The following is a 123,398-nucleotide window of genomic DNA, read 5'->3' on the forward strand; positions in this document are numbered from 1 at the left end:
CCACCCCACTACATACACTTTGCTCTTACTGGTATATAGTACATAAAAAAAATAAGGCCATACCATTCAGTCCCACACACTATTAAATATGAAAAGATTTATAAAACAATATTTAATATGCAGTTCCATAGATTAGTTCATTCTGATTGGTGAATTTTTTTTTTGCATAAAGACCACAAAACTGTACAGGATGTACAAACGTTTCTTGTGGTCTCTTTCTTCTCACGTAATAGAAGTAATTTACTTTTTTTCTTTCTTATTCATTTATTTATTTAATAATTAGTCAGAGAGTTTCTTACCGACACCAATGAATGGTATATGTTCTTAAAAAAGTTATGAGTAAAGAGCAACCCCCTGAATTTATCAATGCATTGAACATCTCACAGATGCTCATTAAGTCTGACTCATTTAGCTAGCTCCTTGCTTTATAAAGATCATAGTGGAAAATGATATCACTTGGTCTGTGGTTTGAAGAACTGTGATGAAAAAGAAAATGTGTGCCATCTCTCTCAGTTCATAAAACACTCGCCATAGCCTCCTCTTCTCTCTAGTTCTTTTTTATTCTCGCTTTTTATCATACAGAACTAAAAGGTGTAATTAAAAGCAATCTGACACCTATGGTACAATAATTTAGGGTCACAGACCCAGACGTTCACAGTTAGTGGAAGTACATTACTTGGTAGGGATAATTGCACATAATCTTCTCATGTGTAGGATGATATTATTTCCTCTGCTCGCATCTATACTGTAAAACGACATATAATCCAATCTAAGGTCATGCTAAACTCACTATGTCATTTCCTCATGTGTCAGCTGACATCTCAAAGGCTTTTTTCCTGAGCCGATTAAATTATGTTCTAAATTTAATTAGTGTCTTTTTATAAAAGCTCTAAAAATCACACACTCTGACTAACTCTCAGGGGAAATGGGGTGTTGTGCACCGTGGATAGGTTTGAAACCTCACAGTAAAACTGAAAATGCTGCTTCAGGTTTGAAGAAAGCAGAAAAAAGAAAAAAAAAAACACACCAAAATGACTACAAGAGAACATAAAGGGACGTTCTGCTGGTCAACAATGAGCAATCAGTGAAAATACGAGTACTTTGAGATATCTCCTCCTACCATAGACATTTAATTTCCAGCAACTCAGGAGGATGGATCACAAAAAGTTGTTCAGTGACAGATTAATGAAACAATACGAATGAACCACAGCAACACTTCACTACAAGTGTACGTGCTTCCCTTACACCTCGCGAGAAAAAACGACAAGACACAAGAACAGAGTCACACGTCAGAGGCGAGGGAAATTATGCAGATTATGCACATTTTTCAAAGTACAGGAAGCCTCTGGTAATCGGCGCTCCACGATGCATATCTGACAATTTATCAGTGCATTATAAGCAAACAAAACTAATATTTATGTTCACTGCAGATGCACCAAGGTGATTTATAATACATCCTCTCTTATCAGCAAAAAAGTAAGAATAGAGTAAAACAAAAAAAAGTTATATTGTGATAAAATTTAACTATTTAAAATAACTTTATATTTTAATATATTTTAAAATATTATTTATTCCTGAGATGAATTTTCAGCAGCCATTACTTCAGTGTCACATGATACTTCAGAAATCATTCTAATGCTCATTTGCTGCTTGAGAAACATCTCATTATTATCAGTGTTAAAAACTTTGATGAAAGCTTTATTTGATTAATAGTAGCAAGAAAAAATTTATTTATTTGAAATAGAAAACTTTTTAAATAATATAACTGTCATTACTGTCACATTTAAACATGTTTTACACACACACACAAATATACTTGTTTAATTATTTGTTGATTTGTTTTGTTTATTTTTTGTATGTATTTATTTGTCTAAGATTACTGTAAAAGTCAATAGTGTGTGCATTTTTGTGTGGTAATCCAGTTTGCAGCCAATGCATAGCGCTCAATTACTCTATATTTAGTTGGCTTCCTATAGAGAAAATGGTCATCATGCCAACTAACCCTCAGGGCCCAAAGCCACAATGCATGCTGGGATGGGGAAGCCCATGATGCACAGCCATATGTCTTCAAATGCATAAACATGCGAGATGTATGCATTTATACACTCACAAGCTAAACACATATGAAGAAATGCAAGCATGTACTGTATGTAGTGCAAAACTATGTTCAAAGTGTGCATAAAACACACACACACGACACAATGAAACATGGTGAGACACATATTCAAACTTTCATACATGCATGATCAAGTTCAGATGCCTGTGCAGTCTCGCATACACAAATTTTGTGGTGAGCTATTCTGCCGTGATGAAAATAAAACAAAGATTGTTTCTTAAAACACAATTTAAAAAAAATGGTTCCCAGGAACTTGCTTTACAGTTGATACAAAAGGTCTGTTGTACAAAATATGAGTACAAAAGTTGGTGTCAATATACAAGGTGTTTATTGTAGCAGCAAAATCCCCATCCAACTGCAAAAGCACCACAAGTAAACTATCAACCATCTGGTTTGTTATTAAGTTCATATGTAAAAGAACAACAAAAGTTTTTGAAGAGGAAACATATTCATAAGCCGCTCGAGGTTGGCCTGAAGTTTAAGACTATACTAATCACATATAAACCTGCATTAAATCAAAGAGATTTACACAGGTTATTAAGAAGCATTTGAAGAAACTCCACGGTAGCACGTTCAAGACTTCATCACACCCCAACCTAACACTCCACCCACATGCTCAAACTTTCATCACGTATACATCCACAAAAACACACAAACACAAGCGATGCCACACACAAGAAACAAAAGTGAGGCCACACACATGTACGAGCTCCTATACAGACCATATGCTAAACAGCACAGATATTTATTCTACCTAAAGGTACATTTGAAATCAGAACTGAAAATCATTGTGCATCCGGGATCACTCACACTCACGATTATCCATCAGCCTGTGTGTGTGTGTGTGTGTGTGTGTGTGTGTGTGTGTGTGTGTGTATTGTGTTACAGGCCATCTCCTCCTCCCTTCCCCTCTGGTCAGTGCTCCAGGCAGGAACTCAATGATTTATTTATAACCTGTATTTCCTGTGCAGCATTTAAGAGGGATGAAGAGGCTGGTCCAGGGAGTACATTTGACTGGGTGTGCTTTTGTGTGTGGGTGACTATTCATGTACAAAAAAAAAAAAAATTAAAAAAAAATTGTATTCTTCTTTTTTTTTTTCTGCCTGTTATTAATCAGCCCTTGTAACATTTTCTTGAGAGGTGGAGTACAAATGTGTAACATATGCATAGAGAATAGTGTCTAAGCCATCATTCTCGCTGCTTTGGCCGAATCTCCGAACTCTATGGGGAAATAGTCACTTCCTGTTTACAGAGGAGTAAGTTAGCATGTATTCCCCATTCAGTACAACACAGCGCAACACCCACCCACACATTCACACACACAAACGCACACATAGAGATATAAAAGGGTGTCCTAAAAGGGTGTCCTCTGTGCAGATATAGCTCATGAAGACTCAATGATATTAATAATGAGGGGATTTCATCAGGCAATGAAGCCCAATTCAGTTCCTGCACACTTTTCTCTCACAATTGTATTACACAAACCAGTTTTGTATGTGTTGCTAAGCATGTTTTATTTGTTGAGGAACAATCCACATGTAAACAATCCACTGTAAATAAAGTCAGAAGTAGAGAAAACTCACACACTAGGATATGTTTGAGGATACTATGGGAAAAAAATGTGGTATCAACTTGATTAAAGTTTGCATTTTAAATTAAGCTGAGTATTAACATTGCATAATAGTGATAAATAACTTTCCTAGCTTGTCTAACTTGTTTCAGAGTTACTTCTATACACCAAAATATAGGCTATATTCACTGAAATGAAAGAAACTTCACAGAAGAAAGCACTATGTGACCCTGGACCACAAAACCAGTCTTATGGGTAATTTATTTATTTATTGAGATTTATACATAATCTGAAAGCTGAATACATAATATTTCCATTGATGTATGGTTTGTTAGGATAGGACAATATTTGGCCGAGATACAACTATTTGAAAATCTGGAATCTGAGGGTACAGAAAAATCTAAATATTATGTTTTATATACAAAAATAAATGTTTTATATATTTAAGGTGGGAAATTTACAAAATATCTTCATGGAACATGATCTTTACTTAATATCCTAATGATTTTTGGCATAAAAGAAAAATCTATAATTTTGACCCATACAATGTTTTGTTGGCTATTGCCACAAATATACCCGTGCAACATAAGACAATAAGATATAATCACAAATGCAATGTTTTGCTAAATCAATATCAGTGATCAAACTGAGCATGCTCAGAAGCCTTATACTAAATGGCCTAAAAACTGACTTTATTTAATTTCAAGTAATGTCAACATTTTCTACATTCGACAGTTCAAATAGAGTTTGTCAGACAAAGCAGAAGTTGCATTTTTTAAATAGTGTTTTTGGAGAACAAAAACCTCTTTATCAATTGCAAATTTTCCACTGAGGAAAAACTTGCACACGTCACACATACATCAGTGAGGGTCAGTTATCGTTTCGATTTAAACCATGTATTGGAGTTCATAATAACCTGCTAACTGGCGAGCAACTCCACTTGCTAAAACCTATTTTGGTGCTTAAACGGTGTTCATTTTGGATCTTACCATCACACCATCTATCATTCTCTTCAATTCTTTTTATTGCTCCTACATCCCATACGGAGAAAATGAGAGGAAAGAATAACAAATACAGTGTGTGATGTCTCTGATTGTTCTGCTCCCTCTCTCTCAGTGCACATATCCTCATGCACAATTGTTATCCTCTGACAATAAGCCCTTCTCCCTCTGTAAGTAACAGGACTGGCTGGCCGTGAAGATCTTTTCACGCTCATCTCGTGTTCTCTACCCGCCTAGTTAACAGCTTATTATGTTAAAACTACAGGGAAGACACTCGCAGCTTTTGTGAGCGTGTTCTCGCTTGGTTAGGGTGCATGAGACCGGGCAGATGATGACACTATTTATCTAGATGGAGACGGGAAGGACCAGCAGGGCATTAAAGAGACAGAAAAAAAATTTGAACTTATTCATGGAACAAGCAATATTAAAGAGAGCTGAACTGAAAAACTGAGAACTGAAAACAGCTTCTTATATCTGTGAATTACTGTACAAGCAAGCAAATACAATTCATTTAAGCCTATAAAACTGTAGTTGAACTTAACACTCTTTGAGATAAAGATTGTGTCTGCGGTATTTAGGTGTGACCATGGGTTTGAACATGCGTGCATGACTAAAACATGATTCATTGTGACTGAACAATTAACAACAATTTCTGCCATTTAGAAATGTCACAATAGACAGAAAGAGACGTATGAGGGTCTAGATTCCAAAGGCATAATCTGAATCACTGCTTCTGCATCTTCCATTACTGCTCATCATCCGGAAACTTTGAGCTTGATTCTGTAGCGTCTCATGTTCAGTGTTCAGTTTGGTTCAAATATAATCAGGACAAGGGTTTTTACCAGAAGAGATGTAATGCTAAATGCAAAGATTTTTTTTTTTTTTTTATGTTCTTGTGTATTGTGTGAAGGAAGTGTTCCAACACACTGAACGTTGACAAATAGATGGCTAAATGGATTGTGGTAATGCAATGGTATTCTATGACGTACAAAGCAAATACTGTGGTACTTTCATTCAATGACATAAAATATATCAAAGTATCATGGTATTCCCATTTGATACCATCACTGACTCTACCATAGAACTTACACAGTACTTTTTTGTAAGGGGTACAATACAAAAACCATGCATTATACTGAAAAAGATGTAACTTTTACAGAAAAAATAAAATAAAAAATGTTTAAATGCTACAGTGAAAATGTGTTAATTGGTTAACTGTGAGTTACCTTAACATATACAGTGAAAAACTATAAATAGTTTAACATCGCATTATATGCAATTTTAATGTACGGTTTTTACGAATAAAAGCTATAAATTACCATATACATTACAGGGGAAAAAGTAAAAGGATATTCTCAGAAGTCCCAGGATTATACATCACATATGATTATATTTCATTAAAATAGTTTTGTTTATTTTTATTTTTGTTATCAGTAATGCATGGTGTTTTGTGTTACATTTCCGGTTAGTTTGTTCATATTTAATGCATTATTTTATTGTCGTGTGTAACAGTGATGGCGTTTTGTCTTTGTTCTCATGACCCTGTGCACCGTCTATGTAGACTATTGGCCATTATTTATGGACAGACCATTTGTGATGAACATATTCATCATCATGTGGCTTCCTATTTCACCATCTGAGAACATTTACATTTATGCATTTAGCTGTTGCTTTAGTCCAAAGCGACTTACAGAAGAAGAACAAAGCATTCATCAAGAGTCAACAATTGTTGTGCAATGCCAGGTTTATTAGACAACTAGATTAGGAATCAAGCAAGAGAAGAGAAGAAATGCTTTTTTTAAAAGTGTGTATGTGCGTGTGTGCGAGTGTGTGTGTAGTGTGAGTGAAGTGCTTGCGGAAGCGGTGCTTCTTCAGCTGCTTTTAAAAGATGTGATGTTCTCAAGAGAAAGATTCTGAAAAAAGATAACGTCTTGCATTATTTGATTACACTATTAAGGTATTAGTGTATTTAGGATGATGATTGTAAGGCAAAGCAGGGAAACTTTGTTGACCATGATACATTTTGAACGTAAAGCCACGTTGTTGTCTGTAAGTGTGACATATGGTACATAGAGAAGCACAGAAAGCTTTAAAAGCTACAGTACATTTTGTCCCAAACATTTTAGATTATTCATTATGATTTATTCATTTCTGCTCTATGATTTATTCAGCATTAGTTTATTCATAGCCAGAGGAGACATTAGAAAAGAAACATCAGAGAACGGTAAGAATGTAAACCCTTCTATTCATGCATTTCTAAACAAATGCCCTATCACGCCATTAGACAACACCAGTTGACTATCAGCTCCCATAGTTTCCACCAAAATACCAGTTACTACAAAATATTGGTCACTTAAGAAGTCAAAAAAGAAGATAAACAACAGAAAGATTGTGAAAGCCTCTCAGTTGGGGCATCCAAAATATTTTTTTCAATACCAATAATATTGGTAACATTTTACAATAAGGTTCCATTTGTTAACATGAACTAACAATGAAAAATAAAGCCTCTATTAATCTCAGTTAATCCAGATTTCAACATTTACTAATACATTATTAAAATTGCATCTGTAATTATATATGATTTGATGGACCTGATAACATGAACTAACAGTTTTTTTAATTAACGTTAACAAAGGTTAATAAATCCTGTAACAAACGTATTACTCACTGTTGATATTATAGTTATTTGGTATTGCAAAGTGTTACCATAATATCTGTAGCAATTTAGCAACTGTGGTGTTTTGATAAAAACTACAGTTAGCATAAATGTAAAGGCCTATTTAACTTCACATTATGGAAATTAATTTTAATTGCAGAATAAATGTGAGGACAGAATATCAAAGCAATACAGAGATGCATTTGTGTCTGTTTGTTCTCTTTCAGAACGCTCACCTGACTTCACACACAGTTCAGTGTACGGTTGGACTCATATTTACTGACTACAAAGAAGGCTCATTTATGTATTTGCATGTGCCACTCGCTCTTGATTCAGTTTCTGTGAACTCTTGCCATGGTATTTCAGATTATGCACATATGCATGATGTACCTCACTATATCTGAAGTTTTGAGCGTGCATGTGTCTTTCCACCCCCACATCTCTGTCTCAGCACATATGGGTTCCTTTATGTCCCAGCAGCCACAGCGCTCTCTAAAGGTCACAAACCACTTCCTGAAATGGGGCACTTCCTCTTAGCGGACATACTTTGCACTGTGAGTTTACAATGAGCCTGCAAGCGTAGCAGTACTGTTCATAAACATGAAATTTTAATTTCAAAGACATATGTGACTTCCTTTAGATTTAAAATAATGAAGTTACTTAAATTTAAATGAATTTTAAAAGCTCCATTACAGTTAAAAGGAGGTCCATTTAACTAAATCAATAACAGAGTTACTAAGTAAACTTGGTAACCCTGAAAACCTCCGTGCTCAGGGAAGAGAGCTCTGGAGCTGTGATTTCATGTGTTTTCATGCTCAGGTAAAAATGTGAGAGACTGAGAAAAACACACAGTAGAAGACAATTTCAACAGGAAAAATATTATTTCTCAGTGGTTGCTCTTTTATAACTCGTGAGACTTAATGGAGTTCAGAGTTCTGATTCTTTTAAGCAACAATTTGTCTCAGATGTTTCTCCAAAAAAAAACAACTTCAGAAGTAAACATAGAAAACAGAGATATGCACACTATCATTTAATTATTTGGGGTTGATAAGATGTTTTCGAAGGAAATCTCTTAAACTCACACCAAGGCTGCATTTATTTAATATTAAAATACACTGCAAAAAATGTTGCTGCCTTAAATTTTTAAGTACAATCAACTTGGATGTTCAAGTTATTTCAACTTAAATTGCATTAAACTGACTTTTAAAAATGAGTTGATTCTTGTATAACTTATAAAATAAAGTTGAAAATTGCTTGACTTATTTTGATGAGTTAAAGCAATGTCAAAACATATGTTGTCATAACTTATTGATCATATCATTTTTTACAGTGTAGAAAAAACTATAATCTACTGTATATATTTATGAATTTTCAGCAGCCATTACTCCAGTCTTCAGTGTCAAATGATTCTTCAGAAATCAATCTAATATGCTGATGTGGTGCTCAAGAAACATTTCTTATTATTATCAATGTTTGAAATCTGTGTGTGTGTGTGTGTGTGTGTGTGTGTGTGTGTGTGTGTGTGTGTGTGTGTGTGTGTGTGTGTGTGTGTGTGTGTGTGTGTGTGTGGTGTTCTTGCTTAGCTGTGATGTTCCTCATTTGTAAGTTGCTTTTGAAACAAGCGAGAAGCGTATATTAAATCGTTAAATGTAAACGCAAGTCTGATAAGTACAATGACTTGAGAAAAAGTTTCCATTTGCTCCTCATTTAATCTCACCTCTAAAGAGGAAATGCATAAAAGAAAGTGATTTTTCCATTCTATGGTTGAGTGCTAATTTCATTTCATTTAAAAAGTTTGTGCAATTACAAACATCTTCATTCAGTTTTAGAAGACATGAATACTTTGCATCAATGCTGAACAGACTTCAAGGCATTCATTCTATTTTTTTAAAGCTGAAATGAGCTAAACATTACATTATAAAACTTTTAATTTATTTTTTAGATATCCAACTGTCCAATTGTTTGCAATTATTTTGTGGGACAGTAAAGGGTTGACTGGTTTTTGTAGAGCTTAAGGCAAGCCTCTAGATACTGCACTGTCATGGCCTTCCTACTTCCCATATTTCCTCTGAGAGAAGCTCATCATGTGATGACTCCACTCACACAAAGCAGAGGCTTTGTTGTCTTAAGAGTCTTAAGAGTCTTTGAGTCATAGATTATTACTGAATATCTGAGAATGGCCAAATATTATCATGTACTGTACTATTATAATGAAGAATGAAGGCAACTTAGTAGAGTGGCTGAAAAGGTGATATTCATTAGGAACTCCAATGCAACAGAATGCAAAAATGAGAACATATACAAAATCTACACACCCTACAGGTGATGAACCAGAAAATATGACTCATGTACCAAAATGTGCACACCAACACATGGCTGAACCCAGAACACATAAACAGTTTGGCTTTCATCCTTACAAAGCATATGAGTACATGTTTCTCACACACAAACAATCCAAACTCATTAAATGTATCCAACTTTTTCCTGCGTAAACGATGTGCGCCGGGGTAAAAAGAGTGACTGAATTAATTAAACAGAAACTTTTTGAACGTGACTAAAAATGTAAATGAACGAACGCAGAGTTATGCTGTGCTGTTGTTGGCTGCCACAACAACAGCAATAATGTGAAGAAATTCCTGAAAAGTAAAAGAATGTCCGTATACGGCGCAGCATGCCTAGCATTTTATGCCAAAGACTGTCAAGAGAAAATGAGTATGGCTTGCAGCACTTAAGTTAAAATACTCCCCATAAAAGGTATATGTGCGCTCTTAAATGATTTGAGGACAAACTTCATCCCGATCGGGAGCTGTGTATGAACGCCCATTTGTTTTCAGTGTAGCTAACTTTGGGCAGCTTCATGTCGTATACGCACTCATTCAACTTTGACAGGTGAGGCACTGACAAAAGATGGTCATTGCAACACTGCAAAGTGAGCTTTTAAAAAACATTTTCATAGGTTTAACGTAACATTATCAGCTTGTAAAATACGCTAATTTGAAACACTGGAGATTGGAAATGTAAAGCATAATTCAGCAAATCATCTGAATGATTCAAGAATTGGACTCATTTGGTTCTTGAGTTCAACTCCCAGACTCAAAAGTTTGGGTGCAATTTTGGTCAGATTCATACGTGTTTGGAATAACAAAGGTGAGTAAACAAAGACCTCCCTGAATTAAAAAATTTTGGGTGAAATATCCCTTTAAACATGATTTTCTTTATCGTCAGTATCACCAATATTTAATACCACCATTTATGAAAGCCTATGCTGTGTTCTTTGAACTGAGTGTTTCCACCTCAAGACAGACTCACACTCTCCTTTTAAAACTCATTGCATGAGTATTCTCCTCTTGCCTTTCTCTAGCGGAAAATGTGTGCAACTCCTGCATCATCGGGCGAAACTGGAAAGAGTCCCTAAGCAGCTGGGACACAGAAACATCAGTGTTTCCACCCAATGTATGAAAGCTTCCCACTCAAACTGACCTTAACACACACACACACACACACACATGGAAACCTCCAAAAAAGAGCAAAGTTTCAAAACTTGTACACATCTGGTTATAACACAGTTGAGTCAACAGACACTAAAGTGGTTTTGACCACTATAGGCGAGATACAAATCTGGATGCCTTTACACAGGAAAATGTGTACTTCTGACTTCACAGACTTTAAATTGGGTTTAAGGGGCAACAAATACAGTGGGCTCCAAATGTTTGAGATCGCTGAAAATGTAAGCTTTTTTGAAAACAAAAAGAAAACTGTACAATGTTTTAACATTTTAACAAAGAAAAGTTATAAAATAAATAATATTTAACAGATACACAAATATTAAAGGCATAGTTCACCCAAAAATGAAAATTCTGTTATTTAATTATAAGATATTTTAAAGAATATGCATGGGTAATCAAACAGGTGATGGACTCCATTGACTTACTATATACTATGTAAGTCAATGGGGTACATCAACTGTTTGGTTACAGACATTCTTCAAAATATCTTCTTTTGTGTTCAGCAGAAGAAAGAAATTCATACAGGTTTGGAACAACTTGAGGGTGAGCAAATGATGACAGAATTGTAATTTTTGGGTGAACTATACCTTTAAGATTCTAACCAATACCTAAGCTGATCATTATTTTATTGTTATGGCCAATAATCTATAAATATTAAGATTCTATACTATTTTGTCAAAATAAAAAATGCTATATTTGTATATGTAGGTATATTAGGGGTGTAACAATATATCGCAATACAAAAATGCAACAATATGTATCGTGGATAGTGCCGATTTGTATTGTGTATAATTCATCCAAAATAAAATTTCTGTGTGAGGAAAAAATTCAAGTTCTAAGACTTTTAGTGTCAGTACTACATTAAACTACTTTATATAATGTTGAATACCATTTATAATAATGCAATGGGGGAATATTTATGGATTCTGATAATGCCAAATGTCTTATCTTAATCTAAAATAATTCTGTATATTCGGCTTCAGAATCATGAATATTTTTTATTCTGGTGTCACCATAGTCCTGTGCATTGGGTTACCGGCACCAATTTCAAGCCTATTCATTTAAACCCATAATGTAATACCAAATTTTGCATTTTAATCTATAGTACATTTTTTGTTAACCTTTTACCATATAATTGAATTGTGACATGAGGGTATATGTATATGTGTGTTGAATGTATACTTCTCTAACTGCTATAAAGAGGGTGATAGATAAGTAAGATATCTTATTTTGTTGATGTGGTTTAACATATTGGTGTATAATACACATGACTTCATTTCACAGAAACCTGGTCACTAAGAGACTCTTGCACAGAAACAAATAGCTAGTGCTTGCCAAACAATGCTTAACCAAAGGCTTTTAAAGTAGTAAACTTCAAAAAACATACTTGCAGTATGGTAGATTCATATTATGTAAAATACAAAATAATGTCTAAATCTCAGATTAAACTTGTTTAGATTAAACAAATTTAACAAATGGAATGTAACAGCCACTGAAAAAAAACCTTTCTGGCATGTGTAGCCATGTTTAGGCTATTACGTATCAGAACAGGGAAAGTCTCATGCAAATGTCAAACCTTACTTTTCATTATATCCTTTAAAGACCCTTCAGTGCTGAAACTGTTGTAAGGTTATATATTGAGCCTAACCAAAATAAGCAGTTCCTGTTGACTAATACGTGTCCGAGTTCTGTTCAGAGACAAACTCGGCAACCATTCGATCACTAGCTTAAGTAGATTGCCAGTGTTAATACAGTAACACTTTACAATAAGGTTTCATTAGTTAACTACTTTAGTTTACATGAACTAAGAATGAACAAGAACTACAGCATTTATTAATCTTAGTTAATTTTATTTTCAACATTTACTAATACATTATGCAAACACGTTGTATTTGTTAACATTAGTTAATGCACTGTGAATTTGTGGATTTTTATTAACTAACATTAACAAAGATTAATAAATACTGTAACAGATGTATTGCTCATTGTAGTTAATAGGCTACACTATTGTAAAGTGTTAATACTAACTGGTATTTCTCGAGTATGTGAGTTTCAATTACATGTGGGTTGACAATTAAGTATGAAAAGTGAGAGGCAGGAAAGAAAACTATAATAAGTCATGAATATCATATTCATAGTTAAATCAAATTTATATATATTTTTTAAATTACAACCTAATTTTGTCCTATTCTTCAAAGCTAAACCCTCATGTATAACATTTTTAAAAAGGACAATTACTGACAAAAAACATAACATGTAATGTATTGGGTTTTTTTTATTAACTGAGCTATAAAAACTTTTTCATTGATGGTGAAATCATTTCCTAATCGCATTAAAATCGTAACAAATTTTTACTGTCAAAAACTGGATCATTAATTTGAATGTCACACCAAATGACTCTGTATTACCCCGGAGGACATGTCAAAATAAGGCAATTTATTACAAACACGGTATGCAAAAACAATAATTACATTGTTCGGTCAATGCATATGCATATGCAAGGGAGAAGAACGAGTATAAATGCAGTGCTTGATTCAAGTAGTATATTGTGTTGCAAAATTACAGCTCTGTACACCTACACATAAAATAAAAAAACAAAACAAATACAAACATGTCACAATTATATCTACTCTCCCATACTGGCATAAGCATATAAAAACATCAGTTCAAGCCAAATATGCTACTTTGGCAATGAATGGTTTAAATTTATTTACTTTCTCTTTCTCCACTTGAGGACATGGTCAATTGTTTTCCATGTATCCAAACACAATCTATGGTGTAATTTATTTTACCAACATAAAAACAAGACTGATCACTATCATTTAATCCATATATGGCACTAATCGCATTAAAGTTATTAAAAGCATGTTATGCCAACCACCCATATGCATACTACTTGATCTCCAACACTTAAGCAAACTTTTAAATGTTGTCAGAAGCAGACAGACTAACCATAGAAGGTTAGAAATCTAGCATACCACTACTTCCGATGTCAGCAAATGACAAATATTTGGCCAAATGTTTCAAATTCTCTTGTCAAGGCCTCAAGGACGATGACCAGCTTAATCCACCGACCACGTACATTCATGAACAAGATCAGTGTCGTTTTACACACAGGCACAAAGCCTTGATCTGCATCAAAACCAAGACTGGATCAAATTCATCCACAACATTCAATAAAGACATCTTGCTCCATTCACCTTTGTTTGCTCTCCCTGGATTAAACATGAAAGGAATCATTTGGCCTGTATATCCCAATCTAGTCACAAACCGTAATAACACGCAGAGGCAAGGAGGATTCCAGACAGATTATAAAAAAACTGCAGGATTAAGCCCAAGCAAAAAGTAAAGACACGAGTGAGCGACAGAGAGAGAACAGGATTGAGAATGTGTGTGGCTAAAAGAAGCAGAGATTAACTGTAATTTTGATGAATGAGAATCTAGCTCTTCACTGACAGCAACCTAATGCAGCCTTCATGGTTGGTTGGAGATACCTTACTCCAACCGTCCTCCTCAGAGTAGAACAATGATGGAAAGGATAGATTGGGCAACTTCATCTAAATCAAGAAACTCGCTGCATCAAAAAGCGGTATGGTGCCACATATGGTATGACGTCACTTTTTTTTGTAAAGATCTGAATTGAATCTCAATCAGAATTCCTTTTTTTATTTTTTTTATTACATTCTTACGCCAATGACATACTAAAACCCCTGTCTCTGAAAGTGTTTCTTGCATTACTATACAATGGCACTATGAATCAACATGAACATCACAACGAGCAAGGTCCAATTTCCGAAAAAATTACTCAATAGGAAACATGTATGTACCACTCAGAGTGGTTACTGAATTCATTTGATTCATTTACACTTTTTAAAGGTTCATTCAGTAAGCGTTTAGGTGGCTCATTCTTGAGCAATTGCTCAAAGTGATATAAAAGTAAACAAAATGTTATTGTTATTTTTAGTAAATGATAACTCTATGAATTGCATGACAAGGCTGGTCATGTGATGCATGTAAGGGCGGCACATTTGAGCGGGCAACCCGCTCCATGTACAATAAACACATACTATGTACTCTGTCTTTTTCTGGAAAACCGATAGGCTTAGGTCTTGTCCACACTAATACGTTTTCGTTTGAAAATGCACCTTTTTCTCTCCGTTTTGACCTTCCGTCCAGACTGAGACAGCGTTTTTATTAACGAAAACAAAGCTTTTTGAAAACGCTCTTCAAAGTGGATAAATTTGATAAATTTGGATACAATTGTTCTTTTGTCTGGAAGCTAGTTAATTTGCTTTATAAAGTTTTAAATAATTCATATTTTTCTTACACAAACTCATCGTTTTGCTTCAGGGGGCCTTTATTAACCCCCCGGAGGTGCATGAAGTTAGTTTATGATGGATGAATGCACATTTTTGAGCTTCAATCTGTTGGTTGCAATCCACTGCCATTATAAAACTTGTAAGAGCCAAAATATTTTTTTTATATCACTCCTATTGTATTCGTCTGAGAGAAGAAAGTGATATACACCTAGGATGGCCTGAGGGTGAGTAAATCATGGGCTAATTTTCATTTGAAAGTGAACTACTACTTTAAATGTTAATTTCAACCTTTATTAGTGCTGTCAAATCGATTAATCACATCTAACATAAAAGTTTTTGTTACACAGACACACACACATATATACACAATATATAAATAATATATAAATATTTTTAGATATAGATATATATTATATTATATAATATATACACACACAAACACATTATGTAAACAAAAACTTTTATGTTAGATGCAATTAATCGTGATTAATCGATTTGACAGCACTAATTATTATCAAAAGTTGTGTTGGCCACATTAAGTGGTTCTGAGCTAACATGAACTGACAATGAATTGCTCATTTTTAGTTAAGTTTAATTGGCTAAATTAATTATTGTTACGTTATTATAAAGGGCTACCAATAAATATGTTAAGTTTTGTTTGTTTATAAATTGTAGCCTATATAGTAAACAGTTAGTATGCTTTTTTTATTTTTATAAAAGGTTTGTGAAAAGTAATTTAAAGTCTGTGAAAAAAAAAACCTGAATTACATTTATTTCGGATTATAACTGTTTTAATAACTATTCTTTTGGGACAGGAACAGAAGAATCATTCATGGAATCGGAAACTTTAGATTCAGCCTATGTTCAAGTATAGGCTATACATACATGTTCAAGCGCCATGATGCCATGAAAAAAAGAACATTCGTCAGACGGTTATGGATGCGCTGACACAACGCCAATAGGACGGACAGCGGTGATCTGACCTCCCAGCGGTGCCCACCTCACGCGCTCGAGGAACATGTCCCGTCTGGGCAGATGTAGCCCAGACCACGTATGACGAGTTTCAAAGTAAACTGCTTAATGAGGCAACAGGAAAACAACTTTATAACCGATCGAGCCTATTTCCCACTTCGTCATATTAATCAATAACACAACCAGACCGACGCCATTACAAATGCAACTTGCACTACAAATTGTATATATCTGCCATGTTTCTGTATTTCCAAAGGGATTTTGTAGCGCTCTTATTACATGTGTTTGCGTTCTTAACGTTTACAGCTGTGATTGCAGCTGCGTGGTGCTCGAGATCTGGGAGAGATGAAACTCTGATACTTACGCCCTGGTTTTTGGGAAGCCCATTGACAGCAATACATCCAGACTATTTCCATGTTTGACAGTTCCTGGCCGGTTCTGCCGCTGCATCCGTGGAGCGACTTTGGCATATAGGTCTTCTTTTGCTGCCATGGTTCAGCTTTCCATTTGGTTTCAGAACAGCGAATTGCTTACTTTTGATGCGTCCAAATGGACGGACACGACACACATTTAAAACATCGAATCAAGCGCTACAGTATCTTCAGTAAAGGCTGGATCAAAAACGCTCCATTATACCCCACAGTCGGGCAGACAGAAGTCTTGGCGGACGCGCTACAATGTTTCTAAACACAAAATGATTTGAGCTTCCTGCTGGAGCGCTCATGTCATTACAGTTTGAGAACGGGGTCACCAGTCGGAAGTCAATCTCATTTGCTCCGTGAAACGACAACCATCGCTGTCGCTGTCTGCCACGGGAAGAAATATAATTCGACGGAGTCTATCGCGGCTCGACGTAGAGTTAGAAATGTTGTAGAAATACGCGTCGCGAGCGAAATCTATCAATACTTGTTACATCGGTTCCTTCTAGACATGACTTATTTATGAATGGGGCTTGACTGAAAGCGGAAGCAGCCTATCAGCAGACGGGGCCAGGCCGGCCCCGCCCCCCTCATCCTTAAAGTCGCAGTTTTCAAAGGTGACGTTGAGCAGATCAGATGCGATCAGCGCAGTTCAGTGAGAAGCATCATCGTCATTGACGTTCTCGCATTCCGCCGAACGTTACGTAACTGTGCGCAGCTAGAACGTAAAACGCGTCATGTGGAAAATACTTATATTTTGTAAAATGTTAAGGGTCGTATATGGCCAGAACAGAGAAAGCAGTATCTTGAAAAATCATCCGTTCAGAAACCAGCGAATGCCTTGTGCAAATAATGTATTTGGTTAAATATAAAATTGTATAAAACAAAAACAATGAAAATCATTTTATTATTTTTATGTTACAGACATTATGTTGAATCACATAGATACATGCCAATGGTAAGTCAATTTCGACAGTTTTTCGAAGCTGTGCAGAATTTATTGTGGTCCTACACTGCCTCGTAGTGGTCATATTCAAAACATTTTAGATCTCATCAGGTTATTGACACATTAACAAATAACTTGAAAATAAATATATTCATTCATACTCTCAACCTACGTGATAGAAAAGAGATATTTCCCAAAAGAGTCATATTGTTGTTCAGACAACCACAGATAACATTGCTTAATTTCACATTCACAAGGAGTTTTCTGCATGAGCGGACTGGGTGGACCTGCTAATGGAGGAATGTAAGCATTACATATAATATTGCATATAAGTCATCAGTAAGTTTAATTTATTGGAAGAACGGGATCAAGTTAGACATTAAAACTTCAATCAAACAAGAAAAACAGTTTTGTAATATGTTTCCAGTTGAACAATTTAAAGAGATCAATAAAGCATGATTTTAAACTCTATAACATCCAATAAAAACCAGAAAGAACTATTTACATTTCGTGAATGAAATACAAAACACATAAAAACACAAAGTATACTATCATAAAAAATACCAGTGAAGTAAACAAACAACGACTACAATGTACAGCAAATGTTTATATCAAGGAGAAGGGGGATTATTTCCTGAATGGGGAACAGTCATTCATAGTACCTTCTTTTCCCCAGCTTTCATCCCATAGTGCAGAATCACATAGAATTAGCCTTGGATGCCTCAAGCCATTAATAACTAAACAAATTCATATTACTTAGCATATTACTGTATATTAATAAAGGATTGATAATAAACCCTTTAAGTTTGTTAATTTCCACTCACAGATTACTCGTAGTTAAATAAATTACATTTCAATTCATTGCTGCAAAAGAGAGACAGGATTTAGATTCCTGAAACTAAATCTGTAAATTTAAACTACTGCACACACACATTTATGATTAAAGCTTTTGGACATCTCTATGGTCAACTAGTGTGGTAGGCAGGGCAGGGAGGCACATTTGATGTCAAATTCTTCACATTCAAACAGATCCTGATTTTGTATGAACTTGAAAAGAAAAAAAATTGATCTAGGCAAAAAATCTTGACAATTCATCCAAAGCAACACAGTCTACACCACAAACGATGATTTCTGTCTGAATTCCCCCTGAAACAGACACACAAAACGGTGTGAAAATAATTATTTTACCAAAACCACTACTGTGGTGGTAGAACAGAACACAAAAATAGAAATGGACATTCAAAATGAACTACTGCAAACAAAATTCCAATGGGGAAATCAATTCAGCGGTTTAATATTTACACAACTAAGCATGTGTGTTGTACTTACATCTCCATCATCCCCCTCATCTGATCTAGGCTGGGTATAAACAGCTTGTGTTTTCGGCTTGCTGCAAGAGATCATTTATATAATTTTATTACATTTTAGAACATATTTAATGCAAGATATAGTATTATATAATATAAAGATTTAAAGTTGTATGTGCCATAGAAATAAACTCTTACCTTTCAGACATTTCTGTGGGGTGGGGGGGGGAGACAATGCAAATTAGTCAAATCATTTTGAATAATTTTTTTTAAAATATCTAATATTGTCGCTATGGCATCTAATTGTTTGATTTTATAATTATTCCCCTCTCACTCACTCACTCACTCACTCACAGACAAGACAGACAGACAGACAGACCCACACGCTGTAAGAACTTACTTGGAAGATATCCCTTTTTACTGGCAAACCAGAGAGCAAAGAGGAGCAACCCTACTGCCAGCAAAGCCACGATGACCCCCGCAACAATGCCACCAACATTTAGATCACCTTTAATAAAGAAAAACAACAAATTAAAGTCAATCAAGACATCTGTTTGAGAAGCAAATATCATTAATATCAAAAATCATACTAAAAATCATAGAAGATCGTCATAAATATCAAAATGTAGCTTTAAAAATAAATGGAGAATTTTCAAGCTATGGCAGAGAGTGGAAGTTAACGCCCATTAACATTAAGAATGATAACTAGATAACTACATCAGCATCCACACCAACACACTGATGTTCTGTTTATTAAAAGCGCACGCTGCAGTTATGTCGTCTGCCGCTTTAAATGCTCAAGCTATTTAAAGTCAAGTGGATTCTGATTGGTTGTTAACTAGTCTAAATAAGTTGTTAACTAATAAATCACTGACTGATTAGGTTACAGTAGAAAGATACATAAACATTTTTTTAATTTCCTATTCATTGAATGTTATCTTTTAAAACTCAAAGGCTGATTGTAACGCCTGTTGAAGTGAAAATATCCAGCGCATCTTCTTCAATCATTCACCACGGCCCCAACCCCTCACTGTGCTCCCCTCATCCTTCACTTCAGCACGTTTGAGCTTCCGCAAGAACCAATGAATAATATGTGAATAAAAGCCTAAATTAAATCTGCTCATCATATAAAGCGATCGTGTCTCTTCAGAAAATTTGGACTAAACTGCACAATTCATATGGATTAGTTTTACAATCCCGATACTGCCCTTGTGTACTCGTAAAAAATGCCCCGATACCAACAACCGATGCCAGGCAGCGTGTGTACAGTGTTTGTGTAGAAAGAAACACTGACAATTGAGAGTGTAATGGGGATAAAAAAGAAGGCTGTCTATGAAGTAAATGTATCTATTTAGTGGAATATTAAAGGGGACCTATTATGCAAAATTCACTTTTGTATGCTGTTTGGACATAAATGTGTGTTGGCAGTGTGTGTACACAACCACCCAATAGTGATAAAAATCCACTCACTCCTTTTTTATTAATCCCCATAAATCATCAGCAGTGTCTCCCAACGACCTGTTTTCAGAATGCTGTTTTAGTGACGTCACTACAGCACAGGCCCCGCCCACGAGTGTTGACAGACACTGCCATTCTAACATAGACCCGCCCTGATCGAGTTCACAGCGAGTTGTACTGACGAGAATGTCTCCCAAGCGTTGTAGGTGTTGTGTGGCTGGATGTATTAATCCACATAGCTCTCTCTATTTACTCCCGAAATCTGAGGCAGCCGCTGAAGACGAGGTGAAATTATTTTGTTTTTTTTAAAAGAAAATGCTCCCTCAACTCTACCGAAATTCGTTGATGTACTTGCGCACTTCTTATAACTTACTGTGTTTACTCAGCTCTTACGGTGATTTTCTGGAGTAAAACTGACGCTTCATCTTTTGTGTTATGTACAATAAACTTTATTAAACTCATCAGTATACGTTTGATCATCATTCGGACCTGGTCCGAAACAGCAGACTTGTAGGCTATTAATAGTGGATACATACAAGCAGATGACAAATACGTTATAACTGTAATTAAACTACTAAAGTATACCTGGTCCATCTCCATACAGCACTCTGACTCTGTAGGCATTATTGTCCGACTCCGGGTCGAAATGAACACTGTTACTGAGAGTTTCTGATATTTTTATCATCATTCCGTGAGATGAAATTGTCCTGAGAGACTGAGCGCGAGCTCATGAAGCTCCGCCCCCTGTGTCGTGCAGCAGCAGCTTATTTGCATTTAAAGGGCACACACTAAAACAGCGCGTTTTTCTGAGCCTCAAAAAATGACAATTTAAACATGCTGTAAAAAATTATCTGTTGGGTATTTTGAGCTAAAACTTCACATGCACACTCTGGGGACATCAGAGACTTATTTTACATCTTGTGAAAAGGGGCATAATAGGTTCCCTTTAAACGAAATATAGTAACGCCTATATAGCTGTGGTGCACAAGCTGGTAAATGAAAAACATGCAGTGGATTGAGTGTGCAGCGGCACAGACGTCCAAGCTTGTCGAGCACATCCCTTTTTCACAGACATCAGTGGATAGTTTGTAGTTCAGTCAGATGTCAGATTTTTCAACCATGTCTAAAATAAAGCAGAGTTGGGAATCAGATCTTAACCACGTTTTTACTGATGAGGAATGGTTTAAGGCCCTTTGTCGTGTACATACCTCCTCTCAAAGTTACACAGAATTTATCGTACAAAAGCTAAACGGTTTAAAATAAACCTGGATCTCGATCCTACTTGTAACCGATGTCGACAAGCTTCGGCTTGGATGCAGTTTATTCAATTTTTTTTTATGTCAGAACAGAACAATTTCACATGATTTGGCAACCTTTCCTCTTGTACTTTATTTATTTTTCCTATAAGTAGCCCTATATATAATCCCTACCTTTGTATTCGATCCTTGCTATTCTTTGTCCTCTCTCCTGTCCCTGATTGATTAAGAAACAGTGAGAACATAAAAAAGGGGAAAGAAATTGTATTTGGTTTTCCAGTAATTGTCTATGAAGGTGCAGGGTTTTTTTTTTTGTTCTTGTTTTTTGTTCCTTTTTCTTAGTAATGTTAAAATTTTTGCTGTATTTTGTCTATATTGCTACCACACGGTATGTATACGTTTAGTACATATATAATTTCATATTATTTTACTTGTATTGTTTTGTAATATACTAGTATGTTTTGGAGCAAACATTTATAATAATTATATAATTTATCATTACTCAGAGAGTAAGGAAAGCTTTTGTTTAATCTCATCTGGATTTCTTGGTCAATATGGTGAAACAAACGCTGTATTGTCTTTGTTTTAGTAATTCTCTGATTGAAAAGCATCAATAAAAAGAGTTAAACTAAATACGAGTGAGTGAGTGAGTGAGACTTTTAAAGGGTAACTAAACCCTAAACCATCTTTTTTTATTTAATGATCTTTAAGAATGAGGCTTTATTAGTGCTGTTCATTGATTCGAGTAACTTTTTTGACATTTGGGTATAAGGTGTTTTAATTTTACAATATATGGTGTAAAAACGTCTGAGTGCTGCCCTCTTAAGGTTGAACGGTGGCTACTGCAGTTGAATTTTCCTATTGGATGTTGCGGTGGCTAGTGCACTTGACTAGTCGAGCAACGAACGCCGCGCTAAGTGAGCTGGTCGATAGGAATTACGCATAGTGAAATCTAACGTAGCACGGCGTTCGTGACTCGATTAGTCGAGACTGTTTTCCAAAATGGATCCTGCATGTAAACGCGTAATGTACTGTCTTTATAAAGTATCTTCTTATTAAACTGTCTGTACACTTACAAAGTTCTCAATGCTTCGGTTTGCATGTATGGACCCTCATTATGCTACCGTGTTAGTGTGAGGCTATTTTGAGCTTTGTTAGTGGTATTAACTAGCGATTTACTTTTACTTACTCTGTGCCCCATATACTATTGTTATGAGCTAATCTGTTTTTAAAGATAAAACACTTTATATTCGATTATCATGAAAACGCATCTCCGGGAACGATCGACTCGGTAACCATGTGTTAATTACCCCTAGGTTCATTTTTCACTGGATTTGTCCTTTAAGATCGACAAGATTTCTCAACAAAAACATTTATTGAACACTTGACCAATCTGCACTTGTTGTGACCTTGAGATATGTTTGGAAATTGTACCTGAATGAATTGAAAATGTATTTGCTACATTTCAGATTAATATATTTGTTTTCCTTAAAATTTTAATTAACAGTAACTTAAACACTTTGCAGTTTGAATGATGTCTTTTATAAACAAAATGACGGAGTATGTTTTTATGTTTCCACTGTTCGATCGCATCCGCGCCTCTCTCACACACACACACACACACACAAATATAAGTAAACACTTTGCGACTTTAAACACACGCGACTTTTCGATCGCGCCCGCGCCCCTCTCTTCCTCTCCCGAGTCTCCCTCTCCCTCTCTCTCACACACCATACTCCAGCAATGCAATCTTTACATCGCAGCCTATTTTTTACAGTCTATGATCGCAGCCTGCTTCAGAGCTAAAGCGGGGCTACAGATTAGGTGTCCCCAAAGAACCCGCGTATCTAACAGTAGTTCCGCATTACATGAATTAATTTGCACGCGAGTTTTATTTATTTTTATACAATGTATTCTCCGTGTAAATGTATACACCGAACCGTGACGCCCGTACCGTTTCGGCTCAATACGAATACATGTACCGTTCGTTCCACCCCTAGTCTACAGTGAAATACAGTCACACATTACACTGTTTGGCCAGCATTTTAACCGTGTTTAATCCAGCTACTAGTATGCTAAAGTTAACAGCTGACTAGCGTCACGTTTCTAACGTCCGTTTTCAGAGCATCCAAGAGAAGCACAGGCATAACAGTAGCACCGAAATGAAGCACAGAAATCCACATTGATATTCGGTCCAGTAAATAACGGTCGTTAAGGCACCAGTGCCGTATTAGCACCGGGTCTGTCTGTAGCTAGTGCTACCCAACCCTAGCGACGACGCTAGCAAAGCAAAGCCAGCCCTTCACTAACCAATGGCCACTTTTTTATTACTTATTTGTCTGCATTGAGTGAAAACCCTCTCAAATATAAGACACACAAAACAGAACAAATAAAAGTATCAGATTCTCTGTCTGTAATTGCAAAATTCCTGCTTACTTATTGTCAGTGTTGGGGAAAGTTACTTTTAAAAGTAATGCATTACAACATTGCGTTACTCCCAAAAAAAAGTAACTAATTGCATTACTTAGTTACTTTTTGTGAAAAGTAATGCGTTACGTTACTTTTACGTTACTTTTTCTCACCTGGGCTGGGCTTGCTTGTTTGTTTTTTTAATAACAAGAACAACAAAAAAGTTATATTTTTGGCAAATGTTAAGGCCCTTTCACACCAAAAATGAACTGAATAAGCCTCAGGCTGAAGGAAATGCATATTTAAGCTTGTACAGTAGAGGGCGCCGCTCAAACTAACCTTTCAGCTGCGCTGCCTTTCTGGATTAAAGAACAATAATATACAGGAGAAGGAAGTTCAACACTTTTATTTCTAAATCTTATCTAAAGTAATTTTTGCTTAGTATGGTTGAATTAGATAATTGAAGGTCAGCAGCAAAGACATTGATTAATAAAGTGAGATTAAATACACAAAGTATATTTGTGTAATTTAATAGTTAATTATAAAAGTTGAGTAAAATTCTGAGATTGCATTTTACTGTTTTTATTCATTTTGAGGAACACTGAATGTTTTCGTGGCAGTGAGATGACTAAATGCAAGTTCACATTTAGTCTCTAGAACTACAATAACCATCATGTTTACACAGCGCACACACCACCACCTCACTTTATTTCTCTCAAACATGGGGACAGGAGAGCTGCCAGTCAATAAATGTGAAAAAGTAACTAGCGTTACTTATTTGAAAAAGTAACTTAGATATTTTATTGCAAATTGAAAAAGTAATGCATTACTTTACTAGTTACTTGAAAAAGTAATCTGATTACGTAACTCAAGTTACTTGTAATGAGTTACCCCCAACACTGCTTATTGTGACATGATAGCAACCCTTCTGCTGTGCTAATGCAACCTCAACTACGCTATCAATATCCAAAGTAGCCTAACGTCATGTCGCCTATTCATATTTTTTCTCGAAGTTGGCAGTAACATATCAAAAGGTTTTAATTAAATATAAATGAGTTTTCTCCAAGGAACTTAGCTCCTTCCTTAGGCACTGGATGAGGTCTGCTCACTCTGCTGGAGAATGACTCTAGGCGCAGCGTGCGTCGAACACGTGTTCCACAACAACAACAACACAAGGCTGCCCACAGATGCGCCCGCCTAATAATCGGCTTGATATACTGAATATTGGCCGATGCCGATTATGTTAAAAACCCCTATTTGAAATTCGCCTCAAGATGAACAAATTGCTCTCTGAGACAACTTGTTTTTCCAAATCATATAAAAGATTCATTCAAAATGAACAAATGGTTCATGATCAACCCATCTCTATTACTTACGGACATCCATCTGCACTGCATCACCACGCTGAGGACCACCTTCTCCATTACTGGCCTCACAGAAATATGAACCGATATCCAGCTTAGACACACTCGGGAACTCCTGATCACAGAAACAAAATTTTACAGAAATAATTCAACTAACAAAAACCTAGAATTATCCTAAAGTGCAAAAGGACATTTAAATTATAGCAATATACAGTTATAGTACTGAATATTTTGACCAAAGGGTTTGATGTGACATTTTATATATGATATGATATGATATATATATATATATATATATATATATATATATATATATATATATATATACCATTTTGTATTTTCAAATATTGTAGATCAACACTCACCAGGTTCCCATTGAAAGCATTCATCTTGTAGGTGAGGTTTTTAAAAGAGGGGAACTTGCTGGGATCGTCTGGGAGGGGAGTATTGTCTTTGTACCACTTATAGGTGGGTGGGGGGGAGCCATCATTGTCGAAGCAGGTCAGAAGGGCGTTACTGCCTGTTGTGACTGATGAAGGAACTCTAGATACGGGCTTGGAAGGAGGCACTGTAGTGGAGAGAATTACAGTGGGAATTGTAAGGCTAAATATATAATTTATATATATAAATATATACAAAATTAAAATCAAAGCTATATTGTGTTAATATAAACAACACTCGACCCCACTGACTTTTTCCATGTACGCATCACTTTTTCAAAACATCATCTTTTGTGTTCCACAGAAAAATAAATGCATATAGACTTGGAACTAAATACCTGTGAGTAAATAATGACAGTATTTCAAATTTTTGAGTGAACTATCCCTTTAAAACTGCAGGTTGAAGGTGCTGTAAGCAATTTCAGTAGTTTTTGTGATTTCTAATAGGCTTAGCCACTGAATTAGACCACCCACGAACATTGTGATTGGCTAAAAGTAGGCTGGGCCATTCCCATTGCTGTTTAGGCTATAGCTCATGACATACACATTTGTGATATCTATCAGGTAGTAATGATTATGTAAAAAAAAAAAAAGATTTACCAAGGACAGTGAGTTTGACTGTCTTCTCTCCATAACCTTGATTTCCAGACACCTCACAGTCATAGTCTCCAGTGTCTGCTCGTGTCACCTTGTTGAATCTCAGTCCTCCAGAATACACAGTGATACGGTTTGCATACTGAGCTGAAAGAAAAAAGATGCACATCTTTCCTCAAATTGTCATTTTACAGATTAACACACAATAAGGAAATGCAACTGCAAGGTTACAATGATGACTCTGGATGACAACAGTCAACTTTTCATCCATACCAGTTGGCTGGTTATCAAAGTAAATGAATGACTGAGAGCCCTTGAGATCCTTGAACTTCCATTCTACTCTGGGTGTTGCTCCAAAGTCAGCGGTGTAGGTACATTTCAAATCAGCTCCTGAAATAAAATAAAAAGGTAGTACTTTGAATAATAACGGGCAGACCTGTCCTTAGGCCGGCCAGTAGAAATATGCTCTCCAATAAATTGTTACATTTGTAACAAACACCACATAAATCACTATTCTTCAGTGAAAAACTTTTGCAGGCAGGCACCACATCAAAAGTTCTCCATTAGTAATATATGATTGCTCATGACACACAGAAACAATTATAATTGAAAGACAAAAAGAAAAGGCCAAATGAAACTCACCCTCATTCTCCTTCACTTTTACTGAAGGATTAGGAACAGTAACCGTAAATTGGGCATGTAGGCCTGCAGACAGAAAGAGACGGATTCAATCCTAAATCAGTACGATTATTTATTTTTTTAAATCAAACTAAGCACATTATAAATTGCTTTAACAGTCATACCCAGTCCCAGACTAGAGTGGAATGATGTTCTGATCATCTTCATATAGCCTAAGCCAGACACTTATTTTGTTTATGTATTTATTTTTTATTCAACAGAAACATCAGGAAACAAAGAATCAAACATTTAACAAAATGGAACACTGTTCATTTGGACAGGCTCAGAAAAGATACATATGTAATTCCTGAAACTATGCAAAGAAGTAAAGGTTGAAGAAAGACATTTGTGTTATGAACATTTACCCTTTAAAATGACTCAATTTTGACAAACATAACAAAGGATGTTGGGTCACCAAGACCAAGAAGAAAAAAAAATGACAGGTCTATTAGAAAGCTAACACATATTGATGCAACGAACAGTATTGTGACACTAGTAAACATATCAATGTAATACAGTACATTTCATTTGAACCCTTATGCACTGTTGAATTTCTGGGTACGGAGCGGGTCAAATTGACCATATTTGGATTCAATACAATTCCTTAAAAGTCACACTATGGAAAAAAAACATACAATCAGGTACATGAACAATTAACTTTTAACATCAATACTTTTCACACATTACAAAGAATAGGCTAAATATCTGAATTTATGATTTATAAAAAAAATGTAACCACTATTTTTAAGACTGCCGTTTGCGATTACACTTTTATAACAATAATATCTTAGTCTAAATCTAAAGTAATCTTGACAAACTTTAGCCTATATCATTTGAATGCTTTCTGACACTAATTTTCATATTCGGTGACTGTTTTACAAAAGAAATGACAGAGCAACAATAGATAAATAGCAATAGATTCTCCATTTGTGATACGGTGCAAAACTATAACACACTCTTCTCGCAAAGTTCGTTTTGTGTGTATTTTAGAGCTTGAATTCTGCACAAACTACTTCTGAATAGGATGTCTACTTCATAAAAACAGGGAAATTATGGAAATATAGCCTAGCCTATGTTTCAGATCACTCAAACCATAGCCTATATGGAAATAGAAGAGTCCTTTTATGGTCACCAGTGGAGCCTTGATATCATCTAGAGGAAAAGTTTGTAACTGCACCCCAAAAAATGCACCCCATTTTTCACTACACATCGGCGTGCAGAAACTTTGCATACATGTTCATGACCCTAAATAGGAAAAAGTCACAAGATTTCAAGAAAAACAACACAAGTTAACTTGGAAAAGGAAATAATATCAAAATATTTTTTCCATATTGAAAAAAGGGAAAAGCTCATTTTTAGCTTCATACTTAGGGTAGTAAAAAACTAAAATAACAAAATATATAATGATATGTAGGCTAATAAATGAAAGCCAGAAAATTATGGTATGGCAGTTACAACTGCTTTTCCATATTTCTTTTTGAAATTCACATTCATAAACATGTTTTTCTGACAATTCTTTTATACGTTTTCCAGACTATTTACCGTTCTAACCAGTTTTTCCCCTGTGAACTTGAAGGTAAAGTAACGTGTATAAACAAACATGATTGGCAACTCAAATACCCTAAATTCGACAGTTTCCCCGTCTGCTCAACAGGATGTTGTGGTTGTGTGTGTGCAGTGGATGCTGCTATCAACAAATAACTGTGTCCGCGTAACTGACGGAGTAGCCTACTAAAAACACTTAACAAATACGTCACACTTTTACTATATTAATCTACTGCGACTACACTGTTGTTAATTGGTTTTTATCTGGGCACGCTTCCTGGAGTGCCTTTCAGCTGTCACATATTCCTGGTTGTTGAGCTCGAGTTTCGGATGGGGGATGGGTGAGGTGGAAATACAGGTTCTCCAGGTGATACCGCCGAACCATGAAAAGCCTTCTTTCACGTTTAAACAGCAAAACAACTAGATTTAAGCAGCTGTTTCTGTTCGAAACACAAAACGTAAGTTACAATAATTAGGTATCGTATGAAAGCAGATAAGCCTAGTTTTGCTAGCTACGAGTTGCTTTATCCAAACGTATTTCGAACGGTTCTTAATTGACAAGAGCCGATTCAAAATAACGATTAGTAACCGAATTGGTTAAATAAGGTCACATTTGAGTGACGGGTAACTTAGTGATGTTTTCTGTTCTTGCAGACCTGTAGCCTGCTAAATAAACTAGCCTAAGCCTATGTTTTAAACGCTAAACTCCATTATACGCAAATAGTAATTACATTTTAATGTAATAAATAGAAGAAAACATTTAAAGACAAGTAGTCTTTTAGCAAAATAGCAGCTAATTAAAAAATATTAAAAGTTTATAGACTTACTGAATAATTCACAGAAGTCAATGACACGACGTAATAAAAAATGTAGGCTAAACATGATTCAAACACTGAAAACATGGACGCCATACCTGAGACTGAGATAGAGAGGCACACAAAGACGAAGGTCAACATATCCACTCTGAAACGATAGAAGTCTTCCAAGATAATCCACTTTTCTAAAAAAATACCTGCTTTTATAATATGTTACTAGAACTTTTAGAGAATTGTGTATTTCCTAGGCCCTCGGTAAGCCAAGTCAAGATAAGCTGAAAGGGTGAAACTAAACGCCCTTCCGAGTGATACCGTGTTACCTGTGCCGCGCTGTGATTAGTTAGGTACGAGACACTGGCACGCCCACTGAATGACGTAATGAAAGTAAACGCAGGTTCAAGGAAGATAAACTACTTATCAGAATAAACACATCCTTCTTGTGAATTATATATACATACATAACTCAGTAAGTAACTCACATAAAATATTTAGGAACAAACTTGTTCAAAGTTCAAATAACAACAAAGTCTGGGAACTTTAGATACTTATTATTTAATAAAAATTAAATAATAAAAATCATGTAAAATACTTTTATTATTCAAAACCTGATAAATATTGTTAAAACAACAAATTGATATAGAAAGGATGTGTAGTTCTGCATTTCAAAGGACTCATTATAATTTTAACAAATGTGTGTGGTGAGCAATGTGGAGTTATGGCATATTGCAATAGGCCTATGCGAATGTGAAAGTATGTGAAAGATTGTTGATCTTGTCCCTCCATCAGTGTTTAGCTGGAACTCACAAAGAACACACAAAATATATTAGGAGTGAAAAGTGAGATTATGATTTTCACAGGAGCAAAATATCTATTGTTTTGACCCCTTTGTTTCACTTCCCCTGAGGAAAATGTGTGAATCCAGGGGGGAAAAGGTTTATCAATTTATTTGTATAAAATGAGTTGAAAAGTTGACAGAATGCTTTGGAAGATTAACAGGTACTGGAAAATGAAAGAAAAGTGGTTGCTATTTTTAATATGATTGTTTGTTGTTTTCCTTACATTTTCTTATCACTTCTAGCATTATTAACTCTGTAACTAAGATGTAAAATGCCTAACATTGTAAGCCAGCTGCACAGCACACTTCTCCTTGACAAAAATTATCTAACTACAGTGGGTTTTAGTATTTCCTCTAGGTGGGCAGAGATACGATTTGAATCACCCTTGTGAGACTGGTTACCATGGTACCACCAGCAGATGTGTCTGTGATAGTATCAAAATAGTATTGGGTCTTTTCCCTAGTCTCTTAAAAACAGAGACTACATGTTTGCTTTCAAATATCTGAGTACATATTGTGAACATTCATTTCAGCAATTTTGTCAACATCTTAAACAAATTAATATACACAGATTTTTTTGTATTAATCTGATGTGTCCTTTTGTATAATTTTATATACAAATTTGGACAAAAAGTCCTACTCCTACTTATATGGAGGCCCATACTATATTGTAGATTGTCTTTAAATTACAGTTTTTGCCCATTGCTTACACACTAAAACCAAATGCTTAGACCAAAGCCTCAATACTTCTTGTAGCATACCTTAAAGGGGTGGTATAATGCCCTTTTCACAAGATGTAAAATAAATCTCTGATGTCCCCAGAGTGTGTGTGTGAAGTTTTAGCTCAAAATACCCCACAGATATTTTTATATAGCATGTTAAAGTTGTCACTTTTTGAGGGTGAGCAAAAACGCACCGTTTCGTGTCTGTCCCTTTAAATGCAAATGAGCTGCTGCTCCCCGCTCAGAGGGCGGAGTTTCAAGAGCTCCTGTGTGTTAGCAGCTCCGATTACCTCATGCAGACACACACTAAAATGACAGAAACTGTTCTGCCTTTTATGTTTAAACGGAGTCTGACAAAGATGGAGAGACTCAAGAAGAAGTGACAACACGTAGAATGCAACGGACGTCTCTGAATGGTTAGTTGATGAATTTATGTAGCTGATGTGGAGTTACCTATCTTCAATTAGTATATTCTGTTATGACAATCTATAAATAGCTCGTATAGGAACTGTTGTGAGATGCACACAGAGTTACTTTCTATTGCATGTGAAAAGGCAGATCCTACAGTTTGAGCTGACTCAAATGTGCTTGACTACAACAACTCTTCCTCTTCTCAACCCGGACTGCGTGTTCCGGGGGCGGGGTTTATGTAAATTTCAGGGTTGGTGATGTCACTAAGCCGTGAGGAATGTCGTTTAGTCCCTACCAGCCATTTGTTGTAGTCCTTAAAAAACGATTTCTTTAAAAGCAAATATCTCCCTTTGCTTTGAACTTTGAGCGTTGTAACTTTGCAGATGTTGTTTGCTCAAACAGCAACATCACACACTAACTAAAGTTAGAAAAGTGAAATCATACTCAACCACCCCTTTAAACACTGTGTAACCATAGCTTAAACACATTGTCAACTTTGCACTTTGTTTGCAAACACACTTATTGCAAAACACTTCACACGTTTTCTTACATTAGACACTTTGTTCAAAAACAAATTCACCTGTTATCATTGGGAAAACACTCTGTTCAAAATGCAAAACTCATCTGGCAATTGTGGGCACTTACATACACACCTGAAAACACTTGCACAGAAAACAGAACACCAATCGGTCTGAGACTTAGCACTACAAAATACGACATTCCGACTGGAGAACATGGTATCTATTCAAGTTTCTACTCCAGACTGTACCTACTGTATGTGTCACATGATTCTGTATCATATTACAGTATTACTGTACTAACTGTACTATACAAAAATGGGTAGTGCTGTGAAGTATATGTAAAGGAATACCATTGTGATGTTACAGTTCTATGTACAGTTTGAAAGTACAGTATGTGAAAAATAACCTAACCAATGACATCTTGTGGTGGCATTTTTTACAGAATGGTTGGACGAGGTCTTGTGGCTAGATCCAAACAAAAGGCGGGATCCATAAGCCTCCTCATCACATCAAGTAACTGGAAGAGTCACTGTATTGGTCATTAATTAATATGTTTGATTTTCTGAATTTGGAACAAGCTGCTGTTGCAGCTTAGTTTCAGTAGACCATGTTTTTTGGACCGAGCAGAACATTTTCAGTTATGGTGTTTGCATTGTTTGTTGAGCTATTTTAATTCGAAAAGACTATAGAACATAACTGTTGGGATAAATATGTTTGCATCTCCTTTTCTGTCTAATCATTTCTTGTACACCCTGTTTAGTCACACGCTCGTAAGACATGTGCTAGTTATTATCCAAAGAGCAGCGTTGCATATGGTATAATAATCATGGAGTTGTTTGTGTCTCTATGGACTCTTTCAGCGAAGCTGACAGTCTCCTTTCTTGGACTTGTTATTCTATTTGTTAGTTTCAGCCCTCTGCTGACTATTGAATGAACTACACTTCTGTGTGTGTGTCATTCATTCTTTATTCCCCAGTACCGGTGATGTTCTACTCTATTCTGCATTGATCATTGACTTCTAATTTTATCTAACAATAACCTTTAATGGAGTTTTTTTTTTAATAGTTTTTTTTTTTTTTACTGTCTTACTGTAGTGAAATGTCACCATAGGCTGCCATTCAAATTCAATTGTTGATATCAACAGTTGATTTCTTACTAGTTGAAATTCCAATTTCACATATCAGAAATACAATTCTTACTAGTAAATCCTTTATTTTCGATATCAAGAATTCAATTGTCACTAGTTGAAATGTCTATTCTTGATATCAACAATTGAATTGCTACTAGTAACAATGTTAATTTTTTATATCAATAATTTGATTTTCATAATTCGAGATGTTGGTGTCCGTGCCGGAGATGGTGGTGTCCGTGCCGGTGTCTGTTCCAAAGAAGTTGGTGTCCTTTCCGGAGATGGTGGTGTCCATGCCGGAGACGTGGTGTCCGTGCCAGAGACGATGATGTCCGTGCCGGAGTCGTTGGTGTCCGTTCAGGAGACGTTGGTGTCCGTGCCAGAGACGGTGGTGTCCGTTCCGTAGACGTTGGTGTCTGTTCCGGAGACGGTGGTGTCCTTTCCGGAGACGGTGGTGTCCGTGCCAGACACGATAATGTCCGTGCCGGAGACGGTGGTGTCCGTACCGGAGTCGTTGGTGTCCGTTCAGGAGACGTTGGTGTCCATTCCGGAGACGTTGGTGTCCGTGCCGGAGACGGTGGTGTCCATGCCGGAGTCGTTGGTGTCCATGCCGGAGATGGTGGTGTCCTTTCCGGAGATGGTGGTGTCCGTGCCAGAGACGTAGGTGTCCATTCCAGAGACGGTGGTGTCCGTGCCGGAGACGTTGGTGTCCGTGCCAGAGACGTTGGTGTCCGTGCCGGAGATGTTGGTGTCCATGCCAGAGTCGTTGGTGTCCATGCCGGAGATGGTGGAGTCCTTTCCGGAGATGGTGGTGTCCGTGCCAGAGACGATGATGTCCATGCCGGATACGGTGGTGTCCATTCTGGATACGGTGGTGTCCGTGCCGGAGTCGTTGGTGTCTGTTCAGGAGACATTGGTGTCCGTGCCGGAGACGTTGGTGCCTGTGGTCGGAGACTTTGGTCTTGGTTGATCACATTAATAAAATATCCACACAATTGCAAATGTGACATTGATTTTATACAACAGTTCAACAAACGAAAGGTATTAATATTAAGTTATGTTAATTTTAAACACCGTATTGTCAGTTTTTTTTTTTTAAACAAAATAAACTAGTAAAAACTATAATTCTTGATATCTGTAATTGTATTTTCACTTATAGGCCAGGTGAGAAGGGAGCTCCATTAGCTGTGCATGTTCTTCTCTTCATGTTAAGGGGTACTAAAACCCCTTTCACAGAATTCAGTATAATTGTATGACAGACAGAATACACTGTATAAGGAAATAGCCTAATGATGGAAATGAAAGTAAAACAGTTGGTCAAGCAGCAAAACATGGAATCCTACCTGAGGCTGAAATAGTGAGGGCAAGATGTCCACTCTAAAAAGAAGGTTAATACTGAACATTACGGCTAATAATAAAGCATGACCAAGTGTATCTGGATATTTAGTATTTAAAATCATGTAACAAATATTTGTGCTGCTCAACAAGATAACAGAGTAAAATAAATCAAAATGTCAAAAAAATTACAATGTTTCTATTTAAAATAATCAATATTGTGTACCTTGGCACTATATGAGGTTCAGTAAAGATTTTTTCAAATAGTATATCAAGACATTCTGTTCATTTAAAGGTTAAAGGTAACTAAAACTGATGGTCTAGTCCCACAGTAAACTGCAAACTCATTGTTGACTATAATAAACAATCTGAAAGAGATTAAGAGAACGTGTGATATGATTTCAACGTGCAATAATGATTTCTTACATTTCAAATCAGTATAAACAGTAAAAACATTGATTTTGTAGGCGAGGTTCCTAAAACTGAGGAACTTGCTTAGATACTGTATATATGAAAAATCCTCTTTACATCTTTAAAAAATGAGTTAACAATACAAAATGATATATTACAAAACAATTGGAGTCACATTTTTTCATTTAGCAGATGTTGTTTTTCCAAAAGTGACTTACAAATGAGGAACATCACAAGCAATTTTTCTTAAGAGGCATCAATATTTCTGGTAATGAGTGTTTGTGACCACCAAAAAAAAAAAAATGATTAAAATTTACCAACGACTGTGTTTGATGGTCTTCTCATCATATTCACCATTTACTGACACCTCTCCGCTATAATCTTGCTTGCGTCACCTTTTCAAACCTCAGTCCTTTATTATAGCGATATAGCCTTCATATTGAGAATGAAAGAAAAAGACACAATGCAATCACATCCCCCCTATATATCACATTTTAAATATAAATACTCATATGGAATATGAATCTCTGCTTCATAGAACATGTTTACATACCAAACAATAATTTCAATGCTGGGGAAAAAGTTACAATGATAAACTGGAAGACAGCAGAGTTCAAAACAACAGTATAGTTTTTATTCATATCAGTTTATTTTTAAAACAACAAGACTTTTTCAACATCACTGGATTTTAAAATGCACTAGAGCCATGGGAGACACAGTAGGATTCAAGCAAACAAAGAATCCAAAGGTAAAAATCCAAGGTAATGGCAAGGTTAGAAATATAAACTATATGACTGTAATTTGGACTTCTAGATTCTACATTTACTCTGAATACTCAAATGCTTTAAGGTAAAGATCTTTCCTTTAACAGAGACTTGCACTCTCAGACCTGGAGGAAGACCGAGTGCTTTGGAGATCAGAGGCAGGAGGTGAAAATGGATCTGGACGTTTTATTTGACAAATTATTGTAGAAAACATTGTCTGATTGACAGAAAATTTAAACAATGGCTAGTTCGAATATGTTATATTATGCAAAATGTGGTTGAATATATTAAACATATAACAAAAATGTATACTAGTAGATAATTCTAGTTAATCACTCATAGTATAATGAAATTACATTTTATTAATGAAATGAAAAAAATATCAAATCACTACATGAAATAAATTCTTGGTCTTAGAGCAGTCATGTTGAATGGAATCTACACTTCATGTCTATGTTTTTGCAGCTCTAGTTTTAACTTGGTTATTTCTAATTCCAGTTTTTGTATCTCTAGTTTTTGTTTAACCTCTTGCAACGTGAATACGCCATACATTTTTTCCATAATGTGGTTTAAGGTGCTCTTGCTTGGCACAACGTATGTCTCCGTGCTCAAGGTGTCCCTCTCTGCTGGCACTTGGCTGCTGTCTACATCAACTATATTACAAAAACAAAGTTAGCCAAAAATTAGCAATGCTAGGGAGACATTAAAAAGCTTAGTTTATTGACTAGTTTGTAACAAGTTGTACACAGTCCAAACAGTGATGACGACTATCTAAAACAGAGGACCTTAATGAAAAAAAGCATAAAACATCAGAAACACAATATTATACTTTGAATATTGAATAACAGTGGATACATTTTCTTTCTCATTTAAAGTCATGGAAATGCTATAATGTTTTTTTTTTGTTTTTTTTTCTACTGGAGCAAATGGAAATATAAAAATTATATTTGCCATCCTCTCCCATTAGAGGTTTATCCAACTATGACAACTTCCGCTTCTAAGAAATGTAAAAAGAGTCCATTGGTTAATTTAGGGGGCTTGTTAGTTAGTTTGCTCAAGAAAATGCTATTTGTGGTCTGTAGCACACACTTAGATTAATGTTTGTTACATAATTTGATATATGAGATTAAATAGATAAATATGTTTTGGTGCTGTTTTTGCAACAAAAAAAAATCTTTTCTCGGGGGAGCATGCCCTCGGACCCCCCTAGACATTTTTAAAGGTTCACTATGTGCCTTTTTTTGTTGTTGTTCAAAATTAACACAATGGAAATATTAAGTCACTACATCATCAATCCTTCTTTCAAAACGTGTTTTTGTCTAACCCTCATTGTATGTAGCCCTCAGTGAGCCTATTGTAAGTGTTTATTAATTGAGACCTAGCGGGTTGCTGCGTCCATCAGCCAATAAGCTGTTCTTACAACAATAATTTCTTAATATTGCGGTTAATATAATTGTTACAAATAAATATACATTTTATGATAAAGTTTTTAAAATATGTGCTATATTCATGATAAACCCATCTCTATTACTTACGGACATCCATCCGCACTGCATCACCACGCTGAGGAGCACCTTCTCCATTACTGGCCTCACAGAAATATGAACCGATATCCAGCTTAGACACACGCGGGAACTCCTGATCACACAAGCAAAACCATTTTACAAGAATAATATACCTTACAAGGTATAAACCTGGAGTTATAAAGTGAAAAATTAAATTCAAATTTGAGCAATATACAGTATAGTACCGAATGTTTTGACCAAAAAGTTTGATGTGACTATATCCACCTTATTTTTCAAGTAAGCCATTTGTAAATTTAATGGGTCTGACTTCCTGTGTAATCCGCTTCCAGTTATTTTTAGCTGTAAAAAAAAAAAAAAAAACTTAAATATTGCAAAATGCTTGATATTGCAAACTGGTGTTTCTTAACCTATTATTTTTATGTAGTGGCTTAGTTATAAACACGCTGTTTTGTAGCCCAACAGTTTTACCATTTACTGCACTTTGTTATTCTTCTCGTTATTTCCCTATAGCAGCTAATGAACCGGAAGTCACATTCAAAGAAAATAGCTTACTTCTGCGTTGAAAAAAAGGTGGATACATACCATGTCATTGTATATGATATTTTGTATTTTCAAATATTGTAGATCAACACTCACCAGGACCCCACTGAGAGCGTTCATCTTGTAGGTGAGGTTTTTAAAAGAGGGGAACTTGCTGGGATCGTCTGGGAGGGGAGTGTTGTCTTTGTACCACTTATAGGTGGGTGGGGGGGAGCCATCATTGTCGAAGCAGGTCAGAAGGGCGTTACTGCCTGTTGTGACTGATGAAGGAACTCTAGATACGGGCTTGGAAGGAGGCACTGTAGAACATTATTTAATCAAAGCTATATATTGTGTTAAAAATAAACAACACTGGACCCCACTGACATTCATTGTATGTATCACTTTTCAAAATATATTATTTTGTGTTCCACAGAAAAATAAATGCATATAGACTTGGAACATTTTTGAGTGAACTATCCCTTTAAAACTGCAGGTTAAAGGTGCTATAAGCAATTTCAGTAGTTTTGGTGATTTCTAATTGGCTTAGCCACTGAATTAGACCACCCACGAACTTTGTGATTGGCTAAAATTAGGCTGGGCCATTCCCTATTGCTGTTTATAGCTCAGGGTTATGATATCTCATGACATAAACATTTGTGACATCTATCAGGTAGTAATGATTATGTAAACAACACAATATGATTTACCAAGGACAGTGAGTTTGACTGTCTTCTCTCCATATCCACCATTTCCAGACACCTCACAGTCATAGTTTCCAGTGTCTGCTCGCGTCACCTTGTTGAATCTCAGTCCTCCAGAATACACAGTGATACGGCTTGCATACTGAGCTGAAAGAAAAAAGATGCACATCTTTCCTCAAATTGTCATTTTACACACAATAAGGAAATGCAACTGCAAGGTTACAATGATGACTCTGGATAACAACCGTAAACTTTTCATCCATACCAGTTGGCTTGTTATCAAAGTAAATGAATGACTGAGAGCCCTTGAGATCCTTGAACTTCCATTCTACTCTGGGTGTTGCTCCAAAGTCAGCGGTGTAGGTACATTTCAAATCAGCTCCTGAAAAAAAAAAAAGGTTGAAAACTTTGAATAACCTGATGCATAAATGTGCATGTTTTTCATCAATCCTTAAATGAGCATCACCCAAAACAGGCAGACCTTTCCTTAGGCTAGCCAGCCAGCTCTCAAATAAATTGTTACATTTGTAACAAACACCACACAAATTACTATTCTTCAGTGTGAAACCTATGCAGGCAGGCACCACATCAAAAGTTCTCCATTGGTAATATATGATTTCTCATGACACATAGAAAAAATTATAATTGAAAAGACAAACAAACAGAAAAGGTCAAATGAAACTCACCCTCATTCTCCTTCACTTTTACTGATGGATTAGGAACAGTAACCGTAAATCCGGCATGTAGGCCTGCAGACAGAAAGAGATTAAGAAGTTAAGAGATTTATTCAATCTTTAATTACATCAGTAAGAAAAAAATCTTAAAATCACATTAAACACATTATAAATTGCATTAACAGAGGTTCCCTATCAGTCAGTCACGTTCAACGTCACGTAACTGAACTGATGAATTGGATCTCACCTGAGAGCCCAATCACCTTCAAGTGTAAACTAAACGAGCCAATGGACATAGGTGTGCGAGATTTGCATCGCGGACATTTAACACCTCGTGACTAAACAAAGGGCGCCAATGTGAGTATGCACCGACGCACAAAATGGCAGGGGTAAAAGCGTAATTAAAAAATAAAAAAACGCTTCGTTTTTTTGGGTTGACGCGCCGCGTAAAAAAAAAGCCGACCAATGAGATTGCCGCTTTTGTTCACGTGCCTGGAGTTACAGTACTTGGTGACGCTCAAGCACAAAACGGTCTAAACGAGCACACATTGCTAGAAGAAGATGACGAAGAGTAAGTAAGTAGACGAAGAAGAAGATGCAACGAGGCAAGATGAATGTAGAGCTGCTGGTCTCTGAACACAAAAAAACTTTATGACAAAAGCCACAGCAACTACAAAAATCTTGATAAGAGGGAGTTATTATGGAGAGAAATTGAAGTGTGCAGCCTTTGAAATTAACACCCGCCAACCCGCCAAATGCAGGTAAAAATAACTCCGTAACTTTGGCGGACCAACGCTGTCAAATCACTAGTCAATTTGGTGTGTTAGCCTACTATGTTTACTCACTTTGCTGGGGAAGTTCATGCAAGTCAAATCTGCGCGAATTTAGCGCAAATATTCAACTTGTGAGTCATCGTGATCCATTAAATACAGCGAATTGAGTAGAATCTGCGCATTTCTGGCTTACTTGAACACACTCGTCACTACGCAACAAATAATGGTGCGCTTGTTTACTTGCATTGAAGCAATAGCATAGATTAAAAAGCATGTGGTTAACAGAAAAGACAATGCCATGTTCTTTGTAGCCTACTGTATTGATCTGTCCACCTAAATACACTTTTGGTAAAAAAAAGATGAGAATGAATGAGGAAGGGAGGAGATTGCTGGATGATAGGATTTTGTTTGAATAAGAAATGAATGTCTGAAATCCAAATTGTTATATATATTACATAGTATAGAACATATATATATATAAGCTGTGAAATTTCTTTTTTTGGCTAGTAGAAGTTCTGAATGGCCGATAACTAAATTTAGTAGCCAAATTGGCCGGTGGGTGAAAAAGTTAATTTCAAACCCTGGCAGTGTGTGAATGGTTTTGGCAAGCACATAAATACTGGCTCTCTTCTTCTTCTGTGTGACAAGCGAGTGCCAGAAGCATAAAGTTCTGCAGCGCCACCTTGTGTACCGGGGTATTTCTGCTGTCAGGGAGTGAATTTGCACGTTCACTCGACACATCGCCAGTGAAAATCGCTTGGGTATGAACACAAAGATGCATCGAAAACCGTCTCGAAAAAAGCTGCCGATAATCGTCCCGGTGTGCACGAGGCTTAAGAACTGGAAGATCCCGGGCCGTCTGGGCTACTCTCTGAGAAAACAAAGGACCTTTCTGGAAATTAACATTTGAACTCTCTCTTGCAAAATTAGCATCCCCATCCAAGATGCAATCATCCAAGTTGATCACCTCAGTGTTGTCTTAATTTACATTTCTTTCCCTATCTCTTCTCTCACATGCTACATCTACATCTATTCCATCTTTGAATTGATTATGTAATTGGCATGATACATTAGACTGTGAGAGAACGGCCGGTGGCGTGATTACTGATGAGCGCCACCTGCGCGCTAAACCAGTCTCGTATCTCTCATGGTGGCGCTTCGGAAGCATAAAAGGAGGAACGACGACAGTGAACCAGAGAGAGAACCAGGCCTGGACTTTTTATATTATGTTTTGTTTAAGTGTGTGCCGCAGTCGTTCGTGTTGGGCTGCCGCCTTTACTTTCGTTTTGTGTTTTTTATTTATTTAGAAAAATCCTGGTGTTCCAGGACATCAGCCATCTGGGGTTTCAGGTCAACAAGGAAAAGAGCAAACTCTCCCCCGAGCAGAGAATCTTTTTTCTCTGTATGGAGTTGGACTCATTCGACATGACAGCACGTCTCACGAACGAGCGTGCTCAGTCAGTGCTGAACTGCCTGAATTCGTTCAAGGGCAGGACGACAGTTCCACTAAAACAATTTCAGAGGCTCCTGGGGCATATGGCATCCGCAGCTGCAGTCACGCTGCTCGGGTTGCTTCATATGAGACCGCTTCAGCACTGGCTTTCACGATGGAGTCCCGAGATGGGCATGGCAACACGGCACGCACCGGGTGGCAATTACCCCGGTCTGTCTCCAAACCTTTAGCCCATGGTCAGACCTTGCATTTCAACAGGCAGGAGTTCCCCAATATAACAATTGTCCAGGCATGTTGTTGTCTCAACAGATGCCTCCACCACCTGGGATGGGGTGCTCATGGACAGGACCTCGACTGCAGTGGCACATCAGCTGCCTCGAGTTGCTAGCAGTACAGCTTGCACTGCACCGCTTTAAATCGCTGCTACAGGGCAAGCATGTATTGGTCCGGTAGGACAAAACACTGCGGCCGTTGTGTACCATCAGGGTGGTCTACGCTCCCATCGCATGTCGCAACTCGCCCACCATCTCCTCTTCTGGAGTCAGAAGCATCTGAGGTAGCTTTGCGCCGTTCACATTCCGATTAGATCTGTGCTTTCCTTCCTGCAAGAAGGGCTGGAGCGAAGGCTGTCTCCGTCCACCCTGAAAGTGTATGTTGCCGCAATCGCCCCACATCACAATGAGCTATATGGTAAGTCTGTGGGAAAGCACTACCTGATCATCAGGTTCCTGAGGGGCGTGAGAAGGTTAAATCCTCCCCGCCCTTACCTTGTACCCTCTTGGGACCTCTCATTAGCATTAGCAGCCTTACAGAGAGTGCCCTTCTAACCACTGCAGTCTATAGAGCTTGAAATTCTGTCTCTTAAGACTGCACTCGCTTCTGTTAAGAGGGTGGGGGACCTGCAGGCATTTTCAGTCGATGAATCGTGCCTGGAATTCGGACCGGCCAACACTTAAGTAATCCTGAGACCCCAGCCCGGATACGTACCCAAGGTTCCCATCACTCCTTTTAGGGATCAGGTGGTGAACCTACAAGCGCTGCCCCCAGAGGAGGCAGACCCAGCACTTGCTCTGCTCTGTCCCGTTCGCGCTGTGCACCTATACCTGGACCGAACACAGTAACACTTAGGACTCCGTGAACGGCTTACGTGGGCTATCTGCTCCACAGATGAGTTCCTCAGCTGGCGAACCACGCATGGAGTTCCTCCAGCACCTTCGGCAGTCAGACACGGCGGAGGTATCGGACACTTGGTCTAGCAATCGTGTGTATGCCCAGAAGGTTAGCCCCTGTGCTAGACTAGGTGCCCATGTGTTGTGATTCCCCTAAGGGCGATCCCACATGTGTATTCTTCCACATTACGTCTTCCCTGTCAGCGAGCCTGTGTCTTTCCCTGGCAGAGCCCCTCTGCCATCTCTGCTCAGTATAGACTTCACCCTAGCTAGACTGAATCTACCACAGAGACCTTCCATAATAGCATTGCCCTGTTGGCCAGTCCACCTGTGTAACTCCACATGTAACCTCCTTACAGGCGGGATGTTGTCTCCCTTTCCATAGGTACGTAACATCGAATGTGACTAACTGATATGGAACATCTAGGTTACTAATATAACCCCCATTCCCTGAAGGATGGAACAGAGATGTTACATCCCATCGCCACATTTCACCCTTTGCAGGGAGTTTGATTGACAGGCGATCTGACCAATCATAATCCGCCATCCGTCAAATCCACCATTTTTGTCCGACAAAGCAGTCAGTAGATTAACGTTGGTGGATTTGAACTTGAAAAACGGTGTACTAAAGTCTTTCCACGGTTAAAACAACATTCCTTCTGATGCTCATTCATGTTTATTTGATGCTATAAATTGACTAGAAGGAAGAGATGATCGGTTCACGAGCAGCTTTAACTGAGGCTCTACAGCGATCTGTCACGACACATTAAAGAGCCACAAAAGGGTATTTATTGTTTAAATTTCTTTTTAAAATGACAAAATTTGAAAGTGGAGACTTTGTTTCATATCAAAAGTAACCTGGTCTGTCTTGTCTGTCAGCGCGTTGTCACTGTGTCCTATTTGCTCCGCGATATATTATTCACTGCATGAGAACATGCTGTGGTGTGAGAGAGGTATTTTATTTAAATAAAATAAATAATAAAATAAGTGTCTGGCTTATATGAAGATGATGTCAGAACATCATTACACTCTGGAAATGTCTAGGTTACTATTGTAACCCCTGTTCCCCGAAGTAGGGAACAGAGACGTCACGTCGGAACTGAACTGATGAATTGGGATCTCGCCTGAGAGCCCCCCGCTCCGCGAAGCGGTTATATAAGGAAGCCTGCTTGCACTTGCACATTCAAGTTTTGCACAGAGGAGCCGAGACGGTGTGTCCTGGCCGTTCAGTGGCGGAACTGCAATTGACCGTTTGCAAAGACCCGCCCCCTTTAGTTACTACGCAATGTCTGACAAGCCATGCCTCTCTCACACCACAGCATGGAACCCTGTTCATTTGGGCAGGCTCAGAAAAAGATCAATATTCCTGAAAAACTATGCAAATGATGAACACTTCAAGATTTAAGAAAACATATTATAGTATTAAAAACAAACACATGATTTTTCCACATAGTTTACAAACATCCCGTGTGATCTTCTAATGTGTTCTATGCTCATTGGACACCTGGTTTGCACAAAGCTGTAAATGTTTCAGATTGGGTGTTCAGATGTGTTTTAGATAGATATCTTCTCAATAATGTGAAGGTTAAAATAAGTTTATTATTTACCCTTTAAAATGACTTATTGTAATTTGAATGACTCAATTTTGACAAACATTACAGCAAAGGATGTAGGTTACGACCAAGAAGAGAATTGTAGGTCTATTTTAAAACAAGCACATTTTTTTTCTCGTTCCATTAAAAAACCATCAGACCTGCTACAAAATCCTTGTGACACTAGCAAACATTTCGACGTAAACAGGCTACATTTCATTTTAAAGAGTGTGAGGTTTCATCAAAAAGCTTAAATTTTTTTTCTATCACAGAAATACTTAGGCCTACTAGATGAACAACGGAAAGTTATGGCTTATTTTCTGAAAAAAAAACGGGTAAACAGAAAACATAAGTTATGAATTTAAAATTCATATATTATGAATTCACATTCATTCAAACACGTTTTTCTGACAATTCTTTCAATCATCATTTTTCAATTATCATTATTTTATACGTATAGCCTACGTTTCCCCATCTGCTTAGGATGTGTGCGAGCGCCTAGCCCAGGGGTTCCCAAACTTTTCCATGACAAGGCCCCCCAAATACCGTTCTGGTCAAGGCCCCCCTTTTTTGCAGGATGTGTTATTGAACCCATCGACAATACTACGCAAATGTAGAAATAAATAAATAAATAAATAAAACATCTAGGTGAACATCAGATTATGAGGTGGTGTTTAATACCAGCCAATCAGAAAGATTATAGAGATGCACCATTACAATTTTCTAAACCGATTCCGATTTTTCTTTGAGTTTGACCTGCCGATACAGATTTTAGCCGATTCCGATTTCATTTTTTTTAACCACTTTACAGCACACACAAATATTTATTTTCTATATATTTTTGTTTATAAAACACCATATACTTTTACCAAAACTGAATAACAAAAACAAGTTTAAATGGGTAGGCCTACATTTTCTATAAATATTTTTGAGTCATTTTCTTTTCTGACATAGCCTACTCCAGTATGGAATTCCAAAGCTGCCAATATTAAAAATAAATAAATACAAAAGCATTGGTCAATATGCGTCGACTTCAATGTAGCCTATTCATGGGTTTCATCAGGTCCCTTTCCACAGGTGTATAAAATCAAGCACCTAGATTATGAATGCAGACTGCATTGTGCTTGATTAATACACCTGTGGAAAGGGACCTGATGAAACCCATGAATATGTGCCCTGCTTCCATGGGCGTCAGTTTGGTTTGAAATGTGCTGGGGACAGAGACGCATTCGGAAGTGCATTTTCAGAAGTGCTGGGTACACGCAGAGGTGGAAAGTAACGAATTACATTTACTCGCGTTACGTAATTGAGTAGTTTTTTTGTGTACTTCTACTTTTTCAAGTAGTTTTTAAAATCTGTAATTTTACTTTTACTTAAGTACGTTTTGTTTGAAGTATTGTACTTCGCTACATTTTAAATCACATCCGTTACTGAGTAAAAAAAATAAAATAAAATTATAATAATAATTTACAAAGTTTGAAAAAAAAAAAAAATCGCGCTCCGGAAACTGCTACACTGATTGAAGGGCGGGAGAACAAACGTGCAAAAAAGGTGACGCTGACTCAGCTGGAAGAGAAACGCCCTCGAATTATTATGACGCGAACCATGGCCAGAAGGCTATGTGAATATACTTTAGATCTAGGAAAAACGCGTGGTTAGATATCCAATTTGCTGAAAATGTGGACGCAATGTGGCTCTAAAAGGAGGAAACATAGACCATCTATCCATGCAGATAAAGGTATGTCCCGTTTGCAGAGCGCATCCCCGAATCCAGTCATGCAAATGGAATTAACATGCAGATGTCACGTAAAACACGCAATGATGTAGGCCATATGAATAAATTGAAATTATAGCTGTGCAATCAATCCAATCTAGCCTAGAAATCTAGACGCACCCTAGCGGCAGCAAAATTATTTTGCAGCCAGGGTCAGTCTAGCGACCTTTTTGCTGCAAAAACCTAAATTGGGTCAGGCCAATCACGTCGTGTATAGAGTAGGCGGGGGCGGGCTTAACATATGACGACAGAGTTGCGACGGTTCCTGCCACTTGAAAACAAAGAATGACGGCTGCTGCGGATGGAGAACAGCGGTCTTTCGAATCGGCTTTGGCCGCAACTCTGGAGGACTTGGAGTTAAGTTTTTCTTTGAGAAAAGAACAAAGAACGGCACTTAAGTCATTCTTAAAAAAAGGAAGATGTGTTCGTAGTTTTGTCGGCCAGATTTAAAAGTTGAATCTATCAACTAACGTTAGCTCCGCTGTTGGGAAAACGCTCTGGTTGGTTGAAGCGCTGTCCTATTGTGTGCAGAGGGAATTTGAAAGACAGCCGTTTATCCCACCCATCAGATTGACCGTGTCTATGGTGAGTTGCCAGACTAAACATCTTGATGTACGTCTGGCTTGCCAGGCTAAATCCAATCGCGACATGGTCTCAAAGCGCAAAAAGACTGCTGTGTAAATGTTCTGTGTGCCTGTGTGAACGAGCTGCTCCGGTTTGTCTACTGCATACTCAAGTATGCCTGATGCTCGTTGTTTTCGGCGTCTAACAAACAATATGAGGACATGATTTAATGAATGAACATTTAGAGAGCTGCTCTGAGAGAACGCATAATACACTCTGCTGAAACAGATCTTCACTACCCGTCAAAATAAAAATTTGGTTTAACTAGGAGAAATTAATATCAGAAATATGTTACTATTGTAGGCCTACAATAGAACATACTTATCAAAATAATAACAATAATATGAATAATAATAAAAATATTATTTAAGGAATATATTTTTTTCACCCAAAAATGGAAATTAGCCCATTATTTACTCACCCTTAAGTCATCCTAGGTGTATATGATATTCTACTTTAAGACTAATACAATTGGAGTTATATAAAAAAAATATTTTCCAAGCTTTATTATAATGGCAGTGAATGGCCGTTTCTGTTTTGAAGTCCATAAAAGTGCTTCTATGCATCATAAAAGTGCATCTATCCATCATAAAAGTGCATCTATCCATCATAAAAGTGCATATATCTATTATAAAAGTGCATCTGTCCATCATAATAGTTAACCCATCCATCATAAAAGTGCTCCACATGGCTATGGGAGGTTAATAAAGGGATTCTGAAGCAAAGCAACGAGTTTGTGTAAGAAAAATATCCATATTTACTATAGCTTCCGGCTCTAAAGCGCAATTTATGCGAGTAATGAGACGTACTGCTGATATTTACGCTACACAACGCTACTTCAACGTCATAAGTTACGCAAGTTGTGCTTTAGACGCAAGTAGACTCCGTATGGCTGTGTGGCCGGAAGCTAGAATTGTACATTGTAACATATTAAATATGGATTTTTTTTTTATGAGGAAAACTCATTGCTTCGCTTTAGAAGGCCTTTATTAACCCCTCAGAGTACTTTTATGATGAATAGATGCACTTTAAAGGACTTTTTTTTTTAACATAACTCTGATTGTATTTGTCTGAAAAAAGAATGTCATATACACCTGATGACTTAAGGGTGAATAAATCATGGGCTAATTTTCATTTTTGAGTGAACTATCCCTTTAATACCATAAACCGTAATATTTTCTGAGACAATATCATACTGTGAAAATCTCATACCATTACAACCCTACACGGGAGAAACCCCCGCTGTTAAAAAAGTTACTCAGTAACTTTTACTCTAAGTACATTTTAAATGAGCTACTTTTTACTTTTACTTGAGTAATTTTTTAGACCAGTAATTTTACTTGTACTTAAGTAAAATTTTAGTCAAGTAGTAGTACTTTTACTTGAGTAGAATATTTTATTACTCTTTCCACACGCATTCATTTTTTTCTCTCTTTCGCGCAGGTTATGTTTTAAAAGACGATGTCCTGTTGTAGCTCAGGCACGGCCCCACTTTTCAAAAGGCCCATCCAAAACGTTAAAAAAAAAAAAAAAAATTTTTTTTTTTTTTTTTTACTATATTGTCAATAATTATATAAAAAAAATCGCCAATAAGCTCATAATTTGTGCTAAAATAGTGTTTAGTTTTAAAAACCATTTTAAAAAGCTGGTTATATTTTGATGTTTCTGCGCAAGTTCAGCAGACAGTGAGGTTCGGGTTTGTTACGATCAGAGCTCGTGAGTGGAGAGCGCATTTCTGAATATTCCGCTCCGCTCGCTCATTCCGCAGTGTCGCTCGCTCAACCCAGATGTCCTGTTGCCTGGTTCGAAAATATGTGGAATAAGGGCTGCTTCCGACTAAAAGGTTTTTTTTTTTTTTTTCTAGTCGACTAGTAGGCTAGTTGTTCATTTAAGTCATTCGTGGACAAATCTCCCCTTTATATTAATTGAATTACTTATATAGCCAACAGGATAATGAGCGTTTACGTAATATAGCCGCACTCAAGCGCACAATCATTACTTTTACCGGTTCTTTGTGGCAATCTTTATGCGTGCGGTCGCTTTCAGAGCGCTCACGTCCGAGAACTGACACGTTGTTTTTTTCCCTCATAAATGCGAACACGAAAAATAAAATAAAATTAATTATAATTTTTTTTGTTGGGTCTGACAATGATTACCAAATTTCTCTCATATTGCTCCTCATAACCACTGAAAACGGTCAAAAAAATTGAACCAAAAGTCAAATTAATATGGACGGAAGTTAAAAGTGGTGGGTACAAAGACTCATGACGAAATCTGGTGGGTACGCGTCCCCCCCGTCCCCCCCGTAATCGACGCCTATGCCTGCTTCCTTTCCGTGAGTTCTGACCGAAAAATGGAAAATATCAAGCGCTTCCGTTTCAGAGTCCCTGTTTCATGTTTGTTAGCCCAGGACATTTTACAAATCCAGACCAAACGATGTTTTACGGCCATGTCCGGAATAAAGAGTAGCCTATCCATGTGACATGTCACACAGTAATATTTAGGATTTTGACCATATACTTCGCAGTCACAGACCGTATCAACGTTAGTGAGCTATACTTATTGTATTTCGCCACAGGGTGTCACTGTGGCCTCAACCCTTCGCCTTGGCTTACTCTGAGCTCGATTGCTATGTCTGAGGTAAACCACGCCCTCCTCATTACCCTACGTAGGAAGAAATGTAGGAAGAAATAAATGAAGAAATAATAAATGTATAAATACATAAATGTATAAATAAATAAATGTAAAAATAAATAAATGTAGAAATAAATGTAGAAATGAATAAATGTATAAATAAATAAAATAATAAATAAATAAGGACAAAAATAAATATATACATAAGGAAATAAATGTATAAATAATTATTTATTTTCGTTTTTTTGCTTTTCTATGTATATTTATTTATTTTTCTTTTTTACATTTATTTGTATATTTATTTATTTTTAATATTGGCAGCTTTGGAATTCCATAGCTGCGGCCCCCACTTTGAAAACCCCGGGCCTAGTCTACTATTAGATAACAAAAACATCACACTTTTACTTTATTATTCTACAGCGACTGTTAACTTTTTTTTTGCTATGAGTCTCTTTCCAAACACATTTCGAACGAAATTTGCTTCTTCAAATTGTTCGACTCCAAATATTTGCGAGTTGGTTTTCAAGGATCATTGACGCCGATTCAAAATAAAGATTTATGGAATTGGTTAAAGGACACATCATTTGAGTGACAGGTATGGTGTTTAATTGTTTGTTCTTGCAGACCTGTGTAGCCTACTAAATAAACAGTTAAACGCCAAATTCCACTATATATATATATATATATATATATATATATATATATATATATATATATATATATATATATATATATATATATATATAGCAGTTAATTAAAGATTTTCAAAGTTTATACTGAATAATCACAGCAGTCATTGAAAACGTGGACGCTTAACTTACCTGTGACTGAGATAGAGAGGCACACAAAGACGAAGGTTAGCATATCCACGTACTCTATGATAAAAAGTCTTCCAAAAATAGTCCACTTTTCTAAAAAAAAAAAAAAAACACAAAAAAACCCCACCTTATTTAATATTGTTACTAGAACTTTTAGGGAGCTGTGTATTGCCCTCACAAAGCTAAGTCAGGATAAACTGGAAGGTTTAAACTAAACGCCCTTTCGAGTCATAGACATAAGACGCGTCATTGTCCGCCTTGCTGTGATACGTCAACGCGTCCGCCAGATAGCTCCGGCCTCCGGGCAATACCAAAGCTGTGTTCAAAATCGCCCCGTATATTCTCATTCACTACATTACTCCATTAATACAGTTAACTTGAAGGAGTGAATGCGAGTGAGTGAATTCGGCTACTGAGTGCGCTGGAAGGGCTTGCCATTTTTCCATATTTTATGCTTGCTTTTTAACAGTCATTTGAAACTTAGCATGGCAGCTCCAGTAGGCTTGTAATGAAAGGATTTATCTTGAACTCTGTCATGGAAACTAACATGTAGGGGTCTTTTTATGCTTTTCCACTTTTTCAACTAGTTGTGTAGCCTATGTTGCTGTTTGTGCATAAAAACAGATCTGCAAGGTTGAGCCTACAAAGCTCAAAGTTCTCCAAAGGGAGATATTTTATTTATTTCACTTTTCCAGAACCACATGGCTCACTTGGACTTCAACGCGATTTTTCCGGATCTTATGAAGTCACATAAGAAATGTTTCAAATCACTTATGAACAAACTCATTTGTTTGACCTTCCTAAGGATGATGGATGAAAGACTTAAGGTGGTTAAAACTTATTTTAAACACTGTTCCTCAACATTATAATCCCAACGGAACAGCTTGTTTTCTGTTGCATTTGGAAGCTCTCGCTTATGTAAAACGGTTCACTGCTTAGGAAAATTAACCATGGTTTTATGATCGATTACTGTTTGTATTACCTTTGTATTACCTTAGTTTTCCAACAAATATCACGATTAAATGGTGGATAACATGCGCGTCGTTAGACATGGGCACGGGATGGGCATGGGCATGTTTTTTTTTTATAGCCCCGGATCTCAAAAAATTGAATTTATTGATAATTATTATTATTTTTTTATAATTTTGTATTTATTTAAAAAAATTGACCAGGTCTTTTAATCTATCCTTCGGAATCAATCATGTATTAAAGACGATTAAAATGTGTTCAAGCAGATCAAAGTTACTATGGTTACTATGGTTACAGCATGCTTGTATTTAGAGTGCGCACCAGAGGAGAGAGCCTGAAAGAGCCATCGGTTAACTTACAGCTTTAGGGCTTGACTGTCATTGTTGTTTGTGGCTTCTGGTGGTAGCTATTATGGACATTAGACACTTTTTAAAAAGTAAAATAAGGAGTCATGAACGATACGAGGCGGATGAGAGGCAAGAAGAGTTATCTACTGGCGCCGTTCCCTCATCATTAAGCTCAGGTCGGCGAAGGCTCTTTAGCAAACCCTGGTCTAACTTACCTAACGTTAGCCCTGTACTCACTGTGGTATTAATGCAGAACATGTACTGTACGTGGGACCTTACTATTTCGTCTATAGCTAATCCATTTTGTGAGCCATAATCCGTTTCTCGTGAAGAATGTAGATGAAGTAGCCTATAGGCTACATCTGATTTGGCGATTGAAACACGATGTGTAAATTAACGTTATTATTCCCCTCAGATGGATAGCTAGCTAGATATCAGGGGCCGTATTACAGGAAGAGTCTAAGATAGGATTTTCCCCAATTGGTATAACCGAAGCAAATACTAAATAACTTTAGGAATCCTATCTTGCTTCATCCTATCTTATTTCAGGTTAGGAAATCCTAACATCGCTAGCATCACCTTTTCTGTCTGATAGCCTACCTATAGCAACCGATGTCACTTTTCTCATCTCGCGAGCTAAACGGCTTTTAATCGCTGTTTTGCCGCCGTTTTTTTAATGAAACATACACTGAAAATGGAAAATTAACAACAACTCATTCATTGTTTCATTCCTATCATTGAACTTCAAGTGCGTTCACACCGGACGCGAATAGCGCGTCGGGCGCAAAAATTCCTGCGGCGCGAATGGAATTCGCCATTTCGCCATGGAATTCGCCATTCGCCATGGAATTCGCCTCTATCTGAGGCGTAGAGCGCGGCGCGGTAGACGCGAATACGCCTCATTCGCGCGTCTGGCTCGTTAAGCTCATTAACCCCTGAGGAATGGACCCTGGACACAGTGCCGCTCTCCTCAAAACCCCAGTTCCCTACTCCCAGAGGAATGGACGCTGGAGAGAACTCAACATATCTACAAACTCTTCGAGTGTAAATGTTTCTCTTTTAAAAATGATATCTGGTTTTATATTATGTAGCAGAACTTTATTGCAGTTGTTTATTTGTTATGTTCCCTCAAAACTGAGTCAAGAAAGATAAGCTGAAAGGCTGATAGGCTAATGTGTTACCTGTACCGTGTGTGATTGGTTGGACACTCCCGCTGCATGATGCGATGAAAGTAAACACAGATTCGAGGTTAGACAAATAATTGGAAATCTTTCTCAGAATGAACCCTGTTTAGGAGTCCAAACTTTTGCCAATAGTTCTTTGTAACTCACATGATAAGATCTGGAACAAACATACAAAATCATTGTATTGAGTTCTCTGCTTATCATCAATGTATTTGTGCAAAATGAAATTTGAACCTGTGGCTTGACCTGAATGACTAACGTAGGAAAACTAAAGAAAAGTGATGTATATATATTTTTTTATAGGATTGTTGTTCTTTTTACTAGCTGACAATTTTAAATCTTTAGCTGTGGAGCAGAACAACCTTTTTTTTTTTTTTTTAATGAACATATATATATATAAAAAAACATACTTACTGTTACAACTCAAAAGAATTTAACAACAATAATATAATTATAAACAGTAGGCTAGACAAAGAGCCAGTATAATTAACTATAAAAAGTAAATAAATAAAACCATTGAGCCAGGGTTACCTTATAAATTAAAATAAATCAAATTTGAGAGAGAGACAATAAAAAATTCCTTAAGACCCTTTTTTTGTACATTATAAAAAAGCATAAATATTACACTTTGTGCACAACATTGCTGGAAGAAGAGATAGTACCCTAGTAATCACATTTCAGGTCTTTGCAAAAAATAATAAGCGGTTTTACAGACACAAATTTGCACTTATGTATAAAAAAAACTTGGCTAGAGCAAACATGACACCAGCAACACACTTCTTCCAGACAAAAACAGAATAACCAGTGTGTAAATGTGGTTAGACTTAGACTTTTTCTCTAGTCTAGATTAAACCGAGACTATAAATGTGTTTTATGCTTTCAAATATTTAGGTGAATATTTGGAACATTCTATTAAATTACAGCAATTTTGTCATCACTACTTTGTTTGTACACAGGGTGATTTCATTAATAAGATACAACATACAGAACCATAAATATATTTATTTTTTACATTTACATTTAGTCATTTAGCAGACGCCTTTGTCCAAAGCGACTTACAAATTAGGACTGAATTCAGCGAGTCATCATAAAGAGGCAAAAGCAACAACAACGCAAGAAGTGCTCAAAATACGAAGTTCAGGTATTATTCAGAGTAGCATAAGCCTGATAAGTGATGTTTCAAAGGGAAAGGAATTTTTTTATTTTTATTTATTTATTTATTTATGAAAACATACTTGTATAGCAAATAAAGTAATTTATAATCATAAATCATAAATAAAATAATTAATAAATCAATAAAATAATTTATAATAAAAGAAAACTCTTATACTTATACATGGAGACCTACACAAAAAAGATTGAAATCTGTGTATTTCTGGACAACATAGTTTGCCTTTAAATTACATTATGAATTCAATTAATAAATTCCAAAGTATTGGATGTTTAATTAACAAATTCTGACTAATATTTTAATTCATTATATAACCCTTGGTATTTAACCTGCAATATTTCTGTATTCTTTCATCTTTATTGAAATAAATTAAATGCAATTCAGAATTTGCATACATACTTAAAGTCCCCCATGGTAAAACTCTAGTTTTTAATGTTGTTTATATGTCTATGTGGTGTTTTTAATATGGTTTAAGACAAACCATGTGCAAACTCATAAGTCAACACCATTTCTGAGTATTTTCTCCTTAAAACTGCAGTGAAAAGACTGTCTCATAAACGCGGTTTGAAATCGCTGGTGTTTCTGACATCACAAACTACCTTGTAACCAATCAAACCAAGTCTCTGAGCTGGTGTGAGTGAGTGGGGGCAGGCTAATTTGCATATTCATAGAACAGCATTTACTAAATGAGGCAAGGGTGTAGAGTTACATTCAGGCTATTTTAAAGTATGGAGAATTATTTATTTATTTTCACAGAAAAAACATTTTAATGTCATTTTTGTGATCAAATATGAGTTTTAAGGGATACAATTATTGACTACAGGGGGACTTTAAGAGACTTCTGCTGTGATGTTTGTGTTATATAATTACAAGTGACATGATGTGTGATATGAAGGCCAAGTATGGTAACCCCTACTCTAAATTTGTCCTCATCATATTTTAACCCATCCAAGTCAGTGCACACACATTAAGAGTAGTGAGAAATGAAGACGCACACACTGCAAACCGTGGATACACACACAACCGGAGCAGTGTCTGGGGAGCGATTGGTGCCTTGCACAGGGGCACCTCAGTCATGGGTATTGAGCATGGAAGAGAGCGCTGTTCATTCACTCTCCCACCTACATCGAATCCGAAGTCCAACTGTTACCCTCTAACCATTAGGCCACAACTGTATTAAACAGTTATGTCCATATTAACTATATTTTGGTGTATTATACATATACACCAAAAACAACTCTTAGGGTGTACTCACACTAGGCACGGTTGCCATGAACCGGGCCCGAGTACGATTGTCCCCCCTCCCCACTCCCCCTCTGGCCTGCACTCACATAGGGTTTCAGCATTCGTGCCGGAGCACGCTTACTTCATTATGGTGCGACGGTTTCGGGATAAACAGGAAGAGCGGCGCTCTCACTGAACACAATGGAGTCCAGCACGGTTAGCGCTCACACTGCATGCGAACCGCGCCCGAGTCCAACTGAACCGTGCTCTGGCCCACCTCTTCCAAGCGGGCCAGGGCCGGCTAATCGAGCCGCGCCCGGGCACGGTTCGGAGCACTCACACTAGTCAAACGAACCGCGCTTTGGTGGTCAAACGCACTCGGGCACGGTTCAAACTGGCTAGTGTGAGTACACCCTTACTCATGTCTGGTATAGTTTCTTATACAGAAGCTCTATGCATGGTTTGCTCCAGCCAACCCTTCCACACTCTCCCGATCTATACTATGGCTCTTGATAATAGAATATCTGAATCTGCTGTATTAACAGACAAAATCTAAGGTTCAAATTAGAACAACATTGGCTGCTTTGTTAATAATTTGTAATTGTTTATTTTGGATATTTATAATTTAAAATCATGTTTCAGTTCCAACAAATCTGTGCACTTGTGCTAGTTCACCAAGACAGGTAATTAAATCAACAAACTTACCCAGGGTTTCCATTTAAAATGTCATAAAAATTGTTCTATGAACCTTTATATGAGGTTCAACAAAGACAATGTTATGTAAAAACATTGTGGAAATTTACTAGTGATGTGTACTTTTCATAATTGCAATATAAATGACCAAAACTGGTCCCAGTTGATTGTCCAGTGCATAGGAAATGGTTTTATCAACAACTTCTGACTGAATGGACATAAGTTTTTATTTTTTTCTTAAAGAACCCAATGAAGGTCAACAAACTAAACAAATTCCAAAAACAAAAACATACCTGAAACACCTCCAAAGTAGTTCTAAAAAAGTAAAGTCCATCTTTAAACACAGATCTACAAATATACAGATCTGACAATTATACACAATTTCAGTGCAGTTATAATACCAGATCACCCTGAAAAGAATCTGAAACAATCAATGGCTGTGTGTGTAAAGTCAAACAATAGAAGAGGGAAAGAGAAAGTTTGTGTCCACCGTGAGAATGATTTCTTGCACATGATTTCAAACCTGTATAAACGGAATTAATGAAAAGACCACGGCCTGTGAATCCTGTATATTGGTTCTGCAGTCCTTCACTGAGAGTCCATTGATGCCGCCACTATGCCGTGCTGTCTCAGCTGGTTTCTGATCATCTGATTCTTTGATTTCCACTCTTCCATCTGTGTGGGTTGAAGCGAGGGATTAGAGAGGTAAGAAAACTTTTCCATTCTCTTCAAAGATCCTTACCACAACATAAAAGTGCAGTACTGCTAAATATTTGACATTAGTATTACAATTAGTAGCAGCAGTTGTTGTTGTTCTTGTGGTTATAGAGGAAGTGTTGCAGGGTTCTCAAGTCTCACGCATTGGCCGTGAGACACACGCAATTCAACCAGTTCACACACGCCACACCGTGTATTTCTCACGCTGAAAAGGCAATGCCAACCAAGTTGTCCTGCAAGCTTTATATACAGTGGTGTGAAAAAGTGTTTGCCCCCTTGGTAAATATGATCAAATATGGCTGTAAAAAATAAATCTGCATTTTGAATTCTTTTGATATTTTATTTTTAAAATGTGCAAAAAAAACCTTTCATTGAAGTAAAATAGTTGAAAGTGGGGGGAATAATCACATTATGAAATAAATGTTTTTCTCCAAAACACGTTGGGAACAATTGTTTGCCCCCTTTTATTAAATACTTTTTGCAACCTCTTTTTTCCAAGATAACAGATCTGAGTTTTCTCCTATAATGCCTGATGAGTTTGGAGAACACCTGACAAGAGATCAGAGACCATTCCTTCATACAGAATCTCTCCATCCTGTTCTCCGTTATAAGATTTCTAGAACAGGCTGTCAGGTTTCGATTTTTTATCTGTTGGTATTTGATCGAATCCGTGATGCCATGTATCTGAACAAGATGTCCAGGACCTCTGGCAGAAAATTAGGCCCACAGCATTAAAGATACAGCAGAGTATTTCATTTTACACATGGGGTACTTTTTTTATCCCTGTGTGCACCAAACCCATCTTAAGTGTTTGCTGCCAAAAAAGCTAATGTTTTTGTTTCATCTGACCATAGAACATTTGAAAAGTAACTGACACTACTGGAACTTCAAACTGGATGGTTCTATGGTCAGATGAAACAAAAACATTAGCTTTTTTGGCAGCAAACACTTAAGATTCGATCAAATACCAACAGATAAAAAATCTAAACCTGACAGCCTGTTCTAGAAATCTTATAACGGAGAACAGGATGGATAGATTCTGTATGAAGGAATGGTCTCTGATCTCTTGTCAGGTGTTCTCCAAATTCATCAGGCATTATAGGAGAAAACTCAGAGCTGTTATCTTGGAAAAAAGAGGCTGCAAAAAGTATTTAATAAAAGGGGGCAAACAATTGTTCCCAACGTATTTTGGAGAAAAACATTTATTTCATAATGTGATTTATGTGCAACAAACACTTACAACACAAAACACATTTCATAAGCTGGAGTGTGTACTCTTATGTGTACACACACACACACACACACACACACACACACACATTAATACTCTAATATGTCATTTGTTCACAATGTCCCACAACACAATAAATCATTATACCATTTCGACTAGACACATTCAAAATGCAAAAAGATTTGTTTTTCCAAACTGTTTGGAGCAATTTGTTATATTTTTGTAATTTTTGTATATTTGTAATTCTGAAATATAACATTAAAGAGTATATTTGATGTGATGAATTACTCTGTCATTTATCAGATTTACCAATTGTTATAATTTCAATTTGTGCTGGTTAATTATGAACAATGGGTAAAATTGGGGGGCGGGGGCAGGGCTCCATTAGGGCTCCTCCCCTAACCGCATGTGATCTCACTCCAAGCTTTTGATAAAACTTGAGAACCCTGTGTTGGTAGCTGGTAATCATCCTGTATTGTTCATTAATTTACAAAACACTTGATAATAAGAATATACTTGCAAAATCAGTACTATGAAATGAACTAAAATGTTCAGAATGCTCTTTCATTTGGAGTGTGAATCTTTTGCTGGCACATGAAATACCTCTTGTTTGAGAAGCTGATTGTCCAACCTCAGTCTATCCACAGTATTAAGCTCCTCCTCCAGTCGTGCGTTGCTCTGACGCAGCTCCTGGATGTAGTCACACGCCTTCGACAAGATCCCACCTTTACTCTACATGGAAGAGCAAAAGAAAATCTGAATAACCAGGACTCTCAATCTATTTACATGTTGGTGCACAAGAATTTTGATGTACAAGGAACTGTCACATTCAAAAAGTTAAAAAATACAAAAAGACAGAACTGTGAGGTGGGTGGCTCGTTTCAATGTGAGTGCTATAGTTGTCAAAAAAGTTGTAAGTATTAGTTACATTTTATCCGTTTCATAACAATCAAGTAAATTATATTTACAGTAAGTGTATGTAATTGTTAGAAGAACATACAAGTCAAAGGGCAATACCAACAATACTAATGTGTGTCCAGGAATGTGTTTATACTACACAGTGCGTGTTTTTTAAATCATTTTTATCAGTTACAGGTCGTTAGATCTTGCATTCTTCCTGCTTTAAATAAGACAGAGATATAGTAGTGCGGTAAGATTACATTTATTTGAATTAATGAATTATAGCATTTATTTGAATTAAACGGTATTTATGCACACATTCCAGAGCCAATAAGAATCGAGTAGACACACCATGGTATAACAACATTTAAAAAAATTAATAAAAATACATTACAACTTTGAATAAAATATTCAAACGAGATACTGCTGGTGCTTGTGCTAACAAAGCTTACTTGACTGTTCTTGGTTGCATCCAAATTGCAGTCGGGGATGGTTTTGGAAAGCTGGACAATCCAATTGTTGATCTTGTCCCTCCGTCTGCGTTCCACTGAGGGCAGAAAACGAAAGCTTACATTAAGATGGATCATTCAGGGAAATGGATTATGAGGTGGAGCTGCTGATTTCAAATGAAACAGAATAACCTTCATTGTGTTGAGCCCTCCGTTTGTCATCCCTGGAAACGCGCTGTGTTCCCGACTTACTGTAAAGGAGGATATAGGATTGGTTGAAGAAGTTGAAAAGAAAAAGATTACAGTGATTGGACATGTGATTTTATGTAGGCTATGTGATATGAGATGACAACCTCTGCTGTGTTGTAGCTAGAACATCCTGAGGTGACATCATTACATAGAGTTGACCTGCAAGAAAAGGAAGAAAGGTAATTGAATCTATATATTGATGATTTTTTGCATCATTAGACATACAATATAATTAAAAGTTGGTAACTTTCAACTTTTAGCTGTATATAATGTAGAAAATCCATATACTTTTCTGCAACAAAATAACATTATATACGCTACCATTCAAAAGTTTTGGGTTGGTACGATTTTTTTTATGTTTTGAAAGAAGTCTTAATCAAAGATGTACAGTTAAAACAGTAATATTGTGAAATATTATTACAATTTTAAATATTTTGAACTATTTTAAAATTGTATTTATTTCTGATTTGGCAAAGCTGAATTTTCAGCATCATTACTCCAGTCTCACATGATCCTTCAGAAATCCTATTATGCTGATTTGCTGATCAAGAAACAATTCTTATTTTTTTATCAATGTTATAACAAAAGAAACATATGCTGCATAATACTTTGGTACTATGCTGCTCATACTTTTTTCAGGATTCTTTGAATAGAAAGTTCAAAAGAAAAAAATAATTTGAAGAAATATTTTGTAACAGTATAAATGTCTTTATTGTCACTGATCAATTTAATGCATCCTTGAAAGAAATGCATGCTTTTATTCAGCAACAACAATAAAAAAAGAGTCAGTCTGGAGTTTGGCATTACCTGTAGGGGTGGGCTGAGATAGTACCGAATCAGCTGTGTGGAGATTGGTTACCATGGTACCAACAGATGTGTCAGAGATGGTGGCAGGATAGTAGTATTGAGTTTCAGACGTCTCTCCCTCTAGACTCTCAGACTGAGAGATTACAGCCTATTACATGTACACAAGCACTTACTAAAGCCACTTTTCCATCTTCCACTTTTCCACCATTTGGCCGAACGGTTCTAAGAATGTTCAGGAACAGCGCTGAACTGGGCTGGTAGAATGCGTGTAATTGACGTTGCAACTCAGGATTGGTCACTTATCTGTTGCCTGGCTATCAGTTTCTCTGTAGCTGGCTATTAGCACGCTTTTCGAGCAGCATAAGCAAATTAATAATAAAATTTAAATAAATATCTGGACATCCTCCATAATGCGGTTGCCATTTACATCTCATATGTGACCCTGGATCACAAAACCAGTCACAAGTAGCACGGGTATATTTGTGGCAATAGCCAACAATACATTGTATGGGTCAAAATTATAGATTTTTCTTTTATGCCAAAAATCATTAGGATATTAAGTAAAAATTTCCTACCGTAAATATACAAAACATTTCTTTTTGTGAGTGAATGCAGCACAATCACAAACATAAATGGACAACTTTAAAGGTTGTATCAGCGATTTCAGGCCCAAAAAAAGCCCATCCGCTAGCTGCCCGCCCCATAAGCAGGCCGTCAAAAAAACGTGTTTCTGTAGGCAGCCTAGGCTCCGAGATCTGCACACAAAAACAATTGGGTTCACCAACCACTCAAAACCAAAATAAATAGTGTTCCAACCGATCACCGACAGGGGTGGGTGTTGTGAGGTTTTTACAGAGACGTGTTTTTTTGACGGCCTGCTTATGGGCGTGGCAGCTAGCTGATCGTTAGGAAAGATTAGATGAATGTGATCATTTATGTTTGGGCCTTTTTTGGGCCTGAAATCGCTGATACAACCTTTAAAGGCGATTTTCTCAATGTTTCGATTTTTTTGCACCCCCAGATTCCAGATTTTCAATAGTTGTATCTCAGCCAAATATTGTCCTATCCTAACAAACCATACACCAAATGGAAAGCTTATTTATTCAGCTTTCGGATGATGTATAAATCTCAATTTAAAAAAATTGACCCATGTGACTACCGTAGTCTTGTGGTCCAGGGTCACATATCGTCTGTAAACTCTTACGTTACCAAGGCAATGACTTACACATTTCTATCACATTCCAAAGAGCTCCATTCTCAGCCCCACAGTGGAAAATGGAACCATATCCACACTGGAATCCGGCTGGAACGGATCAGCACAGAATGGAATGGTTAAGAAAAGAGAATGGTTTGGCCCGATGGTGGAAAAACGGCTTAGCACAACTACCTCTCTTACATATATGTTTTCAGCAACAAACTCAAATGTATATACCCGTTAAAAAAAAGTAATACCTGGGTTACAGGTGGTATTGCTGCCTGTGTTGTGGTTGGAAACCCAGTCACCACACTGACTGCAGCAGCTCCATCCGCCTGTCCTTCTACCTGTCCATCAGCCAAGTGGATTACCCGGTAGGTTACCTGAACCACGGAGGTCATGGGGTTAATCATCACATCTCAGTTTCTATATTTACTATGCATACATATGCCACTTACCTGACCCCCTGTTCCTTCCGTTTTGAAAAGATGATACTTAATTTGCTGATCTGTGGAAAATGCAGTTGCTGGCTGGATGGTTGTGATAGTCAGTGGGTCATCCGCCGTTTCATCAACACCTGGTAAAACAGCACATAGAGGTTATTGTTTGGTGACCCTCTCTGTTTGGTCCAACAACTCCTAAAACAACTGGAAATAAATGTAGTGTGTCAATTTCAACATGGAAGTTTTTGTTGTTGTTTTTGCAGTTGAGAGGTCAGATATCGGGGTTTTCAGTCTTGTTAGAGAAAATGTGAAGTTTGTTTCTTGAATTGCAGATATATATTGTGGGCACTTTATTTAGCACTATATGGTGCTATAAAGGCTGTAAGCTGTCACAACTAAACTGAAACTAAAGACTGGCTGTTACCAAGCATTTTATTATACTGTTAATTTACGTAGACATACGATGACCTAACTTGTGGGACAGTTCAATTCAAACATCTCACCGTCCTGCAGCATGGGAGAATCTTCAGGATCGTGACTTTTCTGTTCTCTAAAAAAAGGAAACAAAATATATATTTTAGATATAATTATTAAGAAATGCTTATGATACAACACTGAAAAAAAGGTGTGTTCAAAATATAAATACAATAATCGTGTAATAATAACACTAATGGTCTGTCCTGGTTTTTCAGGCCATGCAATGTCAGCGTAAAAAAATGCTGTACTGTGCTTTACAGGAGTGTCGATTTCAGAAATTGAATGAGCATAAAATGTGACTCAAAGACACTGAAGATGAAACTCGCCTCATATTTGGGAGTGAATCGTGAATCTGGGCTTCAGCTTAGTGGTCCTCACGCGTAAACATCCAATGCAAAAACACAACAGACAACAACAGGAATAGAAAAAGAGCACATTTAATACATCGACTTTGCACTAATGCACTCTTTAAGTAGATTCTACTCTTAAAAATGTTCAAAAAGCAGGTGTGGCGCCGACATGTTATGATTTTTTACGCCGCTGCGTTAAAAGTCCCACCACACCAATCTGTTGAAAAACCGCCCGGAAAGCCATAAAAAGCTCACTTTGATAATGGATAACCGACACGTTGTCCACCAGCTCTTTTTTGTAACTCATGAATGTTAAGATAACACCATTAAAACTATAGATAATCTGCCAAACAAAAAAACAAAACCAAAAACTGACAAAAAGCAGCATTTAGCATTTGAGCTAAGCAAACAAAGAAGCGTGAAAAACGTCCCGCAAAAAAAGTTTCAGAATGATTCAGAATGCCGGACTACTAATAAGCCATATTATCGTTTCACAAATATATATATATTCCTTAGTAACATTTAATAGTTACCTATTTATCCTGAGAAGCAAACGTTCAAGAGACATACCCTCTCTGCGCATGTGCAGCAGTGTTTTTATTTAACTCTTGGTCACTAGAGGGCGCCATTACACAACAGCGTCATTTACTTCTTGCTGAACTAATTTTATTAGGGCATGTTTGTAAGGCTATTAACAAAAATCAACAAAACATCACCACACCAAACATTTGTTCCCAATCAGAGTACACATTTTATTTTAGAATTTATTATATTCACACCAAACAATGGGTTCACTTGACAACTTTATAAAGCATGATTAAAAAGAACACGATTTTACATGGGATTTAAGGGACATGCATCACATAACAGTGTTTGACATCAGCATCAACCGAACCAATGCATACATATGCCGTGATTGAAAAATTGCTCTCAATATTGGTACACCCTGATTTCTGAGGAAACACACAGATTACATTGACATGGTATTTGTTACATGTGGTACAAGCTAGATTTATAATTTGGTTTTTAATTTGGAGTCATACAGAGATCCATTCTACACTCAAAGAAGCTCTGACAAGAGTGGGAAAGTGAGGAAAGCTAGCAGGAGTGCTGCTCCACTGTGCTGCACAACACACCAGGCAGAACAGGTCTGAAGCTTACCTGAAAAAAAAAGAAAAAACATAGCAGCATGATCAACATCAGTCAGTCATTGATTCAGTGGGAAAAAAAATTAATGAATATGGACTTATTTTCTTTAAGAAAAGACATCTTACTCTTGTCCACAGTTTCACTGACTGACACTGGTGAGGCAGTCTGTTTGATGAAACAAGTGTAGTTTTTGGGTTTGTCATCTGAGAAACCTTTCAAATACAGCTCACATGTGGTATCGGAAATGGAGACACTGGCACGGTTCTTGAAGGTGCTGTCTGGTACGGCGCTGCTGTTGCTACTGCCAATCATCTTGCTCTCAGTCATGTAGTAGCAAGTCTTCGGGAGCTTGGGGTCTGCAGCTGGAGTAAACTTGCAGGACATCTGCAGGTTTTGCTCCTTAGTCAAGCAGGATGAAATCTGAAGAGAAGTCTGGCCAGAAGCAACACCTAGAAAAATTACAAGACCAACTTAGCCGAAGTTTGAGCCGAAACTGGTACAAGACAGTCCTGTGCATTTAATAGGATCAGATAACATTTTGTTATACAACTTATATGCAAATATGGCTTTGGGGTAACTTTTGAGGAAATTCATAAAACAGAAAGAGGAAGAAGAAGAACAATACATGTTCTTTTTTCTTTTCTATGAGCTTGAGATGAAAAAAAGTATCAATTTACCCAACAGGAAAAAAGTGGCAAATGCAGTACAGCACATCATCCTGACCACAGTACACATCTGCATATTACGCACACACAAAAGAACCTGGAGAACAAACACATGACAAGTCACTTACAACACAAAGTAATACTGAATACCTCAGTATTGTCGCATGCTTAAAACATGAGCAGCATTAATTACTTTTCAGGACTTCAAGTGGTCACCTAATGCTATAAAATTTTTATGTGCATGAGGCTTTGAGTGGGGATGAGGGTAATCTATAAATTCCTGGCAATTAGTACAGACAATAAAAAAAAAAGCTTTCACAGCCACCGCAGAAAATGTATCAATATGGGTGGGGTCATGACATTTGAGCACATACAAACAAACAGGAATAAAAATTGTTGTAACAAAAGCATACAAATAGTAGCACCTACTACATGAGCCAAACTTGGACACACCGTGATCGGTCAGAAAGCACTTTGAGACTGATATGTTAAGAACAGCCTGATACAACCAACACGGTGCCATATCTCTTATCTAGTGCAAGACTGAACTCGTGAAGATTCTTTTGAAGTGACATGTCGCATCAGACATTCTTCAGCAAGAATTCAGTTCGTGCTTCTGTAATAAAATTAGTTTAATAATAAAAACATATTTTAACGTGGCTTTTCGCCGCCATTTAATGCGATAACGGGGGTTTTCCCCCAACTTAATTGCACTTCAACGCCTCATACACAGAAGCCAAGGTAGCCCATCCAGTCCATTTTTTGTCTGGGAAATAATGGGGACCAGACCGCTACACGCGGAAGTTAGGATATGTTTCTAGTGGCGTCTTAAATATTTATCTAGCGGGGTGCAAATGAGTTTGTAGCGGATCTTACCTTATCTTTTCTACTTTCGGATGCTGGAGCTGTTGGTCCGTTATCGAGGCAACTCCCTCAGTGATCACTTGATGAAGACAGAGTGAGATGGTAAGAATGAGTAAGGGCGTATGCACGCCCATATATATATCACAGTGTCATTATAATAAACCCACGACCTCCCCATTATGACCAGCTGAAACTTGTGTGTACAATTTGTTGTTTAGGAAATTAACAAGATAGAGTTTGTGTATTTAACCTGGACAAATTCATGTAACTAAAGTTGGCAGCATTGTAAAAAATGAAAAGATACTTGCGCCAACATTTGAGGTCGCCACACCCTTTAAAGGTGCTTCGGGTATTGTATTGTGGCCAAAAATATAGCATTGGTCTAGCTTTTCGCTCGAGATTGTGTTAATAAGAGAGTCTTTATAGTTCTGGCAAGAACTTGCGGGCTCCATTTTGTAAGTTCAGAGAACTTCCCTATTTTGAAAAGGTGCCTAGTTTCTACAGGGTTCTGCCAGTGTGGTAGTCTGAGTTTCTGCCTCACATGCCTGTTCATGTTTACAGTAAAAATTCTAATTCGACCTATAAAGCCCAAAAAGAAGCAACGATGTTTCGTTTCGCATCAGTTATAGGCCTACAAACAAATCGTCACCAGTGTGAAGTAAATAAACATTGTTAAAATATAGGCATAGTGGCTAGAAGCATTCATTTAAAACATTAAAATATATTAATATGCCTATAATGTAAAAACATAATGCTTTTTGTGCATGTCTTGAGCTGATTTAAATAATTTATTGTAAGATTAAATGCATACGATTTACATACGATATCATTCACAGATTACAGTTATTTCTTGATGGATAGGCTAGTAATTTAAGGTTATTTAGCTGACTGCTTAATTGCGTCAAATTAGGTAGAGTATTTTGTCTCTGCACTGCACACATATTTAATCTCCTAAATTCTCATTCTTCTCACACAATGCATTTTAACAGTAAGAGAAAAATATATATATATGCTTAATTTTATGGAACGCTTTTATTTAAATTTTTATCAACCACTCAAATTATACATATCAAATTATGTGATGTGACCTCCTTTGTGTCACTGGTGGTTATGGCCCTGCACTATTTTCTGCAAAGCTGATTTTACATTATATTTATTATGAAAAGTGCTATAAATATAATTAATTATTTTTATAATATAAATATTTTCCAGATAATATTTTAACAACTTGTTTTTGCTTCAGAACAAGGACCCCAATTATTAAATTTAGGAAACAAGGGCCTGGTTTCACAGACAGGGCTTAAATTAAGCCAGGATTAGGCCTTAGTTAAATTAGTACATTTAAGTAGCTTTTATAAACGTGTTTTAGAAAAAATATTTCATCTTGAGACAAAACTATGGCACTAACATATTTTAAGATATATCAGTGCAAGTTGCTTTCAGTTTAAACATTTTAAACATGCATTTTAGTCTGGGACTAGCTCAAGCCTTGTCCTTGAAACCGGGGGGAGGTGTTGTATTTTTAATGTCATGCTTACTATTTGTAGGTGATCCCTCTTAAGGGTATCTCCATATTTCGGGGTCCTCAGCATTAAAAGTTTGAAAACTGGTCTAAAATGGGTTTCTGATCTACAGCATCTCTGTTTCTTCCAAAATATTGTTACATTTCTGAAAAAGAATAAATCAGAATAATTGAAATCGTTCATAAAAACCCCCTGCACTTTTACATTCTAAAAAGTGTTTTGAATGCAGCATAAATAAAAAGATTAGCACAGGTTACGCTCTGCATTCCTTTATTGTTTTCTGTGATATTTCTCAGTATAGATCCTTCAAAAAATAAGACAAAGCATTGGAAAGAGATATAGTGAAAGAAGGGAAGACAAAGGTTTTCCTCACAAATATAAGTGCGTGAAATGTGCATGTTGCTTGATAATTTTGCTATGCAGCCTTTGGGAGTCATTGTGGTCCAAATGAAACAGACAAAAGCACTACATTGCAAAAGATCAGATTATACCTTAAGTCAACCTAAGGCACTTAAGGTTAGTGCAAGGAAGCATGTGCGAAAAGCAGCTAAACATGTGAAAGCAAATTAAACGTGTGCATGTTAGCACAATGGAAGACATAAATACTTGTAAGAGTGCATCAAAATGCTTAGTCATATAATCTTGATAGCCTCATTCTTATGCACTTGTGTTCTGTACCAGGCCTGTATCATTCTTTCCCTTGAAACGTTAATGAAAAAAGTCCTTGAGTTGTACAGGATATTTAGTTGCATCATGTGTGAGTGCTGCAATATAATATGTCAACAGTGGTGATGTCCTTCAGACACAGCTGTCCTTATACAGGTGATAAACAGAGGTGCGAAGACAATGAAAAAGTAGTATAACGCATTTTGCATTGGAAAAATTGCAAGGATCGATTAACCAGCCAACCGATCAATGAGATTATAGTTTACTCTTACAATGATTTCACTCAGTTATTTCTATAAATATTACAAAAATGTCAGCAATAAAAAGTATGTCTTTTTGAGCTATTGTATGATTTGACTTAAAGGGATACTTCAAGATTTAGCATTAAGCTTTGTATTAGTAGAAAACCATTAGTATTTTCAAATTACCGTGCTTTCTACCCTCATATCCCCCTGAGATGAGTGATTTATGTATTTTTTGTCTGGAAAAAATCCTCCGATGACGCAAAAATCGTCATTTTGCGTCATCTGAGGATTTTTTGGCCAGAGGCTAAAGACTACAGCCAGTAGGAGGGGCTGTCCCGCATGTTTTCAGCCCGCCCATAGGAGGTGGGATCTCACTCACAGAATGTACACATAGTATCAGCCATCTTTCTTTGTAAGCTAAGCTAACAGGCTCTTGTTCTGTGGAGAAAGCTGAGTAGTAGGGGTTACCATCCTCTTTTTCCCGGACATGTCCGGCCGTCGAGATCGTCCAAAATGTCCGGGATTCGGCTTTTGCTTTCTGCAGTTGCCATTCATTGTTTACATGCACACCTTTTGTTTCAATCTAACTGAATTCATTCCGATTGGTGAATCTGAATGTAGTGTTTACATGAGCGCTAAACAAGTGATCGGTTGATGTGGGTTTTAACATTGCTAAGAAAATTCCCGCTCCTCCGTGAGAGATAGGAGACCGGTGCGTCTCAGTAATCTCGCCACCGGCCTCGCGCCGTTCTCCCGCGCCCCTCAGCCTCATCCTGCTCACCACAGTAAACATAATGAATGGTGGTGACTGTAGAACGCAAAAGCCGAATCCCGGACATTTTGGGCAATCTCAAAATCCCAGGCAAACTCGTCAGAGTCTCACTAGTAGCCTAGCCTTCTTGTTTTCAACTGCGCTCTCTAACCGGTAGGCGCGGCTTGGGAGTGGCCTCCTAGGGCAGCGAAGCAAGTGCATTCTGGGAGTTGTTGTCTTTCATCCACATAAGCCAAAAATAAATGTTCTGGCTTTTCTCAGTCTAGAAAGCTCCAAATTAAAAAATTATTTCACCTTTCTTCAACATAAATTACCTATTTTAAATACACATTCATCTTTCCAGAGGTGAAGTATCCCTTTAAAGGAAGCACATAATTGGAGACTGTATAAAGGTCCTAGCCATGTGTCAAAACAATAATATATATTCCTTATAACAGAGAATCCTTTAGGTGATAAATATTTTGGATGCCTGATAAACTCAGGCTTCAGCAATCAATATTACTAATCTTATTGTAAACGATCATTTCATTAAACAGTTGCAATAATTGCTGTAACAAACGTCTTGTTTGTAAATGTTCAGATTGAAGTATTTTAAAACAGTCTACACTACTGTTCAAATGTTTTGAGTCGTTAGGATTTTTAAAATGTTTCTTAAATAAGTCTCTTGTCTCTGCATTTATTTGATTAAAAAAATGCAGTAAAACAGTCCTATTGTAAAATATTATTAGAATTTAAAACAGCTGTTTTCTGGTTTAATATATTAAAATGTAATTTATTCTTGTGATGGCAAAGCTGAATTTCCACCAGCCATTAACTCGTCCTTCAGGAATCATTCTAATAATTATCATTGTTGAAAATAGTTGTGATGCTTCATACTTTTATGGAAACTGAGATAAAACATTTTTTTTTACAGGTGTCTTAGACTAATAGAAAGTTCAAAAGAACAGCATTTATTTGAAATCGAAATCTTTTTACATTTTAACATACATGTCTTTACTGTCACTTTTAATCCCGTTTAATGATCAATTGTTGCTGAATACAAATTTTAATTTATTTTAGGGTCTTACTGACCCTAAACCTTTGAACGGTAGTGTAGCATCTTAATTTTGAAAAAAAATTTGGCCATATATACTAGAACGGGTCACGTGGATCATGTCCGTAAGCTTTTCTCAGTGAATCCTGATGATTCAGGATTCTAATGACGGTGATCTCCACAGAAACTTTAAATGGGACTGTAAAGCAAAAAATAAATAAATAAATAAATAAATAAAACTTAAAAATCAACGTAACCATGTAAGAAAAAACTAAAATTTAAATTAAAATGTGAAAGGCAGTTAAATGTGAGAATGGCTTTGAGGTTTCGGTTGCTCGATGTAGGGCTGGTCATGCTGACAGAAACCCAAGATTAACAGGTATTGATATCACAACTGCAAGAATCCATGGTCCAGTGTGGAAAAATGTGCTTAATCCAGAGCACAACAGAAGATTTCCTGTTTGAAAGAGAGAGACAGATAATTAAGCAACAGAGCAATGATTTAAGAACACACAAATTATGAAAGCATATAGATTGTGAAAGCCCCCAGATTTTGAAAGAAGAAAATCTCACAAGCAGGGACAACACCTTTAATTTAAACTTCAACAGGCTTTGCATAACTCCCAGGTAATGTTGTCTTTCAGCATATGTTAAGGAGGTCTTGCTGAGACATGTTTAAACTCACTTTGATGGAATGCCATGCTGTTCTCCTTCCAGGTGTTGCCCTGATAAACCCTGCAGGTGTAGGTGTACGCACGGTCATCGGACATAGGCATCCAGGTGAGGCGACAAATGTTAGGTGGCACCAGGGAGACATTGGCTCGGCGTCGGGTCTCAATATTTGGGATCAGGTGGACCGGGTTGTTTGGGTAGGTGGATCCCATGAGTCGCCCATCCTGTTTGAATTCGCAGAATGGCCCGGGGATCTTGTGGGTCTCTGGGAATTCACAGTCAACTCTGAGGTTTCTCTCTATGTAGGTAAGGCAGGAGTACATCTGTGGCCCTCGAGGAGTGTTCCAAAACCATGAGTCAAAATCCAAGAAGCCAGGTTTCTGGTATGGGTCTGTTGCAGTCGCCACACCCATCATACATAACAGACATGCTACTGGGAGAAAAGCACAACCACTTTAAAATAAGAAAATGTAATTTTGGCTTTTGCTAATGTTCATAGAGCAGTTGACCTTTTCAAAAATAAGATGAGCATTTTGTTGTTTTAATAGAATAATTATCTGCCCCTGCATACCTATAGACATATATTTCAGATATGTCTATATGTCACAGCAGGTCAGGCAAAAACGAGAAGGGGATCTAATTCCAGCACTTTTATTTTTAAATAAAAAGAAATAATATAATCCACAACTGAGAAGGTTAGAGAAACAACACGTGGCAGCGTAGACCACAAAAGGTAAAAACTGAGGGCTGAATGGAAAACACCAGACAAAAAATGTGGTAACTATTTAAACAGGTGTGACACATGAAGGAAATCTAAAACCATGGTAACTAATGAACACAGACAAAGGAAAATTATCTAGAAACAGTGCAAACCAACTAACAGGATAACAACTCAAACAATGAACAACGACAGTGTCACGATCCCGGTGTGCCTGTTTTGTATGGACTTTTATGTTGAAGTGTTTTTGTGTTCCTCCCTGTGGCCATGTTTGTAGTTTTGTAGTTTTCCCTGTTGATTAAGGCCCCAATATACTCACGGCGAAGTTCTTTTTCGAAATACGTGTGCAGGGATATACTGTTATCAAACATCTGAAGCTGCCCACACAGCTGAGAGCGCCGTTTATTTGAATGTAAATATGTGCTGCACGCTTTCCTCTCAATAACAAAATGAACACAGAACAAAATTAAGAGAACAGCAAGCATTTTTTAAATAAAGCATAAGAAAAGCATCTGGTCATAGCAATGTGGATATGTTTGCACGAGCTCTGCAATTCAGCACTAAAGTCTAGTAGTTGCTTAAAATCTAGCAGCTTTACCATGCTTTACTTAAACCATGAAAAACAGTGTCAGTGTCTCGTTTCATCAGAAGTACAACTTCACTTTCTACTATAGAGCAGCTCTCTAGTGTTTTCATGTTCTCATTCGCGGGTCACGTCTGATCTCAACGGACTCGTGAAGAGAAATGAACTGGAGAAGATTTCCACGTGAAAGAAGGCAGAGCCTCCACGCACACCTACATATTACGTAATCGCAACGGACCAATGGGAGTACAGAGGTGTTTACCAGCCGGAGCAAACTTTTCGGGAAGTTCGCTTTGACACGCTGTTTTAGAACTCTCAAAACGAAATCCAAACGAAGTGAGTCTTGGCCTGATTTTGTTCGAAATTATGTCACATCAGTTTGTTCTTCAATTTCGCTTGAAGTATAATCGGGGGCTTCAGTCTTCCCCAGGTGTGTCTTTTTACTTGTTATGCTTGTTTGCCCCGTGTATAAATAGCCCTTAATTGTGTTTCACTTGTTCTCTGTCAGTTGTTAGATGTTTGCTGTTCCTCATGGTCTTTGTCTCCCAGTTTTATTTTGTTCCAGTTTTCTGTTCATTATTGTTTGTTTGTTTGTTTCATTAAAGTCCCCTGCGCTTGAATCCTCATCTCTGCCTACCTTCATTGATTCCCTCCCTCCTAAACATAACCCTGATATATATGCAGCCTATTGTAAATGCATTTTTACTATATACAGTGCAGACATAAAAAGTGTTATGAGCACAATTCAGAATTGTGAACCGCACCGACTGTCTTTTACATGCAAAATATTTTTGGAGAAGCATACGTCAGGTGGGGGAAATTGGACCTGGTTCGTTTGCTCAGTATTGTACTGCACTCTCTGACCTTGGGATGTTTGGCTCAGGTAGCCTATCTTGATTTCCTACTACATGTTGATTTTTCAAAAAAATAAATAAAAAAAAGGGATCTAGAGTTATTTGTGTCCATGCCTGGAAAAATAAAATTATGATGGCTATAATGAGTATGAATACTTTTAAATGTAGTTTTTAAAATTGTAAGTCGCAATGAAACAGAAGTAGAAACCGATTTTTTTTTTCTTTTCTTGTATTTTCAGGTAGCCTGTATCTAAGTGAAACGGATTTTAAAAAACTTTAACCAGAGTTTAACCAGGCTAAATGATTGGACAAGTCCAGAATATGTTACCTGAGAGAAGTTATTATAAATTTAAATTATTGTTTATTTTATTTTATGTTTTTTTTTATAATTTAAGTTATTAAAAAATGAAAAGGACATGGATGAATCATTCACAAAAAGATCAATAACATGCATTTAGAAAATAGATAGGGGGAATTTTCTTTTCATGCTGCCTTTAAAGGATTAACATCACAAGTAATAATCTATATACATTTAATTTATTTAAATATAAATGGCCATGCAGTGTGCCAAATGATTTTTTTTTTTGAGAAGCTCAAACCATCTCATAACATTTAAGTAAATACACTTTCAGTTTTTTTAAGAATACTTGTGAAGTCTTAGGAAGAATAAGTGTCCTTCCACCTGTCTTTATTGTCTTAATTATCTCGATAAAATGTAAACTTTAAAGAACATGTTACTTACATGAAACAAAACAAGCTGCTAGTGATGGATACGACGTCATTGCCTCTTCTATGCAGGGACCAAATTCAATTTCCGTCTCCGAATAACTGTAGAAAACAAAAAGTTAAACATGTTGGACATATATCTTAGGCTACTACTTACGATACATTAAATAAAGAACCCGAGAGAGATTTAAGGTCATTATGTGGCCCACAGTTTTAGGTGACAGCCTGGTATTTAAATATTAGGATATATATATCACCCATACAGCTTTCAAAGAGATTTTGTCTATTCAAATTATGAGTAGGCCTACACAAGTAACAAATTACGTCGGGTTAAATCGCAGGTGATGAATGACCGAATACCGCATACCGACCCAACCCATATCTGTTCAAGGACAGTTTAGGTCAGATTTTTTTATTTACTGAAATAATCGATAGGGCATCTGTAAACCCAGGCAAATGCAGACTGTGATATAGCTAAAGGACAATGTTACCTCCAAGCCGATATATTCTGGCCGTTTCCTCGTCTTGTAAGTCAAGGCACTCTAGTCTCCTAAAAGATGAGAGTCGATGGAGATGCTGATGCTGCAGAGGAAGCCGCAGCTCCGCCGCAGTCACCGGGTCCCTCTTGCATGCACGAATGACAGTCAACCGAAAACTCTCCTTAGGGCGATTAACCTTGACTCTGACTAAAGCTGTGATTGTCTTGTTCGATATTTTCCCCTGTGTTAAAATAAGTGGGAACCCTCTTACATCGCTTTAAACTGACATGCAGGCTATGTCTTGGCTATAATTGTAAACACATTTTCAGACATCAATAAGGATGTGGTAACTGCTAAAAGAATCCCGCAATACTCGTTTGCTATATTTGGTCCGTGGGAATGTAGTCAGTCGTAGATGAGAGCGCGCAAATGATGACGCAGCAGATTTAAGAAATTGCGCGCTTGCCAATGTTAAAATCAAATGTCTACCAGCAGATGTCGCTGTAAACAAGAAATTAAGAGCTCCCTTTGCGAGCCTTTTATGGCAGTGTTTTTTATGGCAGTGAGTTTGGTTTGCTTAAAGGATTAATTCACTCCAGAATTCAAATTTCCTGATAATTTACTCACCCCCATGTCCTTCAAGATGTTCATGTCTTTCTTTCTTCAGTCGAAAAGAAATTTAGGCTTTTGAGGAAAACATTCCAGGATCTTTCTCCATATAGGGGACTTCGCGGGGAACAACGGGTTGAAGGTCCAAAAAACTTAAGTTTCTTTTTGACTGAAGAAAGAAAGACATGTCTTGGATGACATGGGGGTGAGTAAGTTGTAAGGAAAAGTGAACTAATTCTTTAAATCTAGGGGTGGCTTGCTTATAACATGCTTGTTTAATGCACAATTCTAAAGGTTTATTTATTATTTGTTCACTTTAATTGCAGATAGTAGGCTACGCTTAATTTGTTAACTAGGATCAAATGTTCATAAATAAATGAATGAATGTGTATCCTGCTAATAACTATTCAAATGAAGAGATTAATATTTGTGTTCGAAATCACTCACTAGGATATACCCTCATTCCCTATTCCCTACATTACTCCACTAATATAGTTCACTTGAAGGAGTGCATGAATGAAAACGAGCGAGTGAATTCGGACACTGGGTGCGCTGGAGTGAGTTTTAAATGCTTTCTGTTTAATAATCATTTGAAACTTAGCAAACAAGGCAGCTCCATAAGATATAAAGATTTATATTAAACTCGATCATGGAAACTATAACCCTTAACTAAACAATTCAATTATCAATTAAAAAGGAATGTATACCTGTATGCTGTTGGAAAATTGATGGATATGATTCAGCTGCGTGCGCCATCTTCTGGTCAAACACGGTAGGCCTAATTCATTCGGCGTGCGACATAGATATAGTATATATACATAGACTCCTCATTAGTGGCAGTCATATTGGAAGGGTCAAAGATCGGTCCTTGAACAGAACATTGGAGAGCAAGTTGACTGCAACCGTAGTTAAGAGGCATGCATGCATATCTATATCTGCAATATACGCAGATGATGAAGGCGTCAGCTGACACATTAAAAAGTAACCATAGTATAAAACCTGTAATATTGCGTTAATACATATAAAACACAAACAGACACTTTCTCAACTGTTAAAGTTTATCACACGTCTTCCTTCGGGAATTTAAATTGCGGCAGATTCACAACCAGAAGCTGCGCAATGTTGTAGCATCATTAATTCTTACTGTGAGTGACGACATACTGACTGTTCCAAGATGGCGGGCGCGCCGACGTGTTTGGAGTGGCACTGGCATCTACTTACACATTTCTATTGTTGAGCGTACATCGGTTGTACAGTCGTTATATTGTGCATTGTAGGATTGAATGAGTGCACTCGATTACGCCCACCATGGTTTCGGAAACCACTACAAACGACTGTCCCCTCAAATAGTGCGATTTCGGATCCAGCCCAGGTTATTCTAACATGTTGGAGTGGTCTCAGTATTTGCATGCTGCCCTCTATCGTACTGGAGGCGATAGCTAAGTACGATAGCTAAGTATGATCTTGGAATGTTTGGTTATATGGAGTTTTTGACTTTCAAAACAAGTATATATCACTATAAAAACAAATAATTTGTGATTTTTTTTAAAATGAACAACTATCGTCAATGACAACTCGGCCATACGTGCTTTCCAGAGCCATAGAGAGCCATCTCTCTATGGCTCTGGTGCTTGCCAGAAGCGTCCCATCTCCATGACAACTCAAGACAACTAAAAGGAAGGTTTCCCAGCAAACATTGGTCCGACGGCAACGTCGTGTCCCTGGCCAAAAATAGTCGCGGTATGACGGCATAAATCGGTAAAAATATGTAACACAGAACATTTCCTAAAAATGCATTCAGATACATGTGTGCATGTCTACAGTTATCTGAGGTTGCATGTATAATTGTTATTTTGACTTTTAGCTACGTGTAGTTCAATATATACCATGTTGTGTTTCGGGTGGCGACGTCTTTTACACGTGCATTTATAGTCCATCATGACCCTCTATGAAATCAATTGTGATAAAGCTGTGCTTAATCCTTGCGTGGTTAATACTGCAATAATTAATTAAATTTTTTATTAAATTAAAGTTTTAATAAGTTTTGTGAATACGTCCACTGACGTCCTTTACACGTCTATAGTATCGGGTGAGAGGACGTCACCTGGCGACGTCTTTTACACGTGCATTTATAGTCCATCATGACCCTCCATCATGGAATCCTTGAAATATGCAAAAGCTGTGCTTAATCCTTGCATGGTTAATACTGCAAAAATTAATTTAATTGCCCAAGTAGTTTTTAAGAGGTGTGAAGACGTCCACTGACGTCCTTTACACGTCAAGGCTGTGAATACACGTCCACTGACGTCCTTTACACATCTAGTCAAGCAAGACAGAAAAAAAAAAAAAACCAGGAATTATCTTTATGAAATACACGAATTGTATACAAAGTAAATATATTTACTTTATCTTGTTTAAATAAATTATAATCTCACAGTTCCCAGTGTGGTTAAGTGAATGCAAAGCCTCTGCATTTTAGTCATTATTTCAACCTGATACGTTGTGGTTTTTTTTATTTTTTTATGGAATGTATGCATGTAAAACAGAAATATATCTGGTCACCATTTATGTCTGAGTTGGATGTAATTGCCAAAACTGTGCTGCCAAGATGTAACAAAAGATCTCCCGACATTACCAAATCCCGCGATAGGTTAGATTATCTCACGAGATGTTAACGCGTTTTCCCCATAGACTCACTCCGGAACACTGTTTGAACAACCACGGAGAGAGGAGGAATTGAGGCCCATATTATTAAAAATCTACTGTTGGGTACGTACATTTTGTATTATTAGATTCACGTGCTAGAGTTTTACTTGTTTGACATGAATGAACCGAAAGAAATGATGCCCACATTGTCAACTGAAATTGGCTAACGTTAACTGAGTTTGGCTAAAATTAGCTAGTAGGCTAAAAGTTGCTTTGAACTTATACAACGGTATACCATAGTATAAAGTATGTTTAATGATACAGTCAAAGTTATTACTGTAAATTATTAATGTAGCCTTTTGAGAGTTTCTTTCAGAAAGTAAATTATCTGAAGTAGAATGAAATGTTTAGCTGGATTTGAACATGTATGTTTTCAGTAACTGCTTTAAAAATATTTTGTAATTTTAGAATAGCTAAACATGTCTATTCAGGGGACATCACAGCCCACTTGTCTTTATCAGAAATGTCCTGTTCACTTTCTCACTGTTACACACCTAGTTAAGGGTCTTTCTCAAGGGCACCACAGTGGTATTGAAGAGGCAGGGGACAAATGCTGTTTTGAATTTAGCTGAAGACCATAAAAATATTTTGAAAATAAGTGCATGTCATTTACCTCAAATTTTTAATTTTCATTTATTTTAAAAAGAAATATATTCTCTTCCCTTAGATGCTGTGAAGAGGTGGAGCCCACATGCTGCAGACTCTGAAATTGATGCAGCAATGGCAGAACACCTGAAACACACTCCAGGAAGAGCTGGGGGTGGTGGATACAAAAAATGAGCCAAACAATGTGTTTAAGGGATAGTTCACCCAAAAATGAAAATTGTCATCATTTACTCAACCTCATGTTTCAAATCTGCATACCTTTCTATGCTAAACACAAAGATATTTAGAAGAATGTTTGTAACCAAGCAGATGTCGCTTCCCATTAATAATCATTTTTTCTCCAATAATGGTAGTCAGTGGATGCTCTATTTGCTTGGTTACAAACATTCTTCAAAATATCTTCTTTTGTGTTCAGCAGAAGAAAGAAACTCATACAGGTTTGGAATTTGGTGAGTAAATTACATAATTTTCATTTTTGGGTGAACTATCTTTATATAATAATTCAGTATTTTGCTATTGGTATTTAGTTTGGTTAACAAATCGAGAGCTTAGAATTATAAGGTTCTATCTCCGTTTATTGTAGTTTATTGAGGATCAAAGTTTTTAAACTCGGTTTATGTTTTGTGAGATGGAACCTTTTATTTTATTAATAACTACTAACAAAATATTTTTTTTACAAAAATAACACCACACAGGCATTAATAAACACCTAATGAATCAGATTATCAAAAACTCAATTTCGACCAAAAGTGGAGATAGAACCTTAAAATTCTAAGCTCACGAAATGTTAAACATTGAAAAAAATAAAGAGAAATTTTGGCTGTTCAAGATCAATAAAATGTTGTGCTTAATCAGAACATGCTTCTTTATTGCTTATATCCACAAATAATGTGTTATTGTTTTTGATGTACACGTGATTAAAACGTTTTATTGACATTCAGGTCTGACTGGACCAATTTTGGACCTTTTTAGAACCTTTGTCAAGATGTGTAGGCTAAACCTCAAGACTTGATTGTCTTTCACGATGTTACACAATAGGTGTGTGATTATTTTATATGCAGGCTTATACACTTAAATTATGCAGCAACACATTTAAACACATATGACGACGCATTTAGACGTCCAGGGACGCGCAGAAGAGACGTGGAATTCACGGCCAGAAAAGACGTGGAATTCACGGCCAGAAAAGACGTCGGTTCAACTTCCATTTTGGAACTATTTTTCAACCATGACGGGACGTCTCGGACGGACGTCTTTTCAACGGTCATTAAACGTCCAAATGTTTGCTGGGTTCCCTCACGGCCTATGAAATCGCTGAAACTTTATGTAACATACTGATGTATTTTAGTGCTTTTGAACTGCAATTACGACAAAAAGGTTCAGCAAGGTTTGTTTATCCACAAAACCATCCGGGAACCGTGTTTCTCAAGGTGTCATCTTGCCCAAAAGGTTGGAGATCTTCTTTCAAATAATAACCTTAACGCTTGCCAAAATATGTCATAGCTGATAACTTTGCGACGTTGTTTGAGATAATATAATCAATTTGTACTGTAGTAATTTTCATTTATTATTATTTTCCGACAAATCATAATTTAGTGAAATTGTCTATAATATTTCTATTTTACCAGGGATTCAACGAATCAGAAATGGAAAGTCCTCGTATTGGTGTGGTGAGAGAGTCTATGCTGCATCGTCCTCTATTAATTAAGGTCAGGACTGATGTTGATGGATTGTGAAATGTAGTTTACATTATTTATCTGCATACAGTGCATAGCACCATATATTAAAGTGCCACGTAGGCTATACTAATTATTTTTTCTAACATATATATTTAATAAATAATTAGTCTCCCAAACAAATAATTAGTCTTTATGTGTTCCACAAATGAATGGGGGGGGGGGGGGGGGGGGTGGGCATAATTTATTGTTTGCAAACACAAGAAAACAACAACGCCATAACTAAAATGACCACTAGGTGGAAGAGTTAGTCTCAGAATAAATCTAACCATGACAGTCATGCTTGTGTGATTTAGTTCAGCGTTTCGGTTTCAACGCAATGTTCCTGGAAAACAACAGCAGGACTGCACATTTCGGGTGTCTGCTTTATTTCAGGTCACTTTGCACTAATACTAATAAGCTAAAAATAAACCATGAAAGTTCCATAAAAGGGGTTTCTCAGTGATGCCATAGAAGAACTTTCAATGAATTATTTTTTTCCACCATTTCCCTTGCAAAGAACCTTTAGTGCAAGGGAAATGTTCCATGGGATGTTAAAGGTTCTTCCAAGAACCATAGATGCCAACATAGAACCTTTATTTTTAAGAGTGTGCTGTACTGAGATTTGAGGAATGGTGTTAATATGCAAGATAGTGTTTTTCTCTGCTTTCTCCTCTAGTTAACCCTCTTTGTTAGACTCAGCGCAAGTCTTGAATCTTTAACTAAGTACTTCCAGCGTATCTTTCATCTAATTCTGCTTCATTTCAACTTCATCAAGTCTTCCACTGAAGCAGAAGGGAGAATGAAATGAACCTGCACAATCCTCAATGTTTCTCCTTTCCCCTCGCTCCCATGGCCTTTCTCTCTTTTCACACTCATCCAATCATCCTGTCCATCCCTGCTGGGATAAGAGGCCTCCGTTAGACCTTTGCTTGCTCTCACCCCTCCTTTCTTTCTAATGTTCTCTAGGGTTATTTGATATGCCCCTTTTGACTGATGCAGAAAATAGGATTACTGTATTTAAATGACTATGATAATGAACTGCGTGCATGTTCCCATAGTCCCACGAGATCAAGGATTTCTCATTCTTTTTCATTGTGAGCAGTCATAGCTACAGGTTTTGGCAATGTGCTGGAACAATGACAGAGTCATCTGTGAGGATTTAAGCTTTTGTTCTTGTGGCGTTGCCTGATGTTGCTCTATTTCTTCCCTCTCGTGCATCTAGTTTTGAGAGCTGTAGGTTGGAACGTTCACCCTCATCCTCCTTCAATCAGCGGAGGCTGTCTTTGCTTGCTTGCTATGTAACGGGAGACCCGTGAAAGGCTCATATTCATTAAGAAATAGGCCAACTGCAGCAAGTCCCTTGTGCTGAGAGCATCTCTTGTCGGCCTGCACAGCAGTTCATCATCGCTGGAGTTTTCTCTGCTTATGCAGGGCTGATGTATGGCTGTCCCGTGGGGAAAAGGGACATATATCGTAGTAATGTGCTAATGGGCCTCAAAGTGAAAAGGAGATGAATTAGTCTGCATCTACACTCTTAAAAATAAACGTTCTGTATTGGTTCCATGAAACTTTTAACATCCATAGAAACCTTGGAAAAGTGGAAAAAGGTTATTCAGATTATTAAAATGTTCTTCACACACACACACACACACACACACACACACACACACACACACACACACACACACACACACACACACACACACACACACACACACACACACACACACAAGGTTTGTTTAAGAGCTATTCACTTAAAGGTTCTTTGGGTAACCCAGAATCATTCTTATGGCATCGCTGCTAAAACCTTTTGGAACTTTTATTTTCGAGAGTGTAGAACCGAGCACCCATTTTCTGTGTTTGTGACCAAAAAGTTGATGGTGAGAAAAGTACAAAAAAGGCCTCTCCTCTCCTCTTGTTAATTCCTTTTTGATGAGGCATGGCCAATAAATCCTGTTTTCATGCCTGTATTCCCTGATGACCAGTAAATTAGAGATCAGGGGAGCAGATTTGGGGCTTTTGTTGTTCTCTGGTGTCTGAGAGAGACCTGCTGTGCAGCAGGCTGGCTGGGCCCTATTCACAGTCCCCTCTTCCCACTCATTACCATTCACTTCATTCAGCCTATGTAGCTAATGTTAGACACGGCAATCTGCGGTTCATTCTTAAGCAATTCTGTACTGTAGCTGATATTTGCCTGCAGCGCAAATATATTATGTATATGTGGTCTGGTCTAAAGCTGTTTTTGCCTGAATTAAACTTTGACATATAAAATTAAAAAAATATCTTTTGAAGGCTCAGGGTGCTTTAAAAAGCATTATCAGAGTGTGAGATCTGGCAAAAAAAGGCTAAAAATTGTATACAGTTGCCTACTGACTTTAATTGGCCTCTGGAATTTATTTGAATTGCAAAGGAACTGGCCCGGACCTTGACCTTCACCCACCTCAGCTGTTCATAGGCATCTACAGTTAGGCCTACGAATACAGTGCCTCATAAGCCCTCGCAACACAGGCCCTTATTATTAATGTGATCCAGCTGGGACCACTGTAGACACAAGCACAGAGACAGATACATAACCATGAACCCAATACATAACTGTAAAGTGCTTGCATATTAGATAAATGTAAATGAGATATGTAAAGAGACCTTTGGCATATGTAGTCTGTCAAAACAGGGGCTGTATGCATTCATTTATGGATTAAGAGAATGAAAATGCATATATCATTCTTGTCCATGTTGAGTTGTAGCGCTAACTATTTATGTTATCTATATAACAGCTGTCAAAGACAAATAAGGAAAAATCCAAGTTCTTAAGGCCCATTTTACAAGGATGATGTCTATAACGATGAACGATAACGGTTAAAAATCGTTATTTTAAATATAAATAATAGCAGCCCACCCCACAACTATAACGATAATAGCAGAGAAACGACATCCTTGGAATCAGTTTCAGATTGACAGCCAATCAGAATCCATCCTGCTTTAAGAGCTTGAGCATTTAAAGCAGCATGCAAACATAACTGCAGTGCGCGCTTAGAATAAACAGAACCAATATATATAGCTTATATCAATATAGTTATCTTTTTTGTTCTTGGTGTGAAAGGGCCTTAGTAATGTCATCATGTTGGTTTCAAATGGGTTTAAAAAACTTGTATGCCATTTTTAAAAGACATTAAATGTAATGAATGAATTTTCAGCAGCCATTACTCAAATCTTCTGTGTCACATGATCCTTCAAAATCAGAAATCATTTACTGATCTGCTGCTCAGGAAACATTTATTATTATTATTATTATCAATGTTGAAAACAGTTGTGGTGCTTAATATTTTTTTCAGGATTCTTTGATGAATAGAAAGTTCTAAAGAACGGCATTTATTTGAAATTTTGTAACATTGTAAATGTCTTTACTGCTTTTTTGATCAATTTACTTGACCTCGCTGAATATTAATTTCTTCAAAACAAAATGTTACTGACTTCATACTTAAAAAAAGTTTAATTGTCTATGTACAATTTTAGTCCAGGTTGAGGACAGCTTGAATTCTTGGACATGTCTAATTACTGTACTGCTTATTCACATGGTTTAAACACAGTTTGTGATCCATTTTTCATTAAACACACCCACACGTCCATACTTAAGCATACATACATCTAAAGAGGTAGGATAACACTCATCTGTATTGGAAAAGGGTAGCACAAGCTTGCCCAGACACATGCTCCCAATTAGCTGGGCCTCTTTATGGAAATGCCTCATCAATTATACCCAAAGCTTCAGGATTTGCCACACATAAAGAGAGTTAGCATCTTAATAACCAGCCAGACTATAGAGGAGATGAATGTGTGTGTATGTTTGCGTTGCACATATGCGCACATTGACATTCTGGGGATTTTAGAAGTGGGCTGATATTAATTTAGAGTTGACGGATTTAGCTAGAGAAGAGAAAAGCTGTGATCTGATGAGAAAGTTAGGGTTATGATTCCACTTCCTCTCCTCTCAGCATTTTTGACCTAATCCTTATAAATAAATGTATTTTTAGCTGACTTAAACATCTTTATATTTCCCAGATTCCCTCCTAGTACATTTTGACCACGTTTCCTTCTTGATGACAGCGACTATATTTGAATTCTCTCCCCATGAATTGTATCAGATCACACAGCAACAAAGATACACATTCTTTCTAGCGCTTACCCACTTTCACTTTCTCTCTGCCATTCATTTCCTCAATTTAGCTTAGTTGAGATGAAGAGATTAATTTTAAGCCAATGTGCCCGCTGTCCCGTAATCAGGCACCAGATGGCGCTGAACCGAGCTGGAAGAGCGGGAGATAGTTCGTTGAGCATTAGTGCCGTTATCCTCTAATCATCATCATGGGCACATTTATTTGTAAGTCTGACAGAGGAACTCATGGCAAAGCTGTCTGTCAGCGCCGATGAGATGAGATGATCAGGCCTGGCTCACAATTCTCCATGCCGCTGCCTGAGAAGATTAAACTGGTTCCACTGGGACAGCGCAAACCTAGTAGGTCTTGGACAGGAGGTGCAGACCAGTTTTATCCAGAAGCTTCCTCTCTGAAATGTGTGTAAATCTAGTTGCGAGGCTGTCGGGAATGATGTCTGGGTGAGATTCAGGAGAGAAAAAACACAAATACCACATGGTATTCGCTTAGAGAGACAACATCTGAGAAAAAGCAACTTGTGCAAGTGTTCAGTGCTGTGATAGACTCTCAGGGTCAGCGCTAAGCTAATCTCAGCAGCTCAAGCGAAATCCTAAAAGCACACATGAGCAAGAGAGACACAAAAGGACGGTGAAATTAAAGCACGGGTGCCTGAATGGACTGAAGGGGTCTCCTTAGTAAGAGATGATTATGTCCCCCTGTTCTCTGTCTCTTTTAGCCTGTGCGAATAATCTGCTCCCGCTGACCCTCGTGTAGCCTCTCCTGAAGCCGCCCTATTCTCATGCCGGCCTCTGGTTCATTCAGCAGGTCCATGCCTGGTTAATGAAAACACAATATAGAGACAGATCACCAGTAAATGACAATATAAAAGGAGCTTTTGCTTAACATAATCCTTCGCCTGACTTGCCTTTTCTGTTGTCCCCTTCTCTTTCAGCCCTTTTATTGTGAATGAAAGGCCCAATAATGTTTTGAGGGGTCTGATTAGCCGTTTTACGCCAGCGGTCAACACGTTCCTTCAGGCATCTCTAAGTGATCTCCTCAAAACAATCTGCAGATTAAAATTGCGAAGGGGATTAAAGGGCTGGCCGAGAAGCTTGGTGGCACTTACTCAAAAGATTGGCGCTTTTAAGAAACGTTTGATACGTTTCAGCTGATATGTTAACTAGAGGTTGGGTGTCTGTGAGTTAAAAAGGCCAAAAAAGATTTAGGATCTCTCAATTTGGTCGTACTTAGGGATTCGGCATAAAAAAAGAGAGCCGAGTTTGGCAGTTGTGTTCGCTTTCTGGAGGGCTTTACTTGCCCAGCATGATTGGTGGGGGTCCAGTGACAAATATCTTTTAAATCCATTTTTCAATGTAGACTATTCAAAGCTCAGAATGAAGGATTGGGGTTTTTAAACAAGAATTAAGTCTTTAGAACACAGCAAACACACAGAGATCTCCAGAGATGATGACAGACTCACCATGCTAATTCGTTTCTCCTTCCAAAAATCACATACGGCAGCATGAGGAGAACCGCCGACATTAATGTAACTCTGTGACTGACACATGAGCACACCTCCCTCATGTTCCATCAAAGATCAAAGATACGTGCTTCTGGAAAGCTCAGGCACCATATTCCACAGATCACTTTTGATACATCCGGTTGTCACCTTTGCCGTGGTTTGATTCTCAATTTTCCACCTTTTCGAAGCTAAGCTGCTCTTAAAACTAGGCTTTGAGCTGTTTAACAGAGCTCAGAGAAAAATACTGGGCTTTTCTTTTGCCCCATGAGAGAATCTTTTTGAGTAGATGATGATAGGGGGTAAATCCCCCCCACCCAACCCCCCAACACACACATGGCAGGATAAGTGTTGCCTTTTTCAACTCTTTAGCTGTCAATCATCTTACAGTTATGACTCTGGAGACATAAATCATACTTTACATGAACTGACTGGACTACATTGTGCTAGTGATTCAGACTGAGACCTGACTGAAGAATTCAACCATCAAGATCACTCGCATCAACGTTCAATGGGAATTTGTTTTTACTGAGCTGCCAGACACCGCAGTCATTTGGGCTTCTTTTGCGGCATGTTTTATGGTAATAAGTTTGTGCATAATTATGATTTTATTAATAGACACAATCAGATGCTTTTGGTGTGCTAGAATTTGAAGGTATGGGTCGAAAAACTGCCTGTCAATCACAAAATCAGCTGCCACTCTAGAGGTCCATAAAACTTTGACATTGTGATGCATGCATTGTCTTGTGCCGTTAAATGCTTCAGTTTAACAGCACTTTTACTGTGGTGATGTAATTGATGCTGATTGACAGTTTGATTGACAGTTTATAGGTTCAGAAAAACATAGTTCTGAAAACAAAAAACAGCTACTGTTCTCTGTCAGAAAATATACACATAAAATGGACTTTGGAGGCAAAAATAGATGTAATTAAATGTATTTAAATTTTTTTATTTCATTTTCATTTCCATTTAGAATCAGAATCAGAGAACTCATTGCCTATTTATTTTAGCATGCTTACGCACAAAAGGAATTAGCCATGATGAAGCTTCCAGCACAGTGAAAAAAATGTAATAGCCTATATATCAAGACAGATTAAAAAATAAAATAGGTGAAAATACAACCTAGACAAACAACACATGTACACAAGCGAAAAGACAAAAATATCTATATCTATAGATACAGTTATGCAAGGGAATGTGAATAAGGAAAGTGGTTGGATGTCAAATAAATAAGTATATAGTGTGTTGGGTAATGCATGTTTTTTTAATCATTATTGCACAGTGGGGAGAACTTGGGGGCATTTTAACTGTTCATGAGGTAGATGGCCTGGGGGAAGAAACTTTTCCTGATGCCTTTAATACATTTTATGTATTAAAATACATGCCTTTAAAATATGTGCCTTTAATACATAACATAAAAAATAAAAAAAACATTAGGACACTATTCATGAAATAGTTGTATTTATCTCAGTCCTGTTTGTTCTCTATAGCCAGCTCTTGGAAAGGCCAAGTTGAGAGGTTTATCCTGTCCAGGACCTGACTTTGTTTTTGGGACGGTGACCACAGTTCAGGATGGAGGAGTGCCAGAGGGTAAGTGGCAAAACAATTTTGTAAAATTGCCACTGGAGTAGTTCTATATTTGCCTTTAAAACTTTAACACTATTGGCTGTATATTGAAAACATCATTATGATACAATCACTATGAAGCTACATATACACTAACTCAAAACCCTTTGTTTATGAGACACCACACCCGTTCCCCATCAACTCTTGTCACAGGATGATGTCACAGTGCGTTTTCTTGAGTAAGTGTCCCCTCAGGCACTTAGCCTGTGCTGTCAGTGCGCTCCTGTTAGCATACTAAACTGTGGCTGGCTTCTGCACTGGCTCCCCTGTCTCACACTTTAATTATGCACTTCCAACGGACGACAGGCAGTGACTGCAAGTGTCAAGCCCTTATACAGTCCCATGAACTATGATGAAGTTACCCTGTCATGCTTATCTAAGCTTACTCATCACAAATCCTAATGTAACTATTATTTCAGAAAACACCCAAAACTGATCTCTGCTTGGTTTTAAACATGTCAATCAGAGCCCTGCTGGAGCCTATGTCTACTGTTATTTACCTGGCGCCAAAAGAAGGCACTGCCAAGTCACCAAAGCCATTGAACAGTTTTGTGTTTTCTCTTGCTGATCTATCTAATGTTGTCTGATCCATCTATGATCTATCTAGTGTCTAATAGTTTGAAAAATGCTAATATTTCTAACTGAAGTTTTCCGAAGAAGGTAGAAGTATATTTCAATCATGACAACTCTCTGAATGAATTTAACCAGCATTTATTAATAAACATGGAATGTTAGTCTTGCTGACTAGATCTGCTACGTCTGCTGCTGTATAAGTGAGGATACATCTAAAAATGCGTGAAGTGAATTGAATTCAGGCTGCTGCTAGGTAACATAGAGAGAACCCCCCCCCCCGAGCAGATCTAGGCAGGTGGTGCTGGGGAAGGTGGAGGGCTAGTGAAAGTCCATGGTGCGCTGCAATGAACTGATCCAATTTAAGGTCAGGAACAAATAGGTTACGTAGACAGAACAAACAGAATGATTGGGTGACCAATCGGCTTTAAGTGAACCAATCAGCTACTCACAAGAGTTTCATGACTGAATTAAGTAAAAATAAAAATAAAAATCAGTTACCAATTGAAGTAATTGTAATTAAGTTGATTCAACTGTTCACATTTTATAGTGTACTCCACTTATATAGTATACTAGTGTTTCTAGTCATCCTGAAGACCTTGATTAACTGGTTCAGGTGTATTTAATTAGGGTTTGAGCTAAACTCTGCAGGACAGCAGGACAAGTCCTTTGGTAAACTAAAATATGACTTATTTAGGTACTATACGGTTATCCGGACCACACGTGCACGTGACCACACGTAAATAATTTATCCGGATAACCGTATAGTACCCTTATTTATACCTAAAAAACCAGTTGCCACACTGCAAGAAAAAGGCAATTTTTCCTTTAGTATTTTGTCTTGTTTTTAAGTGAAAATATCCAGCATTTTAACTGTCATTATCGCAGTAGCAAGACAGTTGGCTGACTCTTATCACATATTTTAGTAATCATCATAAATTAGGTATTGTTCGAGCACTCAAAATTCATTCTTTGAAAACTGTTTTGAAATGACCATGGGAAAGGTACTTTAAAACCTTTCAGTGGGCTTACATTTTTGTGTTATCAACTTCAAATTTGGAACACAACTTAGTTAGACATATGGTTTTGATTTTCTTGAAGTTCAATTTTTTTGTAAAATATATATTCTGTAAAAATTTAAAAATGTTTGCTTTACAGTCAATTTAAACTTATATAACTTTTTTACACTTTCATCTGTGCAGTGTTTTCACATCTGCAATAATCTGCTGAGTATTCTTTAAAAAGTTTTTGTATTCCAAAGCATTCATGAATTGCAACCATTTAAGTTCAGATCTAAATGCTCAAAAAGGGAGTGACAGTTAACAGGTTACACAATTAACAGGTTAAAACAAGATAAATGTATTTGTTAAAGATAAAAGACTTGTTTTCAGAGAATATGTCTTGAATTCTGTTTTTCTAACCCTGTTGGAAAATAGTTGTTCTTGTTTTGCACATAAATCTAACAAAATATTATTTGATTTTTGCTTAATTTTCAAGATATATCCTTTGAAAACAAGTCTTTGCATCTTCTGCATTGTCGCTCCTCATGTAAATTTAAGGATGATATTAAGGAAAAACAAGACAAAAATACTAATTATAAAAATTGGTAGTGCAATCCTCCTCAAAGGAATTGTGTGTGCTGAACTGTATGTATCATTGGAGTCTTACATGATTTCATAGTATTTTCCTACTGTGATTTCTCTCTCTTTTAGCTATCTCCAACTGGCACACTCACACTATGTCTACCAGAAACACGGTGGCTGAGAGGGATTTTATTGGCCTTAATCGAGAAGGGGTCAAGTCAGGATTGGTTACTGCTAAAGAGCTGCAGCAGTACCGTGCCACCCATGACATTCGGCGCCAGCCATTGCCCAGAGAAGGGTTTCGCAGGTCTGCCCCACCTTGCATACCACAAGATGCTTCATTTGGTATTTCTAACAGGTGAGTGTAATAATGGTCTCAGCCTCATTCACTAGTCTTAGCTAATCTTAATCAATCCAAAGCTGTGCTTGGAAGAATCGGAAAGAAGTCATAATCAAAACAATCCTTAACAATTTTAAAGGATAATATTAATACTAATATTCCTATAAGTTACTATGTAATTTGAAATCTCAATAATAATTTTTTATAAAGATGAATAGAGCGCATTAACAGCATCTCTATTTATTGATATACATCTTAATGACACCTCCATCTGTCTTCTGTCTTTGTCTCTTTCCCACTGTCTGTTCACATCTGCCACCCACATATACACACCCTCGCGTCAGAAATAGGCAGTGAATCAGAACATTCAAAAACACTTGGCTCCGAACAGTAAGAATTTATTGTCAGCCACAAAGCCTTGTCTATAAAATTTCAATACAAGTTGGGATACATTCAGGAGCATAGCAAGCATTATAAACCATTATATTTTAATGGTCTATTATAAATAATTAATACCTTTACTTACATTAACAATTATAATTTGTGGAAGATTATTTGGAAAATAATCATTATATTTTAAGAATGTTGTTTTGCTTAGCTGCAATTTGTTGCCCAGCCATGTTAATAAATGTCTGAAGAAGCAAGATTATTGGGGTATGTTTTATAAGAAAATACTATTTCAGTCTTTCTACTTAAAGATATCAAAATATCAAACATGAAATCAAAATTGACCCTTATTGACACTTAAAAAAAAAAAAGGAATATTGCAGTATTTATTATAAATAATGTATCCGTGCACATCGTTATTATTATTTTCACCATTAATTAATGTGCCCTCATAATCTTAAATCAAAATAACTTCCCTTCCCTCTTGCAGCGACATCTCTTCTCTTCTCTGATGATGTGTTTAAAACCTGTCACTCACATGAGATCACAGCAATAGCAAATCACAACCAACCAATCAAGTCTCGTACTACATTTTTTCTTGTTTGAGAAGCCATCTCACTCAAATATACATCAGAATAGGGAAGTAAAGACTATCACAACTTTAGTTTCATGTTGACTTCAATTCAAAGTGTTACTTTTGGCGTATCTTTGTAATTATTTTGTGAAAATGGTTTCAAAGTAAATCGTACACCAATATTTTTTTCTTAGCGTTATTAAACTAAATAAATCCTAATATGGCCATCCCCCAACAAGTCATTTAGGACTCTTGGGTGATTATTATGTCTCTTAATTAATATTCATGAGCCAGTCTGATAAGGCTTATAATTTGTCCCCCTCACTTCTCATATCGTTCTTACTTTCCTGAGGGAGCAAATCTGTAAAATAGGAGTAAGAACAGGACCCTCTCTTACATCATTTTTGTGTGGGAATAAGACGTGGGTGAGTGTTGATCAGTTTAGAAAGTGATTTGGGCTGTCTTGTTTTACTGGATGAGGCAAAAAGGAAAGAGCAGGAAAGTAAAAGAGGTATAGAAATGTCTATATCTGTAAGAAACAGAGAAAGAGGGAGAAGGAAAGAAGAGAGTACTCATCTTTGAGCTCTGTGCCCACTGAGGTATGACACAAGCACTCTGCTGAGAGCAGAGGTATGATTATTACATTGGTCCGCAGCACCACAAGCTCCCTTCACTCCTTCCTTCTGCCTTCCACCTGCTTTCTTTTTTGTTCTCCTTCTCTTGGGCCTTGATACTGTTGAAATGGAGCTGAATTATTTAACTGAAAACACAGCTTTGTGTCCAGACTCTCTTTTTCACTCACACTCGCGCACACACACACTTGATGTTGATACATCCAGTGTGAGAAGTGTTGGGTGAGAGTGTGTTTCAAGAGCCAGTCAGGGGGAAGGATGTCTAGAGCAATGAGAGGTAAGATCAGGGGTCCACAGGGACTTGTTTGGCCCTGCACTATATCCATCAAATGCTGTTTGCCAATGCCACGGTCAGCCCTAATGAGGGTGTGCTAGGATCCTTGCACAAAATGTCACCATCCCAATACACACACACACACACATGAAATACAGCACACACTTACATATCAGAGCAACACTACTACATCTAGAGATGTCTCCTCGAGAAATAAGAATGTTGCTTTTTTCTCAACTTTACACCTGGCAATACAGTATCAAATGCCAGTGAAAGGAAAGTGTCCGGAACTCCACCTAGTGTTAGGATAATTGGATTGGGAAGCTCTCGTAGCAGTCTATTTAAAATCATTAGGATGTTGAGCCAATGATCAAAAGGCTCAGATAGAATATACATCCAAATTAAAAAAAAATAAAAAAATTATGAAGAATTAACACTAACAGCATGGTATACATATTACTGGAGATTATGAGTCTTGTAAATCACAGGCTTACTAACATAGTGCACATTATTATTATATAGAGGCCATGTTCACAGCGTGTATAGTTTTAAGTCCTATTTTTGAGGGCTTAATATAGTTATGTTTATTTATGAGAGTGACAACCGCATTCTACAACTGAACTCACACACATACATTTTCAGGGCTCACAAACACCTTTTCGGTGGGCTCATTCTGTGTGAATGGAACTGTACTGCAGTACTGGAGTTGTCTGTTATGGCGTTCGAAAAGGTCCCAAAAATAAGACTTAGCTTTTAAGCACTAACGTCTGCATCTGCCATATGTAACATCTGCGTCTAAATTATCTTAAGTAAATGCCTTTTCCCCCCTTGCCTTTATATATTAAAGGGATTGTTATCTAAAAAATGAAAATTTCTGTCATCATTTCCTTCCAAATCTGTATGACTTTCTTTTTTTCTGCAGAACACAAAAGATATTTAAAGAATGTTAGTAGCCAAACAGTTTTGGTTACCATTTACTTCCACTGTATGGACAAGAAGAAAAAATATATATACTGAAACATTTCTCAAAATATCTTCTTTTATGTTCTACAGAAAAAGAAATATCATACAGACCTAGAACAATATGAGGTTGAGTAAATGATGACAGAATTTTCATTTTTATGTGAACTATCCCTTTAATTATATTTTCTAATAATTTGATTATGCTTTTAAGTACAAAAACGAGTATAAATCAGTTCCACAGAATTCTGCAAATTCAGATATGGGCAACCTGAGAAAACTGTTTTGTTCCATTTCAGACCATCTACCCCAATCTATGAGCTCATGGAGAATAAGTTCGCTCAGAGATGGCTGGAAGAGCAGCAGGCCAAGGACAGAGCCCTACAGGCTCATCAGCATAAGAAGGTCTGTGGAGGATCTCACAAAATCACTTTAATATTAACCTTTGCTGCAAAGAGAAAAGTGATGAAGCGGTAAGCATCTACAAAAGCTGCCCCTTTTCTTCACAGGCTCACCTTGGACGTATACAGGACACACGAACCAGCCTGCTCCGCAAGAGTCGGCCCTTGCCTGAGGCCCCATCCACGTGGAAACTACCTCGTTTCCAGCAGGTGAAAACTTAACACTCTGTAAAATCATATCTGTGACAACTTTTCAAAACTATATGCATTATTTGTTGTATTTTTCCATACAGTGGTTTAGTTGACTCGCACTGAAAGGATAACCAGGATAAGTGTACTGTGTGTGTGTGTGTGGGTCTGGTAAACCCTACCTTATGGGGACAAAATGTCCCCACACAGATGGCAATATCCAAAATTCATGTTGGGAAATGTTTTGGTCCCCATGAGGAAAACAGCTTATAAATCATACTAAGTGATGTTTTTTGAAAATGTAAAAATGCAGAAAGTTTTCTGTGAGGGGTAGGGTAAAGAATATACATTTTGTACAGTATAAGAATCATTATGTCTGTGGAAAGTCCCCACAAATCATGAAGACCCAACATGCATGAGTGTGTGTGTTTGTTGTGACAGTGTGTCGTATAAGAAAATTCTGAAAAATCCATGCTAAAAGTAACAATATCTGCCTCAAGCCCTTACAAATGTTCACATGTACACTAACCCCTTCAGTTTTGGTCCCTCTGCTAGCCTTAACGCAAAAGCACCCAGTAAATCAAAAGTGCTTTGTTTTATTGGTCTTTTGCGTTGACAAGCACACCACCAACCTGACAGCTCTACCTGTCAGCGGTGCATACAAATTCTCCATTGACAATCCCCAATGCTTCCAATTATGAAGGAATCAGACTCCCGCTGAGCTAATGATGGCCCTTACACACATCCTAACACACCTTTACAAGCACTGACAGAACACCACAGTACATATAATGCACTAGCCACAGTATTTATTTACACAGGGCTCTAGACCTCGATTAAAATAGTTGCAATAAATACAACAAAAATCATAATTTAATTTTTTTGTAAAATAACTTTAAACCCAGCCGATAAAGCTTTGTGTTTTGTCTATATGAATTTCCTCTAGATATCATCTTGTTAGAGTGTGTGCTGGTGTTTGTCGCACAAAACTACGAACACAGCGCAAGGCCTTCGTGTGTAATTCATGGAAAAAAATTATCTTTTTAATGAGTCATTTAGTTCTGATTTGAAATTAACCGAAAACCGGTGAAGTAATTTTCTTTACGTTTGTGAGACTTGTTATTGACGTTTGCCACGTTAATGCGTGGAGATAAAGATATATAGTCACAACAGAGTTTTGTTGGATAAATGAATAATGTTATTCTAAAAAACATAAAATATTTTATAACAAATATTATTGGTTGAGAATCAAATCAAATTTATACTGTATTTAAAACCACTCAAATGTTCCTTCATCATAGCACAGAGAAGTAACTGTTGTTAAAAGCTACATTTAAAAGCTTTGAGAAGTTGAAAGCAATTTTAGCAAACTAAAAGAAATAAATTATAATTCTAATTCTAATATTATGCTTGTACTGTACATTGGTATCTCATACTGCTAGTTTTCCTTTTTAACTCTTTTCATGCACTGCTCGTCCATCCTGTTTTTCCTCTCTGTCTGAATATATCCTCTGCAAATTACAACCCCCTCCCCAACCCCCCCCCCCCACACACACACACACACACACACACACTTCCCGTGGCTGCCTGTCCTGTCGTCCACCCTCAGTCAGCTCTAATGAGGGAGGGAGAGTGTTATTTTGGTTGCACGCCTGCGCTAAATTCTCTCTTGTATGACAGCTGATGGAGAGAGAGAGGAGCGTTAACCTTATAAAAGATTTACCTCTGCTCATTACAGCCTGTCAAGTAGCTGTCCTGATAGCGCCAGGTTCGACATTTGCATCCTTGACTCTCTTCTTCATTCTACACTCATTTTCTTCATTCCTGTTGTTTGTTTGTTTGTATTGTCACCTTCTCTTACATCTCTTTCATTCCACCTTTCCTGAGACGTGTGTTCCTCCTATTTAATTCAAAAAGGTTTGGAGGTGTCAGAAGTGTTTGTGGGAGGCAACTGATTTTTTTAGGGTAGAAAAAGGGAAAAGATAAACAAGTAAATATATTTAAAACATGATGTGACACACCGATAAAGTTTCAGTGCGTTTTTGCTGTTGTGAATCATGCCATAAACATGAACAAGCGTTTGGAAGATTTTAAACGTATGAAATACATATTTGAAACCCCCTGGCTTACATATCTGCAGTTTTGAGCCATTGTTCAAATCATAAATGTGCTGTGCCAACAAGTTCTATTATTTAATAGCTGTCAGTATACATTTTTACGTACCAGCTTAGATGCTACAGAAGTAAAACGTGGGCAAAGCGTCTGCTGCTTTTTACAGGGCTATGTTTTTTAATGTTCAAATATTCTGACTACACTTTTGTGTATCAAAACAGAATGTCTTCCATGTTCCAGTAGTGCCATCCGTGTTACTTTCCTCTGTCATTCATATTTGTTTTGTTTTCAATTTTGAACTGCAATAGGCCTCAATCTAGGATCTATCAATCTAAATCTCTAGGACAATTTATCAAGATCAGATGATATTGCATTATCTTTTGCAATAAATCAAATAAATGTATATATATATAGCATAACATTTATGATATATAGAACGCACACTTGTGTTTTTACCCAGACAGCAGTCCACTGAATATCAGTGTGAAATTCTGTTTTGTATTCTGTAGGTGGGACCAGCTCTCGACACCTTTCGAGATCCTGAAGCCCGGAAGAAAGCCATGAATGCCCACTACTCAGAGTCTGCAAGCAGGAGAGGGATTCTGGGTCAAGGAACTTACACAGTGGATTAATAGAGCTAAGATTATTACATGTCAGCCTCTGTTTATAAGGATTCTTCTTGAAGTAATAATCTCCCAAAAATAAAATTGACAAAATGTGTTCTCCTGTTTTTTAGTATGTATGTATGTATGTATGTATGTATGTATGAATGAATAGTTTGGGCAAAACACACACACACACACACACACACACACACACACACACACACACACACACACACACACACACACACACACACACACACACACACACACACACATTATTTGAATATTTAATAAACCTAATGGATCTGGATCTTTTTTATGTTGGGACCTGGGATATCTGAGGGTTCGGATGGGGGTCTCTGGGTCTGTACATAAAAAAAAAAAAAAAAAAAAATGGTTTAGATGTTGTTCTGAAGAAGAAAAAAGGAGAAGAAACAGTGGCAAAGTGCTAAATGTAAAATACAGCATATTGTGCTGGAACCACGTCACGTATTGCGTGTCTGCGATTTATTTAGGACAAAAAAAAAAAAAAAGGGAGGGTTGACTATGTTTCTCCCCCTCCCGCAACACGTACGTGATCATCACCCCCCAAAAAACAGCCTTTAACCAATAACGACGTGGCGCTCAGGACAAACGCGGAATGGACACCTTTAAAAGCGTGTTCCTCCTCCGGTATTGGCTGTTTCCTTGAGGGTGTCATTTTCAGGTCGTGGAGATCACTGCCTGTGTTTATACTCTGTTACACAGGTTTAGTCCTCGCAGACCTGGACTAGAACATTACACATCAGCATCGGGTTTAGGTCAGAGCATTAGGGGGTTATGGTTGTAGTTGTGCCTCAAGAAAGCCAGATAAGTTTTCAAGCTAATGAATAGTTATAACGAGTGCTTACCGTGCTCTTATGTGCGGGTGAGTAGTTGTACCTGTCCTTGGTGCTGAAACTGACCTGTGCACTTCACGGATTCGCTTTTGAGGGACTGTACGAGAGCAATTTCAACAAAACTGAGCTGCAATCAAAGACAGAAGAAGGATCTGGTAAAAATCACTCATTAACATTGGACCTTTTTTTCTGGGACAGTATCAAAAGGAGTTTGGAAGTCTTTTTTCCCCCAGAATTATGATCTGATTTTACCGTTTTGAATCTGCAATTTTTCTCAGCTGCATCACCAAAACAAGTGTCTGAAAGGACAAATGCACATTTGATATTAATTAGACTCGCAATGGAGGTATCAAACGGGTCGAGCTTTGGGATCGAGTCTATTCTTTCTCACAGACCTAGCAGTCCGTGTATGTCCAAAGGGGACTGCGGGTCTCCAGCGGAGTTGAGCCCGCGGTCGGACCTGGACAGCGGCTGCTCGTCGCCTCCCTCCCCGAGACGGACCTCAGTAGAGGACGCAGTGCAAAGACACGCTCGCGCTCTCGGACTGGACTCTCCTTTACAAATATCCCAGCAACCGAGAACAGTCACGTCCTCGTTCTTGATCAGAGACATACTAGCGGACTGCAAACCTCTGGCAGCCTGTGCTCCTTATTCCAGCACTGGACAGTTAGCACAAGATGCTGAAGACTGTATGGACAAACTTCACAGCAATTCGTCCTCGGACAGTGAATACAGGGGTGAGACACTCTAAGCTTGTTTTTTTTAATAAACACATCTTGCAAAGAAATATTGAAGCTAAATATATAGCCTACTCAAAAGATTTCTAATAGAAACAATTACATTTTTGTTTTAACATTTTATATTCTTTTTATATTCGAATTCTGTTCAAATGAATTGTGCGCTTTTACATTTCTAAGAAATCAGGTAAAACACAAGTCATATATATAGCTAAATTATTCTGTTTAAAATCAAGATCTAAAATAAGAAAGAGGTTTTTCTAAGAGATCACGAAATAAGTAGACTACGAATAAATAGGCAGCATTGCTTACACCCGTAAAGAAAAATATATCAAATTTAGATTTTTATCATCATACTTTCGTTTTTGTTTCACTTTGTTCCTCTAACGCAGTTCAATGTAATTAATTGTCAAGGTATTTAAATTAGAAATAATCTCTGTTTTGGAGGTCACTTTAGTCAAAATTTCTAATGGTTTCAAAACCAAACTAAATTTCCCTGGTGATACAGATACAATCGAGAGGATCTATGTGCTCTGATTAGCAATAAAGGTGTTTCATTAAATAATTTTGGATTTGACCATCTGATGATAAAATGTGTATCCTAAAGCGTCTCATGATAGGCTATCAATCCGCATTTGAGAGTCTCAAGTTCTCACTGCAGCTCGATTAAGCTGCTTTTTAAATTATTTTAATGCAACATTACAACAATATAGGCCTAATTTTATCAACAACAAAAAAAGTTTTAGTGCTGTTGAAACGTCTGTCTAAACCACAGACATTTAAAATAATTAAACACGTGGAACTGAAGAAATGGGGGAAAGGCAATAAAAAATTTTTTTTTAAGTGTTTCTGTCAAAATGACAAATGCTGATGGTGTATTTGTTTTCAGTGAAAGACGAGGCTGATCGCGAAATCTCCAGCAGTAGAGACAGCCCCAGCTCCAGGCTGAAGAAGCCTCGTAAAGCCCGCACTGCGTTCACTGATCACCAGCTGGCGCAGCTCGAGCGCAGCTTCGAGCGTCAGAAGTATCTGAGCGTGCAGGACAGGATGGAGCTGGCAGCATCTCTCAACCTCACTGACACACAGGTCAAAACATGGTACCAGAACCGCAGGTGAATACAAACATCTTGTGAAACATCATAGCCTATTTTATTTGTTACAGTCAATGATACAGAAGTAGCTTATTAAAGAAGCTGAGTCATAATGTGGACTGAAACATTTTAAAAGGTAGGCTAGGCTATAAATATTGGCCTAAAAGTTTTATATTAAGAAAAAAAAAAACACGAAAGGTTTTATATTTTTGGAATATTATTTATATCAATATTATACTGTAAAAGAATTGTTTGTTGCGGTTGCTGTCATGCTGTCAAATTAAACACAACGGGGAAAAAAGTTGTGCACAACTACAACCTCGCACACCATGAGTCCAACACATTTAGTTATAAATAATAAATTACTGCATCGTGTATCAATAATTTAACTTCCGAGTAGTAATTAAACAATTGCCAAAATTATGAATTATTTATCTGAAATGGCTCTTTGCTGAGTGACAATTTGACGGATGAGTGTTCAACAGGATATTACACGGATTCATCCTCGACGAACAAAACTTTCCATGAATCGGCAAATACTTGTTCACAGTTTACCAATTAACATTCAGAACACTAACTGCATTAAGGCGATTTTGGAATAGGCCAAGTAAATAGCCTATTTGTAATATTTTTAATGATGTTGGCTTAAGACATTTTGGTTAGGCTACACTTTATTTTAAGGTGTCCGTCACTGTAAAAAAAATATTTTCATGATTTGAAATTGTTATCACGACTTTTTATCTTTTGTTAAATCAACTTATATAATTAATGTGGTTCAGATAGGCCGAACATCATATTTTGAGTTTCTATTTATTAAACCAATCTCCTTTGTTGTATTAACTCAAAATTTTTATTTCAATGGACTAAATATTTTAAAGAAACCAGGTCACTTTTTTAAGTTAAACCAACCATTTTTTTGTAGGCCTAATAATAATTAACTAGCTACATGTTACTTACTAAGGTTAGGGTTTGATTTAGGGTTAGTTGCATGTAATTATGCATAATTTATAGTTATTACTACAGTAACTACATGTAACGTGTAACAAGGACACTGTACATAAAGTGTTACCGACATTTTTTATTGGGCTACTATTGCTTTAGTAGCAACTTATGGCTACTAAAGATGCCTATTAAATATACATCTGCACCTTAATTTAAAAAAAAAATTCAAATCACCAACTTTTCTAATGGTAGGCTACTTTGCATGACCTCAACAAAACGTTCGTTGTCATAATGTCAATTAATGTGAAAAAGTAAAGACCTAAAATACAGACACCTAAAGGCTTTGTTTTATGTCTTTGTTTTATGGTTTTAGTGTCACATGACAAAATGGCTTCCTGCATGTTAAGTTAGGGTACTCCACACTTTGATATGGCTTACATGTTTTTCCCAAAAATATTTTATTATTATTATTGTGCTAAACTACGAGAACAATTAATTTTCTCCCCAAAAATGTCATCCATTTAGTGAGAATATTTTAAGAAAACGCGAACACTATAATAATGTAAATCAATGAGGCCTATGTTTGTTTGTTTCAAACAGAACGAAGTGGAAACGGCAGACAGCAGTTGGGCTGGAGCTGCTCGCGGAAGCAGGGAATTACTCAGCTCTACAGAGAATGTTCCCATCACCCTATTTCTACCCACAAAGTTTGGTCTCTAACCTCGACCCGGGACCAGGGTTGTACCTCTACAGAGGGCCGTCCGTGCCTCCACCACCGGTTCAGCGGCCTCTGGTCCCGAGGATCCTCCTGCACGGTCTTCAGGGCGCCGGAGATCCAGCGTCTCTCTCTGGAGTGATACCGAGACACACGTCGCGATGAACTGATCCAACCTGACAGCAGCTCCAACCTCAGGAACGACAGAAGGGTTGCGCTTGGACAATAGCTACCCATGTAACTGAAAATAGAAACGCGCAATAATAGACTTTCCAAATGACTCTGACCAAAAGGCGAATGCTAACTATTTATTAAACTTCAACGTGCGAAAGAAGTTATCAGAAAATTATTTGTTGAGGTTCCATCCCCCCATGAACCTCGTGACTGTTTTCTGATATGAACTCGCTTTTCCCATAAGAAATGGCGTGGTTTATTTGCACAAAATTATGACGCAAACTAACCAAAATAAACATCATAAAATAATTGTAGTCAACTTCAGTGGAACCATAGGCAATACTGAAAAACTGTGGATTTTTTTTTTATTCTGCCTAATGTTAAAAATGCATTTTACGAACAAAAATAATAAAAATAAAATGACTGATTAACAAATGTTGTATAACTGAAATGTAATTTGTCACCGATTATTGTGATGGTGGTTGTATTGCTGTGCGGCTGTTTAACAAAAAAACAACAACAACAAAAAAACAAGTTTCCTCAATGAAATTCACAGATCAGCGCAAACCATGGCTCTGCAACCTGTTTAGACACTTAAATTGTTTTTGTGGAAATAGTGTTGTGGTTATGGGTACTTTTCAACCCCAGTTCAACAGACGCCAAAATACTTTTCTAAATAAAAGACTGTGAATTTGTCACATATGACGGGAGTCATTTATTCTTCGATATCCTCTTGGTTAAGCAATTATTGTATATTTTTTTGTGGATATATGATGCATAAAGTGGGCTTTAAAAATTAGCAAATATGTTTATACACAGGGAAAAAAATTCGAATTTGTATAAATGCATTAGAGCCGCAACGGAACAGAACACCCGACAGCCCGTGAACGCAATAAAAATGTCCTGTTTCCTGGGCTCATATTGCGAAACGCGAATACCACTTTCTCACAACAATCTGCATTTACATCAACATTTACGTTTTTAATTAACACAACCATACAAACTACTGCCAATGGAAACCTTTTGTGAGCCCTCTTCAGGCGCTTCGTAAAGAGCAGTTCACCCACACCGAAATGAGAGTAACTGGGTAAGTGGTTTGTTGTGTGGGTTTAATTGACCAATCATAATAGGCGTTTCATTATTACAGACCAATCAATTTTTTTTTACAATAGGCCTTTACCGTAATAAAGCGACCGTGAAACGTAATATTCCAGTCAAATTTCTTTTAGGGCTTGCAGCGAAGACTCGGCCAAAAGACAGCAGCTGGTGACCGGGCGAGACAGACTCAACGCTTGGACAGCTGGTCAGCGTAAGCCTCCATACATATCCAGCCCTATTTACCTGACCAAGCCGAAATTCAAGCCAGGGAAACGAGCTAAAAAGCTTTTAACAAAGACTATTTTTGCGTGGTGTTCTCGTAACATTGTGTAGACAACATGAAAAAGGCATGATTCTGAAAAGACATTGGATTCAATTCAATGTAGAGCCCAAAATTAAATAACAAACACGCATCAAATACAACAATTTTTTATGTAAAATTCTGTCTGTTTTACAACATTTTTAGAAAACAGCTCAAGTTGGTGTACATCATTGCTCAAATAGTCATATTTATGGCACCACATTTTTATAATAAAATTCACTGAGCATTAAAACATCCCAGATGCATTTCACTCCAATAGGCGTATTTTACCATCTGCATCAAAGCTTCTGCATGGAGCAGGTTTTCAGACTGCTGCTGACCAGTCGCGCTTTGTTCCAGGTAAAAATGTCACCGTGTAAAAACACCTGTGAGTCCAACCATGAGAATCCACCTGCCACGAAGGCTCCGACCTCAGCACTTTTCGGCCGGAAAGAGCATCTCGGATCTCGCTCCTATATCTTCCACCTCATGCAGATTCCTCTTCCTCTGCTTGACCTTTCTTCTTTTTCCTCTTCTTCATAGACTTGGATTCTCCCTCTATCCCACTGAGATACTCTGAGCGCATTAGGTTTGACACCCGCTCCTTTGATGTGAGTTTCTTGGGAGGCCTGAAAAACATTTAAATGAAGAGCTACTATCACTCTTATTAAAAAGCCTTTCCTCTCAAAATCAAAACAAAAAGAAACTAACAACAGCACAATAAACAGCTCATGATGAACAGAAAGAGTGTGAATCGCTCTAAACATTTCAAAAGCATTCTGAAGCACAGAATCTGAGATTCATCCAGTAAAGAGTGGAGGTAGATAAGAATCTGGCTGAATAAATTTCCCACTGTCGTCAATAAAAGGCTCGTAGACAGCAGCGGGGGCCTGATGTAAAACTAGTGACTGTTTATCTAATCAATAACTCTGGAGAATGAAGCGGCGCTTTGCCCCCATGGGGCTGCTTAAGGATCCAATACACACACATCTACCTCATGGTGACACACGACACACTCTACCCCCAGGGCTTAGAGCAGCTATGAGACAGCAGTTATTGTTCTTTTGGTCCCTGAGCGCTCTACAAGGACCCCTACAGGCGATAAGCAGGATGTATGCAGACATACACAATGGTGTATATTATAGAATACCACTATACAGTATTTACACTTACAGAAAGACGTGTCATAAATATATGCCTCAGCAGCAGTGCTCCATCAGCTAGGTATAACAGAGTTCAAATCAGACACCCATCAAAGTTCTCAGAAACAAAGAACGTATAGAGGGAGATCTGCAAGCAGGCCGGGCAACAAAATTGAGCGAAATTAACAAAAGCGCCTGGCCACAAAATTAATACTGTGGCGAGCAGGACGAGGCAGAGGGCCGAGGGAGAACGGCGCGAGGCCGGTGGCGTGATTGATGAGCGACACCTGCGCGACGCACCGGTCTCGTATCTCTCACGGACGAGCGGAAGCATTAAAGGAGGAGCGACGACAGTGAAGGAGGAGAGAGGAACAGGCCTGGATTTGTGTTTTTGTTTTATTATGCGTGGCAGCAGTCGTCTGTGAGGGACTTTTATTTTCATTTTGTTGTTTGGTTATTTTACGTTATTAAAGTCTTTGAATGTTTGCCAGTTCCCGCCTCCTCCTTCCTATAACAACGAACTTCATTACAAATACAATGATATGTCCATAACTAACACCCTCAAAACTATTCACAGCCAGACTAAGATGGACCAAATAACAACAAAAAGACAATCCTGTGGGACGTCCAGATCTAGACACAGGTTTCCCATTCATTCTGACCAATGAGTCTCTATGATTTGCCTTTATCAGCCATTTATTATCTCTATTTTATAGATATTTTCTACTTTTGTATTTACTAATTGTAATTTAGCCCCCCCAAAAAACATATATATGCACTACTGTTCAAAAGTTCGGGCCAGTAAGAATACATTTTTTTTTTCAACAAGGATGCATTAAATTGACCAAAAATGACAGCAGACTATAAAATATCATGTTAATTCAAGAAGCACAACCGCTTTCATCATTGATAAGAAATGTTTCTTGAGCAGCAAATCATCATATTATAATGATTTCTGAAGGATCATGTGACACTGAAGACTGGAGTAATGATGCTGAAAATTCAGGAGGAATAAATCACATTTTAAAAGTTATTAAAATGGTTATTTTTAATTGTAATAATATTTCACAATATTACTGTTTTATATCAAATAATAGCAGCCTTGGTGAGATGCACCATACATAAAATATATGAGCAAATAAAATATATTTACTACTAATTTATATATATATATATATATATAAAAATCCTGCAAAAACAAAAAATAGAATTAAACCCTCAGTAGGATTGATGCGTGTGTATTTTTGGTTGCCTGTAATGGCCTCTCTTCTGTGTACCAGAGGTCTTTGTTGTTCAGTTACGGGTCCATAAGTGTGTGTGTGTGTTTATATTGGTGTGATCTGCTCATTAGAGAAATCTTGCCTGGACATGGACAGTGTATACCACAGCCAGCTGTAATGAAGTCTCTCCTGACAGGACGGCTAGACTCGACTGAGACCGTAAGGCACAGCGCAGCACAGCACAACACAGCAATGTCACACACATGCACACAATTAGGCTGGGAATGGTAAATGTTAATAGGGCCAAAGCACTGACCAGTTAAGTTGCATCGACATAGTGCAGCATGAATATTCTATATGGAGTGATGACTGGTTAATATAGATGTCAGCTGTCAGCTATGACGGCTGATAAGTTCATTACGGGTGTTGTCTGTTGTCTGGGCAGTGGAGAGAGAGTGTGAGATGCGTTTGGGCTGCTCTGGGGGCAGCTCCTGTGGGACTGACCTATTGTCCCGCTCCATGGGTTTCATTCACAGGTCCTGCTGCAGGTCACCCTGCCAATTACTAGTGGTTAGACACAAGCTTCTCCCTATAGTGTCTGAGCCAGCATGTGGCACAAGTCAAAACTCCGCACTACCATAAAGAAGTGCACATGTACAAATGAACCCATAAAACGACTTCATATAAAATTGCGAAATTACAAAATGGATGAAATAAGCAGGGCTTAATTGAGGGAGCAACTGGCACCTAATCAAGGTTTTTTTTTTTTGACAAATTAAAGAATCGCTTGATAAAGATGTTTTTTATGTTTTTAACAATCACTGCTGTTTATTGTGATTACAGGGCGTTTTAGTTTATAGACCACAACAATTCAAGTTAATTAAACTAGGTAGTTTTTGTAGCTGATTGAATATAAATTTGTGCCATGCTTGGACCTCATACATTAAACAATAACCAATAATATTTGTGTTTTTTTAATAATATTTAAGTACACATTTATAAACCATATTTCCCATTGTTTATACACTATAAACCATATTTAAATGTATAAATGTTGAATAAAAAAAAAAAAAACTTATTTATCATTCATTATTATTCATCAGTATCAATTCTAATTATTACAAAAAACAAACAAGCAAGCAAAAACAATTTTAACATTCAGAATTAGTTGTATAAATGAAATAAAGGTATTTTATTATTATTGGTTATTGGGAGTATCATGTATACTCATTTTACACACTGTCAATGTGTCATACACCTGTCAATAACCTGGCTTATATAAGTCTGAAGATTCTAAAGTAAAGTACATCACAGAAAGAGTTGCCAGTTTTTTTTTTAATTGAACATACCTGATAAATGACTGGTGGTTCAGTGAGGGAGCCAGCTGTGAAATCAGTAACGGCTCTGAATGATTCACTGACACTGATGGAGTGAGTCTGACTTCAAACGGCCCACGAGTGGAGCAAGCGAGTTTGGAGCCATTTTGTGAATTTTAAATAATTTCTTCATGATTCGGACATTGCAACTCACGCTGACAGCCTAAAATAATAGCCTAAAGCCCTGAAAGGATTTTTACCCTATAGTTTTACATGTTGAGAATGTTCACATTGCCCTTCCGGAATAAGATATTTTGTAAAGAACGACTATTGGGACTCTGTTTTCCACTGAAATAAAAGGACGCTACTCAATTAAATTTAATGTGTCACTAACCTTTGAGTTAAGCAACTTTAACATCAGTTTTACCAAACTGTACCTGACACCCCCTTCACAGCACAGAGACGGCACGCAGGGGCTTTTGAGCCTTTATCTCAAAGGCACACCGGAGAACAGAAGGTGGGATGAAAGACAGGGAAGTAAAATACAGCAGAATACACTGACAATAACAGAAATTTTCAAATGACAGTTTTGGTCTGACAAGAGAACTGTGATCATTGCATGCGCGGGTTAGCTATGAAACACATGCTATACCCTAAAGGAGAGGCCTGTATGTGAATATTCATTATTTAAAGTCCCCCTGTGGTGAAAATCAAGTTTTTAATGTTGTTTATATGTCTATATGGTGTTTTTAATATGCTTTAAGACAAACCATGTACAAATTCATAAGTCAACAACACCATTGCTGATTATTTTCTTTTTAAAACTGCATTGAACCAAAGACAGTCTCAAAAAAGCAGTTTGAAATCGCTGGTGTTTCTGACGTCACAAACTACCTTTTAACCAATCACGGCAAAGTGTGATCGTCAAGAAGTGGATCTTTGAGCTGGTGTGAGGAGGCAGGGCTAATTTGCATATTCATAGAACCTCGTATACTAAATGAGGCAAGAGTTACATTCCGGCTATTTTAAGGCATGAAGATATTTTTTTCAGGAAAAAACATTTAAATATGTAATTTTGGTGATCAAAGAGAGATCAATAATACAATTATTGACTACAGGGGGACTTTAAACATATGCACACGACACGGATATAGATAGAGCTCCACCTCACTATGTGGCAGTAATGACGTTCAAGTTTGGCTCTGGCTCAGTTTAATTAAGTGTCCTGCAGAGAATCTGACACATACACGCTCGAGGGCTAGTCCGGACATGGCCTTTGCTAACCAGACCTCAAGCTTGCAGCACCACATTCAATCCTATGGGAAATGACCACTAATAACCCTGCAGTGTCAAGCACTAGCCAAACCTCATATTAATGCCTAACAACCATACTGTGATGTACTGGCCATATCATCGGTACATAGTCCTCACCATAATCCTTACCATCACATTCACAAATTACACCTACTTACACCAAAGACTGCTATCAGATTAAAGGGATATTTCACCGCTGGAAAGATTAATGTGTATTTAAATTGGGTCATTTATGTAGTAGAAATGTGAAATTATTTTAGAAGTTGGTGCCTTCTAGACTGAGAAAAGCCAGAAAATGTTTTTTTGGCTCATGTGGATGAAAGACAACAACTCCCAGAATGCACTTGCTTCGCTGCCCTACAAGGCCACTCCTGTGGGCAGTATCAGAAGATATCAGAAGTATACAGAGGGCAGTATCAAAAGAAATGATACAACTAGGCTACTAGTTGACTCGAAACTGAAAAGACGCCGTTTTATTGTGAGATCCCACCCCCTACGGGCGGGCTGAAAACATGCGGAACTAGCTCCTACTACTGGCTGTAGTCTCTAGCCAGAAAAAGCCTCCGATGACGTAAAATTACGATTTTTGCGTCATCTGAGTTATTTTTTCCAGACACACAATACAGAAGTCTCAGAGGGACATGAGGGAGGGAAGCACAGTCATTCGAAAATACTACCGGGTTTTTACTGATACAAAGCTTAATGCGAATCGGTGAAGTATCCCTTTAAGTAAATCAGACCTGAATATAGTATGCATTGAAAGCAACAAAAACAGCTCTTTATAAAGGATGTCATATTCAATATGTTTTGGGAATAACACTGCAAGGGCATCACAGCATAAAGGAAGTCGAGGGAAAATGAGAGGGGCGAGTGTATCTAAGGTGAAAGGTAAAACGTACTGCTGGTAAAGGCAGGACTTGACTAGTCCTCTTTGACCCTGAAGAGCTCTGCTACAGTGAAAGACTTGCAGCTGCCAAGAGTGTGTGTTTGTGTGTGTGTGTGAGAGAGCTGTGGGCTTTTCTCCAGCGCAGCCGTGCTGGCAATTTTCAGAGCAGCCTTTACAGGACACTTACAGTAAAACATCCTAAAAAATGTCTCAAAGGCATTTCTCTTCTCTTTTCTTTAAGAAATGACACTAGATAAGTGGGTGAATGTTATAGCCAAAAAGGATATTGGTGGTTTCACATGGGCTGTGTTTTGCTTAACACAAGCTTTATAGTCTTGCAAAAAAAGTCAAAAGTACTGGTACTTCGAAGACTTGTTGATATTAAAATAAATAAAAATGCAACAATTCCTATTCACTCTCTACAGCATAAACAGTACCATGTCTACAAACTCAATTGAGTTTTGCAGTGGCTGTGTTTTGAGTTCTCATTTTGATTTGAGAGAAGCAGATCAAGCATTTGTTTCTTTGTTTTTTATTCATTTAAAAGGAATGTGGCGAGCAGGACGAGGCCGAGGGCCGTGAGAGAACGGCGCGATGCCGGTGGTGTGATTGATAATGAGCGACACCTGCGCGACGCACCGGTCTCGTATCTCTTACGGAGGAGCGGAAGCATAAAGGAGGAGCGACGACAGTGAAGGAGGAGAGAGGAACAGGCCTGGACTTCTGTTTTTTAATTTTTATTATATGTGACAGCGGTCGTTCGTTACCCTGGAAATCCAGAGTTCTCGCGAGAGCACAATTTGAATTTTCTCAGCGAGTTCCTCTGGCATTGAGTAATGATGCTCATTAACTATGCCCTTGTATTCGAGCTGCACCAATCACATCGGGTTATCTGATATAGGCAGACCAGAGGCGAGCTAAACAGATGACGACAGCGCTGCAACGTCGAAGTCATTAGTAAACATTGCAAGATGGCTATGGATGACCACCAGTCGTTTGAAACGGCTTTGGCCGCTACAATTAACGAGTTAGACTTGGCTTTTTATCTAAAAGAGGAACAGAAGACAGCGCTCGAATCGTTCTTTTGCAAGAAGGCCGTTTTTGCCGTTTTGCCGACCGCATACGGCAAGAGTCTAATCTACCAGTTAGCTCCGCTGGTAGCTAAGCGTATGGGGCTCTGGATACGTCACCCCGCCGTGTATTGTTGTGATTGGTCGTAGTGTTATCCAATTGCGTGCAATGAGATTTTCAAACGTATGCTTGGTGCTGCCCCTCGAGTTGGGCGATTTTCATTACTCTGTGCCAGACCCTTAATCTTTCGGATTTTCCAGGCAAGTCGCCCGTGAGGGGCTGCTGTCTTTTACTTTTGTTTTGTTATTTGTTTATTTTATTTATTCAAGTTGTTGAATGTTTGCCGGTTCCCGCCTCCTCCTTCTCACCACATCTAACCTTGTTACATGGACATTACTTGGAAAAAGATTACCTAATACTTAGACTACATGCCATTGCTTTAATTCAATGTTGTTAGCACTTAATAGATGCATTTAGCTTTCATGACAGTCATAAGTTAAATAATGAGCTATATTCCCAATTCTATATATAATTATGCACTTTTGGCATAAAACAGGATACACTAATGTTCAAAAGTTTGAGGTCAGCAAGATTTGTTTTTCATGTTTTAAAAAAAAAATCATGTTCACCAAGGCTGCATTAATTTGATAAAAAATACAGCTTAAAATAGTAATATTGTAAAAAAAATACAAATAAATATATATATATATATATATATATATATATATATATATATATTACAAATTACATATATTTGTTTTCTTTTTTAATAACTTTTAAAATGTCATTTATTCCTGTGATGGCAAAGCTGAATTTTCAGCATCATTACTTCAGTCTTCAGTGTCACATGATCCTTCAGAAAGCATTCTAATATGATGATTTGGTGCTCAGGAAACATTTATTATTATCAATGTTGAAAACAGTTGAACTGCTTAATGTTTTTGTAGAAACCGTGATACATTTTTTGCTCCCAGGATTCTTTGATGAACAAAGTTCAAAAGAACAGCAAGGATTTTAAAAAGAAATCTGTTGTAACATTAAATGTGTATTTACTGTAACCTTTGATCAATGTAATGCATCCTTGGTGAAAGTATTAATTTTGATAAAAGTATATCTTTTTGTACTGACCCCTAACTTTCGAACTGTACATGAGATTTGAGTTAAACAGAACACCTCCCTTTAATTTATAATCCATGTAAATGTATAAGTGAAATAAAACAGTGAAAACAATGACTGCTGAAGAGCTCACAAATATGAAATATTATGTGGGAAAAATATGAAAATGTTACGGAAGCCACAGAGGAAAATGCACCATCAAACAGAACACTGCTAAATTTATCTAAAAGAAGAACTAGATCATATTATGGGGCACCGCAAACTGTTTGACAGATTCATAAATTACTGTCCAATTTCTAAAACCTTGCAGTACCTCTTTGCTTTGTCTTTGCCCTTCTTGGAGTCTTTGCTGTTGTTAGGATTAGTGGTTATGGAGCTGCCCAGGCCCTGGGGTGCGTCCCTCAGGCCAAAGCTCTTAGCGGCGTGGCCCAGGTGCAGGTTGCGGATGTGGAAGACGTGTTTCAGACTGGAGGGGTATGTGGTGTATGCTCTTAGGAAAGACTGCAGTGCTACAGGACCCAAATAAAAAAGGGGCATTTAGAGCACAGGTAGCAGACATTTCCAAGTACTTAAATGGTTTTACTTGCAATAAAGGATTCATTTTAACACCAATTTAGACCCTGTGTACACCTGGTATTAAGATAAGTTTTGGTCGACCGGATCATACGTGGATGATGCTAAACACAGGTGTAAACGAGGTCTATAACTTTTTGAGCTTGTCCACAGGCAGTCAAAAATGGATTTGATCAGATTGCTTTCATAGTGTAAACGCTCATGTGGTCGAAACAGAAACAAAAGACCACCTACTCTCCTCCTACTGACCTAATGCCTAAACATTATGGGAAGTGCTCTAGCCAGACAGGATTTAAACTTTGTCAGCTGAAGACCCAAGTTTGGTTTGAAGACAAAAAATTTATCAAGCACAATGTTCTCTCACCATTCCTGATTTCTAACACACACTCACTGCGTTCGGCGTGGTCTTGTGGCTGTCAGAGCAAAAATTCAAGCTGCTGATCTCTGTATGTTTTTCGGTAGTGTCTCCGGTTGCAATCATATGTAAATTCCATGAACTTATTTCGTCCAGGGAAAAAAACACCATACATAGTAACTTGTGATCCGTTCGACCAAACGCATCTTAAAACCAGGTGTAAACAGGGCCTTAAGGCTAATGATATTCCTTAATTATAATGAATTATTAATTACATTCTTTTTTAAAAAATTGTTCATAAATAAAACATTTTATTTAATATTTTATTGTTGTTGTATTATTAAAACATTTAATTGTTTATTTTATTAAATACAAATCACAATTGCGTTAAAGGAAAATTATAAATGAATAATTATGATACAGAGGTTAAATCATTGTCAAAAATGTTACATTTCTTCTAGGTAATGAAATGTAGCTGGGCTGCAAAGCTGTAGAACAAAATATCAGTTTAACACAGTAACCCTGCATGATAATTAGTTTTTCATCTTACCGCTCTTCGCTGTTTGCAGAGACTCATTATTGGCATGAACATAATTCTCAAAGTCAGTCTGTAAAACGGTGGCTCTCTCTCGCACCTCCTGCTCAAAAGCAGCGGCTGATCTCTGCAGTCATGTACAAAGAGGCACACATCAAAGATAAACAACAGAAATCAGTGAAAAAAAATTAAAAAATCATTTTATTACATTAAAAGCCAATAAAAAAACAAGAGCAACATAAATGTGTTTGGTTATACACACTAATGACATCGCCCCTCCCCATCAATGACCTTTGACCCTCAAATGAGGCTGCTAACAAGGGGGGTGGCATGGGTGAGGATTACAACCAAGCTGATTGGTGCTGGGAGGGAAAAGGACATTAAATCAGGATTAGGACTGACTGAGCGCTGGCAGAAACATTCGCTCATTGTTGTCAGAAGGCTCTCATTGTCGAGAGAGGGGTAAAAAAGAGATAAAGAGAAAGCCATTCTTCTCCCACAGCTGTTCTCTAGACATGCATTTTCTACAACATGTGATCATCAACCAAGTTAAGAAAGTAATACTAGTTTTGCAGTCAAACAAGTCAACATTGACTCTTTGGGTCAGGATCACTGTTTTTAAGGTTTAGATGTCATAAGTTACCTTACTGTCCCATTTCCCTCTGCCTTTGAAGCGCTCGTCCTTTATCAAAGTGGCCAAGATGTCCACCATCTTCATCTCTGACAAACTGAGGGAGAGAGAAGCCAAAAGGTTTAGATGCATATTATAAAAGAAAATATGTATCAACGGGGGGAAAGAATTGCACCAACATATTCCAGACTGTGAGTTTTCTGGTTTAGATTGTTCAGCTAAACATATTGAGCTTTGCTAATGCTACCAAACTCCTTCTGCTCATCCTTTAGTACTGTAAACTGTAACATGAGCCAAATATGATAGTGCTTGTGCCAGCAGAACAGATTCATTCTGCTCACATGCAGAGAGACTGAGAGTGTGTTTTCTCTTCACACTGGCTTCCAGTGCCGAGATCAGCATAGAGTCATCAGTCCAGCTCTTGACTGTTATATTGTGGGCTTTGGAACAGAGACAAGACCATGTTTGACCATCTTTAATCACAATAACAGTCCCCTACTGCTGTGTCGGAGTTCATCGAAAATGATCAGTAAATCTGATATGGATGAGATGCCAGTCAGCACACCTGATGTTGTGATTGGCCAGCACATCCACAAAAGCCGTCTCAGAGGGGGTGAGGAAGAGCAGGCTGCTGCCCTGGGCTCCAATTCGTGCCGTCCGGCCCACGCGATGAACATACTCCGCAGCGGAAAAGGGAGGGTTGTACTGCAAAAAAAAGATATTCATTTTAAAAAGCGAAGAACTAGAAATTTGAATCAAGTTCAATTCTAGTAATGTTTGTTTGTTTTTATGCCAGCTTCTGTGGCTATTTTCATGGTGAGAAATTCCAGTAACAAAACTGGCTAAATTTTTTCTTGTACACTGGTGATTATGCAAATGACGAGATTTTATATATGAAGAAATCTAACCTGTATAATCCACGTAACCTGAGGCAGATCCAATCCACGTGCAGCCACATCCTAGGGGGAAAGTAAACAACAAAAACCCATTTAGATATTAATCTAATAAATCAATTTAACCATTAACTCAAAGCATCTTGTTAGTCTAGAAAAAACTCAATAGGGAAATGTGGAACCAGTGTTATTAACTAAACTATTGAATAAAAATCACTTAATTGAAATAAATATGAAGTTAAAAACAAATATTAAATGAAAAAAAGAAAACATAAAAAAATTGTGATTCATTCTACTGAATTTACTGTATTAAGGCCCCTATACTTTGATGTAATTTAGAACATCAGGCAAAAACTAAGTTAGTTTGGTGTTAACTTCAGAAGTTTGAAACACCTTGCCAAAGCGAACTTTCCTCAAAAGCTGCTTTATAGTAAAAATGAACTGAAGATGTAATTTGAACTGAAAGAGACACCTCATTTGAACATTTCTCAATCTTATCTCCAACACTCAACCTCAACTAGCCTAAACCCTAAGTTGGGGTGTCTGGAGTCTGTAGCTCTAGAGCTGATACAGATGGAGCCAACACAATGCCATGCCAGGCTGTCAGCAGGAATAGAAGCAGTCATTTACTTCAGGAGCCCTTCTGCAAAGTGACAAGATGGAGGAAAAGGAGGTGGACCGAGGGAGATGCACACACCTGCACCTAAAACCTTTGTATATCAAATAACTGATTATTTCTACATTATATCAATGCATCAATGAGGGATAAATGTGGGATTGCTGATGTCACAAAGAAAGAAAGTGGAGGGGATAATAATAATAGTAATAATTATTATTATTATTAAATAATTAAATAAAGTATTCCTAGAAACTGTGCAGGATGGGCCTCAAGTATGCACACACCTGGTTGGGAATCACTGCTTTAGATTGAAGTCAATGTCAGTTACCATACAAACGGCATGAAACTAAATGACTTACTGTACACAGTAGAACTCCAGTTTTACACTGAGAGAACTCCTGGAACATCTCAGTGCGCTCCTGAAGGGAGAGAAACAGGCAAGTTAAAAACATTTTTTTTTTAAGTGTATAAAAGAGAAACACTTGAGCTTAATTTGTTGTATGAGACATTATCACAGCAAAAGAAGTATCTGCACTTGTATCAGAACAAAAGATGAGGTGGAAACACAGATAAGAGCCCAACTTAAAATGGGATGTCCGACAGACCCTCTCTCTTTTTCAGCATGGAGCACAATCTGTTGTGTGCTGGAACAGCTGCCCGTCTCCTGCGGTTCGTCTCATCGGAGGAGACGTCCAGAGCTCAGCCTGTGCTGTCCCATTACCAAACCCATCCATAACACTCTATAGGCCAGCACCACACCCAGACCTGCTTTCCCATACATCTGACCAAGAGACTCCTGAGTCCCCTGCCCTACCAGTGCCATATGGGCGACCTACGGCAGCTCCATTTGTGTGGGGGTGAGGGTGCAGGCTGGACAGTGGCAGGATGCAGTTCCCCTGACACTGCCACAGGGCACCGACTGTGGCTGTTGCCTGAACGCCAGCTGGCAGAGTGCCAGCAGACCCCACTATTCAACCAGACCATGATGGTTTAACCCAGTGTCATATGCTACTAGTGCTTCTGGATGCTTTTAAGAGACATTGTCGTTTAAAAGAAAAAGAAAGTAAAATCTGAATAACAAAACTGAGGCAATATACTGTCCTAGCATGATGGATGCATAGACATCAGTGATGCGCGGGTCAATGTATAAACAACCCGCACCCGACCGACGTTTTCAACTAACCCGCCCGCAACTCGGACCGCAAAAAAAAAAAGAAGAAAATATTGTACCCGACCCGCTTCCTGACCCGCATTTTTTTAAAGTAGTAAATGCATAGCAAGAAGTACACATGACAAAGCCAGCACTTTGGTCATCATCTTTCATTATTTCGGCAAATGTCTCCCACATTTTGCTCTTTCTGTTTTTTGTATTTGCGGAGCTTCCACTCCCCAGTCTTCACCTTTTCTCTTGCCGCCTCCATCTCTACCTGCAGACTGAGCTCGTGCCTTCGCGCCAGTTATTCAGCCAATAAAGTGTAGCAGGCCTATGTATTTCATAGAAAATTGCATGTGAGCGGAGTGTGGAGCGGGAGCGAGCGGGCGGATCTTGGACAGAACGCAGAGCGGCATTTTTAAAAGGATGGAGCGTCGCCCTATTTCCCGCTCCAATTTCGCTCCGCGCACACCACGATTCTGAAGCATGCTCAGCCTGACTCAGTTGATGACTGCAAGATGGATTCTATTTTCAGTCAAAACTCGGCTCAATAATGGAGTTCAAAAAGTAGGCTACTTCAAAAAGGAAAATAAGAAGTCATACAGGTAGGCTACACTATAATATAAAACTAACTATAATGTGGTAGAAGAAAACGAATGTGGAGACATCGTTTCAGTCAGTAAAGATTCATTTTGGAATCTAAAAAGACACATCTCTCGAAAACATGCAGTGTGCTATCTGAACACGCTGGGAAGAAAGCAAAAGGTTAGCAAATTGAATGGCCTACGGTAACTTGTAACAAAGTGTAAATTAAATATAGTGTAATATTCAAACAATTGATACAAGCCCATTTCAATTTTAATCCTGCGCGCTGCGCAAAAGTTCAGTTATAAGAATGTTGGCCTAATAGAATTTAGCCAACTTTTAAAACGTTTATGTATATTTTTTTATATTTTTGTTTATATAAATTTTATTTATATTATTAGGCCCATTTATTCGTTTTATTTTACAGCAGTTTATGTGTACAATGGATATAAGCCCATTTAAATTTTAATCGTGCGCGTTGCGCAAAAGTTAACTTATCAAAATTCTGGCCTAATAGTAAATTTATTTAAAAGAAATGTATGTAGGCTATATTTTTGTTTATATAATTGTTATTTATATTATTAGGCCCATTTATTCGTTAAATTTTACAGGACTTTGTGTAGGCTATATTCCTTATAGCCTATATAGGCCTAATTTGAAATAAAACATTTCTATTTGAAAAATGTTGTTGTTGCTCATTAGTTGTTTAGGAGGTAAGGCTGTGGTCTAAGCTAACAGTGATATACATGTAGATTTTTTTTCCTTTTTTGGAGCGAGCGGGGGGCGATTTTGGTGGAGCGCGGAGCAAACTGCGTTGAGCGCTGAGCGATAAGCGGAGCGGCCTGATGTTTGAGCGGGGGAGCGGAGGGGTGGACAGTTCCGTGAGCGATGAGCGGAGATTCTCACCGCTCCACTCCGCTCATATGCTCTCTAGTACTATATAAATTACAAAGGTTTAATTGGCATCTTTATTTCAAACGACCCGACCGACCGCGACCCGAATATCATTAAAAATATTTTTGGATGACTCGTAACCGCGGGTGACCGCGGGTGACCGCAGGCACCCGCTCATTTCGGATCAACCCGCGCATCACTGATAGACATACTAGCCTTCAATGTATAAAAATGCAAAATAATTTGTTTTGTATTTAAACTTAAAATATAGAACTATGTTTGGAGGTCAATGCCTTTCCAGAATGACCAAGACTCTTCCAGTTGCACACACAAAAAAAATGGTTCTTCAGCGGTTCTTCAGGGGTTCTTTGCGGTGGTTAAGGTGCTATATAGCACCACTACCATTTAAAGAACCTGTTAAGCCCAGTTTGGTTCTTCAGCGGTTCTTTAGCGGTTCGTTGGGGTGGTTAAGGTGCTATATGGCACCTCTTATGGTTCTACATAGCACCATTTGACAAAGGTAGGTGCTATATGGCACTTAAAGTGGTTCCCCTATGATTACAAGCCAATGAACCACTTTTAGTGCTATTTAGCACCATTTTTGTTTAGAGTGTGTTCTTGATTCATGGATGATTTAAAAAAATATTCTTAAAGTGATTGCACTCACAAAAAACATATTCTACCCAATAACATATTTAAGAGCTTTGCATAACTAGAAACATGTATATTCATTATAAAAATTTACATTCATTTAAGATTTTATTACTTTGCAGGCTTAAATATCACACTTAGAAAATTCACTGATATTTTCAAGATTTTCATTACCGTGGGGACCCTGATATATTCACAGAAAACTAAAAATACTTTCTACTGATATACATTAAAGAGAATATATCATGAAAAATAGTATCTACACTACCGTTCAAAATTTCTATTTCAAATAAATGCTGTTCCTTTAAACTTTATACTCATCAAAGAATCCTGATAAAACATGTAGATTTCCACAAAAATATTAAGCAGCACAACTGTTTTCAGCATTATTAATAATAAGAAGAAATGTTTCTTGATCAGCAAATCAGCATATCAGAATGATTTCTGAATAACAGTGAAGAATTAAAAAAATAACTGAAATGGAAGAACAGGAATTATGCAGTGGCCAAAAATACATTAAATCAGAACCAATTTAAAGGTGTTCAGAGGTGTTCATCATTTCACATGCAAAGCGGTTAGTCACTTATAATAACCAATTATTTACATACGTAAAGTCAATAGTTAAAGACACAGCAGCAAAAAACGTAAGTGTCCTATGCGGGAGTTAATGGTCTAATACACTTGTGTGAGAATTAGCCTCTTTAAAACCCATAGCTCTTTTCTGGATTGGCACATAATGTCTCACCTCCTGTCTCATGTTGCCGTGGAGCCTGTAGAAGTTGAGGTCTGAGGTACGTTTGGTTGATGTGGTGTTGGGATTCTCACAGAGGACTGCAGTGAAGAGAGTGAGCAGGAACTCTACAGCCTCACAGCTGGATATGAAAACGATCAGCTTCTGCCGCTTCTCAAACTGTGTAAGAAAACACAGCAACATACATAAGTCCAGTGTCAGCAAGGTATGCATCTAATGTGCAATGTTACGAGCAATGTTACGAGCAAATTACTTTCTTGGTTACTGTAAACTAGCAGTAATAACATAGTTGGTTATCAGTTAAAATAGCTGAGAATTAAAATACATTTAGGTAATTACACAAACAATACTGTTCAAATGTTTGGGGTCAGTGAGATAAAAAAAAAAAAAGATAAAAAAAAAAGTATACTTTCATTGAGCAAAGATGCATTAAATTGATCAAAAGTGAGAGTAAATATATTTATAATGTTAAAAAGATTTGTATTTCAACTAAATGCTGTTCTTTTTAACTTCCTATTCATCAAAGAAACATTAAGCAATATCAATATTTTTTTATATTAATAAGAAATTATTCTTGAGCATCAAATCAGTATATTAGAATAATTTCTGAAGGATCATGTGACACTGAAAACTGGAGTATTCTGTATTTTTGATCAGATAAATGTAGCCTTGCTTATCATAAGAGACTTCTTTCAAAAACATAAACAGTATTGTATATTAGTAGGTAGTAAAGTTTTTTTGAGTGTCTTGTCAGTATCTGAGGCAAAAGCGGAGTTACAAAAATACAAAAGTTGCATAAATACAAAAAAACAACAGCAATTAAAATTATACAGATGTTTTACTTTGACATATGTAGTGTATATTAGAAGGACAAATAACTATATATATAGGGATCATCTAAAACAGCTCCAGCTTTGGTAGATTATAAAACGTTTGAATGATTCACATTAGTCAAACTGAAATGACACGAGGTGATCTACAGTGTACCACACAATACCACTGAGTGTTAATAACTGGGTTTTAACATTATGGTGTTCTCTACCTTGCATTTGGTTAGAATAAAGGCAGCCAAACAGACCAGGTGGAGTTTGCTGGGCACCACCACCACATGCTGCTGCAGTCTCTCAGGAACCGCGTAACTGTCTGACAGAGCCTGAGGGCCCGCCTGGGGAAACGCTTCAACTGTCTCCCCACTCCCCTCTGACACATGGATACTCACAGGATCCCTCATACTGATACTGGCTAATCGGGACAGCCCTGGAAATGCAGAGAACAGAGTCAAAAGTACGTCCATAGATAGTCCCCAAAAATGCTTTTGTGATCAAAAATGTTGTAAGAGTAAGACGTTTTTGTGAACCTTAAAACTGAAGGGTGCTATAAGAGGCTCAAAAACTTTCAGTTTTCATTGGGATAAAGAGCCTGTTTTCTCACGCCGAGCAGAGACAGACTGGACTTGAGAGACAACAACTCCTGTCAGCTCATCCCAGTCTGCTTCCACTAGAGTAAAGTAAGTATGGTACCTCCCACAGTCTAAAGTGAACGCTTGCGCCTCGGTCTCACTTTACAGCCAGACACACGCTCTCATTATGTGACAGTGATAGTGAGCGGACGCTGAGCTTACCCTCGGTGAGTGTGGCCGAAAGCAGCACATTCTGTCTGGCAAGTCCAGTGGCGTTCAGAGCATTCAGAATCAGAGTCAGATCTTTCTCAAAGCCCAAATCCAGAGTCCTTCAGTACAGAACACATATAATGGTAAAATCTGCAAAATAGGCTGCAAAAATACACCTGCAAAATAGGCTGCAAGAACTAATCGATAAAATTAGGGCTGCATGAAAATGAACATTCTGAGCCGAAATCTAAAATGTATAGCCAATTATCCAAATAAAGTATAGTCCAACAAAGCTATTACTATCAGAGCATGTACGCACAGCGTAGCAGGGAGCGGACCAGTGAACTTTTTTAAAGCACATAATGTCATTCTCAGTTCAAATCAGCAAACACACTGACCTGTCGGCTTCATCCAGAATGAGCCAGTGCACAGCACTGAAAGCTATACTAAGAGTGTTCTTGATGTGGTCCACCAGTCGGCCTGGGGTCGAGATCAGAACATTAATGCCCTTCCTCAGTCTGAAGTCAAGACAAAGACAGACAAGCGCAGACTGAAGTGACATTGCAGAATGAAATACACACTATCGTTCAAAAGTTTGGTTAGGTCAGTAAGACTTAAATCTTTTTAAAAGTCTCTTATGCTCATTGCTCACTATGGCAGCATTTATTTGATCAAAAACACAGCAGAAATAGTAATATTGTGAAACATTATTACAATTTGAATGAACTGTTTTCTATTTTAATATATTTAAAAATGTAATTTATTCATTTAAGAATCATGTGACACTGAAGACTGGAGTAATGGTGGCTGATATGGCAAAGCTGAAATTTCAGCATCATAACTCCAGTCTTCAGTGTCACATGATCCTTCAGAAATCATTCTAATATGATTTGCTACTCAAGAAACATTTATTATTATCAATGTTGAAAACAGTTGTGCTGCTGTTTTCATGAATCTTTTCTGAATAGAATCTTCATAAGAACAGCTTTTATGAGAAAGCTATTATTTTGTAACATTATAAATGTTTTTGCAGTCACTTTTGATCAATTCACTGCATATTTGCTGAATAAAAGTATTAATTTCTTTTTTTTTTTTTTTATCATACTAACTTTTGAACAGAAGTGTATTTGCAGCAAAGTTGAAATCTATTGAAAATGCATTCATAATAATGATATAATGAACTCTCGCAGACAATGCATTTTGTGTGTGTTTGTGTTTTTTTTTTAACCTGGCTTTTTCTGCTTTCCTTTTTTCTCCTCCCATCAGAACTCCTGGCACGATCCAGGTGAAAGGCTGAAAGGAATAAGTACATTGAGTGAAGATTGATTTGATTTACGTCAACTCAATTATGTCAATACAACATATTAATTTAGCAAAATTGCAAATTCTCACTTTTAGAAGCTTCTGAAACATCTGAAAGCTCTGCAGGGCAAGCTGAGGGACAACCAGAGACACATTCATGTTGGAAGGAAATAATAGTATACAACAAGAGGAAATGTATATGTGTTCATCCCCAAGATAAATCAGAAAATGTTGGTGGTTTTATATTAATTAATACAATACCTCTCTGGTTGGAACAATCACAACAGCTAAAGGCCCATCTGATCTCTGAAAAAGTACATTAAGTTTAATTTATAATATACAAGTTGTTGTACATGACTACAAATACATGATTAATGGTGCATTAGCTATTTTATTGGTAACATGTTCAGTCTGACTCAAAACTAATTGTGCCAATTTATTTGAATGTATATTGTGTACTTTTCTAACATTCATGTATTTCTAGTATTGTACGTTATGATGTGTGTAATGTGCAATGTTGAATGTATGACTGCTAATGACCCCAATTTCTCCACACAGGATCAATAAATGACATGTCTTTTTCAAAATAAACAAATGTATTAATTTTAGCCAACTATAATAAAACATAAATTATGAATGATTATGTGATCAGTCAGTAAAGTCCTGATGTTGAATGTGATGTTTTAGACATTCGTTGACTCGCCTTCACTTTAGGTTGCATCGCTTGTAAGAACTGAACCACTGGAATTCCATATGCCAATGTTTTTCCTGTACAAGGCATATACATTTTTCAAATTATTTTTGGTTTTTTTTCTTCTTCTTACTCTGATTCATCTAACTTAAACACTTTTGTGATTACTATTTTTTACAGCGCCAAGAAATAACACAACTGTCGAGTTAGTACTGCATGTGGGATTGTTGTAAATGGCATGAATCATGAACTGATCATTAAACAATACATTTAAGACATTCTTGGTTATTTATTACATTTAATTTAGTAATTTTAATATAAAAAAACGTATTAACACAAAAGAGGCCATAAATCCCACCTGATCCAGTCTGTGAGCGCACTACTGCATCTTTACCAGATATCAGCACTGGTATGGTTTGTTTCTGGACACTGGACACAGATGAAAATTAGAAAAATGACAAGAGACAGAGGAGGAGGACAATACAACGATGAGATGAAGCCTCAGTACCTCGTCATACTGGTCACATTCAACACCTTATGGAGCGTTGCCACCTGTGAAATTGTTTAGATGAGAAGAAGACTGTATAAGACTAAAGATAGGATGAGCATTTCAGTTGAGACATTTGTTAAGAGATATTGAGGTTTGTTCTTACCAGATGAGGATGTAGATTTAGTTCTTCAAATGTATTGCTGGTGAAGACTTTCTCCTTTACTAGATTTACAGCAGGACTGAAATGAGAAAAAAATGGCATGGAAAGGTCAATTTTGAGAAAGACCTGAGTCCATTCACACAAGCTCAAATGTGTTGCATCTACCTGAGGACATCAGGGATCTCTGGGTTGTTTCTGAAGAGAGACGATGTCTTGATAAATGGTCTGCCATGGTCTCCATGCTCTTCGGGAGCTTTCTTTGGAAATGTTTTCACCTTTGATGGCGACTTTGCTGCAGTGATTTCACTCTGGTCTCCGTTCTCCTCTGTGTCTCTATTATTACTCCTCCGAGAGGGGCTTTTGGGGGTTTGCAGCTTTTGCTTGTGTGTGTGCTGTTGACCAGTTTGATTAATCTTCCTCTGTTTGGAGGCGCTGCTCTCTTGGGGCTCAAAGACAGCCTTCCTCTTTGATTGTAGCTTTTTCTGTAACATCAATACAGACAGTACAGCACTTCACAATCAGGCTGAAAAGAAACGTGTGTAAAGCGGAGTACATCAGTGTGTGATGAAAATGAAAACAGAAGGTGGAGGACTGACTCACCTGTGCCCATTTCTCTGCTGATGTCAGATGACTTCGGTCTGTCTTTCTGTGAAACGTTACGGGATCTGAGGAGATGTTGAGCATTAGCATGTCCTCAGCCATGTCAGTAAGCAGGCTTTTTAAGACGCGGCGTAGTACCTAAATAACTATTCTAAACTCTCACAGATACCCGACTTCTTACAAAATGCTAAATGGCGTATTATCCTTCGTTTGAATAGCAGAGATGTCAGTTCCAAGCTAAACGCGAGTGAAGTTAACTTGTGAACAGTAAAAAAACAGAACATAAACAGCTGTACGTCTACAGAGTAAAGTTTCACACGTGTTTTTCCCCGTTCACTTCAACGTGAGGAGATTTCCGGGTAGTGAAGTTACCAAAATAAAAGTCCCGCTGCTTTACGCAGGTTAAAGAAATGGTTTTCAACTAGTTGACTTGTCCATCACAATATTTGATGCCTTTTCATATATTATATAATATTTCGTCCGGTATGTTCTGCTGTAAAAATGACAAAGCAGCAGGTTTTCAAACGTTTTTTTATTAATATAAATTCTCAATATATTAAATAATTAACCACAAGAGCTGTTTTCTTAAACAAAAATTTTGTTAAATTTGTTTTGATTAATAAAAATATCAGAAAACCTTTTTTTTTAAAATAAAGGTTGTTTAGGAACAATTCATTAATATATATACAGTGGGGAGAACAAGTATTTGATACACTGCCGATTTTGCAGGTGTTCCTACTTACAAAGCATAGAGGTCTGTATTTTTATCATAGGTACACTTCAACTGTGAGAGACGGAATCTAAGACAAAAATCCAGAAAATCACATAATATGATTTTTAAATAAATAATTTGCATTTTATTGCATGACATAAGTATTTGATCACCTACCAACCAGTAAGAATTCCGGCTCTCACAGACCTGTTAGTTTTTCTTTAAGAAGCCCTCCTGTTCTCCACTCATTACCTGTATTAACTGCACCTGTTTGAACTCGTTACTTGTATAAAAGACCACAGTCTCAAAGAAAACCATTAGTAACGCACTACGCCGTCATGGATTAAAATCCTGCAGCGCACGCAAGGTCCCCCTGCTCAAGCCAGCGCATGTCCAGGCCCGTCTGAAGTTTGCCAATGACCATTTGGATGATCCAGAGGAGGAATGGGAGAAGGTCATGAGGTCTGATGAGACAAAAATATAGCTTTTTGGTCTAAACTCCACTCACTGTGTTTGGAGGAAGAAGAAGGATGAGTACAACCCCAAGAACACCATCCCAACCGTGAAGCAAGGAGGTGGAAACATCATTCTTTGGGGATGCTTTTCTGCAAAAGGGACAGGACGACTGCACCGTATTGAGGGGAGGATGGATGGGGCCATGTATCGCGAGATCTTGGCCAACAACCTCCTTCCCTCAGTAAGAGCATTGAAGATGGGTCGTGGCTGGGTCTTCCAGCATGACAACGACCCGAAACACACAGCCAGGGCAACTAAGGAGTGGCTCCGTAAGAAGCATCTCAAGGTCCTGGAGTGGCCTAGCCAGTCTCCAGACCTGAACCCAATAGAAAATCTTTGGAGGGAGCTGAAAGTCTGTATTGCCCAGCGACAGCCCTGAAACCTGAAGGATCTGGAGAAGGTCTGTATAGAGGAGTGGGCCAAAATCCCTGCTGCAGTGTGTGCAAACCTGGTCAAGAACTACAGGAAACGTATGATCTCTGTAATTGCAAACAAAGGTTTCTGTACCAAATATTAAGTTCTACTTTTCTGATGTATCAAATACTTATGTCATGCAATAAAATGCAAATCAATTACTTAACAATTATACAATGTGATTTTCTGGATTTTTGTTTTAGATTCCGTCACTCACCGTAGAAGAGTACCTATGATAAAAATGATAGACTTCTACATGCTTTGTAAGTGGGAAAACCTGCAAAATCGGCAGTGTATCAAATACTTGTTCTCCCCACTACATATATATATATATATACAGTGGGTACGGAAAGTATTCAGACCCCCTTAAATTTTTCACTCTGTTATATTGCAGCCATTTGGTAAAATCATTTAAGTTCATTTTTTCACCTCATTATTGTACACACAGCACCCCATATTGACAGAAAAACACAGAATTGTTGACATTTTTGCACATTTATTAAAAAAGAAAAACTGAAATATCACATGGTCCTAAGTACATTTACATTTAATCATTTAGCAGACGCTTTTGTCCAAAGCGACTTACA

General features: G+C 37.4%; 7 protein-coding genes and 5 long non-coding RNA genes across 15 annotated transcripts in view; 4 read left to right on the forward strand and 8 right to left on the reverse strand.

The window, feature by feature from the left end:
* The window catches only part of LOC309498609, a 15,148-nt gene extending 561 nt beyond the window's left edge, over nucleotides 1-14,587 (forward strand). The window contains exons 1-2 of the long non-coding RNA XR_014205995.1: nucleotides 1-8,881; nucleotides 8,927-14,587. The exon at nucleotides 1-8,881 is cut by the window's left edge and continues 561 nt beyond it. This is a non-coding gene — a long non-coding RNA (uncharacterized lncRNA). The remainder of the gene's footprint in view (nucleotides 8,882-8,926) is intronic.
* The window catches only part of ubash3ba (ubiquitin associated and SH3 domain containing Ba), a 29,118-nt gene extending 10,145 nt beyond the window's left edge, over nucleotides 1-18,973 (reverse strand). The window contains exons 1-2 of the mRNA XM_082169415.1: nucleotides 18,835-18,973; nucleotides 16,505-18,651 (exon numbers count right to left, since the gene is read on the reverse strand). Of these exons, the coding sequence (XP_082025541.1) occupies nucleotides 16,505-16,632 (128 nt within the window). The 5' untranslated portion in view covers nucleotides 16,633-18,651; nucleotides 18,835-18,973. The remainder of the gene's footprint in view (nucleotides 1-16,504; nucleotides 18,652-18,834) is intronic.
* On the reverse strand, nucleotides 9,475-16,498 carry LOC309498608. The gene is made up of 2 exons (XR_014205994.1): nucleotides 11,032-16,498; nucleotides 9,475-10,997 (listed from the first exon to the last, which is right to left on the reverse strand). It is a non-coding gene; the product is annotated as an uncharacterized lncRNA (long non-coding RNA).
* Nucleotides 18,974-21,644: 2,671 nt separating the features above from the next.
* On the reverse strand, nucleotides 21,645-25,305 carry LOC309498606. Its single transcript, XR_014205992.1, has 2 exons — nucleotides 24,834-25,305; nucleotides 21,645-23,957 (listed from the first exon to the last, which is right to left on the reverse strand). It is a non-coding gene; the product is annotated as an uncharacterized lncRNA (long non-coding RNA).
* Nucleotides 25,306-35,362: 10,057 nt separating this feature from the next.
* f11r.2 (F11 receptor, tandem duplicate 2) lies at nucleotides 35,363-49,845 on the reverse strand. The gene is made up of 7 exons (XM_082169402.1): nucleotides 49,763-49,845; nucleotides 38,935-38,997; nucleotides 38,514-38,630; nucleotides 38,255-38,395; nucleotides 37,662-37,864; nucleotides 37,035-37,137; nucleotides 35,363-36,152 (listed from the first exon to the last, which is right to left on the reverse strand). Exons 1-7 carry the CDS (start codon nucleotides 49,803-49,805, stop codon nucleotides 35,938-35,940), a joined length of 885 nt encoding a protein of 294 aa, XP_082025528.1. The 5' UTR covers nucleotides 49,806-49,845; the 3' UTR covers nucleotides 35,363-35,937.
* A 5,392-nt stretch (nucleotides 49,846-55,237) lies between these two features.
* usf1l (upstream transcription factor 1, like) lies at nucleotides 55,238-62,777 on the reverse strand. Of its 2 annotated transcripts, none has more exons than XM_082169560.1 (11): nucleotides 62,699-62,777; nucleotides 62,142-62,188; nucleotides 61,842-61,888; nucleotides 61,354-61,472; nucleotides 61,153-61,278; nucleotides 59,701-59,848; nucleotides 58,998-59,052; nucleotides 58,837-58,895; nucleotides 58,648-58,742; nucleotides 57,899-58,027; nucleotides 55,238-56,022 (listed from the first exon to the last, which is right to left on the reverse strand). In XM_082169560.1, exons 2-11 carry the CDS (start codon nucleotides 62,144-62,146, stop codon nucleotides 55,936-55,938), a joined length of 870 nt encoding a protein of 289 aa, XP_082025686.1. In that variant the 5' UTR covers nucleotides 62,147-62,188; nucleotides 62,699-62,777; the 3' UTR covers nucleotides 55,238-55,935. The 2 variants fall into 2 exon arrangements, with proteins under 2 accessions (XP_082025686.1, XP_082025687.1); XM_082169561.1 differs by having other exon boundaries at nucleotides 62,142-62,227; nucleotides 62,699-62,726.
* A 117-nt stretch (nucleotides 62,778-62,894) lies between these two features.
* thy1 (Thy-1 cell surface antigen) lies at nucleotides 62,895-64,992 on the reverse strand. The gene is made up of 4 exons (XM_082169565.1): nucleotides 64,856-64,992; nucleotides 63,992-64,076; nucleotides 63,440-63,763; nucleotides 62,895-63,326 (listed from the first exon to the last, which is right to left on the reverse strand). The coding sequence occupies exons 2-4, from the start codon at nucleotides 64,053-64,055 to the stop codon at nucleotides 63,226-63,228; spliced, it is 489 nt and encodes a 162-aa protein (XP_082025691.1). The 5' UTR covers nucleotides 64,056-64,076; nucleotides 64,856-64,992; the 3' UTR covers nucleotides 62,895-63,225.
* On the forward strand, nucleotides 64,810-94,791 carry cfap77 (cilia and flagella associated protein 77). 3 transcript variants are annotated; one of them, XM_082169564.1, is made up of 7 exons: nucleotides 64,810-64,945; nucleotides 69,800-69,862; nucleotides 85,914-86,013; nucleotides 88,332-88,560; nucleotides 91,669-91,774; nucleotides 91,879-91,980; nucleotides 94,581-94,791. In XM_082169564.1, exons 4-7 carry the CDS (start codon nucleotides 88,358-88,360, stop codon nucleotides 94,701-94,703), a joined length of 534 nt encoding a protein of 177 aa, XP_082025690.1. In that variant the 5' UTR covers nucleotides 64,810-64,945; nucleotides 69,800-69,862; nucleotides 85,914-86,013; nucleotides 88,332-88,357; the 3' UTR covers nucleotides 94,704-94,791. The 3 variants fall into 3 exon arrangements, with proteins under 3 accessions (XP_082025690.1, XP_082025689.1, XP_082025688.1); XM_082169562.1 differs by lacking the exons at nucleotides 64,810-64,945; nucleotides 69,800-69,862 and adding exons at nucleotides 78,330-78,484; nucleotides 78,664-78,744; XM_082169563.1 differs by lacking the exons at nucleotides 64,810-64,945; nucleotides 69,800-69,862 and adding an exon at nucleotides 73,790-73,928.
* LOC309498699 lies at nucleotides 68,979-73,546 on the reverse strand. The gene is made up of 4 exons (XR_014206016.1): nucleotides 73,127-73,546; nucleotides 72,652-72,737; nucleotides 69,768-70,187; nucleotides 68,979-69,539 (listed from the first exon to the last, which is right to left on the reverse strand). It is a non-coding gene; the product is annotated as an uncharacterized lncRNA (long non-coding RNA).
* Nucleotides 76,413-77,892, forward strand: LOC309498700. The gene is made up of 2 exons (XR_014206017.1): nucleotides 76,413-76,492; nucleotides 77,097-77,892. It is a non-coding gene; the product is annotated as an uncharacterized lncRNA (long non-coding RNA).
* An 883-nt stretch (nucleotides 94,792-95,674) lies between the features above and the next one.
* barhl1a (BarH-like homeobox 1a) lies at nucleotides 95,675-100,604 on the forward strand. The gene is made up of 3 exons (XM_082169851.1): nucleotides 95,675-96,291; nucleotides 97,181-97,403; nucleotides 98,925-100,604. Exons 1-3 carry the CDS (start codon nucleotides 95,895-95,897, stop codon nucleotides 99,202-99,204), a joined length of 900 nt encoding a protein of 299 aa, XP_082025977.1. The 5' UTR covers nucleotides 95,675-95,894; the 3' UTR covers nucleotides 99,205-100,604.
* Nucleotides 100,605-100,724: 120 nt separating this feature from the next.
* Nucleotides 100,725-121,521, reverse strand: ddx31 (DEAD (Asp-Glu-Ala-Asp) box polypeptide 31). The gene is made up of 20 exons (XM_082169850.1): nucleotides 121,170-121,521; nucleotides 120,735-121,051; nucleotides 120,573-120,648; nucleotides 120,428-120,471; nucleotides 120,278-120,348; nucleotides 119,932-119,996; nucleotides 119,490-119,534; nucleotides 119,319-119,360; nucleotides 119,155-119,219; nucleotides 118,325-118,444; nucleotides 117,939-118,045; nucleotides 117,360-117,574; nucleotides 116,312-116,476; nucleotides 112,643-112,702; nucleotides 111,680-111,730; nucleotides 111,337-111,476; nucleotides 110,784-110,868; nucleotides 110,156-110,267; nucleotides 108,991-109,186; nucleotides 100,725-101,241 (listed from the first exon to the last, which is right to left on the reverse strand). The coding sequence occupies exons 1-20, from the start codon at nucleotides 121,269-121,271 to the stop codon at nucleotides 101,100-101,102; spliced, it is 2,220 nt and encodes a 739-aa protein (XP_082025976.1). The 5' UTR covers nucleotides 121,272-121,521; the 3' UTR covers nucleotides 100,725-101,099.
* Nucleotides 121,522-123,398: the final 1,877 nt, after the last annotated feature.

This window comes from Leuciscus leuciscus, assembly GCF_965113295.1.
Source record: "Leuciscus leuciscus genome assembly, chromosome: 5".
NCBI lineage: Eukaryota > Metazoa > Chordata > Actinopteri > Cypriniformes > Leuciscidae > Leuciscus > Leuciscus leuciscus.

What these genes read in the sequence shown, in the direction of transcription:
- f11r.2 (XM_082169402.1), bottom strand. Translation starts at nt 49,805, where the DNA reads ATGCTAACCTTCGTCTTTGTGTGCCTCTCTATCTCAGTCACAG. An exon ending in ACGCTCTCAGTGGGGTCCTG is followed by an intron (nt 37,138 to 37,661) that starts GTGAGTGTTGAT and finishes TTGTGTGATCAG; the next exon opens with GAGTTCCCGCGTGTGTCTAA. An exon ending in TGCAGTGCGGATGGATGTCC is followed by an intron (nt 36,153 to 37,034) that starts GTAAGTAATAGA and finishes TTTGTAATATAG; the next exon opens with TTGATGTAGACAGCAGCCAA.
- usf1l (XM_082169560.1), bottom strand. An exon ending in CGGAAGGAACAGGGGGTCAG is followed by an intron (nt 61,279 to 61,353) that starts GTAAGTGGCATA and finishes TCCGTGGTTCAG; the next exon opens with GTAACCTACCGGGTAATCCA. An exon ending in CTAGCTACAACACAGCAGAG is followed by an intron (nt 58,896 to 58,997) that starts GTTGTCATCTCA and finishes CCTCCTTTACAG; the next exon opens with TAAGTCGGGAACACAGCGCG.
- thy1 (XM_082169565.1), bottom strand. Translation starts at nt 64,055, where the DNA reads ATGCAGATGTGTACTGTGGTCAGGATGATGTGCTGTACTGCATTTGCC. An exon ending in TGCCACTTTTTTCCTGTTGG is followed by an intron (nt 63,764 to 63,991) that starts GTAAATTGATAC and finishes TAATTTTTCTAG; the next exon opens with GTGTTGCTTCTGGCCAGACT. An exon ending in CAGTGAAACTGTGGACAAGA is followed by an intron (nt 63,327 to 63,439) that starts GTAAGATGTCTT and finishes TTTTTTTTTCAG; the next exon opens with GTAAGCTTCAGACCTGTTCT.
- cfap77 (XM_082169562.1), top strand. Translation starts at nt 78,682, where the DNA reads ATGGAAAGTCCTCGTATTGGTGTGGTGAGAGAGTCTATGCTGCATCGT. An exon ending in ATCGTCCTCTATTAATTAAG is followed by an intron (nt 78,745 to 85,913) that starts GTCAGGACTGAT and finishes TGTTCTCTATAG; the next exon opens with CCAGCTCTTGGAAAGGCCAA. An exon ending in AGGCTCATCAGCATAAGAAG is followed by an intron (nt 91,775 to 91,878) that starts GTCTGTGGAGGA and finishes TTTTCTTCACAG; the next exon opens with GCTCACCTTGGACGTATACA.
- barhl1a (XM_082169851.1), top strand. Translation starts at nt 95,895, where the DNA reads ATGGAGGTATCAAACGGGTCGAGCTTTGGGATCGAGTCTATTCTTTCT. An exon ending in CTCGGACAGTGAATACAGGG is followed by an intron (nt 96,292 to 97,180) that starts GTGAGACACTCT and finishes ATTTGTTTTCAG; the next exon opens with TGAAAGACGAGGCTGATCGC. An exon ending in ACATGGTACCAGAACCGCAG is followed by an intron (nt 97,404 to 98,924) that starts GTGAATACAAAC and finishes TGTTTCAAACAG; the next exon opens with AACGAAGTGGAAACGGCAGA.
- ddx31 (XM_082169850.1), bottom strand. Translation starts at nt 121,271, where the DNA reads ATGGCTGAGGACATGCTAATGCTCAACATCTCCTCAGATCCCGTAACG. An exon ending in AGGAAAGCAGAAAAAGCCAG is followed by an intron (nt 118,445 to 119,154) that starts GTTAAAAAAAAA and finishes TCTTGACTTCAG; the next exon opens with ACTGAGGAAGGGCATTAATG. An exon ending in CTGGCCAATCACAACATCAG is followed by an intron (nt 110,869 to 111,336) that starts GTGTGCTGACTG and finishes TCTCTCCCTCAG; the next exon opens with TTTGTCAGAGATGAAGATGG.